A 105,239-nucleotide genomic window follows, 5' to 3' on the forward strand; every position below is an offset into this window, starting at 1 on the left:
GGGGGGGCGGCTGATATTGGGATGTAAAGTGAATAAATAAATTAATGAAAAAAAAAACCCACAAACCCATCCACATTTGTATAAAGTAGATAAGGTCATTCTTATGTGCTCAACCTGCCCTCTAGTGTTTCATTTTAAGTGCTACTAAAATTTCTTAATCTCAAAATATCTGCTTAATAGGATTAAGAACAGTGTCATCAAATGAACAGAATAAGACTAAATCTCTGACACAGATGAAAGTCACATTGTAGAAAAGTGAAGGTCCTTCCAGAAGTTAGTTCCAATTTCTCTGGGGAGAGCTGCAATATCAATGGCAAATATACATACTGTATTTCAAGTTTTGTTTGTTAAATGGGGCATGAACAGAAGAGAACAGTTCAAATGTCATATAAAATGTGATCACTATGTTATTGCTAATATAGCTGCTGTTACATTAATGTATCAAAAGATATTTAAAATGTTAATTAGTGCAGTTTTATTATAACAGATATTCATAAAGTAGATAAATATAATTTTAAGTATTTTAGATTTAATTTTATTAAAATATGCATTTAATCTTGTCTTGATAAAGTTTAAAGTATTTGTGTTTGGGGTATTTATAACTAGTGTAAAATATTTATTTTTTTCTTCTTTCTTTATTGTTAGGTACAACATATAAATACATAACAAGCAAGAACATAAAAAGCTTCAAAAAAAACAAAACAAAACAAAACAAAACCCAAAGAGGTCTTTAAACCTTTTTCTGAAAGTATAAAACCATGAGAGTGCTCAGACCAAGGGTGATGCTGCAAGGCCAGAGGCAGCAGGAGGCAGACAAGCACTGCTTCTCTTCCAGAGCCTGCACCTAACAGTGTTTCTACCAGCAGCTGGATTCTCTACAGGGGAACCACCCAAATGGCAGTCCCCTTCAACAGGGGGGAGAAGAGGATGCAGTCATTAAAACTCCTTCTTCCTGCCCCAAACCAAGGAAAAGAACATCATCTCTCCTCAGTTTTCCTGGGCATGATGTCCGGAACCTGACATTTACCCAATCTGTCCAACTCAGTTCCTAACCAAAGCCAGAAGGTGCCCAAAGTTTTTGGGGGAGGGGAAGAGGCTAGCATGTTATCAAACAGATCTTTATTTGAAGTCATCATTGGTGCCGTTTCTTGCTGTTTATTTATTTGTTAGCCTGTTCTTCTAGTTGCATGACTAGACACAGGCCTTGAGAAGTGCCTAGCCTGCTTAGCCTACTGTGTCAGGGCAGATTCTGGCTTGTTCACAAAGGTCTCCAAGTCATTGTCTGGCTGATCTGTCATCTCAGAGAGCTCAAGCCAGCTTGGGCCTTGCTGTGTGATCTCCCTGAGCTCTTCCAGGGCCCTCTCTTCCAGCTCCCTGATCTGAGTCATGACTTCATTAAAGCTGGACATCTGGGAAGACAGCTCCTCTTCATTGCCAGCCAGAGAAGTCCCATTAGAGCTGGCTTCCATCACTTCAGTTTCCATCTGAACTGACTGCTCTCAACCGGGCCCACTGTGAGGGCTTAGCTCCTTGACTCTGTCTGTGTATCTCAGCATGTTGAACATTTATTCATAGGAGCTTATGCCTAGTGAGATCATGGTGGTCATGTAGGTCCTTGAGTTCTCTCCAATGAACGACGCCCTCAGCAGCTATGTCAGCTTGCTCTCACAGAATGGTGTATGAGCCTTGTTCTGTCCCAGAGCCCGGATACATTCCTTCAGAGGCAGGAGAGACTTGTTAATTTCTGCACTCTCCATGTGAGTCTGCCGGTCAGCACTAGACATGTCAGCCACTCGTTCATTCCCTGTCAGATCCACCAAAGAGAATTTGCCATGTAATCTCCCTTGAGCTCAAAGAAGAATCTGGAAGCAGGCGTGGGAGCAGGAGGAAATGGAGTTGGCAAATGTTTGTCCAGAAGTCCTGCAGGCACTGCCCATGTTGATCATCTTGACGACATCAGCAGCAGAGGTAACCAGATACTCCTGCAGTCCCACAGCCTGCAGTTGCTGCCTGCTGTCCTCCAGCACATGTAACTTGGCCTTTTGTTGAGCAGATCAAACACCTTCCCATTGTAGATCACGAAGAATGTCACATAAACTTCCAGGTTTAAGTTCCAGTATGGAGACTGATTCTTTAGAAGGAAGACATCCTGAGAAACCATTGTGTAGATCCCTTTGGATGTGTTCTGACTTTTACCAGACAAATCTCCTCCCATTGTATGCCTGTTCCCACTGCCTCTCTGTCCATAGGCAAATCATGTTGCTTTTCCCCCTTCAAAAATCGCCTGTGTCAGTGGCCTTGCTGTGAACCTGAGTCTGCTAAACTCTTGTGGGTGATGAGGTAGCTGATAAACCATTGGAAGGTGTAATCTCAGCACTAGGGAGGCTGAGGCAGGACTGTCATGGTTCAAGACCATCTGAGCAACACAGACAGGTCTAGGATAGCCTGGGCTACAGAATGATCTCTTGTCCCCCCAAAAAAATCAAAGAGAACTGCTTATAAACTATATTTAAAAGAGAGGTCATTGTCTCAGAAAAGTTTAACTGCACATTGTATATTGTGATAGGTTTGCAAGAAGTATGAGAATACTCTATCACATCTAAATTCCAAGCACATGGGATATGGAGACAGGAAGACTGAGAATTTTGGACATAAAAAGTCTCCATGACATACATCAATTCTGCCTTTAGACACCCTTACTTTTGATAAGAAAAGCCAATGAAATTTAGACTCTATAGTTCTATGATTCCTATTATTTATTGGCTTGGCTTTCTAGTACACACACATATGATATTATCATAGTTGTGGTTATTGAGGCAGGTCTTGCTATGTGGCTTATGCTGCCTGAAATTCTCAACACTATTGCCCCAGTGTCTATGTACTACCATGCTCAGCTTCATGCACATACTTAACTGTCAGGAAGAATGTAAATGAAATAGGACTAAATGAGTTTGTTTGGTTTTAAACTGATAGTTTATGTGTCCTTATGTGCTAGACATTTTAGCATGAAGTGTTTAAAGTAATAAAGAAAAATGGACAGAAACGTGCTTTGGAGTACTATGTGTTTTCAATTTACTAAAAAGGGTAGCCTCAAGGAAAGCATTAGAGCAGGTTGGTTTTCCCTTCACAGGAACACTGGACCATGCAGCCACCGATCTTGGTGCTTTCTGTGTATCTGCACAAATGTTGTGACAGTGTGCCTACTTGGAAGGAGACAGATGCTACGGATGGAAACCTGAAGAATATGTTTGGCTTATCTGCTCTGTTTGCATGTTTGCCTGTCCTGCTGATGTTTATAGGGCCTTGCAATAGAAAGATAAGCATATTCATTACATGTCACAGTAAAATGTTCTCCAGGACTTAAACCAAGTACTCATGATGTCAAGCATCTGGATAAAATAGCGTTCACGTATCCATATGTTTTGTATTATGCAGATGAAACTTGCCAAGAAGGTCCCCTTCTGGACTCAAAGAAGTGGGCAAGCTGCATGTAATCAATTAATACAGGTAGCAAACACATTTATGACTTATGTGCCTAGTTAGAAAACCAAATAATGGCAATTTTCCTCTTTGAATCCTTTACTGGTTAACAGACAAACATGAAATATCTGAAGAAGAAAGAATAGGAGTTGAATTTCAGGGTCTGGGAACATGAACTCAATTTTGTCTCTGCTAGCAAGGTGGATTTTCTTCCTGAAATGGCTGAAGTCAGGAAACTATCTCTTGACACACTGGCTAAAGAGAGATCAGAATGGAAGTATACTTACGAAGGGCCAGTTAACGGTACAAAGGAGACTTCTTTTTTTTTTTCTTTCCATTTTTTATTAGGTATTTAGCTCATTTACATTTCCAATGCTATACTGGATCACAGGGCTCCCAATGGAGGAGCTAGAGAAAGTACCCAAGGAGCTAAAGGGATCTGCAACCCTATAGGTGGATCAACATTATGAACTAACCAGTACCCCGGAGCTCTTGACTCTAGCTGCATATGTATCAAAGGATGGCCTAGTCGGCCATCACTGGAAAGAGAGGCCCATTGGACACACAAACTTTATATGCCCCAGAACAGGGGAACGCCAGGGCCAAAAAGGGGGAGTGGGTGGGTAGGGGAGTGGGGGTGGGTGGGTATGGGGGACTATTAGGTTACTACTGAACCTTGTGTTATATGACATATGTTCTTAGTCTGTTGGCTTTTAGGGAGGTAAATATAACTGAAAAAGAGAAATTGTTCACTGTATTTGAAGTCCTCTGCTGGGTATTTCATATAAACTGTCAAGAAAATTCAGATTTGTTTTCTAATAAAAACATACTTGAGTCTCCAGTGATAGAAAGAAATGGATAAAGGAAAACAGAGCTTGTGGAAATGACAAGATTGAGACCAAAGAAGCTCAGATTTATTCAGGAGAAGCAGAAGGCATCAGAGTGGCAAATTTGTCATGGAGAGTGCTTTAGAGCTAAAGATTCTAAAAGCCTCTATTTAGAGTTTGCAAAACTGGTAAAGTTACTGTTTTGAAATATGATCAGGCTAAAAGAAACTCCAAACAAACATGCTGTTTTGTTTGTTTATTTATTTATTTATTTATTTATTTAGAATTTTCAAGACAGGGTATAGCCCTGGCTGTCCTGGAAAAACTCACTCTGAGGACCAGGCTGGCCTCAAAGTCAGAAATTTGCCTGTCTCTGCCTCCCAAGTGCTGGGATTAAAGGCATGCGCCACCACTGCCTGGCCCAAATATATCCTTTAGGTCTTCCAGAGGTAGGAGAGGCAGATGTAGAAGGAGAGGTGAAGAAGGCTTTGATTGCATTAAGCAGATGAAAATCATGATGGAAAGGAGAGAGAAGGAACACGCCAAACTGATGAAAACCTTGGAGAAATGCAAAGAAGAAAAGCAGGCACCATCACTGGATCATCATCTGTTCTTAAGCACATTTGAGCTATAAAAATTGCAACAGTAGATATGTGTAATAAATGAGTGACTCCTTTCCCTAGATTATATTGTCTAGAGAGCAGTTTAGTTTAGAGAAGATGGAGACAGCTTTGTATTTGTTAGCTAGTCATCTTCCACAGGACACTGAACACAGGATTTGAAGATTGATACCTGTTTTAAAAGGCTGCTTTTTTCAAAATGATCCATTTTTAGTTTCATCTGAGTGAATATATTGCATCACAAGTGTTTTGAGAAGTTTTGGTGAGATCAGTGGTTTCTAGTCCGTATTACTAAAATTAAAGGCATGTTTTCTTTTTTTATGCCTTTTGGTGATCTTCTAGGCAGAAGGATTCACAGAGGCTCGTGACCTACATAAGATGAGCTCTGCTCCAGTAAAATCTCTGGATTTCTCCCCCCTCCCCCCCACTTCAAGAAGTGAGCTACATATGAAATGGAATGGAATTTTACTCTTCATATTAATGTATGCAGTAATTAGAGAATACTTCTGGCTTGGCAGTGCCACATTCAGTTACAAAGGAGCATCCCCTAAAATAAGGAATATTCCAAGTTAATTTGATGACACTGTTGATTCCATCTGCTCTACTTTTACAGCGATTGTCATTCTCTGATATGCCAGGAATATAATGACATGAGTGCTGGAGACAGATTTGGAGGTCATCCTCACTTAGGCCTGACATGGAACCTTATGAACACTGGGGCTTGCTTTTGTTTTTCTTGTTTTCTGAGATTGGGTCTTGCTATGTTACCCAGGCTGCCTCAACTTCTTGGGTTGAGTAATGTCTTCTCCTCCTTCAGCCTCAGCAGGAGCTAGAGCTATAGGCATGTGCCACTTTGTCCAGCTTCCAAGCTTTATTTCTATGGATGGACTCATAAACACAAACTGGCAGAGGAAAGGCAGGTAATCAACTCAGATTTCTTTCTGTAAAAGGCATAGGTCCTAAACAGATTCCTGGATAATCATTTGAACAGCAGAAGGCTGATGCTCTTGAGGTAATATTTCATAGCTAATAACATTCAACACATTTTAGCCCTGTGAGATAAAGACAACTGTGATCTGCCTAGACTTAGATATCACATAGTGTAATTGCTGGATAATTTTCATCCATTGAACAGTACTCAAAATTCTGAGACTTAGGTCTCATTCCTTTGAATATAATAAATTGGGCATTGTCATTTTTAATTTATATTTGTCACTAAGAAACCCAATGTATAATTATCCTTAAGCTATATCTGGCCTCTATTGCCCAGTGTAGATGTGTTCATCTTTTTCTTTTTATGAATTAATTTAGTGATAAGCAGAATACAAAGACAGTAACCAACTAAATAATCATAAATGACTATAGTAACTAGGAAAATATTAGGATTCTTTATAGTTCTAAGGCAAATTGTACAGTATCCTGTAATCAATGTCTGCCAGCTGCTATAAACATATTGGGTTATAGCTTCTCTACTATGTTTTGATCTTTTTAGCCTTCTGTGAGGAAATTTAAACCAGGAGGAATTTCAGGTCCCATTTTCACAGTTAAAGTTAGGACCAGCTATAAGACTGGTATATGTCATATCAAAGTCAACAACTTTTTCCTATTTTATACAGAACTTAATTTAGAATTACTAACATAAATTGACTTTAATTCTTTGAGTAATAAGTGGAATAGGAAGCAAACCATCTTTATTTTTATTCCATGTCTCACTCTACCCCAGAGATGGAGCAATTTCTCGAGAAGATATACCACTTCCTGTTTACCACAGTAAAAATGTAAAGGCTACCCCTGCCATAGAACAGCTGACTACACGTGGTACAGATGGAAAACCTGTTTAGCCAGCTGGCTGGAGATGTGAAATCTCTTTTCAACATGAGTTTTTACATTTTTTAACAGGCTCAGCAAGACTTTGACCAGGCTTTTCAATTACACTTCATGTCTGATATGGAATTAAAGGAGCCACACCCAACACTAGCTTTGTCTAAGGAGATAACCAAAAAGGAAGAGCTTGGGCAAAGGTGGGGCATCCCAATGTATTCCAGCTGTTTCATAATTTCTCTCTATTTGTGGCAGAGTCCAACAAATAATAATGAAGACACTCAATGCAATTGAAGACTGAACAAAGGCTAATTACTAAAGACCCCTCTTTCCTCTCCCCCTTTTTTCTCCCCTTTTCTCTTTTGTCCTTTCTTCCTTTCTGTCTCTTCCTTCCTTCCTCTTCCTTCCTTCCTTCCTTCCTTCCTTCCTTCCTTCCTTCCTTCCTTCCTTCCTTTCTTTCTTTCTTTCTTTCTTTCTTGCCTTTTTTGTCGTGTATGCTGGTGTGTACATGTTCACATATGTGCTGGTGAACATGTTGTATGTGGCCCTATATGTATGTACATGTGCATGTAGAAGCCAGAGATCAACTTTAAGTATTATTCCTTGGGAGTAGACTACCTTGTTTTGAGGTAGGGTCTCTTACTAAGACCTGGAGCTCACTGGTTTGGTTAGACTGCCTGACCAACAAGTCTCAGGGATCACCCTGTGTCTGCCTCTCCGGCACTGGTATTACAAGTATGCCATTGTGTGCAGCTTCTTAGGGGGGGGGGTGGAAACTCATGTCTTTATGCTTGAATGTTAGGCATTTACTGACTAAAGTATCTTGCAAGTCCCCTTTTCTTTCTCCTACTACCTTTGCCATTTGTTGTTGTTGTTGTTGTTGTTGTTTTTGTTTCAAGACTGGATGTTTCTGAATCCATGGCTGTCCTGGAGCTTGCTTTGTAGACCAGGCTGGAGTCAAACTCAGAGATCTTCCCAAGTCTGCTGTGATTAAAACTGTTTGTCACCACACCCATTTCCACTTCCCAAGTACTGACATTAAAAGTACATGCTACCACACTTGCCTTTTTTCAGTTCTAGGAATCAAATTTTGATCCTCATGTTTGTGTAATAAGCACAATACTAAATTAACCATCTCCCCTGCCCTGTATGGAGAAGTTCCAGTAATATTTATGTGTGAATATTGTATTCCCTACAGAGTTAGACCAGAGAGGTATGACTTCAGAGATGTTACCTGAGCAAAATGGAGAAATGTGTGAGGAATTTGGCAAGAATTTATCTGGATGTTTAAAATCTCATAAGAGATGCCAAAAAATGTCACAATTACCCATCTTAACGTAAATAATTATTGTTTTATCTTGTCTTTCATGTGTGTGCATTGCTGTGTTCATGTACGTAGGTACCTGTGTACACATAAGCCTGTGCATTTAAAGATCAGAGGACAACCTTAGGTGTAATTCTCAGGTAATATTTACTGTTTTGTTTGTTTGAGACATGTTTTTTGTTGTTGTTGTTTTGTTTTGTTTTGTTTTTTTTGGGGGGGTGGGTTTTGGGTTTTTTGTTTGTTTGTTTTTTTTTTTTTTTGGTTTTTTGTCTTTTTTTTTTGTTTGTTTTTTGTTTTTTGAGACAGGGTTTCTCTGTATAGCCCTGGCTGTCCTGGAACTCACTTTGTAGACCAGGCTGGCCTTGAACTCAGAAATCTGCCTGCCTCTGCCTCCCATGTGCTGAGATTAAAGGCGTGTGCCACCACCACCGGGCAAGACATGGTTTTTTAACTAGCCTGGAACTCACCAAGTATTCTTATTTGGCTAGCCAGTGAGCTGTAAGTCTTATCTTCTCCAGTGTAGGAATTATAAGCACTACATGCACATGTCTGGCTTTTAAAAACTGAGTTCTGAAGATTGGACTCAGGTCTTTATGCTTGCCTAGCAAGCTGTAGCAATTGAGCTAGCTACTGGCCCCATTTTTGCACTCTTGATTCTATCTAAGGGTGTTTCTTATAAGGGTTTACAAATAATTACTCATCCAATATATGTAACTAATTCTTTAATTTTCCTCAATTCCATTACTGTGGATTTTTTTGTATGTATATGACAATCAAACTAGGTTAGCTTCCTTTTACTAGTAAGAAAAAGAAAATCCACTGATAAAGGAAAACTTCTCATTGAATTGGAAGGTAATGTTTAGATAATGACATAATTTTGAGAAACTATAATCCAGTTAGGTTAATTACTTCATTAATATTTAAATAGGGAAAGTGGCTCTTTCTAAGAAGTCCCAGAAATTTTTTGTGGGGGGAGAGGGTGGGAGCAAGCTCTAGCTAACAGTGATCTTCCCATGGCTTTCCAGCCTTTTGCCCCTTCCTCATTGCTGTCTTTCCTTTAACTCCCTCCAAGCCCCAGAGACAGATTGTAAATTTCTAGCCTCCTCCTTTAAGTCATTAACCACACTTTCAAGTATTCCTTCCCGGGGCTTTATAAAACTGTTATGCTATTAAAAACCAGGAGCTAACACTGAGATGTTACAAGGAAAACAAAATCACGGCCATGCAAGCCTTACAGTCTTCTCAGGACTAGGAGAATGAAAGTGGCTCAGACCAGAAACAGAAAGACTTTTTTAGGGCAAATGAGAAAGTGATGTGAAAAAAAACAGAACTTTGCAGTATTTTTGTGATCATGGGAAAGGTTTATGTTATGGGGTTATGGTCAGAAATGTTACGAGTTTAAAGTCAGAGAGTTACATACCATGAAACATTATATAACCATATAATTCTCAGAACAATGGAAACAATTTACAATGTGTAGTTCAAAACATTTTTGGGGAAGAACAAAAATAAATAAAATTGACCTCTTGCTAAGGACACGATCAAAATCTAAAATTGTTTAACTAAAAAGAAAAATGCTATCCCTTAAGAAAAACAAGAGTAGTTTTTTTTTATTTCTGTGCCCCTGGGAAGGAACACTTAGAAGTATGGCTAATGACTTGAAGGAGAAACCTAGAAGATACACTAAGAACAATGTGAATTAATATGTTGATAAATTATCCCACAATATTAGCAGAAGGCAATTCAGTTTCACTGTCCAGAACTGTGATGGTTATAATTTTTATTGTGACCTTGATTGAATTTAGAATCACTATGGACAAATACATGGACACACATGTGGGAATATAGTGTTTCTAATAATAATAATAATGTTTAAGAGAATGGGAAATACCAATCCTGAATGTAGGCAGCACCATCCTTGCAGGCTAGGAGTTAAGACTGAAAGGAAGACAGAGCTAACAGCACCATTTACCTCTGCTTCCTGGCTGAGGACTCTGTAATTAACTGCTCTGGCCAATATGCCTTCTCCACTCTCATGAGTTAAACCCTCAATTGTGAGCCAAGGTAAATCCTTCCCTTACGGTGTTTTGCTAGGTAACTGTCAAAATTGAGAAAAGTAACTAACATAAGGACTCAGTGGGCTTCAAACTCAGAGATCCACCTGCTTCTGCCTCCCAAGTGCTGGAATCAAAGGTTTAAGCCACGACTGCCTGGACTGCCCTTTATGTTTTTGATAGTAGAATTTATTGGAAGGCATTTTTGAAAAAGTTCTGTAAAGGTTACATCAAATTGTATTTAAAGTTTAGTGCCATTACAATGATTTTAAAAGTATATTATATGTACTTGGGAATTTATTAAGAGAGTAACTAAGCCAGGAACAATAGCACATATCTGTGAGTGTGGCATTCAGAGGCTGAGGCAGGACTGTGAGTTTGAAGTCACCATGGATATATTGTGAAACCTTTTCTCAAAACCAAATCAAAGAAAACAAAAGGAAGAGAGAGAGAGAGAGAGAGAGAGAGAGAGAGAGAGAGAGAGAGAGAGAGAGAGAGAGAGAGAGAAAGAGAGAGAGAATACAATGTCACTTCATAGGACAAGTTATGGCAGTGAGTTGTTTGCTTCTATTATGTGGATCCCAGAGACCTAACTTAGATTATCAGGCTTGGCAGTAAGCACCCTTTCCCCACTGATCCATTTTGCTGGCTAATATTCTTCTTCAGAAAGTTTCAAAGATTCATGAAGGAGATTCTTCCAAGCAAGATGAAATTATGGTATTTCCTCTAACTTCACAGTCCAGAACCTCCTGAAGAAGGTGCTGAGAGCTCGAATACCATTTACTACATGGTAGCTAAAGTTCTACAGCATTTTTAAGGGACATTTTAAAACCTGGTAAGAGAGTAGCTGATTAGGAAAGCTTTGTTGAGGGGTAGGTAGCTCATAAAAAGAAATAGAAATACAAGAATTGGGGATGGGGAGCTATCAAATTTGCCAATGTTAAAGGGCTGTATAAAATGTTACTAGAAGGTGACACACATAAACCTTTAATCCTAGTACTTAGGAGGTAGAAGGTAGGAGATGTGTGTGAGTTCAAGGCTAGCTTGGCCTATGTAGCCATTTCCAAGTCAGGCAGAGCTATATAGTTAGACCCAAAGGATTGTGATGACGCAGAAACTCATAGATTATCAGTGGGATATAAACTGGCTTTGCCTTTTATTTATTTTTTCCTCTTTTTTGAGAGACTTTTGTTGCATAATCAAGCTGACTGACCTCCAGGTGTGATCTACCACATGCAGCCTGGCTTTGCCTAGTGGAAAGCTATTTAATTATGTATCCAGAGTCATATAATTTCTTTTTCACATTATTCTACTTCTGGAATCAATGTAAGAATCAATATAAATATGATGAAAAGTCCTCCCTTCAAGATTTATATTTGGAAAATTGCTTAAAACTAAAATATTGAGGCCATTGTCTAAAAATAAGTGTGTGATATTGACCAAATCCACTCAATACACTTGATGAAACTTAAAATTACTTTCAGAATTGGAATAAGGACCTGCTATCTATTGTGGCCAGGTCTTTATTATGAACTTCTTTTTTATTTTTTGAAGTATTCCTCCCATGAATTTTGGGTAAAGGAGACCAAGACACAGTAGAAAACTAAATGATCTAAAATCAGTTGTCAGGAGAAAGAGAAGTGGAACTCATTGCTCCACATACAGAAAGATTGTTATGGCATTTGGTCCAAATAAGACACAAAAATCTTGATAGTATGACTAAGCTTAAATAATTATCAAATTTCAATTCTAAATTATCATTCATAAGGGACATTTTTAGTAAGTCACTATCAATGTATAATTAAAGTCAATAACTTTAGACAAACAGCCTCGAACATCTTTACTAACAAGTTTTTCCTAATTAATTAATTTTTAATTATATTTTTGTGTGTATGTGTGTGTGTGTAGATCAGAGGAAATTTTGTAGAAGTCAATTCTCTCCTTCTATCAAGCCAGTCAATGAGTGAGTAAATGTGAGATCAAACTCAGGCCTTTTGCATTCTGGATGCCCTTTTTGTCAGTCAGTCAACATCTTTTAGGCTATGAACTAAATATCTATTAGGTTATGACCCATAATCTAGGTACTTGGGAGTTGGAGAAGCTTTGAAAAACATCCAGGCAGATAATTTTACCCTTTGCCTCTGGGTGCTCATAAAAGATGCTATTGAAAAGGAGATCTCGAAGGGGTCAGATAGTACCCAGGCCGAGCTTGAAGAATCTCAGGAAGAGTGCCTGTCAGAGAGGACTTTCTCAGAAAGGGGCCCTCTCAACCCTAAATTAGAAAGAAATAGAGACTGATGATGAGCAAACTTCAGTTAAGGAAGATAACTCAGAAAGAGGAGCCACCAAATATTTTGATGAGGATTGGCCTCCTCACAAGTCTCCCATTCCATCTATGGCCTCCGCTAAAGGAGATGCAACTAAGGAAATTAGAGTTTGAAATTAAGTTGCAGAAATTGACTAATGAGATTTGGGAGCTAAAAAGGATGTCAGATACAAGGAAGAACAACTCTTCTGAAACGTACCAAGCACCGCTAGAAAGAGCTGTGAGTCAGGCTCATGGGAGGGGACAGGATACGTCTGATGTGCTAGCCTTTCCTGTAGTTGAGATAATCTATCAGCAAAATAATAGAATCAGACAATACCAGATTTTGGATTTCAAGGTTATAAAGGAGTTAAAAACAGCCTCTGCATAATATGGCCCTACAGCTCCCTTTACACAAGCATTATTTGATACTGTCATGGAGTCGCACTTAACCCCCCAAGATTGGAAGACTCTATGTAAGGCCGCACTTGGAAACAGTTGCCAGCTCAAGGGAATCTTGATGAAAGTTTAGCCAGCATTCAGCAGGGTCCTGATGAGCTTTATCAGATCTTTGTGGATAGGTTATTAATAGAGGCTAGTAGGATTCTTGGAAATTCTAACATGAGAAGTCCTTTCATTTTGCAATTGGCTTATGAGAATGCTAACGCAACGTGTTGTGCTGTTTATCTGACCGCACAAAGGGCAGATGTAGATCTAGCGGGGTTTGTCTGTCTTTGTGCAGAGATTGGGCCGGCAGGCAATCAGGGTTTTGCTTTCACTGCAGCTTTGCAAGGAACCACCATACAAGCAATGCTTTCACAGAAACGAGGGAATAATGAATGTTTTAAGTGCGGAAGTTTGTGTCATTTTAAAAGTGATTGTCCTAAGAATAAAGGTGCCGAGAGTGGGCAAGCCGGCCGTGTTTTAGGAGTTTGTCCTTGGTGCAGGAAGGGCAACCATTGGGCTAGGGTGTGTAAGTCCAAGTCAGACATTATGGGCCGTCCTTTGCCGGGAAATGAGAGAAGGGGCCAGCCCCAGGTCCCGAAATACCCACGGCAAGCAGTTTATGGGGCCATGAAACAGTTGCCCAGCCAAAGAAATTTGTTTTTGAACTTGTCAGGGGAACCCCAGGATGTGCAGGATTGGACCTCTGTTCCACCACCAACACAGTATTAACCCCAGAAATGGGAGTTCAAACTCTGCCTACAGGAGTTTTTGGACCTCTACCTGAAGAAACTTGTGGATTTCTTTTAGGACAAAGCGGTTCTATTGTAAAAGGTCTGCAAATTTATCCAGGTGTTATAGATATGAGGGAGAAATTAAATTCATGACTGCTTCCCCTCATGGTGTTATAACTGTACCAGCCCACCAGAGAATTGCTCAACTTGTCTTAGCTCCTTTACATCTGCTACCATCCAGATTTGTTGAGAATGAGAGAAGATAAGGTGGCTTTGACTCCTCTGGTGTGCAGTGGGTTCAATCTATTACTAATCAGAGACCTAAACTTAAATTGACATTTGAAGGAAAAAGCTTTGAAGGATTAATAGATACTGGAGCTGATCTAACAATTATTAGAGGACAAGATTGGCCTTCAGCTTGGCCTTTGACTGATATGCTTACTCACCTTCAAGGAATTGGTTATGCCAATAACCCAAAACAAAGCTCCAAATTGCTAACCCGGAGAGATGAGGAAGGCAATTCAGGACAAATTCAGCCGTATGTTATGTGAAATTTGCCTGTTACCCTACAGGGAAGAGATTTCTTGTCACAGATGGGCATTATAATGTGCAATCCTAATGAGTCGGTGACCAAGCAGATGCTCAGATAAGAATTTTTGCCTGGTCATGGGCTAGGAAAGAAAGGACGAGGTATTAAAACTTTTGAAGCTCCTCAACCTCACTCTAACACAAGAGGTTTGGGGTATTTTCAGTATGGCCACTATCTTGCCTGTATCCCATGCTGATAAAATTCAATGGCTTAATGATATTCTGGTGTGGGTTGATCAGTGGTCTTTACCTAAAGAGAAAAGAGCCACCTCTTCACTAGTGCAGGAACAATTAGAGGCAGGGCACTTAGTAGAATCTCCTTGGAATACTTCTATTTTTGTTATTAAGAAAAAAAATCTGGTAAATGGAGATTGTTACAAGATCTAAGAAAGGTTAATGCGACCATAAAATCTATGGGACCTTTACAACCTGGACTTCCATCTCCGGTAGATAATAAAGGATATTATAAAATTGTGGTAGATCTGAAGGGTTGTTTCTTTACTATTCCTTTACATCCTGAGAATTGTGACAGATTCGCTTTTAGTATTCCTTCTATAAATTTTAAAGAACCTATGAAGAGACATCAATGGACAGTTCTCCCACAGGGCATGGCTAATAGTCCTACCTTATGTCAAAATTTTGTGCCACAAGCCATTCAGTCTGTGAGACAACAATGGCCTATGATTTACATCATACATTACACAGATGATGTTTTGGAGGTGGGAAAAGACCCCAGGATTTGCTTTTGTGTTATAGAGACTTACAAAAGGCCTTAGCTGCTAAAGGACTACAGATAACTCCTGAGAAGATACAAATTCAGAATCCTTATAATTATTTGGGTTTTAGACTTACAAATCAAGCTGTTTCCCCCCAGAAGATAGTTATTCGCAGGGACAACTTAAAAACTTTAAATGATTTACAAAAATTGTTATGTGATATTAATTGACTTCACCCCTATATAAAGCCTACTACAGGGGATTTGAAACCTTTATTTGATATTCTTAAAGGGAGTTCTGATCATACCTCCCCTAGATCTTTAACCTCAGAAGGATTGCTGGCCTTACAACTAGTGGAAAGAGCCATTGAAGAACAATTTGTCACTTATATAGATTACTCTTTGCTTTACATCTGTTAATTTCTTTCTTTTTTTTCCTTTTTTAATATTTTTATTTGGTATTTTCCTCATTTACATTTCCAATGCTATCCCAAAAGCCCCCAGACCCTTCCCCCCAAATCCTCTACCCACCCACTCCCACTTTTTGGCCCTGGCATTCCCCTGTACTGGGGCATATAAAGTTTGCATAACCAATGGGCCTCTCTTTCCAGTGATGGCCGACTAGGCCATCTTTTGATACATATGCAGCTAGAGACAAGAGCTCCAGGGTACTGGTTAGTTCATATTGTTGTTTCACCTATAGGGTTGCAGTTCCCTTTAGCTCCTTGGCTACTTTCTCTAGCTCCTTCATTGGGGGCACTGTGATCCATACAATAGCTGACTGTGAGCATTTACTTCTGTGGTTGCTAGGCCCTGGCATAGTCTCACAAGAGACAGCTATATCAGGGTCCTTTCAGCAAAATCTTGCTAGTGTATGCAATGGTGTCAGCATTTGGAGGCTGATTATGGGATAGACCCCTGGATATGGCAGTCTCTAGATGGTCCATCCTTTTGTCTCAGCTCCAAACTGTCTCTGTAACTCCTTCCATGGGTGTTTTGTTCCCAATTCTAAGAAGGGGCAAAGTGTCCACACTTTGGTCTTCGTTCTTCTTGAATTTCATGGGTTTCACAAATTGTATCTTATATCTTGGGTATTCTAAGTTTCTGGGCTAATATCCACTTATCAGTGAGAATATATCATTTGAGTTCTTTTGTGATTGGGTTACCTCACTCAGGATGATGCCCTCCCAATCCAACCATTTGCCTAGGAATTTCATAAATTCATTCTTTTTAATAGCTGAGTAGTATTCCATTGTGTAATTGTACCACATTTTCTGTATCCATTCCACTGTTGAGGAACATCTGTGTTCTTTCCAGGTTCTGGCTATTATAAATAAGGCTGCTATGAACATAGTGGAACATGTGTGTTTCTTACCAGTTGGAACATCTTCTTGATATATGTCCAAGAGAGGTATTGCTGGATCCTCGAGTAGTACTATGTCCATTTTCTGAGGAACCGCCAGACTGATTTCCAGAGTGGTTGTATAAGCTTGCAATCCCACTAGCAATGAAGGAGTGTTCCTCTTTCTCCACATCCTCACCAGCATCTGCTGTCACCTGAATTTTTGATCTTAGCCATTCTGACTGGGGTGAGATGGAATCTCAGGGTTGTTTTGATTTACATTTCCCTGATGATTAAGAATGCTGAACATTTTTTCAGTTGCTTCTCAGCCATTCGGTATTCCGCAGGTGAGAATTCTTTGTTAAGCTCTGAGCCCCATTATTTTAATGGGGTTATTTGATTTTCTGGAGTCTACTTTCTTGAGTTCTTTATATATATTGGATATTAGTCCCCTATCTGATTTAGGATAGGTAAAGATCCTTTCCCAATCTGTTGGTGGCCTTTTTATCTTATTGACGGTGTCTTTTGCCTTACAGAAGCTTTGCAGTTTTATGAGGTCCCATTTGTCAATTCTTGATCTTACAGCACAAGCAATTGTTGTTCTATTCAGGAATTTTTTCCCCTGTGCCCATATATTCGAGGCTTTTCCCCACTTTCTCCTCTATAAGTTTCAGTGTCTCTGGTTTTATGGGGAGTTCCTTGATCCACTTAGATTTGACCTTAGTACAAGGAAATAGGAATGGATCAATTCGCATTCTTCTACATGATAACCACCAGTTGTGCCAGCACCATTTGTTGAAAATACTGTCTTTTTTCCACTGGATGGTTTTAGCTCCCTTGTCAAAGATCAAGTGACCATAGGTGTGTGGGTTCATTTCTGGGTCTTCAATTCTATTCCATTGTTCTACTTGTCTGTTGCTATACCAGTACCATTCAGTTTTAAATCACAATTGCTCTGTAGTACAGCTTTGGATCAGACATGCTGATTCCACCATAGGTTCTTTTATCCTTAAGAAGAGTTTTTGCTATCCTAGGTTTTTTGTTATTCCAGACGAATTTGCAGATTGCTCTTTCTAATTCGTTGAAGAATTGAGTTGGAATTTTGATGGGGATTGCATTGAATCTGTAGATGGCTTTTGGCAAGATAGCCATTTTTACAATGTTGATCCTGCCAATCCATGAGCATGGGAGATCTTTCCATCTTCTGAGATCGTCTTTACTTTCTTTATTCAGAGACTTGAAGTTCTTATCATACAGATCTTTCACTTACTTAGTTAGAGTCACACCAAGGTATTTTATATTATTTGTGACTATTGAGAAGGGTGTTGTATCCTTAATTTCTTTCTCAGCGTGTTTATTTTTTGTGTAGAGAAAGGCCATTGACTTGTTTGAGTTAATTTTATATCCAGCTACTTCATTGAAGCTGCTTATCAGGTTTAGGAGTTCTCTGGTGGAATTTTTAGGGTCACTTACATATACTATCATATCATCTGCAAAAAGTGATATTTTGACTTCTTCTTTTCCAATTTGTATCCCCTTGATCTCCTTTTGTTGTCGAATTGCTCTGCTTAGGAATTAAAGTACAATGTTGAATAGGTAGGGAGAAAGTTAGCAGCCTTGTCTAGTCCCTGATTTTAGTGGGATTGCTTCCAGCTTCTCACCGTTTACTTTGTTGTTGGCTACTGGTTTGCTGTAAATTGTTTTTATCATATTTAGGTATGGGCCTTGAATTCCTGATCTTTCCAAGACTTTTATTATGAATGGGTGTTGGATTTTGTCAAATGCTTTCTCCGTGTCTAAGGAGATGATTATGTGTTTTTTGTCTTTGAGTTTGTTTATATAATGGATTATGTTGATGGATTTTCGTATATTAAACCATCCCTGCAGCCCTGGAGTAAAACCTTCTTGGTCAGGATGGATGATTGTTTTAATGTGTTCTTGGATTCGGTTAGCGAGTATTTTATTGAGAATTTTTGCATCGATATCCATAAAGGAAATTGGTCTGAAGTTCTCTATCTTTGTTGGGTCTTTCTGTGGTTTAGGTTTCAGAGTAATAGTGGCTTCATAGAATGAGTTGGGTAGAGTATCTTCTACTTTTACTTTGTGGAATAGTTTGTGAAAAACTGGAATTAGATCTTTTTTAAGGTCTGATAGAACTCTGCACTAAACCCATTTGGTCCTGGGCTTTTTTTGTTTGGGAGACTATTAATGACTGCTTCTATTTCTTTAGGGGATATGGGACTGTTTAGATTGTTAACTTGATCCTGATTTACGTTTGGTACCTGATATCTGTCTAGAAATTTGTCCAATTCATCCAGGTTTTCCAGTGTTGTTGAGTATAGCCTTTTGAAGAAGGATCTGATGGTGTTTTGGATTTCTTCAGGATCTGTTGCTATGTCTCCCTTTTCATTTCTGATTTTTTTAATTAGGATGCTGCCCCTGTGCCCACTAGTGAGTCTAGCTAAGGGTTTATCTATCTTGTTGATTTTCTCAAAGAACCAGCTCCTTGTTTGGTTGATTCTTTGAATAATTCTTGTTTCCACTTGGTTGATTTTGCCCCTGAGTTTGATTATTTCCTGTTGTCTATTCCTCTTGGGTGAATTTGCTAATTTTTTTCCTAGAGCTTTTATGTGTGCTGTCAAGCTGCTGTGTGTGCTCTCTCTAGTTTCTTTTTGGAGGCACGTAGAGCTATGAGTTTCTCTCCTAGAAATGCTTTCATTTTGTCCCATAAGTTTGGGTATGTTGTGGCTTCATTTTCATTAAAATCTAAAAAGTCTTTAAATTCTTTCTTTATTCCTTCCTTGACCAAGGTATAATTGAGAAGAGTGTTGATCAGTTTCCACGTGAATGTTGGCTTTCCATTATTTATGTTGTTTTTGAAGATCAGCCTTAGTCCTTGGTGTTCTGATAGGATGCATGGGACAATTTCTATATTTTTGTATCTGTTGAGACCTGTTTTGTGACAAATTATATGGTCAGTTTTGGAGAAGGTACCATGAGGTGTTGAGAAGAAGGTATATCCTTTTGTTTTAGGATAAAATGTTCTTTAGATATCTGTTAAGTCCATTTGTTTCATAAGTTCTGTTAGTTTCACTGTGTCCCTGTTTAGTTTCTGTCTCCACGATCTGTCCATTGATGAAAGTGGGGTGTTGAAGTCTCCCACTATTATTGTGGGATGTGCAATGTGTGCTTTGAGCTTTACTAAAGTGTCTTTAATGAATGTGGCTGCCCTTGCCTTTGGAGCATAGATATTCATAATTGAGAGTTCCTCTTGGAGGATTTTACCTTTGATGAGTATGAAATGTCCCTCCTAGTCTTTTTTGATAACTTTGGGTTGGAAGTTGATTTTATTCGATATTAGAATGGGTACTCCAGCTTGTTTCTTCAGACCATTTCCTTGGAAAATTGTTTTCCAGCCTTTCACTCTGAGGTAGTGTCTGTCTTTTTCTCTGAGATGGATTTCCTGTATGCAGCAAAATGTTTGTTCCTGTTTGTGTAGCCAGTCTGTTAGTCTATGTGTTTTTGTTGGGGAATTGAGTCCATTGATATTAAGAGATATTAAGAAAAGTAATTGTTGCTTTCTATTATTTTTGTTTAGAGTTGGCATTCTGTTTGTGGCTTTCTTCTTTTTGGTTTGTTGAAGGATTACTTTCTTCCTTTTTCTAGGGTATGGTTTCCGTCCTTGTATTGTTTTTTTTTTTTCTGTTATTATCCTTTGAAGGGCTGGATTCGTGGAAAGATAATGTGTGAATTTGGTTTTGTTATGGAATACTTTGGTTTCTCCATCTATGGTAATTGAGAGTTTGGCTGCGTATAGTAGCCTGGGTTGGCATTTGTGTTCTCTTATGGTCTGTATAACATCTGTTCAGGATCTTCTGGCTTTCATAGTCCCTGGTGAAAAGTCTGGTGTAATTATGATAGTCCTGCCTTTATATGTTACTTGACCCTTTTCCCTTACTGCTTTTAATATTCTGTCTTTATTTAGTTCATTTGTTGTTCTGATTATTATGTTTTGGGGGAATTTCTTTTCTGGTCTAGTCTTTTTGGAGTTCTGTAGGCTTCTTGTATGTTCATGGGCCTGTTTTTCTTTAGGATTGGGAAATTTTCTTCTATAATTTTGTTGAAGATATTTGCTGACCCTTTAAGTTGATAATCTTCATTCTCATCTTTTCCTATTATCCGTAGTTTTGGTCTTCTCAATGTGTCTTGGATTTCCTGGATGTTTTGAGTTAGGATCTTTTTGCATTTTCCATTTTCTTTGATTGTTGTGCCCATGTTCTCTATGGAATCTTCTTCACCCGAGATTCTCTCTTCTGTCTCTTGTATTCTGTTGCTGATGCATCTATGGTTCCAGATTTCTTTCCTAGGGTTTCTATCTCCAGCATTGCCTCACTTTGGGTTTTCTTTATTGTGTCTACTTCCCTTTTTAGGTTTTGGATGGTTTTATTCAATTCCATCACCTATTTGGTCGTGTTTTCCTGCAATTCTTTAAGGGATTTTTGTGCTTCCTTTTTAAGGTATTCTACCTGTTTAGCAGTGTTCTCCTGTATTTCTTTGAGTGAGTTATTAAAGTCCTTTTTGATGTCCTCTACCATCATCATGAGATATGCTTTTAAATCCGGGTCTATCTTTTCGGGTGTGTTCAGGTGCCTAGGACTGGGTGGGGTGGGACTTCTGCATTCTGATAATGGTGAGTGGTCTTGGTTTCTGTTAGTAAGAGTCTTATGTTTGCCTTTCACCATCTGGTATTCTCTGGAATTAGATGTTATAGTTGTCTCTGGTTAGAGTTTGTTCCTTAAGTGATTGTGTTACCCTCTATCAGCAGACCTGGGAGACTAGCTCTCTCCTGAGTTTCAGTGTTCAGAGTACTCTCTACGGGCAAGCTCTCCTCTTGCAGGGAAGGTGCCCAGATATCTGGTGTTCGAACCTGCCTCCTGGCAGAAGTTGTGTTCCATTCACCAGAGTTTCTAAGATCCTGTGGAGAGTCCTCTGGTGACCTTGGGGGTGTCCGCAGACTCCATACCCAAGGTACCCCGGTCCTGGTGCTGGTGCTGACCGGAAGGGACTGGTGAACATCAATATGAAGAAGCATATTCAATATATATATATATATATATATATATATATATATATATATATATATTGTGGCTTTGGTCTGACTTGGGAATAAGGTGTGCTATGAGGGCTGCTTAGTCATGAGGGGCAACCAGATTTCGGAACCATATCAATCCAAGACAGAGGTATATGCCGAGAGGCTTTGGTTTGTTAATAATACACCACAGAGCCGTGTTTGTGCAAAATAAACACAAACAAAATGCATTCTCTTTGACAGATAAGAGTGGCTTGGGAAAATCTGAGATCCTAAAACAGGCATGGCCGCCAGTTACCATAACTCCCAGGCAGGACTATGGAGCATAAATAAATTTTATGCCTCGGTCTAGCTATTTTTAATTATTTTATTTTTATTATTATATATAACCAGGGAGGAATTGTAGCCTCCCCCAGCCTGAAATAGGCTGGTACAGACCTTGTCATCACTGAGATGGGGCCACCTGAGGTACAGCTTTCCAACTTGGCTGGCTTCTTTTGAAGTGACAACTGCCCTGAGATTCTACTACCTGCCTAGAGGCTGAACACGTCTTCCTGAGATGTTCCTGAGATAGTTGACTACCTGTGAAATTGGTGACTTACTCCTAGGAGCTCTGGCAGACTAGTGCTAACAACTTGGCAACAAAACATCAAGAAGCCTGGTGTGGCAGGGAATGCGCTTTCCCCCTTTATAAGCACAGACTGCTAATAAACATTGAGCCTTGAACAGGGAATTGTCTTGGCTCCATTATTTCTCTCGACCATCTAGTTTCTCTCTTTCAGCCCCAGCCTGCCTCCCAGGTGTATCAGGTCTTTGTAAGCCGAGGGCCGGCTTGCTACAACCACCAGTTATTGTTCCTGATTCTAATGAATGAATGAATCAAGTATTACGAGTGCTGCTGTTACAGCTGCTACCTTGGCACTCCCTGCAGGAGTGACTCCTGTTCAACAGATACTAACAAATTCAGGACAGTTGCTTCCGGTGGTCAGAACAGCCAATGGTGCCCAGTATATCTTTCAGCCTCAGCATTCAGTTGTTCTACAACAAGTTATACCACAAATGTAGCCTGGTGGAGTACAACCACCTATTATCCAGCTCTACTTTCTGGAGGGATTTCACCACAGACAGGTGTCATCATCCAGCCATAGCAAATCTTATTTACAGGAAATATGACTCAGGCCATTCCTATAACAGTGGCAGCACCCATACTGGCACAAGCACAGATACCTGCAGTTGGACAACAGCAACCACAGGCCCAACCTGCTCAACAGCAAGCTCCATTGGTACTGCAAGTTGATGGAACAGGGGACACATCTTCTGAGGAAGATGAAGATGAAGAAGATTATGATGATGATGAGGAAGATAAAGAGAAAGATGGAGCTGAAGGTGAAAGAAGTAAATGTCTATAAAAGCTTTGAAAAGAAAAGGCAGTCATCATTCACTATTGTATTTGATGTTCAGCACACAAATTATATGCTTTTTCCCCCAGAGACAGAGAGTGGTGGATGCTTGTGCTTAATTAGCTTTGTCCTTATACTGTCCAGTACCCAAACCTAGGGAGGGGTGCTGTACACTTGGAAGTATGAGTCTTCCTAAGTCAGTTAATATTTTCATCACAGTCCATTGTAGGCATGCTCAGGACCTAGATAATCCCTCATAGATATACCCTGAGTGAGGTATGTCTCCTATGTAATACAATATAGGTCCTGTAGATATTAACAGTAATTCTTATAAGCTCATTTTAAAGGTATGTGTATCAAATGGGTATTATATTAATAGGGATAGTGAGAACAGTGCAAATCAAATTCTTTCACTTAGTTATTCATAATGTGGTTTAAACATAATGTATTGGTAAAACAGATAGATGTAATTGATTATCTCTTTTAGTGATTAAAAAGGTATGATGGTGTATGGGGAGAGAGGAAACTGGAGAAAAACTGAATGTGACAGCTCAGGCCAAATTCATCCTTGGCCCTTTTTGTTGTATTCCATAGCAGGTCCTCAATAATATGATCATTTTCTTGACACCTGTAAACATGACTTTTTTCTTGACACCTTTAAACATGTTCCCATTTTTTTCTATTTTTCCAGATTAGTTACTATGTCCAAGATGACATAGTAACTATGCTTTTAAATCTTAATACAAATTTGTTCCATTTTACTTATTTATATTTATTGATTATTATTTTGGTTTTTTGGAGACAGTTTCACACTGTAGCCCAGGATACAGGTCTGGAACTCATTATATTGGCCTCGAGCTTGTGACAATCCTGGTTCAGCTTCTCAAGTATTGGAATTTTAAGTGTGAGTCGTCATTTGGGCCTGAACATATTTTTTCCCTAAATATTAGCTAAAAATAATTTATTAAATATTTGGCAAATCAAAGTGAATAAAATATTTTAAAATGTGAAAAAAGGATTACTAGTTTAGAGGTCATTGACAGTTTATTATTCTTGTATACATCACCAACTCTAACAATATGTAAAGTACAAGTTCTCACATGGCAGCTAACATTTCAATCTACAAGTCTCAAGGATCTAGGGAGACAATTAAGAGATACAGTACTTGCTTAGCAGGTGTTAGCAATAAGGTCTATCCTCAGTACCTGGGACTGAGGGAGATCCTCAACAAAAAATTTGTGTCGGGCATGGTGGCGCACGCCTTTAATCCCAGCACTTGGGAGGCAGGGGCAGGCGAATTTCTGAGTTTGAGGCCAGCCTGCTCTACAGAGTGTCTTGAAAAACAAAATGAAACAAAACCAAACAAACAAACAAACAATCAAAAACACGAAAAAAACCCCAAAAACAAAAATAAGAAATTAGTGTTTTAATCTCCCTTTTATAAGCTTTATACTATAAATTATTAATAAAAATGAACAGTATCCTGAGCTTGCTTACTAACTGAATTTCTGCTTTTGTGCATCCTATTCTTTAAGTATTTGTCAGACTAGATAAATATACCTGGGTCTCATACTTGCCTAAATTCTAAGAAGGAAACTAAAGAAATAAAGAGGAAAGATGATATCCAGCTTGCATTTTTCAATCACATGAATAGTTGTTAGGAGTTCTAAATACAGGTATATGGTTCTTTAGGATATACATTTGACTTTGTGTTTGTGTGTGTGTGTGTGTGTATGTATGTATCAGTTTGTGATGTGTTTATTTCACTGTACCACACTTTCACAGGCTCCACAGGCTGTAACACAATGTCTTATATATCTTGAGTATTTAGTAAGTATTGACATATTCTTACCATCATTGTAAAAAATAACATTTTTTAAAAGATTTTTTTATTTTATATACATGAGTACAATACACTGTCACTGTCTTTTGTCTTCCTCCTTCAAGTCATTAACCATACTTTTAAGTGTTCCTTCACAGGGGCAAAGGAATAAAAACTACTCTTATTTTTCTTAAGGGATAGCTGACTCCATTCTTCTTTTTAGTTAAACAATTTTAGACTTTGATTATGTCCTTAGCTAGAGGACAACTTTATTTGTTTTTGTTCTTCCCCAATAATCTTTTGAACTACACATTGTAAATTGTTTCCATTGTTCTGAAATTGACTAACCATAAAATGTTTCATGGTTTATACAAGTGTACCCAGTATATGATACCACTTTACATGTGGGCCAGGTGTGCAATGCCACTGTACATGTGTTCATGGTGCTGCTACACATGTGTACATATGTGCTTGATGTGTGCTACTGCTGCAGAGGTGTGCCATGTGTGTGATGCTACTGCACATGTGTACATGTGTGCCTTGTGTATGATGACACTGTACATGTGTCCATGTGTGCCTGTTGTGTGATGCTGATGCACATGTGTACATGTATGCCTGGTGTGTGATTGTGAGCGCCCGACTCACCAGCAAAGCAGATGCCACAACAGGATCCTTCTGCACACGTTTATTGGGAGAGCTTTATTGCAGAGGCAAAAAGACCCCGAGCCCAGAACTGGTGCTGCTTATATAGGCCTAGGAGAGGCGTGTCTCACACCCGGATTGGTTATGCATTTACTACCACATTTGCATGTCTCACATCCGATTGGTTACACTCTCAGTACCTCACAGAATCTCATTATCATAGCTCATTTACATGTCTCACATCTGATTGGTTATACTCTCAGTACCTCACAGAGCCTCATTAACATGCCTGGGCCAGGCAGTGTCTTGGCAAAAAACTTTACTGCATATGTACACATTGGTTGTTTACCCAACCTTATACAAGGTGGCCAGTGGTAGCCAGCGCCACCTTGTAATGGCATATGTGGCTTCCCACATGTGATGTTGTTGCTCATGTGTTCATGTGTACCTGGTGTTTGCCTGGTGTGTGATGTCACTTTACATGTGATCCAGGTATGAGATGATGCTGTACATGTGTTCATGTGTGCCTGGTATGTGATGCTGCAGCACATGAGTACATGTGTGGCTCTATGTGTGATGCTGCAGCACATGTGTTCATGTGTGCCATGTGTAATGCTGCTATACATGTATACATGTGTGCCTGATGTGTGATTTTTGTTGTATACTTGTACATGTGTACCTGGTTTGTGATGCAACTGCATAGTGTGGTGTGTGATGCTGCTGCACATGCGTCCTTTGTGTGTGAAGTTTCTTCATATGTACACATGTGTGCCTGGAGAGGGTTGGAGGTTCCCATGTGTATATGTGTGCCTATTGTGTGATGCTGCTTCACATGTGTTCATGTGTGCCTGTTGGGTGACACCTTAGATGGCCAAGAACAGACTCCAGACCCCAGGACCCCTCCTCTGCCCAGCACTGTCTGCACCTCAGTTCAAGACCAGGGAGCCCTAGGAGCTCATAGGACCCGAGTTCAAATCCCAGCAACTGCATGGTGACTCACAACACAGTGTACTTAGCTATGATACATAAATAAATTCATTAAAAATCCCAAGATCCTTTGGTGGCTGCTGCTGCTGCTGGCCCACACCTTTAATCCCAGCACTTGGCAGGCAGAGGCAGGAGTTCTGAGTTCGAGGCCAGCCTGGTATACAGAGTGAGTTCCAAGACAGATAGCCAGGGTTGGCTACACAGAGAAACCCAACACTGTCTGCACCTCAGTTCATGGCCAGGGAGCCCTAGGAGATCACAGGTCCTGAGTTCAAATCCCAGCCACCACATGGTGGCTCACAACACAGTGTCCTTAGCTATGAGACCGAAAATAAAATCCCAAGATGCTTTTGTTGCTGCTGCTGCTGCTAGCCCACGCCTTTAATCCCAGTACTTGGGAGGCAGAGGCAGGAGTTCTGAGTCAGACTGTGTTCACAGCAAAAAACAGGCTGGCTGGCTTTCTTTCTTTCTTTCTTTCTTTCTTTCTTTCTTTCTTTCTTTCTTTCTTTCTTTTCCTTCCTCTCTCTCTCTCTCTCTCTCTCTCTCTCTCTCTCTCTCTCTCTCTCTCTCTCTCTTTCTTTCTTTCTTCCTGGGTGAAGCCTGTCCTTGGCCCTGTCTGCCTGTGTGCTCATGCTGAGCACAACAGGGAAGGTACATCTCTGTGTGTGTCCTGCTAATCCCACTGACCACTTGCTCTGTCAATAAAAAGTTTGGCATCCTCTGTCCCTCCTATGATGGATTCCTCACTGAATTCCAGAGGCTCGGCCTTCCTGTGCATCTCAAGAGCACAAGAAGCCAAAGCAATGGACAGCCATGGCTACACAGACAGACCCTGTCTCGAAACCTCCCCTTTAATCCCAGCAGCAGGGAGGCAGAGGGAGGAGGATTTCTGAGTTGGAGGCCAGCCTGGTGTACAGAGTGAGTCCCAGGACAGCCAGGCCTGGCTACACTGAGAAACCCTGTCTGTAATTAAAAGGCAGGAGGGATTTCCACGGCCACAGATGGCAGAGAAGAAACCCCAGACCCTGCTGATGGGAGCAGAGGCTCAGAAGCTGAAGCAGAAGCAGGGGACTCGCTGGAGGCCAGGGACCCCCCACGTGTAGCAGACAGACAGACACATGGAGAGAAAGCTCTGCCATTCTGCTGCAGCAGCAGCCACAGGAACTACCCCCCCCCCCCCCCACTGTCTATGGTAGAGAGCAGCCTGAGCAGGGATGGAGGAGCAAACAAAGAAGAGAGAGTGTCTCTCTGTGGCCTCTGCTTCAGTCCTGACTCAGCCTCCCTCCCTCGCCTGACTGTGACCTGGAATCACGTGAGGCTGAGAAACTGTTCTCAGTGTTTGTTTATCGTAGCCACAAAACACAAACAGCAACAGAAAGCAGACACTCAGTGAGGAAGTGAGCCCTTGCTTGGCATGTTTAAAAATCATCTCACTGGGAATTTTGTAGTTCACAGATTCATTCTGCACCCTTGAGGTTTCGCCTGCACGGATGTAAAAGTGCACTGCACACACACAGGTCTCCTAGAGGCCAGAGGAGGGCATCTAACAGCCTGGGGACTGGAGTTACCCACAGTCATGAGCTGCTGCCACGTAGGGCCTGGGGATCAGACCATGGTGCGAGTGGGCAAGTGCTCCTTGCAGTGAGCCGTGACCTCCCCAGTCCTCCTCCTCGCGTCCAGAGCATGCGTGTCCCCCTCAGGACGGGTTCTCATGTGTCTCAGATGTGTTTTTTTTTTTTTAAATATAAGATTTATTCATCTATCTTGCACCTATGTGAGCTCACTATAGCTGCATAGGGTGTGAGCCTGTGTGGGGTCTCTGGGAATTGAGTGACAAGACCTCTGAGCGCTCCAGTCCCGCCCCAGACATTTAGAGTTTTTTTGGTGTGTCAGGGTTTTGCTGTTTTTTTTTTAAGAGTAGTGGTTAGTGCTCTTGGGTATTTTTATTTAAAATGCTAGGGTTTTATTTTTGGGGTTTAAGAGTTTTAGTGTCACCAGGCAGGGGTGGCACATGCCTTTCATCCCAGCAGCACTTGGGACAAGGCAGAGGCAGTGGATCTCTGAGTTCGAGGCCAGCCTGGGCTACAGAGTGAGCTCCCACATGAAAAGCACACAAAACTTTTTTATTTTATATAAAAATCACGGCCGCCTGCCCGTGTCTCTGTAGACGCGGATCTCTCCGCGGGGGTGGGGGGCGGTTTCAGTCTCTGGGGTCCCCGGGTGGCCTGGCGAGTGGATGTTGTCCTTCCCTGGCAGTCGCAGTTCCCCACTTGCGGGAACCACACACACGGCGGGCAGGCGGGCAGGCAGGCGGGTGGGCAACTCACGGCCATCTGTGAGGGGAGGAGAGGGCGCCCTCTGCTGGCCTGTGGGTGTTATAGCGGCGGTAGGGCGTTCCCTGCCTTTTCCCGGGACCCCACAGGTGGACGGGGATGCTGACAGCTGAGATGCGGGAGACCAGAATGGGGTCTCACCTGAGTGAGCATGAGGCGGGGACATGCCCGCGATGGGCAGAGGGGGACGTTTTATTTTATGACTATTTTTATAGATTATAATACGTGACACGGGGAAACTGAGGCAGGGGCGTGACCGCGAGTCACAAATCTGAGGCGGGGACTGAGCGTGCACTGCGTGTGAGGCGGGAGGATGCCCACAGATGGCTGGACACGGTGAGGCACGGGGATGACAGGGGCACGGGGATGCCCGCGAGCTACGGGAGGCTATGAGGCAGAGGGAGGGCGGGAACGGAGAGGGAAAAGCAGAGGGAACACAGGGCTGACAGCAGCAGTGGGTGATGGGCGGGGCCAGCGGCGGCTGCAGGCAGCGGCAGCGGCACCGCCCCCTCAGAGTGATGTAGATCTGGGAGTGAAAACACCATTCTTGCTTCCTTTTGAAGAGGTTGCTCAGAACTGTAGGGCTGCCCTTTGCTCTTCGGAGCCTGATGCCTTCTTGAGTTGCCTGGAATGTGGGCAGTGAGCTGGCACAAGGGCAGCATGCCTCTTGGTGGTCTTTCAGGCTTGCACCAGGTTTGTTTCTGTCCTCATCTTCCATTTGTAAGAACCAAGGCTATACAGCCCAGTCTCCACTTCTGGGATTAAGGCAGCTGCTCTTTGACCTTTGTGTGCAATAGCAAAAATGATACAGGTTACATGTATATCCAGCCCTTGTTTTGAGTATTTGCTGAGCAGTCTGATTCCTTTTGAGAAACAGCCACCTCACAAACCAGCCTGAACACTTGGGCTTTCGTGTTGGCGTCTGTAGAGTTTCTTTCTCTCTCACTCATGTGGGGATGGGGGCTTGGAGTGTATGAAAGTACTCAAATTTGTGACCAACTCAGCTTCCTGCACTGTGGCCTACAGTTGTCCCTGTATAAAACTGTGCCAACGCGTTTGCTGTCACGTGCCTATGGTCGCCTCTACGAAGTAGAACTTCTTTACTGGCTCCGGAGGCCAGTCTACAGCATGTATATCTGGACCTTTGGGGTGAACATGACTGAGGCTGCAGTGGAGGACCTGCACCACTACCGCAACCTCAGTGAGTTCTTCCGGCGTAAGCTGAAGCCTCAGGCACGGCCTGTCTGTGGCTTGCACTGTGTGGTAAGGCCTGGCGCACTGTAGTACATGGTATCTGAGGGAGGCACACTGTAGAGCATGGTGTCTGTGAGGCACACTGTAGAACATGTTATCTGAGGGAGGCACATGTTAGAGCATGGTATCTGAGGTAGATACACTGTAGAGAATGGTATCTGAGGGAGACACATTGTAGAACATGGTATCTGAGGGAGGTACACTGTAGAACATGGTATCTGACTGAGGCACACTGTAGAGCATGGTTTGTGTGAGGCACACTGTAGAACATGTTATCTGAGGGAGACACACTGTAGAGCATGATATCTGAAGGAGGCATACTGTAGACCATGGTATCTGATGGAGGCACACTGTAGAACATGGTATCTTAGGGAGGCACACTGTAGAACATGGTGTCTGAGGGAGGCACACTGTAGAACATTGTATCTGAGGGACACACACTGTAGAACATGTTATCTGATGGAGGAACAATGTAGAACATGGTATCTAATGGAGCACACAGTAGAACAAGTTATATGAGGGAGGCACACTATAGAGCCTGATGTCTGTGGAGTCACACTGTAGAACATGTTATCTCAGGGAATCACACTGTACAGCATGGTATCTGAGGGAGGCACACTTTAAGCAAGGTATATAATTGACTCTAACTGTAGAGCATGAATATCTGAGGGAGTCACATGGTAGAACATGTTATCTGAGGGAGGCACAATGTAGAACATGGTATCTGAGGGAGGCACACTGTAGAACATGGTATATGATTGACACACACAGTACAGTATGGTATATGAGGGAAGCCATTATAGAACATGTTATCTGAGGGAGGCACACAGTAGAACATGATATTTGACAAACGCACACTGTAGAGCATTGTGTCTGTGAGGCACTTTGTAGAACATGTTATTTGAGGGAGACACAGTGTAGAGCATGGTATCTGAGGGAAGCACACTGCAGAACATAGTATTTGAGATAGGCACACTGTAGAGCATGGTATCTGATGGAGGCACACAGTAGAACATATTATATGAGGGAGGCACAGTGTAGAGCATGGTATCCATGGATTCACACTGTAGAGCATGTTATGTGAGGGAGGCACACTGTAGAACATGGTATCTAAGGGATGCAAATGTAGAACATAGTATCTGAGGGAGGCACACTATAGAGGATTTTGTCTAGGTATAGTGGAACATGTCTATAGTCTATGTGTGGTGCTTCATGTCTATAGTCTAGGTGTAGTGGGACAAATCTATAGTCTAGGTGAAGTGCCACAAGTCTGTAGCCTAGTTATAGTGGAACATGTCTAGAGTCAGGGTGTAGTGGGACTTATCTATATTCTACGTGTAGTGGGACATGTCTATAGTCTATGTGCAGTGGCCCATGTCTATAGATTATGTTTAGAGAGACATGTCAATACTGTATGTGTATGTACATGTACAATATTGTACTGTATGTTCATGCCTATAGACTAGGTATAGTGGTTCATGTGTATAGTCTAGGTGTAGTGAGACATGTCTATAGTCTAGGTGTAGTAAACATGTCTATAATCTAGGTGTAGTGGGACATGTCTATAGCCTAGGTGTAGTGCTTCATGTCTATAGTCTAGGTGTAGCAGGTCATAGTCTAGGTGTGGTGGTTCATGTCTATAGTTGAGGTATAGTGGGACATGTCTACAGTGTAGGTGTAGTGGGACAAGTCTATAGTCTAGGTGAAGTGCCTCAAGTCTATAGCCTAGGTGTAGTGGAACATGTCTATAGTCAGGGTATAGTGGGACATGTCTGAAATCTAGGTGTAGTGGGATATTTCTATAGTCTAGGTGTAGTGGGACATGTGTATACTCTAGGTGTAGTGGGACATGTCAATAGTTCAGGTGTAGTGGGACAAGTCTATAGTCTAGGTGAAGTGCCTTATGTTATAGCATAGGTGTAGTGGACCATGTCTATAGAAAGGGTATAGTGGGACATGTCTATAGTCTAGGTCTTGTGGGACAAGAATATAGTCTAAGTGTAGTGGAAATGTCTACAAGCTCAGTGTAATGGGACATGTCTGTAGTCTAGGTGCATTTGGACATGTCTACACTCTAGGTGTAGTGGTTCATAATTATAGTGTAGGTATAGTGGGGCATGTCTATTTTTAGGTATAGTGCTTCATGTCTATAATCTAGTTGTAGTGAGACAAGTCTACAGTGTAGGTGTAGTGGGACAAGTCATTAGTCTAGGTGAAGTGCCTCAAGTCTATAGCCTAGGTGTAGTGGAACATGTTTATAGTCAGGGTGTAGAGGTTCATGTCTAGGTTTAGTGGGATATGTGTATAATCTAGGTGTAGAGGGATATGTCTATAATCTAGGTGTAGTGGAACATGTCTATAGGCTTGGTATAGTGGTTCATAACTATTGTCTATATATACTGGGACATGTCTATTGTCAAGGTATAGTGGTTAATGTCTGTAATCTAGGTGTAGTGGGACATGTCTACAATCCAGGTGCAGTGTGACAAGTCTATAGTCTAGGTACAGTGCTTCAAGTCTATAGTGTAGGTGTAGTGGAACATGTCTATAGTCAGGGTGTAGTGGGACATGTCTATAGTCTACTTGTAGTGGGAAAGGTCTATAGTATAGGTGTAGTCAGAAATGTTTACAATCTGGAAGTAGTGGGGCATATCTAAATGTAGTGGAACATGTCTATAGTCTAGGTGTATAGGGAAATGTCAATACTGTATGTGTAGTTGTTCATGACTATAGAGTAGATATAGTGGTTCATGTCTACAGTGTAGGTATAGTGCGACATATCTATAATCTTGGTGTAGTAGGAGATGTCTATAGTATAGGTGTAGTGCTTCATGTACATTGTATTGGTGTAGTGTGATATTCCTACACTCTAGCTGTAGTGAGGCATGTCTATAGTCTAGGTGTAGTGGCACATGTCTAAATTATATGCGTAGTGGTTCATGTCTATACTCTAGGTCTAATGGGACAGGCCTGTAGTCTAGGTGTAGTGGGACATATCTATATTCTAGGTGTAGTGCTTCATGTCTATAATCTAGTTGTAGTGCTTCATGTCTATAGTCTAGGTATAGTGATTTATATCTATAGTCTAGGTGGAGTGTTTCATGCATATAGCCTAACTGTCGTGGGACATGTCTATAGTCTAGGTGTATTGGGACATGTCTATTTTCTAGGTTTAAAGGGACAAGTCTAAAGAATAGGTGCAGTGGTACGTGTCTATAATCTAGGTGTAATGGGACATGTCTATATTCTAGGAGTATTAAGGCATGTCTATAGTCTAGGTGTAGTGGTTCATAACTATAGTTTATGTATATGGGACATGTTTATAGTCTATGTATAGTGGGACATTTCTATCTTCTTGTTGTAGTTGTTCATTTCTATAGTCTAGGTGTAGTGTGACATTTCTATTGTCAAGGCGTAGTAGGACATGTCTATACTGTATGTGTAGTGTTTCATGCCTATATACTAGCTATAGTGGTCCATGTCTATAGTCTAGGTGTAGTAGGACTTGTCAATATTTTAGGTGTAGTGGGACAAATCTATAGCCTAGGTGTCGTGGGAGATGTCTATATTCTAGGTGTAGTGATTAATCTCTATTGTCTAGGTGTAGTGTGATATTTCTGCACTCTAGCTGTAGTGACACATGTCTATAGTCAAGGTGTATTGGAACATGTCTATGGTCTAGGTGTAGTGGCACATGTCTATGCTGTATTTGTAGTGGTTAATTTCTATACTCTAGTTACAGTGGGACATGTCTATACTCTAGGGGTAGTGAGACTTGTCTAAGGTCTAGGTGTAGTGGGAAATATCTATACTCTAGGTGTAGTGGGACGTGTCTTTAGTCTTTGTCTAGTGGGACATGTCTACAGCCTAGGTGCAGTGGTTTATAAGTATAGTATAGGTATAGGGTATCATGTCTATAAGACATGACTAGGTTTAGTCGGACATTTCTATAGTCTAGGTGTAGTGAGAAACAACTAAAGTCTAGATGTAGTGGGACATGCCTATAGTCTAGGAGTAGTGGGACATCTCTATGCTTTATGTGCAGTGGTTCATGTCAATAGTCTAGGTGTAGGGGACATGTCTATAATCTAGGACTATTAAGACATGTCTACCCATGGAAGGAGTTACAGAGACAAAATTTGGAGCTGTGACGAAAGGATGGACCATCTAGTGATTGCCAAATGCAGGGATCCATCCCATAATCAGCTTCCAAATGCTGACACCATTGCATACACTAGCAAGTTTTTGCTGAAAGGACCCAGATATAGCTCTCTCTTGTGAGACTATGCCGGGGCCTAGCAAACACAGAAATGGATGATCACAGTCAGCTATTGGATGGGTCACACAGCCCACAATGGAGGAGCTAGAGAGCTTCCCTTTAGCCCAAGGAGCTAAAGGGAACTGCAACCCTATATGTGGAACAACAATATGAACTAACCAGTACCCGGCAGCTCTTGTCTTTAGCTGCATATGTATCAAAAGATGGCCTAGTCGGCCATCACTGCAAAGAGAGGCCCATTGGACTTGCAAACTTTATATGCCCCAGTACAGGGGAACACCAGGGCTAAAAAGGGGGAGTGGGTGGGTAGGGGATTGGGGGTGGGTGGGTATGGGGGACCTTTGGGATAGCATTGAAAATGTAAACGAGGAAAATACCTAATTAAAAAAAATAAAAAGACATGTCTATAGTCTAGGTGTAGTTGAACATGTCTATATTGTATGTGTAGTGGTTCATGTAAATAGTCTAGGTGTAGCTGGACATATCTACACTCTAGGTGTAGTGGGACATGTTTATATTCTAGGTGTAGTGGGACATGTATATAGTCTAGGTGTAGTGGGACATGTCTATATTTAATGTGCAGTGGTTCGTGTCAATATTCTCGGTGTTGCGGGACATGTCTATATTCTAGGTGTAGTGGGATATTTCTATATTCTAGGAATAGTGGGACATGTCTATAGTCTAGGTTTAGTGGGACATGTCTATAGTCTAGTTGTAGTGGGACATGTCTACAGTCTAGGTGTAGGGGTTCATGTCTATACTCTAGGTGTAGTAGGACATTTCTATTGTATATGTGTAGTGAGGCATGCCTATAATCTAGGTGTAGTGGTTCATAACTATAGTCTATGTATAGTGGGACATGTCTATAATCCATGTGTAGTCTGACATGTCTTTAGTCTACATGTAGTGGGACATTTCTATCATCTTGGTGTTGTTGGTCATCTCTATAGTCTAGGTGTAGTGTGACATTTCTATTGTCAAGGTGTAGTGGGACATGTCTATACTGTATGTGTAGTGTTTCATGCCTATATACTAGGTATAGTGGTTGATGTCTATAGTCTAGGTGTAGTAGGACTTGTCTATATTTTAGGTGTAGTGGGACAAGTCTATAGCCTTGGTGTAGTGGGAGATGTCTATATTCTAGGTGTAGTGATTAATCTCTATTGTCTAGGTGTAGTGTGATATTTCTGCACTCTAGCTGTAGTGATACATGTCTATAGTCAAGGTGTATTGGAACATGTCTATGGTCTAGGTGTAGTGGCACATGTCTATGTTATATTTGTAGTGGTTAATTTCTATACTCTAGGTATAGTGGGACATGTCTATATTTTAGTGGTAGAGAGACCTGTCTAACATCTAGGTGTAGTGGGACATATCCATACTCTAGGTGTAGTGGGATATGTCTTTAGTCTTTGTCTAGTGGGAAATGTCTACAGTCTAGGTGTAGTGGTTCAAAACTATAGTATAGGTATAGGGTATCATGTCTATAAGACATGTCTAGATGTAGTCGGACATTTATATAGTCTAGGTGTAGTGAGTGGGAAATAACTATAGTCTAGATGTAGTGGGGCATGCCTATAGTCTAGGTGTAGTGGGACATCTCCATAATTTATGTTTGGTGGTTCATGTCAATAGTCTAGGTGTAATGGGATATGTCCACAGTCTACTTGTAGTGGGATATATTTATAGTCTAGGTGCAGTGGGACATGTGTATGCTGTGTGTGTAGTGGTTCGTGTCAATAGTCTAGATGTAGAGGGACATGTCTACACTCTAGGTGTAGTGGGATGTTTCTATATTCTAGGTGTAGTGGGACATGTCTATACTCTAGGTGTAATGCTTCATGTCTATAGCCTAGGTGTAGTGGAACATGTCTATATTCAGGGTGTAGTGGGACAAGTCTGTATACTAGGTTTAGTGGCACATGTCTATACGGTATGTGTAGTGGTTCATGTCAATACTCTAGGTATAGTTGGACATATATATAGTCTAGGTGTAGTGGGACATGTCATTAGTCTAGGTGTACTGAGACATGTTATTAATCTAGGTGAAGTGGGACATGTCTATACTCTAGGTATAGTGGGACATGTCGTTAGTCTTTGTTGTGGTGGAACATCTATAGTCTAGGTGTAGATGTTCATAACTATAGTCTAAGTATAGTGGTTCATGTCTATATTCTGGGTGTAGACTAACATTTGTATAGTCTAGGTGTAGTTGAAAATGAAGATAGTCTAGGAGTAGTGTGACATGTCTATAGTCTAGGTGTAGTGGAACATGTCTACACTAAGTTCATGTAGTAGTCTAGTTGTAGTTGGACATCTATATAGTCTTGTATAGCTTTGGGACATGTCTATAGTCTAGGTGTAGTGGGACATGTCTATAGTCTAGGTTTAGTGGGACATGTCTACAGTCTAGGAGAAGGGTTTCATGTTTATACTCTAGGTATAGTGGCACATGTCTATTGTCTATGTACAGTGGGACATGTCTACAGTCTAGGTGTACGGGGACATGTCTATAACTAGATGTAGTGGTTCATATCTAAGTCTATATGTAGTGTGACATGTCTATAGTCTATGTGTGGTTCTTCATGTCTAAAGTCTAGGTGTAGTGGGACATGTCTACAGTCTAGGTATAGTGCTTCATTTATATAGTCTAGTTGTAGTGGGACATGTACAGTGTAGGTGTAGTGGGACAAGTCTATAGTCTAGGTCACGTGCCTCAAGTCTAAAGCCTAGGTGTAGTGGAACATGTCTATACTCAGGTTGTAGTGGTTCATGTCTATAGCCTATGAGTTTTTGGACATGTCTACCGTCTGGGTGTTGTGGGATATTTCTATAGTCTAGGTGTAGTGGGACATGTGTATAGTCTAGGTGTAGTGGAACATGTGTATAGTCTAGGTTTAGTGGGACATGTGTATTGTCTAGGTGTACAGGGACATGTCTATAGGCTAGGTGTAGTGGTTCATAACTATAGTCTATATATATTGGGATATGTCTATAGTCTAGGTGAAGTGGTTCATGTCTATATTCTAGGTGTAGTGGGATATGTCTATAGTCTAGGTATAGTGTGACAAGTCTAGAGTCTAGGTGAAGTGCCTCCTGTCTATAGCGTAGGTGTAGTGGAACATGTCTAGAGTCAGGGTGTAGTGGGACATGACTATAGTCTACATGTAGTGTGAATTGTCTATAATCTATGTCTAGTGGGAAATTACTAAAATCTATATGTAGTGGGACATGTCTATAGTCTAGGTTTTGTGGGATATATTTATAGTCTAGGTGTAGAGGGACATGACAATACTGTATGTTTAGTAGTCCATGATTATAGACTAGGTATAGTTATTTATGTCTATAGTCTAGTTGTAGTGGGACACATCTATAATCTAGGTATCATTAGAGATGTCTATAGTCTAGGTTTAGTGCTTCATATCTATTGTTGTGGTGTAGTGTGATAAACCTATAGTCTAGCTGTAGTGAGACATGTCTATAGTCCAGGTGTAGTGGCACATGTGTATACTCATGTGTAGTGGTTCATGTCTATACTCTAGGTCAAGTGGGACATGTCTACAGTCTAGGAGTAATGGGACATGTCTATATTCTAGGTGTAGTGCCTCATGTCTATAATCTATGTGTAGTGCTTCATGTCTATAGTCTAGGTGTAGTGGGACATGTCTATAGTCTAAGTGTAGTGGTTCATGTATATACTCTAACTATAGTGGGACATGTCCGTAGTCTAAGTGTTGAGGGAAATGTCAATACTGTAGGTGTAGTTGTTCATGACTATAGAGTAGATATAGTGGTTCATGTCTACAGTGTAGGTATAGAGTGGGACATATCTATAATCTTGGTGTAGAAGGAGAAGTCTACAGTCTAGGTGTAGTGCTTCATGTACATTATCTTGGTGTAGTGCGATATCCCTACACTCTAGCTGTAGTAAAACATGTCTATTGTCTAGGTGTAGTGGGATATATCCATAGTGTAGGTGTAGTGGCACATGTCTATACTCTATGTGTAGTGGCACATGTCTATACTATATGTGTAGTGGTTCATGTCTATACACTAGGTCTAGTGGGACGTGTCTATAGTCTAGGTATAGTGGGACATGTCTATATTCTAGGTGTAGTGCTTCATGTCTATAGTCTAGGTGCAGTACTGCTTGATGTCTATAATCTAGGTATAGTGATTCATGTCTATAGTCTAGGTCAAGTGGTTCATGTATATATTCTAAGTGTAGTGGGACATGTCTATAGCCTACGTGTAGTGGGAAATGTCTATAGTCTAGGTGTAAGGGACAAATATATAATCTAGGTGTAGTGGTACGTGTCTATAATCTAGGTGTAATGGGACATGTCTATATTCTAGGTATAGTGGGACATGTCTATAGTATAGGTTTTGTGGAGCTAGTCTATAATCTAGGGGTAGAGGGATGTGTCTATAGTCTAAGTGTAAAGGGAAATGTCAATACAGTCGGTGTAGTTGTTCATGACTATAGAGTAGATATAGTGGTTCATGTCTACAGTGTAGGTATAGTGGGACATATCTATAATCTTGGTGTAGTAGGAGATGTCTATAGTCTAGGTGTAGTGCTTCATGTACATTGTCTTGGTGTAGTGCAATATTCCTACACTCTAGCTGTAGTGAGACATGTCTATAGTCTAGGTGTAGTTCTTCATGTTTATAATCTAGGTGCAGTGCTTCATGTCCATAGTCTAGGTATAGTGTTTCATGTCTATAGTCTAGGTGGAGTGGTTCATGTATATAGTCTAACTGTAGTGGGACATGTCTACAGTCTAGGTGTAGTGGGGCATGTCTATAGTTTAGGTGTAAGGGACAAGTCTATAAACTAGGTGTAGTTGTACGTTTTTATAATCTAGGTGTAATGGGACATGTCTATGTTCTAGGAGTGTTAAGACATGTCTATAGTCTAGGTGTAGTGGGACATATCTATATTGTATGCGTAGTGTTTCATGTCAATAGTCTAGGTGTAGCAGGACATGTCTACATTCTGGGTGTAGTGGAATATTTCTGTAGTCTAGGTGTAGTGGGAATGTCCACAGTCTAGGTGTAGCGGGACATGTCTATAGTCTAGGTTTAGTGGGACATGTCTATAGTCTAGTTGTAGTGGGACATGTCTACAGTCTAGGTGTAGGGGTTCATGTCTATACTCTAGGTGTAGTAGGACATTTCTATTGTATATGTGTAGTGAGGCATGCCTATAATCTAGGTGTAGTTGTTCATAACTATAGTCTATGTATAGTGGGACATATCCCACTATAGTGTAGTCTGACATGTCTATAGTCTCTGTGTAGTGGGACATTTCCATCATCTTGGTGTCATTGTTCATCTCTATAGTATAGGTGTAGTATGACATTTCTATTGTCAAGGTGTAGTGGGACATGTCTATACTGTATGTGTAGTGCTTCATGCCTATATACTAGGTATAGTGGTTGATGTCTATATTCTAGGTGTAGTAGGACTTGTCTATATTTTAGGTGTAGTGGGACAAGTCTATAGCCTTGGTGTAGTGGAAGATGTCTATATTCTAGGTGTAGTGATTAATCTCTATTGTCTAGGTGTAGTGTGATATTTCTGCACTCTAGCTGTAGTGACACATGTCTATAGTCAAGGTGTATTGGAACATGTCTATGGTCTAGGTGTAGTGGCACATGTCTACGCTGTATTTGTAGTGGTTAATTTCTATACTCTAGGTATAGTGGGACATGTCTATATTTTAGGGGTAGAGAGACATGTCTAAAGTCTAGGTGTAGTGGGACATATCCATACTCTAGGTGTAGTGGGACGTATCTTTAGTCTTTGTCTAGTGGGAAATGTCTACAGTCTAGGTGTAGTGGTTCAAAACTATAGTATAGGTATAGGGTATCATGTCTATAAGACATGTCTAGGTGTAGTCGGATATTTATATAGTCTAGGTGTAGTGGGAAATAACTATAGTCTAGATGTAGTGGGACATGCCTATAGTCTAGGTGTAGTGGGACATCTCCATACTTTATTTGTAGTGGTTCATGTCAATAGTCTAGGTGTAGTGGGATATGTCCACAGTCTACTTGTAGTGGGATATATTTATAGTCTAGGTGTAGTGAGACATGTGTATACCGTATGTGTAGTGGTTTGTATCAATAGTCTAGGTGCAGAGGGACATGTCTACACTCTAGGTATAGTGAGATATTTCTATATTCTAGGTGTAGTGGGACATGTCTATACTCTAGGTATAGTGGGACATGTATATATATTCTAGGTGTATTGGGACATTACTGTAGTCTATTTGTAGTGGGACATGTCTATAGTCTAGGTGTAGTAGAACATGTCTATAGTCTAGTTGTAGCGGGACATGTCTACAGTCTAGATGTAGTAGGGGTTCTTGTCTATACTCTAGGTGTAGTAGGAAATGTCTATATTCTATGTGTAGTTGGACATGTCTATAGTCTAGCTGTAGTTGTTCATAACTATAATCTATATATACCTGGGCATTGCTATATTCTAGGTGTCGTGGTTCATGTCTATAGTCTAGGTGTAGTGGGACATGTCTATATTCTAGGTGTAGTGGGACATTGCTATAGTCTATGTGTAGTGGAAATGTCTACAGACTAAGTGTAATGGGACATGTTTGTAGTCTAGGCACATTGGGACATGTTTATAGTCTAGGTGTAGTGATTCATAACTATAGTCTACGTATAGTGGTATATGTGTATAGTCTATGGGTGGTGCTTCATGTCTAATGTCTAGGTGTAGTGGGACATGTCTATAGTCTAGGTGTCATGGGACATGTATATAGTCTAGGTGTAGAGGGACATGTCTATAGTCTAGGTGTAGTGGGAGATGTCCATAGTCTAGGTGTAGTGCGATATTTCTACACTTTAGCTGTAGTGAGACATGTCTATTGTATTAGGTGTATTGGGACATGTCTATAGACTATGTTTAGTGGCACATGTCTATACTGTATATGTTGTGGTTCATGTCAATACTCTAGGTATAGTTGAACATATCTATAGTCTAGGTGTAGTGAGACATGTCGTTAGTCTAGGTGTAGTGGGACATGTCGTTAATCTATGTGTAGTGGGACATGTCTATACTCTAGGTATAGTGGGGCATGTCATTAGTCTTTGTGTAATGGAACATGTCTATAGTCTAGGTGTAGATGTTCTTAACTATAGTCTAGGTATAGTGGTTCATGTCTATAGTCTTGTTGTAGTGGGACATGTCTATAGTCTAGGTGTAGTGGGACATTACTATAGTCTATGTGTAGGGGAAATGTCTACAGACTAAGTGTAATGGGACATGTTTGTAGTCTAAGTACATTGGGACATGTTTATAGTCGAAGTGTAATGATTCATAACTCTAGTCTACGTATAGTGGGATATGTCTACAGTCTATGGGTGGTGCTTCATTTCTAACGCCTAGGTGTAATGGGACATGTCTATTTCCTAGGTTTAGTGGTTCATGTCTCTAGCCTAGGTGTAGTGGGACATGTCATTAGTCTAGGTGTAGTGAGACATGTCATTAATCTAGGTGTAGTGGGACATGTCTATACTCTAAGTATAGTGGGGCATGTCGTTAGTCTTTGTGTAGTGGAACATGTCTATAGTCTAGGTGTAGATGTTCTTAACTATAGTCTAGGTATAGTGGTTCATGTCTATAGTCTTGTTGTAGTGGGACATGTGTATAGTCTAGGTGTATTGGGACATGTCTATAATCTATTCATAGTGGGACATGTCTATATTCTAGGTGTAGTAGGACATGTCTATAGTTTAGGTGTAGGGGGCATGTCTATAGTCTAGGTGTATTGGGATATGTCTATAGTCTAGGAAGTAGTGGGACATGCCTGTAGTCGAAGTGTAGTGGAAAGGTCCACAGTCTAGATGTAGTGAGACATGTCAATAATCTAGGTGTAGTGGGACATGTATATACTGTATGTGTAGTGGTTCAAGTCAATAGTCCAGGTGTAGTCGGACATGTCTACATTCTAGGTGTACTGGGACATGTTTATAGTCTATGTGTAGTGGGACATGTCTATAGTCTAGGTGTAGTGGGACATGTCTATAATCTAGGTGTAGTGGCACATGTCTATACTATATTTGTAGTGATTCATGTCTATACTCTAGGTATAGTGGGACATGTCTATAGTCTAGGTGTAGTGCTTCCTGTCTATAATTTGTTGTAATGCTTCATGTCTATAGTCTAGGTATAGTACATCATGTCTATTGTCTAGGTGGAGTGGTTTATGTATATAGTCTATCTGTAGTGGGACATATCTATAATCTAGGTGTAGTGGGACATGTCTATGGTGTAGATGTAAGGGGAAAAGTCTATAGCCTAGGTGTAGTGGTATGTGTCTATAATCTAGGTGTAATGGGACATGTCTATAATGTATGTGCAGTAGTTCATGTCAGTAGTCTAGGTTTAGTGGCATATGTCTACACTCTAGTTGTTGGGAAAAGTTTATACTCTAGGTGTAGTTGGGACATGTATATAGTCTAGGTGTATTGGGACAAGTCTCTAGTCTATTTGTAGTGGGACATGTCTATAGTCTAGGTATAGAGGGACATGTCTATATTCTAGGTGTAGGGGGCATGTCTATAGTCTAGGTGTATTGGAATATGTCTATAGTCTAGGAAATAGTGGGACATGCCTATAGTCTAATTGTAGTGGAAATGTCCACAGTATAGGTGTAGTGGTTCATGTCTATAGGTATAGCGGGACATGTTTGCACTCTATGTGTACTGGGACATGTTTATACTCTAGGTGTAGTAGGACATGTCTATAGTTTAGGTGTAGGGGGCATATCTATAGTCTATGTGAATTGGGATATGTCTATAGTCTAGGAACTAGTGGGGCATGCCTATAGTCTAAGTGTAGTGGAAAGGTCCACAGTTTAGTTGTAGTGAGACATGTCAATATTCCAGGTGTAGTGGGACATGTCTATACTGTATGTATAGTGGTTCAGGTCAATAGTCCAGGTGTTGTGGGACATGTCTACATTCTAGGTGTACTGGGACATGTCTATAGTCTATGTGTAGTGGGACATGTCTATAGTCTAGGTTTATTGGGACATGTCTACAGTCTAGTTGCAGTGGGACATGTCTACAGTTTAGTTGTAGTGGGACATGTATACAGTCTAGGTGTAGGGGTTCATGTCTATACTCTAGGTGTAGTAGGACATTTCTATTGTATATGTGTAGTGAGGCATGTCTATAGTCTAGGTGTACTGGTTCATAACTATAGTCTATGTATAGTGGGACATGTCTATAGTCTAGGTGTCGTGGGACATGTCTATAATCTAGGTGTAGAGGGACATGTCTATAGTCTTGCTGTAGTGGGAGATGACTATAGTCCAGGTGTAGTGAGATATTTTTACACTCTAGTTGTAGTGAGACATATCTATAGTCTAGGTGTATTGGAAAATGTCTATAGTCCAGGTGTAGTGGCACAAGTCTATACTGCATGTGTAGTGGTTCATGTCAATTCTCTAGGCACAGTTGGACATATCTATATTCAAGGTGTAGTGGGACATATCGTTAATCTAGGTGTAGTGGGACATGTCTATACTCTAGGTCTAGCAGGGCATGTCGTTAGTTTTTGTTTAGTGGAACATATCTACTGTTTAGGTGTAGTTGTTTATAACTATAGTCTAGGTATAGTGGTTCATGTCTATAGTCTAGGTGTAGTCTAACATGTCTATAGTTAAGGTGTAGTGGAAAATGATGATAGTCTAGGAGTAGTGTTACATGTCTATAGCCTAGGTGTAGTGGGACATGTCTAGCGTCTAGGTGTAGGGGGACATGTCTATAGGCTAGGTGTAGTGGTTCATATCTATACTTTAGGTGTAGTGGCACATGTGTACAGTCTAAGCACAGTGGTTCAAGTCTATAGTCTAGGTGAAGAGCCTTATATCTATAGCGTAGGTGTAGTGGAACATGTCTATAGACAGGGTATAGTGGGACATGTCTATAGTCTAGGTGTAGTGGGACATGTCTATAGGTTAGGTGTAGAGGGAAATGTCAATACTGTATGTGTAGTTGTTCATGACTATAGAGTAGGTATAGTGGTTCATGTCTATAGTGTTAGTGTAGTGGGACATATCTATAATCTTGTTGTAGTAGGAGATGTCTATAGTCTAGGTGTAGTGCCTCATATCTATTGTCTTCGTGTACTGTGATATTCCTACACTCTAGCTGCAGTGAGACATGTCTATAGTCTAGGTGTAGTGGCACATGTCTATACTATATTTGTAGTGGTTCATGTCAATACTCTAGGTATAGTGGGACACGTCTATAGTCTAGGTGTAGTGAGACATGTCTATATTCTAGGTGTAGTGCTTCATGTTTATAATTTGTTGTAGTGCCTCATATCTATAGTCTAGGTGGAGTGGTTCATGTGTATAATCTATCTGCAGTGGGGAAATGTCTATAGTCTAAGTGTAGCGGGACATGTCTACACTCTAGGTGTTGGGACAAGTTTATACTCTAGGTGTAGTTGGGACATGTATATAGTCTAGGTGTATTGGGACAAGTCTGTAGTCTATTTGTAGTGGGACATGTCTATAGTCTAGGTATAGTGGGACATGTCTATATTCTAGGTTTAGGGGGCATGTCTATAGTCTAGGCGTAATGGGACATGTCTATAATGTATGTGCAGTGGTTCATGTCAATAGTCTAGGTGTAGCCGAACATATTTACACTCTAGGTGTACTGGGACATGCTTATACTCTAGGTGTAGTGGGTTATGTATATTTTCTAGGTGTATTGTGACATGTCTATAGTCTATTCGTAGTGGGGCATGTCTATATTCTAGGTGTAGTAGGACATGTCTATAGTTTAGGTGTAGGGGGCATGTCTACAGTCTATGTGTATTGGGATATGTCTATAGTCTAGGAAGTAGTGGGACATACCTATATTCGAAGTGTATTGGAAAGGTCTACAGTCTAGTTGTAGTGAGACATGTCAATAATCTAGGTTTAGTGTGACATGTCTATACTGTACGTGTAGTGGTTCAGGTCAATAGTCCAGGTATAGTGGGAAATGTCTACATTCTAGGTGTACTGGGACATGTCTATAGTCTATGTGTAGTAGGACATGCCCATAGTCTAGGTTTATTGGGACATGTCTATAATCTAGGTGTAGTGGGGCATGTCCATAGTCTAGGTGTAGTGGCCCATGTCTATACTATATTTGTAGTGGTTCATGTCGATACTCTAGGTATAGTGGGACATGTCTATAGTCTAGGTGTAGTGGGACATGTCTATATTCTAGGTGTAGTGTTTCTTGTCTATAATTTGTTGTAATGCTTCATGTCTATAGTCTAGGTATAGTGCAGCATGTCTATAGTCTAGGTGGAGTGGGACATGTCCATAGTCTAGGTGTAGTGGCCCATGTCTATACTATATTTGTAGTGGTTAATGTTGATACTCTAGGTATAGTGGGACATGTCTATAGTCTAGGTATAGTGGGACATGTCTATATTCTAGGTGTAGTGCTTCGTGTTTATAATTTGTTGTAGTGCCTCATGTCTATAGTCTAGGTGGAGTGGTTCATGTATAATTAATGAAATTTTCCTAAGTTTCAAAGAAAAACTTGAACGTCCATCCCCTCTACTCTTTCCCCTGCTTTTATGAGGGAACTATACCATCCTCCCATCCACAATGCTAGCTGGTGAACCTAACATTCCTCTATGTTGGGCATCAAGCCTCCACAGGATCATCAAGGTCCTCTCCTTCCACTGATGACAGATAAGGCAATTCTCAAAAGAAGAAGGGAAACTGGGAAGCTGGATAACAGTTGAAATGTAAATAAATAAAATAACCAATAAAAATATATAAATAAAAAAGGAAACCTTAAATATGGTGAAAGATTTCTGTTAATGAATACATGCAGTACTTAATTAGGCTATAAATATGTTCGCACAGAATCAGAAAATCCCATGGTGTATATATAGTTACAAAACTTTAATTTCATATATATATATTTACAGTATATATATATACTATAAATTTAATGAATATATCCCTGTAGTGTGGGATGAATATATATGATATATATATGAAATTAAAGTTTAATGTGGGTGCAATTGAACATATAATCCAGAGGCTTTTGTTCCCTATGTCAAGATTTGTATGAAGTTGAGACTTATTAAATTTTGGTGATTGTAACTGAGGATGGTCTTTTGCAAGAGTAGCAATTGGTCTCAACCAAAGAGTTCTTACTTCAGGTCCTCATATTTTAAATTTAGATATCCTGAAAAAAAATTGTGGTATAGCCACCAGTGTTCCTTCTGTGGCCTACTCAAGGTCTTCAGATATTTGAAGTTGTTGACTCTGAGGGAAGCAAGGAAAATAGCTTCCTATTTTCACTTTTAATCCAAGGCCTTGTGGAAAATTCCAAATGATGAAAATGTCATACACTGCACACTGATTTTCCTTATGATTCATGTTCACCAGTTCTCCAACAGGGTTAGTAAATACTCTGCTTTTTACCAAGGAAGACACCTAAAAGAGATTCACAATTACATATGCATATCAATAAAGGGAAGGCAAAATTGAGAATTTCCCCTAATTACTTAGTGACTTTCAGAAAAGACAGCTATATTGAAATAAACCCATGTAGTAAAATACAATATACCTCATTGATAATTGAAAATTTGTATACTTCATATTAATGTTTGATGATAAAATGTGGTAGAAAAAATGATTACCAAATAGCAAGTAACATGGTATGTGTGTGCGTTTGTGTGTTTGTGTGTGTGTGTGTGTGAATATGTCTGTGAAAAATACTTTTTTAAAATGAAGGGGAAGTCTGGATGTCTGGAAATTGTGAAAATATACATGGGTTTTTCATGTAAATACTGTATAGACATATAAATAAACATAAACATAATAAAATGTGCCATCTTAATCATTTATGTTTTTATAAATTATTACTTTAAATGAATAACTATTAATCAAGGCACATGTATCAATTTTTGAACAAGTATTCTTTAGAAAAATATTCTAGTCTAGTCATTACTTAAGGCTTTTAAGAGAAAACTCTTGTCTCTTAAATTTTGAACTCATTTGGTGAAATGTTGTGACACTTTTTCACAAAAATTACTGATATTCATAAAAAGTGTATTGTATCCTATCAAATGTTATCTTTGTGCATGATATTCATCCATGTAAAAGATTCATTAAGGAGTTTTGCAGTGCAGAAATCTTTTCACTGAGAGAATAAGCCTTAACAAATGTACAGTTGTTTCTTTGGGTCCATTTAAAAGATCACACCGATATATCTAAGCATAATGAAATGTAAGAAACTTTACCTGCTGACATTCAGTGAAATCTCGTTTGAGGTCTGCCCTTTTCTGAGACTCTACTTATTGAAGAAAGTGTTCGTGGTAGGTATGGGGCACAACATAGACAGCATTATATAAATTGTAACCTTCATCACTCAGGGCCATGTCATATTTGTGCAGTGCTGTCCATTCCAATGTGTTGTTGAATGTAAAATGATCCATTTTAATGCTGTTTGTAGAGATTGAACAATTAAAGTAGTTCCACCCCATTATAGTATGAGAAGTATCTACTGGGTATTTGTCACTGTTCATTGTTTGCATAAAATTCCTAAGTTTAGGAATCTCACCTTTGTGTTGTGTAAAAGTGACAGTCCCATGGAAGAGATCAAGCTGAAATCTTTTTTTAATTTATGACATCCCATTGTGAGGCTGTGTTCCAGATTCTCTGAGCACCTAAATCTTCCCATATTCTAAAGCTGGTTTCTAGAGTAGAGTTCATTTCCACAGAAATGGTAACAACCTTTGCTGAAGATGTCATTAATTTGTTTATCATATATCTTAGCCCTTGTCATGTATATCTGAATGGTTTCTGTGATCATATTAACAAACTCTAAAAATTCCCACACTTTTTATTTCATCTCTCAAATCTGAGAGAAAATGAATACCCTGGTCATCATCTGAGATGATCAGTCCTATCCAAGTCCATCTAAAATGAAGCATCAAAGAGACCATACCGCGGGACAAACGTGAGTCCTTGGTGGCTACCTGATGGACACTGGGAAAATGGTCATGGTCACTTAGGTTATGATTAAATGGTCCAAACAAAACCTAAAGGATGTTAGAGAGAGGATAAAAAGAGAGGATAAAGCATCCATTGAAGAATATTATTGTTGGGGATCTGTTTCAGTCGGGGCCAGCCCTGCCATCTTCTGCCTGAAACAGACGGAGGCCACCAAAGGCCTAAGAGTACTCTCCACACCCCAGGATCTCAGGATCACCTTGGGAACTCAACATCAGCTCCAAAGAATTGCAGAGGGTCTTGTGTCAGCAGGAAGAGAGACAAAGGAACCCCTCCTAATTAGAGGCTTGGATCTGTTCCAGTCAGGGCCACCCCAGCCATCTTCTGCCTGAACATGGCAGAGGCCACCAAGGGCCCCAGAGACTCTCCACACCACAGAACCTCACGACCACCTCAGGATCACAGGTGAGTGGAACACAACATCACCTGCAAAGAATCAAGGAGGGTCTTGTGCCAGCAGGAACAGGGACAAAGGAACCTCACCTGACCAGAGGCTGGGATTCTTTCTGGTAGGGGCCAGCTGGACCATCTTTCATGTGAACCTGACAGAGGGTGTTGAGGGTCCCAGAGGACTCTCGAATACACAGGACCCCTAGAACACCCAGGAGAGCATGTGGGTGATAGAAGAAACAGAGCTTCTTGGACAGGGTCCCTTCAGGCCTTCTTTCTCAGCCAGGAGGTGGAGCTGAGACCCAGACCCCTGGGCACCTTCCTTGCCAGAGGAGAGTTGGCCTACAGGGAGGGCTCTGACCCAAGGACTATGGAGGTGGATCATAGCTCCAGACTTCTGGACACCTGCTCTGCAAGAGGAGAGCTTGACTGCAGAGAGTGCTCTGACCACTGAGACACAGGTGAGAGTTAGACTCCCAGGATTGCTGACAGAGGCTAACAGAATCACAGGAGGAACAAGCTCCAGCCAGGGACAGCTAGAACATTAACACCAGAGATTACCAGATGGCGAAAGGAAAATTTAAGAATCTTACTAACAGAAACCAAGAGCACTGGGCATCATCAGAACCCAGTATGCCCACCACGGCGAGTGCTGGATACCCCAACACACACGAAAAGCAAGACTTGGTTTTAAAATTATATCTCATGATGGTGGTAGAAGATTTTAAGAAGGTCCTTAATAACTCACTTAAAGAAATACAGGAGAACACTGCTAAACAGGTAGAAGGCCTAAAGAATTACAGGAAAACACTGCTAAACAGGAAGAAGAAACACAAAAATCCCTTAAAGAATTACAGGAAAACACAATCAAACAGTGATGAAATTGAACAAAATCATCCAAGATCTAAAAAGGGAAGTAGAAAAAACAAAACAAGGCTCCAGTCCCTTCTGGCCCACTGCAGCACCGTGGTCCCTGGCCCGGGGGAGTCTCCAGACACCCGCAAGGACCCACACAGGATCCGCCACGGGATCCTAGGACCTCTGGTGAGTGGAACACAGCACCTGCTCCAATCCAATCGTGCAGGACCTGAGACTGCATTAATTAAGGAAGCAGGTAACCCAACCTGATACGGGGCTCAAGTCCCTTCCAGCCGGCCCACTGCAGCACCGGGTCCCTGGCCCGGGGGAGTCTCCGGACACCCGCAAGGACCCACACAGGATCCACCACGGGATCCTAAGACCTCTGGTGAGGGGAACACAGCGCCTGCTCCAATCCAATTGCATGGAACCTGAGACTGCATTAATAAAGGAAGAAGATAACCCGGCCTGATACGGGGCTCAAGTCCCTTCCGGTCCACTGCAGCACCGGGGTCCCTGGCCTGGGGAGTCTCCGGACACCCGCAAGGACCCACACAGGATCCTAAGTCCTCTGGTGAGTGGAACAAAACTTCTGCCAGGAGGCAGGTTCAAACACCACATATCTGGGCACCTTCCCTGCAAGAGGAGAGCTTGCATGCAGAGAGTACTCTGACCACTGAAACTAAGGATAGAGCTAGTCTCCCAGGTCTGCTGATAGAGGCTAACATAATCACCGGAGGAACAAGCTCTAACCAGAGACAACTATAACAACTAGCTCCAGAGAATACAAAATGGCAAAAGGCAAACGTAAGAATCCTACTAACAGAAATCAAGACCGCTCACCATCATCAGAACGCAGCACTCCCATGCCACCTAGTCCTGGGTGCCCCAACACAACCGAAAAGCTAGACCCATATTTAAAAGCATATCTCATGATGATGGTAGAGGACATCAAGAAGGTCTTTAATAACTCACTTAAAGAAATACAGGAGAACACTGCTAAAGAGTTACAAGTCCTTAAAGAAAAACAGGAAAACACAACCAAATAGGTAGAAGTCCTTATAGAAAAACAGGAAAACACATCCAAACAGGTGATGGAAATGAACAAAACCATACTAGACCTAAAAAGGGAAGTAGACACAATAAAGAAAACCCAAAGTGAGGCAATGCTGGAGATAGAAACCCTAGGAAAGAAATCTGGAACCATAGACGTGAGCATCAGCAACAGAATACAAGAGATGGAAGAGAGAATCTCAGGTGCAGAAGATTCCATAGAGAAAATCGGCACAACAATCAAAGATAATAAAAAACGCAAAAAGATCCTAACTCAAAACATCCAGGAAATCCAGAACACAATGAGAAGACCAAACCTACGGATAATAGGAGTTGATGAAAATGAAGATTTTCAACTTAAAGGGCTGGCAAATATCTTGAACAAAATTATAGAAGAAAACTTCCCAAACCTAAAGAATGACATGCCCATGAACATACAAGAAGCCTACAGAACTCCAAATAGACTGGATCAGAAAAGAAATTCCTTCTGAGACATAATAATCAGAACAATGAATGCACTAAATAAAGAGAGAATATTAAAAGCAGTAAGGGAGAAAGGTCAAATAACATATAAAGGCAGGCCTATCATAATTACACCAGACTTTTCACCAGAGACTATGAAAGCCAGAAGATCCTGGACAGATGTTATACAGACACTAAGAGAACACAAATGCCAGCCCAGGCTACTATACCCGGCCAAACTCTCAATCACCATAGATGGAGAAACCAAAGTATTACATGACAAAACCAAATTCACCCATTATCTTTCCACGAATCCAGCCCTTCAAAGGATAATAACAGAAAAGAAGCAATACAAGGACGGAAATCACGCCCTAGAATAAGCAAGAAAGTAATCCCCCAACAAACCAAAAGGAAGACAGCCACAAGAACAGAATGCCAACTCTAACAACAAAAATAAAAGGAAGCAACAATTACTTTTCCTTAATATCTCTTAATATCAATGGACTCAATTCCCCAATAAAAAGATATAGACTAACAGACTGGCTACACAAACAGGACCCAACATTCTGCTGCTTACAGGAAACCCATCCCAGGGAAAAAGACAGACACTACCTCAGAGTGAAAGGCTGTAAAACAATTTTCCAAGCAAATGGTCTGAGGAAACAAGCTGGAGTAGCCATTCTAATATCGGATAAAATCGACTTCCAACCCAAAGTTATCAAAAAAGACAAGGAGGGACTCTTCATACTCATCAAAGGTAAAATCCTCCAAGAGGAACTCTCAATTCTGAATATCTATGCTCCAAATGCAAGGGCAGCCACATTCATTAAAGACACTTTAGTAAAGCTCAAAGCACACATTGCACCTCACACAATAATAGTGGGAGACTTCAACACACCACTTTCATCAATTGACAGACCGTGGAAACAGAAACTAAACAGGGACACAGTGAAACTAACAGAAGTTATGAAACAAATGGATCTGACAGATATCTACAGAACATTTCATCCTAAAGCAAAAGGATATAACTTCTTCTCAGCACCTCATGGGACCTTCTCTAAAATTGACCATATAATTGATCACAAAACAGGCCTCAACAGACACAAAAATATTGAAATTGTTCCATGTATCCTATCAGACCACCATGGCCTAAGGCTGATCTTCAATAACAACATAAATAATGGAAAGCCAACATTCACGTGGAAATGGAACAACAATCTTCTCAATGATTGGTCAAGGAAGGAATAAAGAAAGAAATTAAAGACTTTTTAATTAAAGACTTTTTACCCCAAGGGGAGTAGACGGCAGGAAATAATCAAACTCAGGGGTGAAATGAACCAAGTGGAAACAAGAAGAACTATTCAAAGAATTAACCAAATGAGGAGTTGGTTCTTTGAGAAAATCAACAAGATAGATAAACCCTTAGCTAGACTCACTAGAGGGCACAGGGACAAAATCCTAATTAACAAAATCAGAAATGAAAAGGGAGACATAACAACAGATCCTGAAGAAATCCAAAACACCATCAGATCCTTCTACAAAAGGCTATACTCAACAAAACTGGAAAACCTGGATGAAATGTACAAATTTCTAGACAGATACCAGGTACCAAAGTTAAATCAGGATCACGTTAATGATCTAAACAGTCCCATATCCCCTAAAGAAATAGAAGCAGTTATTAATAGTCTCCCAGCCCAAAAAAGCCCAGGACCAGATGGGTTTAGTGCAGAGTTCTACCAGACCTCTAAGAAGATCTAATCCCAGTTATGCACAAACTATTCCACAAAATAGAAGTAGAGGGAACTCTACCCAACTCATTTTATGAAGCCACTATTACTCTGATACCTAAACCACAGAAAGATCCAACAAAAATAGAGAACTTCAGACCAATTTCTCTTATGAATATCGATGCAAAAATCCTCAATAAAATTCTCGCTAACCGAATCCAAGAACACATTAAAGCAATCATCCATCCTGACCAAGTAGGTTTTATTCCAGGGATGCAGGGATGGTTTAATATACAAAAATCTATCAATGTAATCCATTATATAAACAAACTCAAGGACAAAAACCACATGATCATCTTGTTAGATGCGGAAAAAGCATGCGACAAGATCCAACACCCATTGATGGTAAAAGTCTTGGAAAGATCAGGAATTCAAGGCGCATACCTAAACATGATAAAAGCAATCTACAGCAAACCAGTAGCCAGCATCAAAGTAAATGGTGAGAAGCTGGAAGCAATCCCACTAAAATCAGGGACTAGACAAGGATGTCCACTTTCTCCCTACCTCTTCAACATAGTACTTGAAGTCCTAGCCAGAGCAATTCGACAACAAAAGGAGATCAAGGGGATACAAATTGGAAAAGATGAAGTCAAAGTATCACTTTTTGCAGATGATATGATAGTATATGTAAGTGACCCTAAAAATTCTACCAGAGAACTCCTAAACCTGATAAATAGCTTTGTTGAAGTAGCTGGATATAAAATTAACTCAAAAAAGTCAATGGCCTTTCTCTACACAAAGAATAACACGCTGAGAAAGAAATCAGAGAAACAACACCCTTCTCAATAGTCACAAATAATATAAAATATCTTGGCGTGACTCTAACTAAGGAAGTGAAAGATCTGTATGATAAAAACTTCAAGTCCCTGAAGAAAGAAATTAAAGAAGATCTCAGAAGATTGAAAGATCTCCCATGCTCATGGATTGGCAGGATCAACATTGTAAAAATGGCTATCTTGCCAAAAGCAATCTACAGATTCAATGCAATCCCCATCAAAATTCCAACTCAATTCTTCAACGAATTAGAAAGAGCAATCTGCAAATTCATCTGGAATAACAAAAAACCTAGGATAGCAAAAGCTCTTTTCAAGGATAAAAGTACGTCTGGTGGAATCACCATGCCTGACCTAAAGCTTTACTACAGAGTAATTGTGATAAAAACTGCATGGTATTGGTATAGAGACAGACAAGTAGACCAATGGAATAGAATTGAAGATCCAGAAATGAACCCACACTCCTATGGTCACTTGATCTTTGACAAGGGAGCTAAAACCATCCAGTGGAAGAAAGACAGCATTTTCAACAATTGGTGCTGGCACAATTGGTGGTTATCATGTAGAAGAATGCGAATTGATCCATTCCTATCTCCTTGTACTAAGGTCAAATCTAAGTGGATCAAGGAACTTCACATAAAACCAGGGACACTGAAACTTATAGAGGAGAAAATGGGGAAAAGCCTCGAAGATATAGGCATAGGGAAAAAATTCCTGAATAGAACATCAATGGCCTGTGCTGTAAGACCGAGGATTGACAAATGGGACCTCATGAAACTGCAAAGCTTCTGCAAGGCCAAAGACACCGTCAATAAGACAAAAAGACCACCAACAGATTGGGAAAGGATCTTTACCTATCTTAAATCAGATAGGGGACTAATATCCAATATATATAAAGAACTCAAGAGGGTGGACTCCAGAAAATCAAATAACCCCCTCAAAAGATGGGGCTCATAGCTGAACAAAGAATTCTCACCCGAGGAATACAGAAAGGCTGAGAAGCACCTGAAAAAAATGTTCAACATCCTTAATCATCAGGGAAATACAAATCAAAACAACCCTGAGATTCCATCTCACACCAGTCAGAATGGCTAAGATAAAAAATTCAGGTGACAGCAGATGCTGGCGAGGATGTGGAGAAAGAGTAACACTCCTCCATTGTTGGTGGGATTGCAAGCTTGTACAACCACTCTGGAAATCAGTCTGGCTGTTTCTCAGAAAAGTGGACATAGTACTACTGGAGGATCCCTCAATACCTCTCCTGGGCATATATCCAGAAGATGTCCCAACCAGTAAGAAGGACAAATCCTCCACTATGTTCATAGCAGCCTTATTTATAATAGCCAGAAGCTGGAAAGAACCCAGATGCCCCTCAACAGAGGAATGGATACAAAAAAATGTGGTACATTTACACAATGGAGTACTACTCAGCTCTTAAAAAGTAATGAATTTATGAAATTCCTAGGCAAATGTTTGGATCTGGAGGGAATCATCCTGAGTGAGGTAACCCAATCACAAAAGAACTCAAATGAAATGTACTCACTGATAAGTGGATATTAGCCCAGAAACTTAGTATAGCAAGATATAAGGTACAATATGCAAAACACATGAAACTGAAGAAGAAGGAAGTCCAAAGTGTGGACCCTTTGGTCCTTCTTAGAGTTGGAAACAATCACCCATGGAAGGAGTTACAGAGACAAAGTTTGGAGCTGAGACAAAAGGATGGACCATCTAGAGACTGCCATATCCAGGGATCCATCCCATAGTTAGCCTCCAAACGATGACACCAGTGCGTACACTAGCAAGTGTTTGTTGCAAGGACCGTGATATAGCTGTCTCTTGTGAGACTTGGCCGGGGCCTAGCAAACACAGAAGTGGATGCTCACAGTCAACTATTGGATGGATCACAGGTCCCCCAGTGGAGGAGCTAGAGAAAGTATCCAAGGAGCTAAAGAGATCTGCAACCCTATCAGTGGAACAACATTATGAACTAACCAGTACCCCAGAGCTCTTGACTCTAGCTGCATATGTATCAAAAGATGGCCTAGTCGGCCATCACTGGAAAGAGAGGCCCATTGGTCAGGCAAACTTTATATGCCCCAGTACAGGGGAACGCCAGGGCCAAAAAATGAAAATGGGTGGGTAGGGGAGTGGGGGAAGAGGGTGTGGGGGACTTTTGGGATAGCATTGGAAATGTAATTGAGGAAAATACGTAATAAAAAAAAAGAAAAAAACAAAAACAAAAAGAAAAAACAAAACAAAACAAAACAAAGCAAAACAAAGGGAGATAACGCTGGAGTTGAAAACTCTAGGAAAGAAATCAGGAACCATAGATGTGAGCATCAGCAACAGAATACAAGAGATGGAAGAGAGAATCTCAGGTGCAGAAGATTCCATAGAAAACATCGGGATAACAATCAAAGAAAATGCAAAATGCAAAAAGATCCTAACTCAAAACATCCCGGAATTCCAGGACACAATGAGAAGATGAAACCTATGGTTAATAGGAGTAGATGAGAATGAAGATTTGTAACTAAAAGGACCAGCAAATATCTTCAACAAAATTATAGTAGAAAACTTCCCAAACCCCCCAAAAAATGAGATGCCCATCAACATACAAGAAGCCTACAGAACTCCAAATAAACTGGAACAGAAAAGAAATTCCTCCTGACACATAATAATCCAAACAACAAATGCCCAAGTAAAGATAGAATATTAAAAGCAGTAAGGAAAAAAGGTCAAGTAACATATAAAGGCAGGTCTATTAAATTTCTCCAGACTTATCACCAGAGACTATGAAAGCCAGAAGATCCTGGACAGATGTTATACAGACACTAAGAGAACACAAATGCCAGCCCAGGCTACTATACCCAGCAAAACTCTCCATCACCATAGATGGAGAAACCAAAGTATTCCATGACAAAACAAAATATACACAATAGCTTTCCAGGAATCCAGCCTTTCAAAGGATAATAAAGGGAAAATACCAAAACAAAGATGGAAACTACACCCTAAAGAAGCAAGAAAGTAATCCTTCAACCAAATTAAAAGAAGACAGCCACAAGAACAGAATCCCAACTTTAACAACAAAAATGACAGGAAGCAACAATTACTTTTCTTTGTTTTCTCTTCAATTCCCCAATAAAAAGACATAGACTAACAGACTGGCTACACAAACAGGACCCAACATTTTGCTCCTTACAGCAAACTCACCTCAGGGAAAAAGACAGACACTACCTCAGAGTAAAAGGCTGGAAAACAATTTTCTAAGCAAAAGGTCCCAAGAAACAAGCTGGTGTAGCCATTCTAATATAGAATAAAATTGACTTCCATCCCAAAGTTATCAAAAAAGACTAGGCGAGGCACTTCGTACTCATCAAAAATAAAATCTTCCAAGATGAACTCTCAATTCTGAATATCTATACTCCAATGGCAAGAGAATCCACATTCATTAAAGAAACTATAGTAAAGCTCAATGCACACATTGCACCTCACACAATAATAGTGGGAAACTTCAACACCCTACTCTCACCAATGGACAGATCCTGGAAACAGAAACTAAAAAGAGTAACAGTGAAACTAACAAAAGTTATGAAACACATGGATTTAACAGATATCTATAGAACATTTTATCCCAAAATATAAGGATATACCTTCTTCTCAGCGCCTCATGGTACCTTCTCCAAAATTGACCATATAATTGGTCACGAAACAGGCCTTAACAGAACCAAAAATATTGAAATAATTCTATGCACCCTATCAGAACGCCCAGAATAAGGCTGATCTTCAACAACAACATAAATAATAGAAAGCCAACATTCACGTGGAAGCTGAATAACACTCTACTCAATGATACCTTGGTCAAGGAAGAAATAAAGAAAAGATTAAAGACTTTTTAGAGTTTAATGAAAATGAAGCCACAACATACCCAAACGTATGGGACACAATAAAAGCAGTCATAAGAGGAAAACTCATAGCTCTGAGTGCCTCCAAAAAGAAACTAGAGAGAGCACACACTAGCAACATGACAGCACACCTAAGCAAATTTACCCAAGAGCAGTAGACGGCAGGAAATAATCAAACTCAGGGCTGAAATCAACCAAGTAGAAACAAAAAGAGCTATACAAAGAATCAACCAAACCAGGAGCTGCTTCTTTGAGAAAATCAACAAGATAGATAAACCCTTAGCCAGACTAACAGGAGGGCACAGGGACAGTAGCATAATTAACAAAATCATAAATGAAAAGGGAGACATAACCGAACCTTAGGAAATCCAAAACATCATCAGATCCTACCAAAAAAGGCTATACTCAACAAAACTGGAAACCCTGGATGAAATGGAATAATTTCTAGACAGATACAAGGTACCAAAGTTAAATCAGGATCAGATTAACAATCTAAACAGTCCCCTACCCCCTAAAGAAATAGAAGCAGTCATTAATAGTCTCCCAATCAAAAAAAAATCCCTGGACCAGATGGCTTTAATGTAGAATTCTATCAGACTTTCAAAGAAGACATAATTTCAATACTCCTCAAACTATTCCACAAAATAGAAACAGAAGGTACTCTACCAATTCATGAGCACAAGCAGCTTTGTGATTTTGTTTTGGTTCAGTAGAACAGGGGAAAGTCCCAGGGTAACATTGATCCTTTCTTCAAAGGTTGGTAAGCCTGGAGCCCTCTCTTTAACAGCAATGATATTATGTGTGTCAATGTGAAAGACAACACGTGGCCTTCCCAGGAACTTTGGTGGCAGCGGTAGAGGTCCATCTGAGTGCCTGGTGGCCAGCTCGTGGGCTGTGAGTTCTGACTCTGATATGTAGCTAGCTTGGATTTGGCTCTGGTTACTAATGTGTTTTGTGCACGCCAGGATATGGGCAAAGTATCCAGACCTCTCTTAGAAGGGCCGATGTTATATAAATGGCATGAAATAGGTCCAGAGCTCTTGTGAAGAAGCTCTGGGTTATCCTTGAGCTTCTCAGATCATTCTCATCTGTCTGCCTTAAAGTTGAATACACTTAGTTGTTCATCGTTGAAATTCCAAGCAGAAAACAAGAGAAAGGTTATGTGGTCTGTAATGATAGCCTAGAACATTGTTGTTATTGCTGTAGTTGTTGTTGTTACTGTTAATCATTCCTTGAAACTACAATTTTAAGATTGATTGATTGATTGATTGATTGATTGATTGGTTGAGGGGCCATGAATAAGCATATGCTGAGAGGACAACCTTTGGGAGACTGCTCTCTCATTCCACCATGTGGATCTTGATGAGCTTGGGTCATCAGGCTTAGTTTCCAGAACTTTTACCTGCTGATCCATCTCTCCAGCCCTAACAACTCTCTTCAGAAGAATCTGTGGGATGGCGCATTTCAAGTAGCAGTGAACTGGAGTTCCAGCTATGGAATATAGCTACTTTTAGGGGCAGATGCCACAGTGTCACTCTGTCATGGTCTAATCTGTGATCCGGTGAGTTTCCAGGTGACTCCTTTAACAGCCTGTACATGCCAATAACATTTTCTACTGTGTTCCTTTTTGGTCCTCACTAAAGGTGTGGCTGTATTGATGATAAGTGAGTAGGTTCCAAACATCTTTAAATTCACAAAATTCCTTATCCAAAACAAAGTAGGTGGATTAATGGGAATGAGACTCAGATACCACATCAACTTTTTATTTTCCCAAAGTAAATCTTAACTCCTGGAAACATTTTAAGCCCTTAAATGATAATCTGTGTTATCTTGTCTTCATATTAATACCTTTATAGCATCTTTAAAATAATGTATTAGAGGCTAAGAAAATGTATGTTCTCATAGTATCTTTGCTTCTTAGCATTAGGAACAAAAGTTAGAACTTTTCCATTGAAATAGTAACAACTATAATAAGCCATATGTAGTTAGCTTTGCCTAACTGGAAAACTGCCTTTCCTTTTCGACAATTGACATTTTCTCTTCAGCTGCTTTTTTTTTAAAAAGATATTTTCTTTATATACATTTCAAATGCTATCCCAAAAGTTCCCTATACACTCCCTCTGTCCTGCTCCCCTCCCCACCCACTCCTGCTTCTTGGCCCTGGCATTCACCTGTACTGGGGCATATAAAGTTTGCAATGCCAAGGGGCCTCACTTCCCTGTAATGGCCGACTAGGCCATCTTCTGCTATATATGCAGCTAGAGATATGAGCTCTGGGGGTACTGGTTAATTCATATTGTTGTTCCACCTATAGTGTTTCAGACCCCTTCAGCTCCTTGGGTGCTTTCTCTAGCTTCTCCATTCTGGGCCCTGTGTTCCATCTTATAGTTGACTGCGAGCATCCACTTCTGTATTTGCCAGGCACTGGCATAGCCTCATATGAGACAGGTATAACAGAGTCCCTTCAGCAAAATCATTCTGGCATATGCAATAGTGTCTGGGTTTGGTGGCTGATTATGTGATGGATCCCTGGGTAGGGTAGTCTCTGGATAGTCCATTGTTACGTCTTACCTCCAAACTTTGTCTCTGTAACTCATTTCATGGTATTTTGTTCCCTATTATAAGGAGGAGTGAAGTATCCACCTATTGTTCTTCCCTCTTCTTGATTTTCTTGTGTTTTGCTTTTTAAGTTGAGGTTGGTAATGATATAGCCTGTCTTTAATTTTAAGCACTGTTCTTCTAGTCAGATCCCAATAGGAATCCCCAGTGCCTTAGCCTGGCTTCCCATTGACTAACTGGGGAAAGGGCATTTCTCCATAAATTGGATGCTTCCTTCTCCCCTGAAGACCAAATATGGTCCTGTTTCCCAAACCCCTGGTTTGTAAGCTTGAATCCATTGTTCCATGCTGGAAACTGTCACTTCATAGACAGCATACATGGAAATCCAGATCCAGGGGTCCCTGACATGCCCATGGGTTTGACGGCAGAGTGAATGAATACATGCATTCTTCCTAGTCCACTGTTTCTGTGATGCTTCAGCTGAAATCAGAAACCAATGTTCCTGCGAGGTGTCCTTCAAAAGTATTTCCTTTGTGCAGCTCCAGTGCACACAGAACCCAAGGAGCTAACAGGAGAGCAGCTTTGAAAGCAACTGAAGGTCACTGCAGGCAAGAGCAAAGACTTTTCAAACCTATGTCCCTACCCAGGGGATTGTAAACATTGGTTCCTGGCCACCTACTGCATCCCACAACACAGAACTTCTCTGTGCTCACGGCTCACAGTTCTGCTCTTTCATGAACGCCAGCAGGCACGCTGCTGCCATTCCACTCTCTTGCCAGGCAACCCGAGGCATTCTGCTCTGCAGAAGATGAAGGTGCAACCTGTTAATGGGTGCTTCCTTTGCAAGCAAGGTCCTGTTGGTGGTCTTTCTTTCTTAGGTCTAAGGAATGTGTAGAGGGCCCATCATGTTCCACAAGTCCTGTTACCAGCCATTTGCTAGTAGCTAACAATAATGCCCACATCTCTTTGTCCTTTGGCTCAATCCAGGGCTCTCAAATAAAAAAGCTGGCAACTCAGAAGTGCATACTGCCCTGAGCCTTGCTTCTTATGCTTCCTTTCTTTAAACAACAACAATAACAAACCAGCAGAGATCCTTAGTCACCAACAAAGGAATGAGGCTCTGTATGCATAATTTAAATAAAGTTACCTTCATCTCAGGATCATAGTTATTTGGTGAAAAGGAACCAAAGATTCACTGACTTATGTGTGCATCAGAAGTCTGCAATCTGTAGTTTAATCATTAGTCTGACTGACTAGAAGAGACTGGAACTCCCAGAGAGATGTGTGGCTTGTATCCCCCACTTGAACTGTTTAGAATGTTATAAAGAGTTTTAGTATTATTTGATCTCTCTGAAGATTTTATGGAATTAGAATTATTTCACATGATGTTTCTCCCTTCCATGAATTCTAAAGGCAGGAATATATGATCACTTTGATAGACCCACGTATCATAGCAAGTAGAGATATTATCCCTTATAAAATCTTATCCTGTCCCGTGGGACTCAGTTATTCGTGGTTGTGAGGGGGACCGCAAACCTGGGAGAAAATGGGATGGGAGAGAAAGAAGAGCCGAAGACCAATCAAAGAGTGGTCAAGGTCTCTGTTTATTAGGTTGAGACACCGGGTTTTAAAGCATACATCGAGGGGAATAGGGAGGGGTTGAGGGGGAATTTAACAAAGAACAAAGAAGTGGGCATCTGCTTACATGAGAACATAGATCCTCCTTAACAGCCTTGGTGTGTCAGGCCGGGCTCAGCATGTAACTCATGTCCTTGGATGTCATAGGAGTCAGGAAGAGAAAGGAAGAGGGGATTATAATTCAGCTTTTACAGCCTCAAGTGCCAGGAAGGGAACAGGGAGAAGGGAGTGACAACCGGCTCCTAGCACAAGGCCATTTGGCTTGTCAGGGTGGGAGATTGTGAAAGGCTCGCTTTCTCATGATATGGTCTCTGACATCTCCCCCTTGTGAATGAGATTTAATAAGGCCACACTTAACTGAGGTGATCAAATGATATTCTCATCCTTGGATGAGTGGGCATTAACCATGGCTGGGGGAGCATTGACCCGATTCCTCCTGTGGGTGCTGTCACAACCCACATTTATGGCTCTTGGTATCTTTTGGGGAGGGGAGGCAGAGCCTTAGAAAAATTCTTTGGTTGTAACTGAAACTAGATACCAACCTCCGTGCAAACCGGGTGTGTCTCTCAAGGAACTCAGAACCAGTCTAATTGGACCTTCCCCTGCAGTGCTTAGCCTCTAACCCACACTGGTGCCCATACTGGATTCGTATTATCATGAACAAGCATGCATAGTTCTGAGTCCTGTGCAGCTCCCAAAGGAGAATTATCAACCTCAGATTCAGTAAGGCCTCTACAAGAATTGTGCCAATTGTAACACCACAATTTGTGGCTCTTAAGCTATATTAGGAGCTCATCTCTATTGTCTCCAAAGCCTGAGGAACCAAGGGGACCCCACATTACCAGCAAGGGTGGAAAACTGGAGACCAGTTGCTCTTTCTGCATCAGTGGGAGGAAGATCTTCTTCGTCTGAGTCTTGGATGTCCATTTGATGGTAGTGAATTGCAACCAGCTTGCTTAAAGCAGCTTCAATCTGTGACTTAACAAAACTGGTTAATCTTTTAAAGGCCCAGGGTTCAATAGACAAAAGCAGTAAAATACCCATGAAAGGTCCCAAAAAGATGGGAAGTAAGGTGGTGAGCCAAGGAGAAGTAGAAAACCAATTTTTATACCAATATTCTTGTTTCTCTCTGCTACATTTTCTCTCTCCTAAACTAGTTCGAACTTTGTCTATGTTATCTTGAACTAAGTCAGTCTTATGAGAATAAAAACAACATTCTTCTAATATCTGTAATATCTGTCTTTGCAGCCTTAATATTTGTTATATCCTGCCTTATTGTTGAGACCATTACTTCTAAGACATTAACCTTTGCCTCCAATTTTTTATCTACAATAAGTTGCTCTGACAAGGCTATGGAAATATTCTTATGCATATCATTAACAAAATGAGCAGTATGAAGCTGTTGATCTAAAGCTGTGGTAGATATTGAAATTAAAATTGCAATTAAAGCAGTAAATCTTAAAATTGCTCATTTGACCTTTTCCAAGTTTGCACTCCCGGATTTTTTAAACCAAGGATCATTTCCTAACTCTAACAGGCCGCAAAACATAAGCAGGTCTCTTTAACAAAATCATAGCAGCAGATTCCTTATCTAAGTTAGGATCTACACAATTAGTTAATTGACAACAATTACAATGAATATGAAAAGACTTGTCAAGATTGGTGATCTTAACTCTTAAAATTATCTAACAATATAGCATATAGGTAAGGTACAAAAGCTTTCACAGCTATAGCAGAGTTGGCCTGAATGGCTAAAAACAGTGTCTCTGATGAAATCTTGTTAAATACACTGTAGCAGTCCCTCAGCCTCATGGGTCATCATTTATAGTTGTCCTCAAATTGACACCAGGTCGGCTCTCCTTGCTGTAGCCCATGGCAGAGATAGGAAGTTTCTTCATCTTGTTTGCAAGTGGCTGCTCTCCCTGAATCCTCTTTCTCTGTGCACTCAATGCAGTTTTCTTGTCATCACTGCCAGAGCACTCATGAACTCACAGGTCAGTCTGTCACACGAATCATTCTGGAAGCTAGCATGCTTCTGTAGCATTCTGTGGAAAAAATAGAAACACCACCCCCTTTCCCCCATATTAACTTTCTGTTCAGGATCATGCCATGTTTCAATAAGTAGATCCTTTTCATCTCACCTAGACATGATTATGTCTAGTTTTAAGATACTATAAGGCATTTATTAAGTTCTTTGACATCCAAATTTCAAAATTCTTAAAAATAAAAGTATGATTTGAATAATGTCACAGGGGTATAATTTCTCCCCTTTTTTGTTTTTAAGAAGATAGAGTTTTTAAAGTTCTATAATACCTTGTCTTTGAGAATTATAAAATTGCTGACAAAAACCACTTAAATACTTGACTGTTATAGTCAGTTTTAATATAACATGGGCAGTGACTAATTATACTTTCAATTGTTTCTTTTGAAAAGCTGTTGTAATTAGAATGCTTGAAAAGTTATTATAGTCACATGTGTATAATTTATTTATTTATTAATCAGAAGTAAGAGAAAGTCCTTAAGTTGTCTCTGCGAATAACTATCTTCTAGGGAAAAACAGCTTGATTAGTAAGTCTAAAACCCAAATAATTATAAGGATCCTGAGTTTGTATCTTTTCAGGAGCTATCTGTAATCTTTATTAGTTAAAGCTTTATGTAAACCTCTATAACACAAAAGCAAATCCTGGAGGTCTTTTCCAGGCAATCCAGAACAATTTCTTAACTGCCCAAAAACAGTTTTCTTAAAGGAACAGTATTTTTTCTAAAAGTTGCATAAGCAATTGCAAGATTGAGAATTAATAGCATCTAAGGGATGAACAATTTTAAGCATTGTAAGCTCTGAGATATAATATTGACTATTAGTATACAACTTAAAGTTTGATTGTTTAACAATTTAAAACACCATCTACAGCACACAATTTAATTATCTGTGCTGAAACAGGAGGAAACTCAAAAGAATAAGTGTGTGATCCAATTCACATATACTTTTCTCCCATAGAAGGGCTGTTTTTAAACACAGTAAATGGGATGCATGCATGCATGCATGCATGCATGAATTTATAGAAGATATAGAAGCATGCATAAAACAATTTTAACTTATCTTTGGGATTATGATTATCAATTTTATTTAAAATGATGTATGCAATAGATCAAACATCAATATTCTGTAATAACCAAATTAATGGATGTTTGGAACAAGGAACAGACATATATATATAAGCAAACTCTGTACACTATAACTTTATATAAAGTAGGCAAGTCAAATCACAATGTCCTAATAAATTCCACAGCCTGATTGACCTTTTATAAACTTTGAATTTAAACTTTATTTAGAACAACATCTGGCTAGGTCTGAAACAAGGCTCTTTTATCTAACAGGAAGGGAGGGAGAGTGAAGTCCCAGGTTTTCCTAGTCCCGGTTTGTGAAACAAAAGAAGTGCCACACAAGCCTCGCTGAGGCTGCTCCCCTCTGAGCTCAGCGTCAACCCAAATGCAATCTTTTTCTCAATCTGAGTACTCTGCCAGAGTACTGGCCTAAAGATTAGCCCTATTTTGATGTATCCTTAAAGACCTGTTTTCCTGGGATCATGTTGTTTAGAATGACTCCAACCCTGAGTTCCCAATTTTAAGCTAACTTTCTGTTACAAACAAAAGGCTGCCTGCCCCTTTAAGAGCTCCGTTTGCAATCGGCTCCCAGCAGGGCTTTTCCAGCTGTACTTGACTCCTAGCCACAGTGCACTATAACTTATTAGTTTCTGCTGTGCAAATTGAGACTTCTTTTTAAACAAGTTAAACTAAATCAAAGGATAGACAGCCAGCAGATAAAGTTTTAACCATTTATATTTTTCAACATGAAACACAGAACAACAATCATTCAAAGAACAAAACAAAAGCAAACATAAATAGACAGACATATGGACAATTTGGTGCACCAAGAAAAAGACAATAGACAGAGAGGGAATAGAACTTGATGTCTCAAAGGGATCCAGATATCCTAACTAGAGCTAAGAATAGCTCCATAGGAGCCAGAGAAGAAGCAGGGCATCTCCCATTTTTCTTCTGTCTCTAGGAGGGTTCTGAAATAGCTTATTTTCATTTTCCCTCTTTTTTGCTAAAAGGTCCCAAACAGGGGATAACTGCTTTTCTGAAACATATTTACTCTCTCTCATGTTCAGACTCTAATTCTTTATCTCCTTCTTCTGGGAATTCTGCCAGAGAAGGGAGAGGAGACACAGTAGCAGCTTCTGATAGTTACTCCTCAATAAGAAAAGAGGGTTGCAGAGACTGCATTGGGACCCTCATTAGCTAGTTTATCAATTAAATCTCTACCTACCTTTCGCCATTTTTTACAGTGTATCTCTGCTCCATCTATAGTAAACCATGTACATTCCTGGTCTATGGAAATAAAAAAGTTTATCAAATCTTTCTTTTTAACTCTAACTCCTCTTTCCCTGAGAGCTATCTTTAGGTCCTTTAACGAAGGCTGCCTCTTTAGAAAGCTTATATTCTGTTTCCTGAAGTGGAGATGATTCAACTCACCAAGGACTTCTCGTTCTTCCATGAGCAGCAGAAGCAGTCCTTCACTACTTCTAAATTCTTGGGGTCACGACGAACTTCTCTGGGACCTCCACTGGAAGGAAATATGATTCGAACCTCGCCCTCATGTGGGACACCACTTATCCTGTCCTGTGGGACTCAGTTATTCATGGGTGTGAGGGGGACCGCAAACCTGGAAGAAAATGAGATGGGAGAGAATGAAGAGCCTAAGACCAAAGAGTTGTCAAGGTCTTCATTTATTAGGCCAAGACACTGGGTTTTAAAACATACATCTAGGGGAATAAGGAGGAGTCAAGGGGGAATTAACAAAGAACAAAGAAGTGGGCATCTGCTGACATGAGGGCCGAAGTCAGGCTCTAGGCGGCGGGCACTCTGAGTCTTATCTCCAGAACATAGATCCTCCTCAAAAGCCTTGGTGTGTCAGGCCGGGCTCAGTGTATAACTCATGTCCTTGGATGTCATAGGAGTCAGGAAGAGATAAGGAAGAGGGGACTATAATTCAACTTTTACAGCCTCAGGTGCCAGGAAGGGAACAGGGAGAAGGGAGTGACAACTGGCTCCTAGCACAAGGCCATTTGGCCTGTTAGGGAGATTGTGAAGGGCTTGCTTTCTCATGGTATGGTCTCTGACACAATCTCATTTTGATACTGTCTTTTTGTGTGTGTGTGTGTGTGTGTCTGTCTATATTTTAGGGGCAAATATAGGTCTTATCTTTATGAAATGACCTGTGGACGTATTTTATAATAAATTTGGATGTTGAGCTATAAGAACTCTGTCACTCAATGCACATTCCTGAGTGAACAATGTTTCCATCGGTTGTGACAATAACAGCATGAGCCACCACTCCTAACTGTATGGCACAGTTGTACAGTTATGGCTGTTTTTGACTATGTAGCTGCAATTGGTGCAATGTGTGAGTTTGCCTTTTCCCCTCAGTCTACATGACACTCAAAGGTTTTTCACAGCCATTTCTGGAATTACAGTTTTGTTTTATGGAATCACAGATTTTCTTGGGTAGTTAACTAATGTCCTGTTGGTCAATATTCATTTGTTTCAATGTCGGGTTCCTGAGAATACATGTATTCTCCCTAGAGTCATGTATTGGTGCATAGTACAGTGTCCAGGTGGTGCCATTGAGAATGTAAAAAAAAAAAATAGAGACAGACAGTAGTTCTGGCTGTCCTAGAACTTGTCTGTAGAGCAGTCAGGCCTCAGACTCATAGGAATTGCCCTGCCTCGGACTCCCAGGTGCTGGGAGAGAAGGTGTTTACCATCCCCCTCCCTCCACTTGTAAACATTCTTCTTAACTATAAGATTCTTTTCTTTGAAAGCTCTATAGAAATAAAGGTTTGTGGTTTCATGATTGTGTAGTTTAGATAACAGTAGCCCAGTGGTATGAAAGTAGTTGTTGATAACACACAGACACTGGTGTGTCTAGGGAAAAAAATAACAGTTCTATGGCCAGAAAGGTGCCTATGCAGGTGTCAGTACTGCTACACAGCTTGGTAACCTGGTTTAGTTCCATGATTCCCTGAAAGAGGGCCTCTTTGTGTATACACACATACACACACACACACACACACACACACACACACACACACACACACATACACACACACACACACACACTCTCTCTCTCTCTCTCTCTCTCTCACATAACACACAGTAATGATTTAAACAGAAGAAAAACCCAGTTCTCTAAGTCTCAGCCTAGAACTTTCTCCCTCGGTGAGCCTATTGCTGTCCCCTCACATGGCATGGTGTTCCACTAGGTAAGTTTGCCTAGAGGTAAGGTTACTAAGTGGCTGGTGGGCACACCTCAGCAGGTAGGTGTCATACAATGAGTGTGAACAGAGGCCTACTCCCCAGGCTGTGGTAACCAGCATTGCAAACTGCCACTTCAGAGCCACTGCATCTTGCAACTTCTCCTCTCACGCCTACTTAACAAGTCACTTTGTATTGCAGTAGTGAAGTCTACTCAGAGCTGAACAGTATGACCAAAGCTCTTCACAGAGGCTAATTCATAGCACTAACTGCCTCTTTGACCAAATGACAGAGACTGAGTATAAACATAAAAGCCCTTATATTTAAATTATATTATTGAAATGTATGTTAAGTTCAATTTAAAATACTTTCATAAACTATTAGACATGAAAAGTTTTAAACAGATTTATTAAACAAGAAAATAGGCCTGAGACATGTTCCTTCACAAAGACTAACTAAAAGAATCCTTTGCCAAAACTGACCAGAGAAAAGCAGAGGCTGGGGACACATCAAAGCACTTCACTGTTAGGTTGGAGAGCTTTTAGAACAACCTAGGGCTAATGAGACAGACTCAGGCAGGGTAGGAAGAAGTTCTAGCTACACTACCTCTAGGCTCAGCCTCTCTCCACCCTTGTTTCCACTAAGTGGGAAAATGAATAAATAAATAAATAAATAAATAAATAAATAAATAAATAAATAAATGTGTCTGCTTTATATGTGTTGTAGTTACACTTGTAAACAAAAGACCAGGGAAAATATTCCCGATAAAGACAGAAGATAGCTTGGAACTATATGAAATAAATATTTATTTATAATTTTCAATTCACTTTAAGTCACTGTTGCGTCACAAGCTTTGTGCTAGGTTTGAGAACTAAGTGCTGGAGTGTGTTTGAGGAGACATGCACTGCACCTGATTGGTTAATGGCTTGGTAGGTGAATCAAATGTGGCAAAAATGAAACAGGAGGAGAAGGAAGAAAGAGAAGAGAAGAGGAAGAGGAGGAAAAGGAAGAGGGGGAGGAGGGGGAGGAGGAAGGGGAGGAGAGGAAGGAGGAGGAGGAGGAGGAGGAGGAAAGTCAGCTGAGAAGGGCACAAGTCCAGTCAAAGGGTTGGCGAGGTAGCTCAGCAGATCCAAACCCAGTACTCTTTAAGAGGACTGCCATTCACATCAGGTGGCTCATAGCTGCTCCAGCTCCGGGGCACCTGGATCATCTTCAGCCTCCACAGCACCTGTATCTGTGTACAGTAATGACCAGTGGTCTACAAAGACCTGGTCTACAAAGTGAGTTCCAGGACAGACAGAGAAACCCTGTCTCAAAAAAAAAAAAAAAAAGATATGCTCTACAATTCTTTGAAAACAATAATATAATTCTCACATTAGTGATGAGTTGCTAATTAAGAGAGTCTGGCATGTAGATTTAGAGTACGCATAGGCATAGTAGGTGCTCAGTAAATGCAAGTTTCTTGGTTGCAATCCTACTTTGTTATGGATAGATTATAGGTACCTGGTTGTAGGAGCTTTAGCTCAGCCAGTCTATTTAATGAGTCCTTTGTGTTTCCACTGCACTTCCTGGGTGCCTGCTTACAACTCCAGCCTCACTCCATTTGCATTATCCTCTGGGCTATGAAGTCTTCCTAGACAAGCCTGGTCTAGGATTTGTCTTTACAGTCTCAGTCCCTGTTGTGACAGGTTGGTTACTCAGAGAAGAATGTTGCTGATCTTCAACATTACAGGTATCTTCCAGAAGATGTGCAACGGGCAGAAAGCTTCAGTCATTACAGTTTTCTCCAGCCTACCTTTATCATGAAGATTTGAATAACACTTACAAAAAATGAGTGTCTCTGTAAGAACAGAAATAGTAGTGAATATGTAGTGATGTGTGGTTGCCATCTCTCTCTCTCTCTCTGTCTCTGCCTCTCTGTCTTTCTCTCTCTGTCTCTCTGTCTCTGTCTGTCTGTCTGTCTGTCTGTCTCTCTCTCTCACTCACACACACACACACACACACACACACACACACACACACATACACACAGACATGCCTTAATTTTTTTTTTAAGGAAAATTGTATTTGGTCTTATTTGCCTGGACTACATTAGTTTGACTGTCGAATTGTATGAGTAGGAACATTCTCACAAGCCCAGCCCTGCACATGGTCCTGGAGCAGGGCTTCCTTAGGCATTTTCCCAGGAACGATTAGCTCTGCACAGTGAAAATGAATGCTATGTGAGAGAGAAACACCATTCAGTTTGGCAAATGTCCGGTCCTATGTCTTTAGTTGTCAGTGTGAAGTGTAGGTGTGGAGAAGAGAGATTCAGTATCCAGATTTGTCGATTTAGGATCTTTTTCATAGACTCTCTAGGCTGGCAGTGGCTAAACTCTTAGGAAACAGGAGCCAGATTGTGGGGTGGGTGTGCTGTCTTAGGTCCCGGAGACTCAGGGGGCTGGGCATGAGGAGAGAAGCTTGAGCAACCTACCATTTGGAGATTAGCTGCCACAGTATGACGAGACTCACAAAAAGAGCAAGGTAGGAGAAGGGAAGTGGGGGGAAGAAAGAGAGAGAGAGAGAGAACTTAAATTGAAATTATAGTCTTATTTTTAGAGCTTTATATTCTTAACAGATTGTTAATACTAAAATTAACTTACCAGATTGTTAATAAATACAGGCAGTTGCAGTCCACATAACATGAAGGCTGGAAATGGTTGGGTGGAGTAAAATACAGATAAAATGAAACTCACACATTACTGGAGGAAGGGTGCTTACGAAGGTCTGAATACTAGCAAAATCGGTAATGTTTAGTAAGCATTTGTCTACTTTTTATGTGTACTTAAGTAAAACAAGGGCTCATGTCCAGCAGGGGACACACATAAAAAGACTCAAAGGATATTCATGTTCATAGTGACACAGTGGAACAATACTACTGATATGCATAACAGGGGCAGGTTTTGCATGTCATGTTGAGCAAGTAGAACCACATAGTGTTGGTGCATTGCATGATCCTTTAGATGACAGCCAAGCAAAACGTATTCCAAGAGGACAAGGGTACCCTGAGTAGTTCTGTGGTGATGTAAATTCCAGATACCTTGTTCTAAGAGTTGGTTTCATAGGTTAGACTTACATGTAAATATCTTGTCCATGTGAAGAGTTGTGTATGCCTAAAAATAACTCAAGAAATTCATATCTTGGTTCTTCTCAGTGCTCGATTAGAAGGCCCGAGGTTCATGCCTGTTCCTCTTTGTCTGTGTGCCTTAAACACTGAGACAGTAATATTGTGTACATTTCTTCTACCTCTCATTGTGTTCTCGTTGTCGCTGTCTCTCTTTTTTATTCTCTCACTCTTTCTCTTTCTCCATCTTGTGTATAGGTCTAAGTCTGTGAACCTGTGTGTGTGCACATGTACAAACGTGAATAGGTTTTATATGTTTTTATTTTTCTCCACAATTTGGAATCTAGCAGCCTGTGTTTTTCCCCTGAGGATTTACCTCCCTAACAGTTTCCAGGTGATGTGGGTCCCGAGGTCTGGTAGTTCCTACTTTAAATAGCAATGTACTTTGAATATGTACTAACAATTGTCCATTCATTTGTATCCCTTGGGCAGATTATAAGGCTGTGGTGATGTATGGCCTCATCTCCACAATTATGTGTAATAGCTGTCTATACAGTATTAGTTATCCAGAATTAGAATCCCTTTTATGAAAACAGGGGAAATACAATCACAGGTGTCTGGTGGGCAAAGACTTGTAGCCTAAGGCTCTTGAGAACATACCTGGTTAGTGTGCTCTTCCAGCCCTACTGAGTGAACACAGGGAGCCAGGGCACCTTCCATCTAGATGCCTAGCTTCTGGTGTTCTGGGGCCACGATAGCAAGTTTCCCAAGGTTAAGAAAATCCCAGCATTTAGAATTCAGAGTGTGGTTTCCATGGCTGGAGTAGTCCAGGACCCATCCTGAGTTCATGTGTTACTAAAAGCCTATGTTCACAGAGCTCTCTCTTCCTGGGGCCAGGACCTACCACAGGCAAAATCTGCTCTATGAAAAATTGAAGATGAAAGAGAAGGAGGTTATGTCATTTCTGCACAACTTAGAGATGGAGTACGTTGAGGCCTGCAAGAACAACCAGGAGCTCAAGAAGGAGATAAATCTCTATCAGTAAGTTTTTGTCAGGGAGGCCACCACTTTTGAAATGGCCATTTATACCTTCCTTTGTTTCTGGACTGAAGAGTCTGCAGGTCTGATTCTATCCCTTCTGGTTTTTAGTCATCACTGTGCCTTGGATGTTTTGGACTCAGTTTTCCTAAGTCTCTAAGACATTCCTCCCAATGTTGTCCAGGCATCCTCAGGAGCCTCCAGATAGGAAAGTGATTCAGACCATGAGAGGGCTATTATGCAGTATTGGGATTCTGGGGCTCAGGCAGGGTTTTACAGAGCTGAGTGAGATGTAACACAAGGATACATGTAGGTTCTACCAACCTACCCTGATTGTACTTGCATCCTACTAATTGGTATTGTCCGAATGCATGGGCTGTCATGGGTAGATGGAGATCCCTCTTTCTTTTGGAGAAACATGGACCCTTTTTGGTGTTTGAACTGCATCAAAATTTTCTCTTTCCTTGAAATGGCTGTTTGCTGTTTGTACAGTTGTCATGGATGTATTAAGATGGATGTTATAAGGTCTTTATGGGAACCAGGATGCAGGTCTGGTTAATGGGACCTGTAAGTAGAAATGGGAGGAGGAGGCTGCAGGATCTTACTATGCAGAGTGTGTTTCCAGTAAGAAGTTGGTGATATTGAAGCAGGAGAGCAAGAAACTACAGGCTGATTGGGCCATCATTCATCAATATTTGGTGGACTTGAACCTGAGTTGTAAAGATGAACAGGAGAAGACCAGCAACCTTGAGACTCAAGAACATCAGGTAGGGACAAACAATTTGGTCAACCTATGTCTGTCTGATACCATTTGTACATTAGATCCATCTTTGCTTCCACCCACTACCTTTCTGATCCAAACTCCCAAGCAGCCACCCACCTCATGGAATGTAGCTGTTCTGTCTTCAACAAGTATTCTTGGAAGTTAGCCTCTTATGAGACACTGAATTATCCTCTTGTGCGATACTGTTGCCACTGGCAAGTGTACCTTTCAACTCTGCTTTAATCTGCAGTCCAGTCAGGGTGACAGGTGAATAACATGTCACATTCTTGCATGTCCTCATGATAGGTGGAATGCTATGCAGAGCTTTGAGTGAGTTCTTGTCCATACATCTTGTTGGCTGGGCAGCAGATTTATAGCCCCATAAGTTCTGGGTTCTTAGACAGGATACATGCACAGGTCATGTGACATCCCATGTACATGCACCTTGGAGGAATTAGAGCCAACTACAAATGTCAAATGAGTGCATCTCATTAACATTGATATGGGTGGCATGTGGCCTTCTCCTTTCTTTTTGTAATTCATTGACGTCTCTTCCTTTGCCAGGTTCTTGGTTGGAACTGATAGAAGCCTGAGTTGATCTTTGTCACTCCATGGTTTTGTGACTGTTGTTGAATACTTGGCCCTTTCTTCAGATTTAACATCCATAATTTCAATGAAAATATTAATGTTGACTGTCAAGTACAGTTCAGGTGGTGGGAGGCAGAAGGCTGACAGCTGCCATGCCTGTCCCCACCAAACCTGTGTCTTAGTAACTACCTTTCTCTTGCAGGTCTCAGAAACTGCAAGAGAGCTAGGATTGGCCACAGCCCAAGAAGAGAGCATTCTGCAGAATAAGTTGTCACCCCAAGAGTTCCCTGCTCCATCCCCAGCATCCCAATCTTCCTTGGATGAATTTTCTTCCATATAGTTCATTTCCTTAGGGTGAATAGGCCCTAACTAGGAAGCCATGGCTGATTCAGGGTGTTATTCCCTTTTCTCTTCAGACAACTCCCCTTGGCAGAGAACTGAGGTTATTGCACTGCCACTAAGTGTCCAGGAGGAGTAACAGGCTGTAGGTCTGTGCTGCTTAAATGTGCAGAAAGAGAAAGCAGCTGAACAATAATTTTATGTTAGAGTTTTGAATGAAGTTTTGGTTTTTGTTCTTTGAGTTGTTGCTATGTTATTTAGAAGTTATATGTGCTTGGTCTTGTCTTTCTTTCTTTCTTTCTTTCTTTCTTTCTTTCTTTCTTTCTTTCTCTCTTTCTTTTTTTGCTTTTACCTCTATATTAATTGAACTTTTAAAACCTGTTTTTTTAAATTCTATTTCTTATGAATAAAAATTTATTTGCAAGTAGTGACTCTTGAAACCATCTTCCTTATTCAGGTGTTCTATTCCCTGCTGTAGACCTAGAATTCACACCCAGAGATGGATCTCTGTAAGTTCCAGGCAGCCAGGGCTACATAGTAAAGTCATACATACATATACCTAGGTGTATAGATGGCTTTTATAGATCTTTTGTGTGTGGATAATATCACTTACCCCATGGATACACACTTTATGATGTAATCACTACCATACTGTATCCATGCTGTCATGAATTCTCTTACTCCTAACATATAGTACTCTATAACACATATTCATTTATGACCCTGTGGACCAGATACTGAGTAATATGCAGGCATTTCTCTAAAGCTGCCGAGGAAATAAAAACATTCACAAAGGAATATAAAATAAATCAGGAGGGTCAGAGCCATATGCCTCAGTTTTGCTTGCAGTACAGCATCAGTGGCAACCACACAGCAGATATAATGACCTTCCAAGTCATGCTGGGAAATAGCTTTTGATAGATGGGGTTGTCCTTGACCATAAATTTGCAATCCTTTTGTTGTTGCTGATTAGACTTATGTTTATCATTTATGTGAATGGATGTTTTTCCTACTGTGTGTCCTCCAGTATGGGGCTTCTCCTGAGGGCAGTTCCCTCAGAGGCCAGAAGAAGGAATCACATCCAGTCCTGGAGATGATTGTTAGGTACCATGTGGGTCTTCTAGAGAGCAGCAGATGCTCTAACCTGTGAGGCATCTCCATACCTCCTGCAGTTGGCTTTTGTCCTTCCAGTGCCTGTGCTGTATTAGGTGGACAGGATCAACTCCGATTGAGTGGAGAAATCTCAGGAGACTAGGTATAGTGCCTGACCTGCACATACTCATTGTCCTAGGCTGCCAGACATATATGCAGAGCTCTGATGTTACCACTGCTAGTTTTGTATTCAGGATATTGCCTCAGTATCCTTTATTTTCAGTTTTAGAGCAGATCTTCACCTCTCATGTAGGATGACAATGTAGATTAGGCACTTCTGTAAAATTTAAAATTGAGATTAGCTTCCTAGAAGCTAGATTGGGAAAATGAATCCCTCTTGATAGCATGAAATGTTTCTATTGTTTCTTTTTTTTATTAGATAATTTTTATTTACATTTCAAATGTTATCCCCTTTCCTGATTTCCCCTTTTAAAATCCCCTATCTCCTCCCTACTCCCCCTGCTCACCAACCATTCCACTCTGGCTTTCTAGCCTGCACATTCCCCTAAATTGGGACATAGAGCCTTCACAGGACCAAGGGCCTCTCCTCCCGTTGATGACCAACAAAGCCATTATCTACTACATACACAGCTGAAGCCATGAGTCTCACCATGTGTACTTTGGTTAGTGGTTTAATCTCTGGGAGCTCTGGGGGTACTGGCTAGTTCATATTGCTGTTCCTCCTATGGGGATGCAAACAACGTCAGCTCCTTGGGTCCTTTTTCTAGCTCCTCCATTGGGACGTTGTGCTCAGTCTAATGGTTGACTGAGAGCATCCACATCTTTATTTGTCAATCACAAGCAGAGCCTCTCGAGAGACATACACACACAAAGAGACAGAGAGAGAAACAGAGAGAGAGAGAGAGAGAGAGAGAGAGAGAGAGAGAGAGAGAGAGAGAGAGAGAGACTGAACATAACTACAAATATAGAGCTTATGAAATTCCTTGGTTTAGATGATCAGTTGATGAGCTGATGACATGGGTGAGCAGGTATTCATCATTGTCAGGTATTCATCATTGCTGCCAAGCCTAGACACCTGAATATCTTCCTTGGAATGCACATAGTAGAAAGAACATTCCTCTCACAAAGTGCTCTGTTCTTCATGTTTGTGTGTGTATGTGCATCCATGAACCCATAGTATTTCTTTACAAAATTACTTTTAAGACCATAGTGAAATCTAATGTGGAGGAATCCTGCAAATTTCTATTAAAAATCTCTCACGGCACCTTGTATGTTACACTACTTCAACACACCCTGAAACCTGCCAGTGTAGATATTTACCTGGAGACTGTGGTGTGCATCACCACCATGAAGATCAGCAACATTTTGATGTATTGCATTCTGCAATTCCTAAGGTGAGACAAAGCCTCATCTCATAGAGAGGTAGGTAGGATTCGCTGTCAGGGAATAAAGGCTGAATTCAGTCAATTTGATACAAAGAGTACAGTACAAAGAATCCATGAAACCAAGAGCCTGTTCGTTGATAAAATCAACAAGGTAGACAAATGCTTAGCCAAGCTAACTGAAAGGTAGAGAGACAATACCCAAAATAGCAAAATCAGAAATGAAGCAGGAGGCATAACAGTGGACACTGAGGAAATTGAAAGAATCACTAGGTCTTACTGTAGATGCCTATACTGCAAAAAATAGCAAAATCTAAATGAAATTGGTGACTTACACAGTTATCAATTATCAAAGTTAAATGAAGATCTGGTAAAGTAACTAACAGGCCTATAACCCTGAAGGAAATCGAAGCAGTCATCAAAAGTCTTCCACTCCAAAAAAGCCCAAGGCCAGAAAGTTGTAGTGCAGAATTCTACCAGATATTCAAAAAAGAGTTAGTGAAATACTCCTCAAATTATTTATAAAGTAGAAACAGAAGAAACATAGCTAAACTCATTCTATGAGTTCATAGTCACCCTGATACAGAAACCACACAAACACTCAACAAAGAAAGAGGAATTCAGTCCAATTTCACTTTTTTAACCTCTCCATGCAAATTTACTTATCTTCATAATAAGGAAGAACATGTCTTCCTTGTATATTTAAAGTTATAAAATTAGATACTGATATAGGACAGAAGGTAATTGGGTTCATAAGAAGTGATGTATAATAGAGAGGAACATGCTTATGGATTTGGAACCAGTCACAACTGTGATGTGTCCTAGTTATTGAAAATTAATATCAGAGTGACATAGTTGAATGTCTTTAGGAAGGCGACTGGTGGGTGACACTGATCCTGTGGGAAGCCGCCCCCACATTCGCCGTCACAAGATGGCGCTGACAGCTGTGTTCTAAGTGGTAAACAAATAATCTGCGCATGTGCCAAGGGTATTTCTCCACCCCATGTACTCTGCCTTCCCCGTGGCAACAACTCGGCCATGGGCTGCAGCCAATCAGGGAGTGATACGTCCTAGGCGAAGGATAACTCTCCTAAATAGGGACGGGGTTTCGCTTTCGTTTTTGGGTTTGAGGTTTGCACTCTTGCTCCTGAAGATGTAAGCAATAAAGTTTTGCCGCAGAAGATTCTGGTTTGTTGTGTTCTTCCTGGCCGGTCGCGTGAACGCGTGTAAGATGATCCTAAAATGCCTCCTGTATTTTAGTCTATAGAGAAAAACATAGGATAAAGAAAAAATGGGATACATCCAGGAAACAGGTCTAGAGGCCATTAAATATTCCCAGAGGAAAAGTTTCAAACAGTTGCTTAAGGTGTTTTATCAGGTGGGAAGAAAGATATACTTTCAAATAAAATTGGTGTGAAATAGGTGAGTGAAAGCTTTACCTATTCACTCACTTTCCACTTTCTCTCTTCTTTGGGGTTATCCAAAGAACCCTGAAACATTTCCACCCAAATCTGGGTTTCTACAGGGCAGAGATTGGAAAATGAGTTATGAAAACACATGCAGAGTTCATTTAAGAGCCTCACTTGAGTGGATGAAAACAGGAAAGTTCTAGGGGAGCAGATAAGTTATTTTTTCAGGGCCTGAGGATATAAAACCCCAAGTGTCTTGGCAGAGAACAGAATACTTTGGTGGTATCCCAGCTGGAAAGAGATGGTGTGTGCAAATCAGGATAATAGCAAGAAGTTTAGTGACATAGAAAGGTATTCTACAGAAAGGTGTTAATTGAGGGAAACTATTACTGTCATGAAGTTCATGGCAGCAGAGCTGTTCATTTTTTTTAGATATTTTCTTTATTTACATTTCAAATGTTATCCCCTTTCCTGGTCTCCCCTCTGAAAAGTCCCTATCCCTCTACCCCCCACCCCCACCCCACCCCTGCTCACCAACTCACCAACTCCCACTTCCCTGTTCTGTTATTCCCCTACACTGGGAAATTAAGCCTTCACAGGACCAAGGGCCTCTCCTCCCATTGATGTCCAACAAGGTCATCCTCTACTTCATGTGTGGCTGGAGTGTTCACTCCCTCCAAGTGTACTCTTTGGTTTATGGTTTAGTTCCTGGGAAATCTGGGGGTACTGTTCATACTGTTGTTCCTCCTATGGGGTTGCAAATCACTTCAGCCTCTTTGGTCCTCTCTCTAACTCCTCCATTGGGGATTTTGTGTCTAAAGGTTGGGGGCAAGCATCCACCTCTGTATTTGTCAGGCACTGGTAGAATCTCTCAGGAGACTGTTATATCAGACTCCCATCATCAAGTACTTGTTGGTATTCACAATAGTGTCTGGGTTTGGTAACTATATGATTTGGATGCTCAGGTCTCTGGCCTTTCCTTCAGTCTCTACTCCACATTTTGTCTCTGTATCTCCTCTAATGGGTTTGTGTTCCCCCTTCTAAGAAGGACTGAAGTATCCACACTTTTGTCTTCTGTCATCTTAAGCTTCATGTGGTGTGTGAATTGTAACTTGGATATTCTGAGTTTCAGGGCCAATATCTACTGATCAGTGAGTGCATGCGGTGTGTGTTCTTTGTGATTGGGTTACCTCACTCAGCATGATATTTTCTAGTTCCATCTGTTTGCCTAAGAATTTAATAAATTTATTGATTTTAATAGCTGAGGAGTATCCACTGTGTAAATGTACTTTATTTTCTATATTCATTCCTTTGTTGAGGGATATCTGGGTTCTTTCCAGCTTCTGACTATTATAAATAAGGCTGCTATGAACATAGTAGAGCATGTGTCCTTATTACACATTGGAGCATATTCTGGGTGTATGCGCAGGAGTGGTATTGCTGGATCCTCTAGTAGTACTATGTCCAATTTTCTAAAGAACCACCAGACTGACTTCCAGAGTGGTTGTACCAGCTTGCAATCCCACCAGCAATGAAAGTGTGTTCCTCTTTTTCCACATCCTCACCAGCATCTTTTCTCCTCTGAGTTTTTTATCTTTGCCAATCTGACTGATATGAGGTAGAATCTCAAGTTTATTTTGATTTGCATTTCTCTGATGACTAAGGATGTTGAACCTTTTTTTAAGGTGCTTTTCTCAGCCATCCAGTATTCCTCAGTTGAGAATTCTTTGTTTAGCTTTTTACCCCATTGTTTAATAGGGTTATTTGGTTCTCTGGAGTCTAACTTGTTGAGTTCTTTGAATATATTGAATATTAGCTCTCTATCAGATGTCGGATTTGTAAAGATCTTTTCCCAATGTGTTGGTTGACTTTTTGTATTAACGACAGTGTTCTTTGCTTTACAGAAGCTTTGCAATTTTACGAGGTTCCATTTGTCAATTCTTGATCTCACAGCCTAAGCCATTGGTGTTCTGGTCAGGAATTTTTCCCTGTGCCCATATGTTTGAGGGTCTTCCCCACTTTCTCCTCTCTACATTTCAGTGTATCTGGTTTCATGTGGAGGTCCTTGATTCACTTAGACTTGAGGTTTGTACAAGAAGATAAGAATGGATTGATTCTCATTCTGTTAAATGCTGACCACCAGTTGAGCCAGTACCATTTGTTGAAAATGCTGTCTTTTTTTCGAATGGATAATTTTAACTCCATTGTCAAAGACCAAGTGACCTTAGGTGTCGGGGTTCGTTTCTGGGTCTTCAATACTATTCCATTGATCCACCTGTCTGTCATTGTACCAGTACCATGCAGTTTTTATCACAATTGTTCTGTAGTACTCCTTGAGGTCCTGGATGGTTTTTCCACCAGAAGTTCTTTTATTGTTGAGTGTAGATTTTGCTATCCTAGGTTTTTTTGTTATTCCAGATGAATTTGCAAATTGCCCTTTCCAGCTCTTTGAATAATTAATTTGGAATTTTGATTGGAATTGCATTGAATATGTAGATTGCTCTCAGCAAGAAGTCTATTTTTACTATATCACTCCTGCCAATCCATGACCATGGGAGAGCTTTCCATCTTCTGAGATATTCTTCCATTTTTTTCTTCAGAGATTATAAGTTCTCATCATACAGATCTTTCACTTGTTTAGTTAGAGTCACACCAAGGTATTTTATATTATTTGTGATTATTGTGAAGAGTGTTATTTCCCTAATTTCTTTTTGAGCCTGTTTACCCTCTGTGTAGAGAAAGGCCACTGATTTGTTTGAGTTAATTTTATATCCAGCCAGATTGCTGAAATTGTCTATCAGGTTTAGGAGTTCTCTGGTGAAACTTTTGGGGTCACTCAAGTATACTTTGGTATCATCAGCAAATAGTGATATTTTGACTTCTTTCTATGGAATCTTCTGCCCCTGAGATTCTCTCTTCTATCTCTTGTATTGTGTTGCTGATGCTTACTTACATCTATGGCTCCTTATTTTTTCTTAGGATTTCTATCTCCAGGGTTATCCCCCCTTGTGATTTGTTTATTGTTTCTATTTCCATTTTTAGATCCTGGATGGTTTTCTTCAATTCCTTCACCCGTTTGGTTGTCTTTTCCTTTAATTCTTTAAGTAATTTTTGTGTTTCCTCTTTAAGGGCTTCTACCTGTTTAGCTGGGTTCTCCTGTATTTCTTTAAGGGGGTTATTGATGTCCTTCTTAAAATCCTCTAAAAGCAACATGAGATATGATTTTAAATCTGAATCGGGCTCCGGGACTCCGCGGAGGGGGGCTCCGGGACTCCGCGGAGGGGGGCTCCGGGACTCCGCGGAGGGCAGGCTGCACGGGAGACCGTGTGGAATACAGAGGCCAGCCATTTCTGGGACGGGCGAGAGTCGCAGAGCTTCTGGGGCGGCGCCATCTTCGTCTCCAGACAACCGGCCACCTTCCTGGCGAGAGCCACAGAGCTTCTGAGGTGGCGCCATCTTCAGCTCTAGACAGCCGGCCACCTTCCTGGTGAGAGCACGGGGGTCTGCCCAGCCTGAGAGATTTGTGTTACAGGCGCTGGCGGGAGCCTTCTTGGCTCCGGGACTCCGCGGAGGGCAGGCTGCACGGGTGACCTTGTGGAATACAGAGGCCAGCCATTTCTGGTACGGGCGAGAGTCGCAGAGATCTGGGGCGGCGCCATCTTCGGCTCCAGACAACCGGCCACCTTCCTGGCGAGAGCCACAGAGCTTCTGAGGTGGCACCATCTTCGTCTCCAGACAACCGGCCACCTTCCTGGCCAAAGCAACACAGCTTCTGGGAAAGATCCTGTTTTGGGCCTTCACCTTCAGCCAGGAGGAGGTCCAAACACCAGATAACTGTACACCTTCCCCGAAAGAGGAGAGCTTGCCTGCAGAGACTGCTCTGACCACTGAAACTCAGAGGAGAGAGCTTGTCTCCCACGCCTGCTGATTGAGGGTAACAAAATCAACAGAGGAACAATCTCTTAACAAAGACAACTATAACAACTAACTCCAGAGATTGCCAGATGGCGAAAGGTAAACGTAAGAATCCTACTAACAGAAACCAGGACCACTCACCATCATCAGAACCCAGAACGCCTACTTCGCCCAGTCCAGGACACCCTAACACACCTGAAAAGGGAGACCTGGATTTAAAAGATATCTCATGATGATGGTAGAGGACATAAAGAAGGAATTCAATAACTCACTTAAAGAGATACAGGAGAACACTGCTAAAGAGTTACAAGTCCTTAAAGAAAAACAGGAAAACACTGCTAAAGAGTTACAAGTCCTTAAAGAAAAACAGGAAAACACAACCAAACAGGTAGAAGTCCTTATAGAAAAACAGGAAAACACATCCAAACAGGTGATGGAAATGAACAAAACCATACTAGACCTAAAAAGGGAAGTAGACACAATAAATAAAACCCCAAGTGAGGCAACGCTGGAGATAGAAACCCTAGGAAAGAAATCTGGAACCATAGATTTGAGCATCAGCAACAGAATACAAGAGATGGAAGAGAGAATCTCAGGTGCAGAAGACTCCATAGAGAACATCGGCACAACAATCAAAGAAAATGGAAAATGCAAAAAGATCCTAACTAAAAACATCCAGGAAATCCAGGACACAATGAGAAGACCAAACCTACGGATAATAGGAGTGGATGAGAATGAAGATTTTCAACTCAAAGGACCCGCAAACATCTTCAACAAAATTATTGAAGAAAACTTCCAAAATCTAAAGAAAGAGATGCCCATGAACATACAAGAAGCCTACAGAACTCCAAATAGACTGGACCAGAAAAGAAATTCCTCCCGACACATAAAAATCAGAACATCAAATGCACTAAATAAAGATAGAATACTAAAAGCAGTAAGGGAAAAAGGTCAAGTAACATATAAAGGCAAGCCTATCAGAATTACACCAGATTTTTCACCAGAGACTATGAAAGCCAGAAGAGCCTGGACAGATGTTATACAGACACTAAGAGAACACAAATGCCAGCCCAGGCTACTATACCCAGCCAAACTCTCAATTACCATAGATGTAGAAACCAAAGTATTCCACGACAAAACTAAATTCACCCATTATCTCTCCACGAATCCAGCCCTTCAAAGGATAATAACAGAAAAAAACCAATACAAGGACGGGAACCACGCCCTAGAAAAAACAAGGAGATAATCCCTCAACAAACCTAAAAGAAGACAGCCACAAGAACAGAATGCCAACTTTAACAACAAAAATAACAGGAAGCAACAATTACCTTTCCTTAATATCTCTTAATATCAATGGACTCAATTCCCCAATAAAAAGACATAGACTAACAGACTGGCTACACAAACAGGACCCAACATTCTGCTGCTTACAGGAAACCCATCTCAGGGAAAAAGACAGACACTACCTCAGAGTGAAAGGCTGGAAAACAATTTTCCAAGCAAATGGTCTGAAGAAACAGGCTGGAGTAGCCATTCTAATATCGGATAAAATCGACTTCCAACCCAAAGTTATCAAAAAAAGACAAGGAGGGGCACTTCATACTCATCAAAGGTAAAATCCTCCAAGAGGAACTCTCAATTCTGAATATCTATGCTCCAAATGCAAGGGCAGCCACATTCATTAAAGACACTTTAGTAAAGCTCAAAGCACACATTGCACCTCACAAAATAATAGTGGGAGACTTCAACACACCACTTTCATCAATGGACAGATCGTGGAAACAGAAACTAAACAGGGACACAGTGAAACTAACAGAAGTTATGAAACAAATGGACCTGACAGATATCTACAGAATATTCTATCCTAAAACAATAGGATATACCTTCTTCTCAGCACCTCATGGGACCTTCTACAAAATTGACCATATAATTGGTCACAAAATAGGCCTCCACAGATACAAAAATATTGAAATTGTCCCATGTATCCTATCAGACCACCATGGCATAAGACTGATCTTCAATAACAACATAAATAATGGAAAGCCAACATTCACGTGGAAACTGAACAACACTCTTCTCAATGATACCTTGGTCAAGGAAGGAATAAAGAAAGAAATTAAAGACTTTTTAGAGTTTAATGAAAATGAAGCCACAACGTACCCAAACCTTTGGGACACAATGAAAGCATTTCTAAGAGGGAAACTCATAGCTCTGAGTACCTCCAAAAAGAAACGGGAGAGAGCACATACTAGCAGCTTGACAAGACATCTAAATGCTCTAGAAAAAAAGGAAGCAAATTCACCCAAGAGGAGTAGACGGCAGGAAATAATCAAACTCAGGGGTGAAATTAACCAAGTGGAAACAAGAAGAACTATTCAAAGAATTAACCAAAGGAGGAGTTGGTTCTTTGAGAAAATCAACAAGATAGATAAACCCTTAGCTAGACTTACTAAAGAGCAAAGGGATAAAATCCTAATCAACAAAATCAGAAATGAAAAGGGAGACATAACAACAGATCCTGAAGAAATCCAAAACACCATCAGATCCTTCTACAAAAGGCTATACTCAACAAAACTGGAAAACCTGGACGAAATGGACAAATTTCTGGACAGATACCAGGTACCAAAGTTGAATCAGGATCAAGTTGACCTTCTAAACAGTCCCATATCCCCTAAAGAAATAGAAGCAGTTATTAATAGTCTCCCAGCCAAAAAAAGCCCAGGACCAGACGGGTTTAGTGCAGGGTTCTATCAGACCTTCAAAGAAGATCTAATTCCAGTTCTGCACAAACTATTTCACAAGATAGAAGTAGAAGGTACTCTACCCAACTCATTTTATGAAGCCACTATTACTCTGATACCTAAACCACAGAAAGATCCCACAAAGATAGAGAACTTCAGACCAATTTCTCTTATGAATATCGATGCAAAAATCCTTAATAAAATTCTCGCTAACCGAATCCAAGAACACATTAAAGCAATCATCCATCCTGACCAAGTAGGTTTTATTCCAGGGATTCAGGGATGGTTTAATATACGAAAATCCATCAATGTAATCCATTATATAAACAAACTCAAAGACAAAAACCACACGATCATCTCATTAGATGCAGAAAAAGCATTTGACAAGATCCAACATCCATTCATGATAAAAGTTTTGGAAAGATCAGGAATTCAAGGCCCATACCTAAACATAATAAAAGCAATCTACAGCAAACCAGTAGCCAACATCAAAGTAAATGGAGAGAAGCTGGAAGCAATCCCACTAAAATCAGGGACTAGACAAGGCTGCCCACTTTCTCCCTACCTTTTCAACATAGTACTTGAAGTCCTAGCCAGAGCAATTCGAAAACAAAAGGAGATCAAGGGGATACAAATTGGAAAAGAGGAACTCAAAATATCACTTTTTACAGAAGTTATGATAGTATAAATAAGTGACCCTAAAAATTCCACCAGAGAACTCCTAAACCTGATAAATAGCTTTGGTGAAGTAGCTGGATATAAAATTAACTCAAACAAGTCAATGGCCTTTCTCTACACAAAGAATAAACAGGCTGAGAAAGAAATTAGGGAAACAACACCCTTTTCAATAGTCACAAATAATATAAAATATCTCGGCGTGACTCTAACTAAGGAAGTGAAAGATCTGTATGATAAAAACTTCAAGTCTCTGAAGAAAGAAATTAAAGAAGATCTCAGAAGATGGAAAGATCTCCCATGCTCATGGATTGGCAGGATCAACATTGTAAAAATGGCTATCTTGCCAAAAGCAATCTACAGATTCAATGCAATCCCCATCAAAATTCCAACACAATTCTTCAACGAATTAGAAGGAGCAATTTGCAAATTCATCTGGAATAACAAAAAACCTAGGATAGCAAAAACTCTTCTCAAGGATAAAAGAACCTCTGGTGGAATCACCATGCCTGACCTAAAGCTTTACTACACAGCAATTGTGATAAAAACTGCATGGTACTGGTATAGAGACAGACAAGTAGACCAATGGAATAGAATTGAAGACCCAGAAATGAACCCACACACCTATGGTCACTTGATCTTTGACAAGGGAGCTAAAACCATCCAGTGGAAGAAAGACAGCATTTTCAACAATTGGTGCTGGCACAACTGGTTGTTATCGTGTAGAAGAATGCGAATTGATCCATTCCTATCTCCTTGTACTAAGGTCAAATCTAAGTGGATCAAGGAACTTCACATAAAACCAGGGACACTGAAACTTATAGAGGAGAAAGTGGGGAAAGCCTTGAAGATATGGGCACAGGGGAAAAATTCCTGAACAGAACAGCAATGGCTTGTGCTGTAAGATCGAGAATTGACAAATGGGACCTAATGAAACTCCAAAGTTTCTGCAAGGCAAAAGATACCGTCAATAAGACAAAAAGACCACCAACAGATTGGGAAAGGATCTTTACCTATCCTAAATCAGATAGGGGACTAATATCCAACATATATAAAGAACTCAAGAAGGTGGACTTCAGAAAATCAAATAACCCCATTAAAAAATGGGGCTCAGAACTGAACAAAGAATTCTCACCTGAGGAATACCGAATGGCAGAGAAGCACCTGAAAAAATGTTCAACATCCTTAATCATCAGGGAAATGCAAATCAAAACAACCCTGAGATTCCACCTCACACCAGTCAGAATGACTAAGATCAAAAATTCAGGTGACAGCAGATGCTGGCGTGGATGTGGAGAAAGAGGAACACTCCTCCATTGTTGGTGGGATTGCAGGCTTGTACAACCACTCTGGAAATCAGTCTGGCGGTTCCTCAGAAAACTGGATATAGTACTACCGGAGGATCCAGCAATACCTCTCCTGGGCATATATCCAGAAGATGCCCCAACTGGTAAGAAGGACACATGCTCCACTATGTTCATAGCAGCCTTATTTATAATAGCCAGAAGCTGGAAGGAACCCAGATGCCCCTCAACAGAGGAATGGATACAGAAAATGTGGTACATCTACACAATGGAGTACTACTCAGCTATTAAAAAGAATGAATTTATGAAATTCCTAGCCAAATGGATGGACCTGGAGGGCATCATCCTGAGTGAGGTAACACATTCACAAAGGAACTCACACAGTATGTACTCACTGATAAGTGGATATTAGCCCAAAACCTAGGATATCCAAGATATAAGATACAATTTCCTAAACACATGAAACTCAAGAAAAATGAAGACTGAAGTGTGGACACTATGCCCCTCCTTAGAAGTCGGAACAAAACACCCTTGAAAGGAGGTACAGAGACAAAGTTTGGAGCTGAGATAAAAAGATGGACCATGTAGAGACTGCCATATCCGGGGATCCATCCCATAATCAGCTTCCAAATGCTGACACCATTGCATACACTAGCAAGATTATGCTGAAAGGACCCTGATATAGCTGTCTCTTGTCAGAGTATGCCTGGGCCTAGCAAACATAGAAGTGGATGCTCACAGTCGGCTATTGGATGGATCACATGGCCCCCAATGAAGGAGCTAGAGAAAGTACCCAAGAAGCTAAAGGGATCTGCAACCCTATAGGTGGAACAACATTATGAACTAACCAGTACCCTGGAGCTCTTGACTCTAGCTGCATATGTATCAAAAGATGGCCTAGGTGGCCATCACTGGAAAGAGAGGCCCATTGGACACGCAAACTTTATATACCCCAGTACAGGGGAACGCCAGGGCCAAAAAAGGGGAGTGGGTGGGTAGGGGAGTGGGGGTGGGTGGGTATGGGGGACTTTTGGTATAGCATTGGAAATGTAAATGAGCTAAATACCTAATAAAAAATGGAAAAAAAATAGAAAAAAAAATCTGAATCTTACTTTTCACATTTGTTGGGGTATCCAGTACTTTCTGTGGTGGGAGTACTGGGTTCTGATGGTACCAAGTAGTCTTGCTTTCTGGTCTGGTAATATCTGGTGTTAGATGTTCTTGTCTCTGGCTGGAGCTTGTTCCTCCTGTCTGTCTGTAAGCCTGTGTCAGCACTCACTGGAGGCAAGATCTCCCCTGGCAAGACCAGTGCACAGAGGGCTGCAAAACAGCCCCACCTCCAGGATGCAGATGTAGTCCATAGGACCCTGTCCCAGCTACTCTTCTGCTTCTATAGCCTGTGTCCTCCTGAGCACACGCACCTTAGAGAATCACTGGAGAAAATAAATTGATTTTGAACATTTCTTTAAGTGCTTCTCAGTCATTTGGTATTCCTCAGTTGAGAATTCTTTGTTTAGGTCTGTAACCCCATTATTAGTAGGTTTATTTTGGTTCTCTGGACTCTACCTTCTTCAGTTCTTTTTATAAATTGCATATTAGCCCTCTATCAGATGTAGGATTGGTGAAGATCTTTTGCAGTTCTGTTAGGTTTTTTTTTTTTTTCTACTTTGTCCTATTGACAGTGTCCTTTGTCTTACAGAAGCTTTGAAATTTTATGAACTCCCATTTGTCAATTCTTGATCTTAGAGCATAAGCTATTAATGTTCAGTTCAGGAAAATTTCCCCTGTGCCCATGTGTGGCTCTTCCTCACTTTCATTTCTATCAGTTTCAGTGTATCTGGATTTATATGAAGGTTCTTGATCCTAGTGGACTTGTGCTTTGTCCAAGGAGATAACAATGGGTCGATGTATGATAGTATCCTTAAGTGACCCCAAAAATTCCACCAAAGAACCACTAATGCTGATAAACAACTTCAGAAACTTGGCTGTATATAAAATTAACTCAAACAAATCAGTAGCCTTACTCTAGTCAAAAGATAAACAGGCTGAGAAAGAAAGTAGGGAGACAACACTCTTCACAATAGTTACAAATAATATAAAATACCTTGGTGTGACTCTAACCAAGCAAGTGAAAGATTTCTATGATAAGAACTTCAAGTCTCTGAAGAAAAAATCGAAAAAGATCTCAGAAGATGGAAAGATCTACCATACTCATGGATTTGCAAGATCATATAATAAAAATGGCTAGCTTGTCAAAAGCAATCCACAGATTCAATGCAATCCGCATCAAAATTCCTACTCAATTCTTCATAGACTCAGAAAGAGCAATTTAGCACTCTTAACTCTCTACACATAACCCGTTTTCTGCTGCAGCCCTAACCTCACCACTGCGCCCTGTTTCGATTTAAACTCTTCTGCCTTCTTGGCAAAAGGATTGCACATTGAAGCTGTTGGGGGAGGGTGGAAGAAAATGGACTTGGAGGAATTGGGGATCCCAGGAGCACAAGCCCCAGCACCACTTCCTGAAACGTCAGGAACTCCAGAAAGGAGAAAGAATAAGAGGACAGGAGGAAGAGAGAGAGGGGGTAGAATGGAAGATTCTCACTTCAATTCTAACCCGTACTTCTGGAGTTTTATCCCCACAGCCTCAGGGCAGATTGAAAACATTGTATTCATCAACAAGATGAAGGATCAGCTATTGCCACAGAAGGGCTGTGGACTGGCACCACCTCACTATCCCACTTTTTCTAACAGTCCCTGCCTCAGTGTCCCTGTCTTGTAGCATCAGCATGGATACAGAGTCCAAGTAAGAACAGCTGACTACACACAGTCAATCATCTGTTATACAGAATATCACAGTGGTTCCTGTACCATCTACTGGACTCACGCCTGACCGTCCTGGTTTGGCAATCACATCCCTGTCAGGCTCTCTTGTGACTATAGCCTCAGCAGCTCAGACTTTCCCTATTTTGGCTCCCATGATTGTCTCAGCTCTTCCCCTGTCTCCCAAGTCCTACAGGTGGTCCCTGATGTCTCCAAGATGGTAGCATTAACCCTAACTGAGAAAGGAGGTGGAGGTGGTGGTGGAGGTGGCACTGTGGCTCCTGCTCGGGGCTGCAAGAAGAAGCGAAAGCTGGAATTAGTAGGTTTATTTTGGTTCTCTGGACTCTACCTTCTTCAGTTCTTTTTATAAATTGCATATTAGCAATTTATAAAATAAATTTTTTAAAAAAATTTATAAAATAAATTTTTATAAATTGCATATTAGGGCTTCCTGAGATGAAGGACCTTGCCCCTGGGGATGACGATGACCATCAGAAAGATGGCAAGACCTACAGGAGCAAAGGGAACCGTGGCACAGAAAATGGACAGAGCCTTGGGCACATGGATTCAATTCCCATCCCACCATGAACTTGTTGTTTGACCCTGGGTGTAGAATGTGTTCACTGACCTTCTACTCAAAGTCGGACATGCAGATCCACTCCCAGTCACACGCTGAGACCAAGCCTCACAAGTGCCCACACTGCTCCAAGACCTTTGCCAACATCTCCTCCCTGGCCCTTATCCACTAATCCTTATCCACTCAGGGACCAAGCCCTACAGTTGTAATTTTGTGAGAAATCCTTCTACAAGCTCTCACATCTGCATTAGCACACCTGAATCCATACTGGTGAGTGACAGACCATACAAATGTGCACACCCAGGCTGTGAGAAGGCTTTCACATAACTCTCCAAACTGCAGTCTCACAGACGGCAGCACAACAAAGATAAAACCTTCAAATGCCACCCACAACTGTCAGCAAGCATATACAGATGCAGTTCATGAATCTACACACACAGTGAAACATGCCAGGGTTTATACTGGCACAGTCTGTAGTCGGGCATATTCATCAGAAACATACCTTATGAAACATGTGCAAACACAACCCTCCTGATCTTCAACAACAAATGCAAGGGGCAGCAACAGCATTGGCCCAGGCCCAAGCTCAAGCCCAGGCCCAGGCCCAAGCTTTGCAGGTATCACAGCAGCAGTAGCAGCAGCAGAGGCAGCAGCAGCAGGAGCAGCCACCTCCACAACCACCATACTTCCAGTCCCTTGGGGCAGCTCACCAGGGAGGGAGTGGTGGGGACAGAAACCTGAACCCTCCATCCCAGTGTTCCTTTGACATGACCCCCTATAAGCCTGCAGAGCATCATACACACATCTGCCTCACTGTCACCTCCAGCACAATCCAGGTGGAGCACATGGCCAGCTCTTAGAGATTCATACTGCCTTCCTTTGTCAACTCTTCTTGATAGAAAAGTTCTCTTCTTCCTTGACAAGTCCTGTCTCCAGCTCCTTGGGTCTCAGGCATGGCAATCTTTGCAGGATAACCATCCTTAATTTCAGCTGCTCCTGATTGGTCAAGGAATCCTGAGGTGATAGTGCTATCCACCAGCCTCCATCCAGGCAGAGCTTTTAAAACTGGGGCTTGGTACTTGAGAGAAGGATCTGCTGTGACCTCATATCTTGCCCAGTGTTTGAGGGTGTGTACCTTTCTCCCTATTCATCCTCAAAGTTGGGGCTGATCGAAGACTAGAGGCTGGCCCTCCCAGATAACAGAGAAGGAACCTCTAAATGTCACCAGCCTTCTGTTCTACGCTTACCTGTAAAAGAAGAGATTTTGCACGGGGCCTGACCCCTGTGAGACCTTTTCTTCCCCTTCCATGGTCTCACTTCATATTGGGTGGTGACTATACCTTTTTATTTATAAGGGGACAATAGCTGACTCATGGTCTCTAAGGTGCCAGAGATTCCCAGGTGACAAAGGGTGACTTAAGAGTGTGAGTTGTGATTTTTCCTTACAGCCTCCTACCTTCTCTGCCAACCAAGGGCCTATATACTCAGTCTTACTCTCCAGTTCAATGAGCTCTGGGAGTTATGTTAGCTGTTTTCATTGCAATACCATCTGGGGTTTTGCAGAGAAGGGAGAATTCTGGGCAAACACAGGACTGGACTTTGCCTCCCTAGGTACCATTGTCAAATGCCAGACATGGCCTGCACATTACAGCCATCTTTGCTGTAACCATTTCTGTGTTTATAAACGCATTATCTCTGAAAACTTTCATATTGATGTTTTATTTTGTCTTATTTTTTGTCCACCTTGTCCTCTGGCCAAGGCATTTTAATTTTCCTTTGCCTTTTAATTTTTCTAAACATGGAAGATATCATAAAATATTCAAATAATCAGGAAGTATACAGTTGTTATAAAGCAATTTAAAAATGAAAAACTTATGTACAAACTAAGGAGTGTTTTTAGACAATTATGTAGATATAAATTCAAATTTAGGGATGAAAAAGAAAAAAGAAAAGAAAGAGCAATTTGCAAATTCTTCTGGAATAACAACAACAACAACAACAAAATCCACGATACTGAAAACTATTTTCAACAATATAAGAACTTCTGGTGGAATCACCATCCTTGACCTCAAGCTTTACTAGAGAGAAATCATAATAAAAACTGGATGGTACTGGTACAATGAAAGGCAGGTAGATCAATGGAATAGAATTGAAGACCCAGAAATGAATCTATATATCTATGGTCACTTGATCTTTGACAAAGATGCTAAAACCATCCAGTGGAAAAAAGACAGCATTTTTAACAATTGGTGCTGGTTTAACTGGCAATCAGCATGTAGAAGAATGCAAATTGATCCAATCTTTTTTTTTTTTTTTTTTTTTTTTTTTTAAATCTGATGGATTCCTTCAATTATCCCCTCTAAAACTGGCTTTTGAATTTCCTTGGCCTTATTGTTCATAATGGAGTTTTCCTTTCTCTTTTTTGATAGATGGCTGTGCTATGACAGTATTGGAAATTATTAACTTTAAGAACTTGCAGCACATCATTTCATGCTCTACTGTATTAGAAAGTTTCTTTTGAATATTGAACTGCTTTTCTTGTAGACTAACCCATGTATGTGATTTTCTGTTTCTCTGTTCATGTTTCTAATATACTGCTTTGGTTTGTATGTAATATGTTTTATAATAGAAGTGGAGAGATTAATTTTTCTTCTTGTGTGCTTGATATACTAACTGAGTCCTGCATTTGTATTGGTATTTTCTCCATAACCATGAGAAATTTTCTCTTATGATTTGAATAAAAGTTTTTTATGCCTCCAGATTTACATTTTTTCCTTTTTCTATGATCACACTTTTTAAGTCTGGTATGTTCATAGTATTTCAAGTGTCTGGAGATTCTTTCTTATATCTTGGCATTGTTTTATCATTTTCTTTATTAAAATGATCCAAACTCCACCTCATCTTCAACTTCAGCTATGTTGCCCTCTACTTGATTCATTACGCTTGTTGTTATAGCCTCCCATGGAGTTTTTGAATATGACTTATTGTGTTTTATTACTTCCAGAATTTCAGTTACATTTTGAATACGTATTCACCACATTTAATTGTATTACTGGAGGCTTTGATGAATAAGCTTATCCTTTCCAGTTCTTTTTTGCACTGGCTGGCTGGTTCATCTCAGGTGTTCTGGCTCATAGTCCTCTCTAACATTACTGATTCAATCTGGCTTCTCTCAGCCTCCACTGAACTCTTTTGCTTGGACTCAAACTAACTCTTGCAATTTGTTCTAAACATCTGGCTCCTTTTTGTTCTCAGACTTCCCCTACTTCTGCTGACCTGCACTGAATTGCATAAACTCACAAATGAACTCACCTCCACTGCACTGCACTCACTGCCCTGACTCCCCACTCACTGACTGAACTGAATTCATGAACTGATTCTGCAGAACTCCAAGACTCTACTCATCACTCCTCGTAAAGAGCTTTTCTCCTAGGAGATGGGAATATCCTATCTGTGACACTTTCTGTCAGATCTTTCACTGATTCATCACTTTGTCTGCTCCTCAATTTTATGTGATTGATTGGGATTAAAGGAGAATATTAAATGATACTGGCCAGAGGTAATAACGTTGTGTACTGAGAGGGTGTCTATATTCCTGCCAGATCACAGAGACCTAGAAGATCTTTGGATGTGATCCCTTGTCAAACAGCCATGTTGCTTGATTCAAATTCTTCTACAAGATTTTCTTTATCATGTACACTTCTTTATTCAGTATCAAATCATTTCTTTATTCAGTTGAACTGTAATTGGGCATATGTATTCACTTACAGCTACTTCAGAAGTTTATTTTCTTAAATAGGAATGGGGAGTTAAGAGGTCACAAAGGAGGAAATGAGCTGGCAGTGGTGGTGCATGGCTTTAATCCCAGCACTTGGGAGGCAGAGGCAGGTGGATTTCTGAGTATAAGAACATCTAAAGCTATACTGAGAAAACTTGTCTCAAAGAAACCAACAAAAAAAAAAAAAGGAAGGACTGTGAGTAGTGCAGGTAAAACTAAAAATGTCCAATTGAGGAGTTGTATGAAAACCTAATAAAACAGTAGCTTTCAATTATATATATATATATGAAAATTTTATACGTAAGCAGTCTAAATGAAAAGCTCATAAAATGAAAGAGAGATAGAGTCCAAACTGGATATCACTCATTAATGATTGTAGCTGGCTGAAGGCTAATTCATAGATTGCCCGATGTCTCTCAACATCACCAAGGATTGTCTCTAACTCTGCAAACTTCACCCATGAGGTACAATTTTCAGGACTGAATTCCAGAAACTTTTTATAAAGCTTCCTGGATCTGCCAAATACTCGAAGCTGCAGTTCCATGTCTATGTAACCTTTGAATAACTTGTTCTTTGGATATTTCCCTAGGGAAGTTGTCAAAGCTCTTCTGGACAATGGCAAATTCTTCTGTCTTATTTCAAACTGTGCACAATATAACCACATTTTAGCAAATGTGAACTTTGTGTGAGGAATGAGTTGCAAAGACGTTTGATATACCTGTCTTGTCCTCTCAGGATCCTTGGCCTCCAGCTCTTCATACAGTGCATAGTTAACCCAGAGGTAGATGTAGCTCTTCCAGTGCCTCTTCTCCTGAATGGGTGGCGCATTGGTAATGACTCTCTCATAGACTTCCTGCACAGTGTCAGCTTCTGCCTCACTTCCCACCAAGCATAAATAATGAAATCATGCGTCATAATTGTGTGGATTAGCCTTCACTTCTTCCTACTGGAATCTCCGGTCACCAAACTTCTTCTCAAAGATGATGTAGTTTTTCAAGAGTTCTTGGGTCTCCTGTTTGGAAATCCTAACCAGGGCATATCTGTAGATAACTTGTACCCTTTCAAATTCTTTCTGATTTTCCTTAAATTTAGCAAAAGCCACATAGAGGTGTTGGTCCATATGCTCGACCCCAAAAACCTCCACCCCTCTCACATAGATTTTCTGCGCGTGAGCAAATGAAACATGCTTCTTTTCAAACCGAGAATACTTGAACCAGTTCTTCACAGCAGGGTGCACGAGCACAAAGCATTAATAAATGGTGTGGGCCCAATCCACTACTTTGTATCTCAGCTCCAAGTTGATGTAGGAAATCCAGGCCTGCTCCTCAGGCTGCGCTTCCATTCAGCACTCAAACACCTGCCGAGCACCAGCAACGTTGCCCAACATCTCCTCCATGCATGTGTACTTGTACCAGAACTGGTTGACTCGTGGCAGAGTTGTTATGGCACCGTCCCTGATGTTTCAGGCATGCTTGACATGGAGGTTCTTCATCTCCATTTCTGCATATTTCAGCCAGAGTGTAATATATCGGTAGTCCACATCTAAAGCACGCTCCTATGTGGATTGAGTCCTTTGAAGTTCCTTCAGGCTTTCCTCCCATTGTGCATAATTTATCCAGTTGCAGTCCTCTTTGGTCTTAGGTTATCTTCAAAAGTCTTTCTTTTCCGGTGTTGTAATCATTGAATTCTTCTTCATCTGTGATCTTCTGGTGAGGTGGAGGTGCAAGGAGATCGAGCTCTCTCTCTTTTGCTTCTCTTAAGAGATACTCTGCAATTATCTGCACCTTGGCTGGAGCCCAGGTTTAGGAAGGTGCTGCTGTTTCCCGGCCACGATGGACGATGCCATGAATACAGCAGGGTTAGGGTTAGGTTAGCATGCGAGCAACCCTGGCTCACAACTGAACTCCAGCAATGCTGTTCAACAACCGGGCCCTACAACAGAGCCAGACCAAAACACACTAGATCCCCTAAGGAGGGGTTTTAATGTAGGGTTAAATGCAAGTCTAGAGTTGATCAATGCATCTATCTTGGGATCTAGCTCTGGGAAAGTACTCCTATGACCATAGTCATCAGCTCAAGATTGCAAAGTTCCTTTGGTTGCCTTCCAAGTACAGGCTTAAAGTACTTCTCACTGTGTTAGAAACTACCTGTCTATAAATGTGTATACATCCAATCTTCTAGTATTGGTTAGGGTTCTCAAGAGTCTTCTTTATATTGAGGGAATTTATTGGGATGACTTTCAGTCTGTAGTCCCAACTCTCCAACAATGGTCAGCTGCAAATAGCAAGTCTAATTGCTCAGCCACACCAGTTGGTCCCAACTAGGCTAGTTGTTTCAGCTGTCTGTCTGTAGAAGTGCTTTACAACAGCAGTGCTGGCAATGAAATGCAAGCAGGTGAAGGACAGTGAATCTTGCTTCTTCTGCTGGTCTTATATAGGTCTCCAGCAGAGGATGTGGCCAAGATTAAGGGTGTGTCCCACCCACCAAGCCTGGATCTGGGACTTGTTTAGTTGTAAGCTGACCTTGAACTAAGAGATCTCCTTGTCTTCTTCTCCTGATCTTAAAGGTGTGTACAACCTTGCTTGGACCTAATCTCCATACCTAGATCCAGGTCAGAAACATGTGACTTTCAGCTAAAGATCTGGATCAAAGGTGAGCCCTCCAATTCTGGACTGTAGTTTTTTCCAGATATAGTCAAGCTGATAACCAAGAATAGCCATTCCACTTCTGGATAAAGGGAGGAAGCCCCTCTGACCCTCTTTCACGGTCTGTGTTCATACTGAAAATCTTTAATCCCTGCTCCACAGGAGATTTCTGTCATGCCTGAGCTTGCCTCAAAGAATATTCCTGCTCTTTTGCCCTCCCTTTCTCTCTATCGCTCTCTGCGTGTGTGTGTGTGTGTGTGTGTATGTGTGTGCCTATAAGAGAAAGAAAAGAGCAATCACAAGCAAGCACACATAACACACATCAATCAAAATTTATTAAGGCTTAAATAGCATTTGTTTGATTTTCTTTACTTGTTTTAAATAGTTTAATATCAAGATGGGTATGGTCTAGAGTTTTGTGGTTTTCTTCTTCCTGTGGGATAGAAGTCAAGCTAAAAGTTTTCCTGGTTACAGGCTAAAGGACATACTTATTTGGGAGAAAGGCTTTGTGTTTGTGGGTTTTTTTTTGTTTGTTTGTTTTGATTTGATTTGATTTTTTTTTTTCTGAGACACGGTTTCTCTGTGTAGCCCTGGTTGTCCTGGAACTCACTCTGTAGACCAGGCTGGCCTCGAACTCAGAAATCGGCCTGCCTCTGCCTCCCAAGTGCTGGGAATAAAGGCATGCCCCACCACTCTCTGGCTCCTTAATACTTTTTAAAAAACCAATCAAGAAATGCAAATATCCCAAATAACATGTGAGTGAAAATCTCAATAAAATATTTAAAGTCAAGCCCATCAGATGGTAAAAGTACAAACTTGAAGAACCTGAAGACTTACTGGAGTTTGATACTAGAATCTACTGTGGAAGGAGAAACTTGTCTCCTGAAAATGTTTTTCTGTTCTCCACATGTGCATTGTGAAACATGAACATACACACACACACACACACACACAATTTTGGTTATGGAAAAGTTTACTGAGAGAGCCACATATTTGAACATGCTTCTCTCCACCCAAATTCAGAATAGCTACAGTCACAGTCCTGTGGAATAATACTCCCCTTGAAAACAAAACAAGCTCAAAAAGCAAAAGAATTAACAAAAATTAACCAAACAAAACCCTAGCCCACACAGATCAAGTTTAGGAGGACAGATGCCATAGAATCTAGTTTCTTCTTTATGTGGAATTTTAACACCAGAAGGGAAGACTAGATAAAATGAATTACCATGCTGTGTGACCTACTGTTGGAGAAGTGACTCAGGCATTTTCAATAATGGTTATAAAGATGGTATTCATAACAAAGATGCATGTCACAGTAGGGATTTGCTGCACATATCATAAAAGTCTCTTCTTGGTCAAATCACCTTAAGTTCATCCTGATTCAATCCTAAGAAAAAGCTTCATGTGCAATGCAAAGGACATGGATTCAACTAGACAGCCACAACCCTGCAAGTGACTGGCAGAGGCTATCCTACCTATGTATGCCTTGGACCCTAAGTAGTCAAAATTGGCTTACACTGTTTCTCAAGAGGGGCCAGCTAAGCAACTGTGAATCTGAACCACCTACAGCAGTCATCCTACAGGCTGGGTCCTCTGTACTTGGACAGGACTGAAACTAAAGGTAGGAAAAACCTATCAATGATTCTTCATTTACTATGTTTTATTGCTACTAACACAATTGTCTTTGTTGTTACATGAATACATACTATCCCATTGTAGCCACAGGGCCCAGTAAAGGCCCTTGGTCTATACTGTAATGAGCAATAATATTGATCTCTTGTCATCTGCTAGGCAGCAGGCTCAGCATCTCACTTAAACAATATCAATGTGAGGTCTGGATTCTTAGCATCACTGTCAGATAAGGAAACAAAATCTCAGCATGATGGACCCACTTGTCCAAGGCTGTAGTTAGAACATGGCTCTGAGAAGCTGTCAGTCATGATTATGCCCACCCACTCTTCCTTCTCTGACACCACACCCAAAATGCAGGGTAACAAGCCATCTGCCCACATCACTGAATTAGTCCTGACCTCTCAGCACTCCTCCACCTAGTGGTCACGGTAATCAATGCTCTACTCTATATGACCAAGAGCAAGTCCTCATCTTGCGAGGTGAGTAAGGACTGAGTGAGGCACAGGGAAGCCTGGGACTCTCAGGCATCCAGTCATAAGGCTGTGGCTCTCAGCTGGCTCCACGGCCTACTTCCTCACCCTGTACCAGTTTGGTGATGTTCTGAACTCATGCTGGTATAATAGCCATCTTTACTTTCAACCTTCTAGCTCCTATTAATTCTGTCTATCCAGAAAGGTGACAAACATACTCTGCTTAGAAAGAAAAGCAAATCTGAAACATGAGAAAAATAACACTTTTATGCTTTTGTTCTATTTATGTTTTTTATTTTAAACTCCAAATGTGTACAATGAGAATAAAACACACACACACACACACAGAGAGAGAGAGAGGAGGGGAGAGAGAGAGAGAGAGGGAGAGAGAGAGAGAGAGAGAGAGAGAGAGAGAGAGAGAGAGAGAGAGAGAGGACATAAATACAGTTACAGAGATTATAAAGTTCCTTGCTTTAGATGATCAGCTGATGACTTGGGTCAGCAGGTATTTATCCTTGCTGCCCAGCTTAAAAACCTGAATTTCTTCCTTGGAATGCACATGGTAGAGAGAACAATCCTCCCACAAAGTCCTATGGTCTTCATGTTTGTGTGTGTATGTGCATCTGTGAACCCATAGTATTTCTTTAAAAAAACGACTTTGAAGACCATAGTGAAAACTGCTGTGGAGGAATGCTCCAGATTTCTGTTCCTAATGTCGCTAGGCACCTTGCAGGTTACACTGACATGCTGGACTACTTCAACACACCCTGAAACCTTCCAGTGTGGCTGTTCTCAGTGAGGCAGTGGTGTGAATTTCAGCCGTGTAGATCAGCAAGATTCTGATGTATTGAATTCTGCAGTTCCTAAGGTGAGACAAAGCCTCATCTCATGGAGAGGTAGGTAGGATGTGATGTCAGGGAACAAACTCAGCTCTGAATTCAGTCAATTTGATGCAAAGAGACCAATACAAATGATCAGTATACCCAAGAGCCAGTTCTTTCAGAAACTCAACAGGATAAACAAATGTTTTGCCGAACTAACTGAAAGGCAGAGACTCAATACCCAAACTTACAAAATCAGAAATGGAACAGGAGACATAACAGTGGACACTGAGGACATTCAAAGAATCATTAGGTCTTTCTGCAGAAGCCTGTACTGTAGAAAATTGGAAAATCTAAATGGAATGGGTTATTTCTAAACAGTTATAAACTATCAAAATGAAATCAAAATCTTCTCTAGTAAGTAACAGTCTTATGATCCCTAAGGAAATAGAAACAGTCATCAAAAGTCTTCCACTTCAAAAAAGACCAGGGCCAGATGGTTTTAGTGCAGAATTCTATGTGACATTCAATAAAGAGATCATGTCCATACTCCTCAAATTATTTATAAAATAGAAACAGAAGAAACATTGTTAATTCATTCTATGAGGTCATAGTCAAACTGATACCCAAACCACACACAGTCTCAACATGGGAGGAGAATTTCAGTCCAATTTCTCCTTTTTAACCTTTCCAAGCAAATTTTCCTATCTTCCTAATAAGGAAGAACATGTCTTCCTTGTGTATTTAAAGTCATGAAATTAGGTACTGCTATAGGACAGAAGGTAATTGGATTTGTAAGAAATGATGTAAAGTGCCAGTGCCTGGCAAATACAGAAGTGCGTGCTCACATCATCCATTGGATAGAGCACAGGGTCCCCAATGAAAGAGCTAGAGAATGTAACCAAGGAGCTGAAGGGGTTTGCTGCCCCATAAGAGGGACATCAATATGAACTAACCAGTACCCCTAGAGCTTCTTGTGACTAAATCACCAATCAAAGAATACACATGGTGGAACTGGTGACTCTAGCTGCATATGTAGCAGAGGATGGCCTACTCATCAGTGGGAGGAGAGACCCTAAGTCCTGTGAAGGTTCTATGCTCCAGTATAGGGGAATTCCAGGGACAGGAATGGGAATGAGTGGTTTGGGGAGCAGGGACAAGGGAGGGATTGTGATTTGCAGAGGGGGAACTAAGAAAGGGGATAACATTTGAAATGTAAATAAAGAAATATATCTAATTAAAAAAGAGAAGTGATGTAGAATAGAGAGAAACATGCTCATATGGAAGCCAAAAGTTACATCAGAAAACTTCTGGAAACAATGAACAAATTCAGCAGTGTAGCAGGATGTAGGATCGACTGATGTTAATCTTTCTGACAGTGTTTGGGTAAGATATTGTACTCTTGAAATAGGGAAACTCCATTTATACTTCCTTTTTTATATGTAGATATGTATGCTTATACTTTGGGAAGGTTGTATAGTAGTAGGATTCTATACTTTTGAATAATCTTATTTTGGAAAATAATTATAATTGTTTTCTAATCCAGTCATGTGTGTGTGTACAAGTGAATGAGAACATGCACATGTACACACTTGCCACAGAATATGTGTGGAGATCAGAAGGCAATGTGTATTAGAGTCAGGGTCCTCTTTCCACTCTGTGTGATCAGGTTTTCAGGCTTGGCAGCAAGGGATTTTACCCACTGAGTCATCTTGACAGCACTTTAAACTTCATGCAATTTCAATTATGTACTCTGGGATATCACCTAAGTGACTTTCATGGGAGGCCACTAAGGGGAATTAGTAATTAGTAATTTTTGCAGGTTTTATATTGCCTAGGACTTTCATGCTCCTTACATTAGTGCATTAGGGGCTATTTCATTTTTCAAGTTTTTAAAAGGTGCATTCATTTAATTAATATCTTCACATTGTTCTGGTGTAGCTGAGTTGTAGTAGAGTTAAGTGAGTAGTTTACTAGTTAGTTATATCCTCACTTCAGGGTCTGAGAGGGCGCAATGTAGCCTCTATATTATGCCCAGAGGAGAATGCTTACTGGGGGGTGGGTGGGTACCCTCAGTGCTTAATACACCCAGTATGCAAATGTCATACTAATCAATTAACAGCAATCATCCTTGACTTCTATCACTTTTGGAATCTTATTTAGCACACCTGCACTAAGAGGATGTTTCTAACCAAGATTTTCTCTTAGCATGGCTTGGCTTGGGCCAGCTTGATACTGTGTGTAAGTTGGCACCCTTGGCTTCAGAAGTAGTCTCAGTGTTCTAAGATGCCATTTTGTGGGGGAGGGGAGGTTGCAAGTTACTGCCTGGTGGGTCCCACTGACCCTGCCCAGCACACCCCTTCAGCCTGCTTTCTGCCTCAGCTTCACTTCTTATATTGCTGTTATGTGTGAGAAGTATTTTATGCCAGTTTTCACTGTACCTTGATGTGCCTGGGTCCACTTGCTTTCTTAAGAGATAACTTGCCCGGTTTAATCAGCTCATTTACAGATCTTTCAAAGAAAGTACATATTATTTTGACTGTATTCTTTTATAGGGTTCCCTTGGTGAGGTTTCTCATCTCTCTAAAATGAGTAACATAAATCAGACACACATAAACAATTTCTGTTGTCTATAAATGGTATATAAATATGTATGTGGATGTATTCATGTAGTCAAATTTGAGATTATTGTGTATAATATTTATAATATTGCCATCTTTTTGGAACTAAAACATTTTGAAATAATTGTAGATTCACACATCAAAACAATCTACAGACAAGGAATATAACACATTCTTCCAGTGTCTTAGTTTCTTCAGATGGAATCCTCTAGAAAACTGCACTTTGAATCCTCCAACAGGGCATTGATGTTGACACGGTCAAGATGCTAAATCCTCTCTTCACTACAAGGATCACTTCTGCTATTTAGTAACCACACCCATGGTTTTAGCTATTGCTTCAGATCCTGGACTTTACTGGTGTCTTAGTTACTTTTCTATTGCTGTGCAGACACACCATGGCCAAATAACTTACAAAACAAAGTAATTAATTACTTGCTGACCATAAATCCACGGTAAAAAAGAATGGCAGTAGTCTAGGAGACAGGCATGGTGCTGTAGAAGTAGCTGGGAGCTTATTTCTGATTCACAAGTTGGAGGTAGAGAGAAAGAGAGACAATGACTGGCAGGGGTTTTTGAAACCTTGAGGCCTACCAGCAGGGACATAATTCATCCAACAAGGCCACATTTCCTAATCCTTATCAAAACAGTTCCACCAACTGGAGACCAAGATTTCAAATATCTGAGTCGATATGGACCATTGTTATTCAAACCACTACATCTGGCATCCACTCCTTAACTTTTCACGAATATTATATGAATGTAATCCTTCAGTGTGTTACCTTCTGGCCCATTTTTTATGTGTCTAGTTCTATAAAAATAGAATCAACTTGTTGTATGTCAATGAATTATCTCACTTTATTGTTATGTAACATTTCAAAGTACAAATGCTATGGATGGCTTAACAATCACATTTTTGGAAGGACATCATTTGAGTTGTTTTTGGGTTCATAGTATTATAAATAAAATGGATTCAGTTTCTGAAGAACAACTTATAGTCTTGCCAGTAGAACAGATTGTATGGGCATCCCCATGGAATCCCTTTGGCCAACAACTCAATTAAATGTAACCTAATCCTAGCACTGGAAACTTCAATTGACTGACTATACTTAGGATCCAGTGGCTTAAACAAGAAGTTAATGAGGCTCCAATAAGTACATACCAGGTGCTCTTTTCTCAAGTTCACAGAAGTAATCTCTAATCCCTGAAAACTGCATTCCCTCAGAGGACTCAATTTAGGCTAGCTAATATGATGCATATATAGGTGTCAGCCCCATGGACTGACAGTTATAAACAGCCAGTGCTAATTAGTTTCCCAATAAGATAGACCAAACTTTGAAGAAATGTCTGATTCCAAATCTCAAGCACATTAAAAGTACCTAACATGGCTGTGTTTGAGTGGGTCAGTAGGCCATCAAGCCCACCATCAAAGTCTAGAAGGTGGAGGTAGTATTGATAATTGTCTACATAATGAAGAGTTTCATGGGAGTTTGTTTAAAGGGACCCAAGGGACTCTAGCAGTGTTACTACAGCAGGATCCAATCTGCCTCTTGAATGCTGGTATCAGGCACTTGCTTGTCCAAGTAAGTCACCTTGGCACCTAGTCTCACCTTCTAGCAAATTCAGCTCAGTGATCTACTTAAATTGTTGGCCTCTATTGGCCACCTAGACCCCTAGGCTATCATGACAGCAGAAGCATGCTACAACAGCAATGGGTCTCTAAGAACTACACACTCCTCTTGCTAATTTTCATTATTTTATTTCATCTTATTCAGTTTTTCAAACTCTTTGTTTATTCAGAGTTACAGCTGTTGTTTCTATAGTACTTGTATTTTGTAATTTTAGTGGAACTTCTGAGTTCTTTTCTACAGTGGATAAACCCACCACAAAATTTTTTTAATTTTTCATTGTAGCCTACTACAGTTTGGTATGCCACGGTTTGTTATGTTTGCCCTTTGGAAGGATTGTAGTGATAACTCAATGGGGCCTTAGTCAGTGTTTCTCTAAAAACTAATGATGTTGAACATCTTTATTTGTTGAGTATAATCCCTATTTAGTGAAATGTCTCTTACTGATCCTGTTATATTTCCAATTGAATGTTTTATAATGAAATTTTAATTATGACTTGTATATTAGAGAAATTAGTCCTTGATGAAATTTGTGGCTTTCAAGTATTTACTTCTAGCTGGATCACATAACTTGTGCTGTCTTCCATCACAGACTGAAACCTTTTAGTTTAAGGGAATAAAGTGCAGCTCAAAGTAGAATGCATGCCTTATATGTGCAAGGCCTTGTACTCAACATTGAGTTCAAAGCATTTGTTTTCACATTTTCGACAAAGCCCAATTTGTTATTTTTAAATGGATTTTGTTTTTGACATGGGCCCAAGAACTCTTTCTTTGGCCCTGGAGGCTAAATGTTCGCCTATGATTTTACCTAAAGGATTATACTTGGACAAAATTATAAAATCTTTGAGACAGGTCCTATCTAAAAGAAATACAGGGACAAAGATGGGGCAGAAATAAAAGAAATGACTGACTAGTAACCAGCCCACCTTGAGACCCAGTCCATGGGCAGGCACCAATCTCTGACACTATTACTGATGTTATGTTGTGTTTGCAGACAGAAGCCTAACATAGCTGCTCTCTGAGAGGCTCTACCCAGCAGCTGACTGAGACAGATACAGATACCCATACCCAAACACAGGACAGAGGTTGGAGACTTCTATGCTGAAGTTAGGAGAAGGATTGAGGTCCCTGAAGGAGATGGCAAACCCACAGTAAGATTGGCAGTGTCAATTAACCTAGAGCCCTGGAATGCCTGGAGACTGTGCCATCAACCAAAGAAGATACATGGGCTTCTCTGAGGCCCCTGGCACATATGTAACTTAGGGTTGCCTTGTATGGCCTCAATGGGGGTGGATGCACATAATCATACAGAGACTTGATGCAACAGGGTAGGGGTCAACCTAGTGGGAGCTGCCCTCTCACAGGGGAAGGGAGTAGGGGATAGGGGAAGGGTGACAGCATTTGGGATGTAAATAAATATAAAATTATAAAACCTTAAAACCCTATTGTATAAAGGAAGTCAGTTTGGAGTTAATTTTTGAAGTTTGAAGTTTAGGTGGATTTCACCATTTTTGTCCAGGTGTGTCTGGTCACTCCAGTATCAATTGCTTAAAAGGCTGTCATCCTCCATCAAAGTGCTTTAGATAACTGGTTTTGTGCATGGGCTGGTGTTTATATTTCTCTTTTGGAAGCCTGCCAAGTATCATCCTGTATGGAAGACATTAGAACATGAGGGTAAAGGCTTCATTTAGACACCAGATCAACTTCTCCATGGTAAATGAGTTGTGTGGGTGTTGTGTGTCCTCAGCAATGGGGCCCTCTATCTTAGCAATTGTAGAGAGCAACCCATTGTCTTAGCCTGGGTTGTTTGGGGATTTCTATGAGATCCCCTTGGCCAATAGCTCAGTTGAATAAAACTCAATCCCAGTACTGGAAGCCTCATTTCATAGCAAGAGATGGCCAGTTAGGATTTCAAATACCCTGTTATTAGGAGACTACCCTGTTATTAGGAGACTTCATCAGGATCAGCTGCATACATTTTAGGATATATGCACAGC

General features: G+C 40.7%; 1 protein-coding gene and 5 pseudogenes across 2 annotated transcripts; 4 read left to right on the top strand and 2 right to left on the bottom strand.

Moving 5' to 3' along the window:
* On the bottom strand, positions 1,136 to 2,311 carry Gm6785 (predicted gene 6785; annotated as a pseudogene).
* On the top strand, positions 3,143 to 10,965 carry Gm3778 (annotated as a pseudogene).
* Positions 10,966 to 22,213: 11,248 nt separating this feature from the next.
* Gm34440 lies at positions 22,214 to 22,752 on the top strand (annotated as a pseudogene).
* Positions 22,753 to 28,589: 5,837 nt separating this feature from the next.
* On the top strand, positions 28,590 to 74,138 carry Gm41099 (predicted gene, 41099). 2 transcript variants are annotated; one of them, XM_011244853.1, is made up of 3 exons: positions 28,590 to 28,863; positions 71,881 to 72,024; positions 72,647 to 74,138. In XM_011244853.1, the coding sequence occupies exons 1-3, from the start codon at positions 28,841 to 28,843 to the stop codon at positions 72,948 to 72,950; spliced, it is 471 nt and encodes a 156-aa protein (XP_011243155.1). In that variant the 5' UTR covers positions 28,590 to 28,840; the 3' UTR covers positions 72,951 to 74,138. The 2 variants fall into 2 exon arrangements, with proteins under 2 accessions (XP_011243155.1, XP_017171719.1); XM_017316230.1 differs by lacking the exon at positions 28,590 to 28,863 and having other exon boundaries at positions 69,905 to 72,024; positions 72,647 to 72,788; positions 73,575 to 74,138.
* Gm18275 (predicted gene, 18275) lies at positions 88,841 to 90,507 on the top strand (annotated as a pseudogene).
* On the bottom strand, positions 93,799 to 95,274 carry Gm7089 (predicted gene 7089; annotated as a pseudogene).

This window comes from Mus musculus, chromosome 14, assembly GCF_000001635.26.
Source record: "Mus musculus strain C57BL/6J chromosome 14, GRCm38.p6 C57BL/6J".
In the NCBI taxonomy this organism is placed as follows: domain Eukaryota; kingdom Metazoa; phylum Chordata; class Mammalia; order Rodentia; family Muridae; genus Mus; species Mus musculus.

What these genes read in the sequence shown, in the direction of transcription:
- Gm41099 (XM_011244853.1), top strand. Translation starts at nt 28,841, where the DNA reads ATGCCCACAGATGGCTGGACACG. An exon ending in CCCACAGATGGCTGGACACG is followed by an intron (nt 28,864 to 71,880) that starts GTGAGGCACGGG and finishes TCCTGGGGCCAG; the next exon opens with GACCTACCACAGGCAAAATC. An exon ending in AAGGAGATAAATCTCTATCA is followed by an intron (nt 72,025 to 72,646) that starts GTAAGTTTTTGT and finishes GTGTGTTTCCAG; the next exon opens with TAAGAAGTTGGTGATATTGA.